General features: G+C 39.6%; 1 protein-coding gene across 2 annotated transcripts; it reads left to right on the top strand.

The window, feature by feature from the left end:
- Nucleotides 1-1,130: 1,130 nt before the first annotated feature.
- LOC126184975 (uncharacterized) lies at nt 1,131-64,079 on the top strand. 2 transcript variants are annotated; one of them, XM_049927674.1, is made up of 2 exons: nt 1,131-2,436; nt 63,709-64,079. In XM_049927674.1, the coding sequence occupies exon 1, from the start codon at nt 1,990-1,992 to the stop codon at nt 2,404-2,406; it is 417 nt and encodes a 138-aa protein (XP_049783631.1). In that variant the 5' UTR covers nt 1,131-1,989; the 3' UTR covers nt 2,407-2,436; nt 63,709-64,079. The 2 variants fall into 2 exon arrangements, with proteins under 2 accessions (XP_049783631.1, XP_049783632.1); XM_049927675.1 differs by lacking the exon at nt 63,709-64,079 and adding an exon at nt 21,197-21,399.
- The last annotated feature ends 57,817 nt before the right edge of the window (nt 64,080-121,896 follow it).

The following is a 121,896-nucleotide window of genomic DNA, read 5'->3' as shown; positions in this document are numbered from 1 at the left end:
GTCATTGTTCCAGCACCCCATTCGGTTTCAACGTGTTTTTATTTTATTTATGAAAAAAGTCAAAACGGTGGTCGGCAAGTACACTTTCGCAGCTTCTAGAACTACAAAAACAGCAACCTATTACTGTTTTTTTTATGCAGTCTTGTGTGTGTGTGTGTGTGTGTGTGTGTGTGTGCAGACCAGTGACATATCCCACGAAGGAATAAATAAATAATCTTAATGCATGTAACCAAAAATGCGAGTCGTATAAACTTCGTAATTTGTGAGACCAAGAATTGTATAAATTGTGGATTATATGCAGGAAAGAGCTCTAGAGTGTGATGTGGCAGCTGTTACTAAAAATTAGTTATTCGAAACGCCTATATCAACAATTACAACAAGATTATAAAATCTTGGAAGAGTGGCGTGTATGCAGATGATATTTACATGCCGGGTGTTGTTTAGTTTGCCATTGCAGACAGCATTTTCGTCTCTGAGTGCTATTTCTTTTATATATGTGTTTGTTAAGAATAAGTTGATTTGTACTTAAAGGTGATTTTCGGTTGATTTCTCGCTTACATCGGGAAATGCCGTCTGCTAGCACATAGTTGTTTTTCTGCGTTAGAAACTGATAATTTTGGTGTATAGTACTGCAGAAAAACTATAAATCAGACGAAAATTATGAGTGTTTAACGCAGAAAACAACGATGTGCTAACAGACGGCATTTCCCGATGTAAACGAGAAATCAACCAAAAATCACCTTAAATACAAATTAACTTATTCTTAACGAAATGATGATGTTTTACCTCAATAAAGCGGAACACGTCTAGTGAAAAAAAAAATCACGCATTTTTCAAGTTGCAACGACAGAACAAAAATACCGTCAAGAATAGTAATAATAATACGAAGAAGAAGAAGAATATGCAATATAGATGACAAAAAATTTCTTTGTAAGTTGTCAGTGCTTCGAAATTTCATTTTTAGGAAGCTAAATGACAATAATAAACAATTATTGGAATTTTAACTTCACTTAAAAGGAATACTTTTTGGGTTGGCAACGCTGGCTATTAGCGTGCAATATCTTTGGTAATGAAGCTTGTAATCGATTTTGTTGTGTGAGGGATTAGATTTAGAAGGTGGGAGGTGGAAGGTAGTGACAGTAGTGGTGGATTGAGTTGTCATGAATCTCAATCATTCATTGTTGTTTTTTTTGCGGGAAAACTGAAGTGTTGTGGTCTGGCTAAAGTTCTGTTGCTGGGATTGGAAAAATCTTTTGCCAAATTTATGTTTATCGGTGGAACATGTTAAATTATCCAAGAAGATATGAAAAGTCAAATGGTTTTCCCGGCGAAGTTAGATTTCAACTTTAAACGACTCCAAACACTTGCAAACATAATTATATAAACAGTGCTGCATTGTCTGCAAATGAATCTCTGCATTCGCTGGCTCTCGTAATTTCGAAGGTAAAGACGCAAAATAGACACCACTGGACGAGGTGAAAATGCGTTACGGCTTCCAATAGCAGGAGCATTTGTTACAAGAAACGTGCCCAGTTTGAAATAGAGAACTGGTGACTTTCGTCAGGCATGAATCATACAACCTCAGGTATGTTCCACAGTAAAAAAGCAACTAAAATATAAAGGCTGGAAAATTATTTGTTTGAATAGAAGTAAGAGGATGGTTCCTTAAGAAGGCTCGTACCAGATTCTCTCTCCTCGTCATTGTCAGATGTAAACTGCCTTCATTTCTCATTTTTAAAGTGGTGGCGCATAAAATTAAAAATCGACCCGAGATAAATGATGATCATAATGTTGATATTGTTGCTCTTAGCAAGTATGATTGATTGCAACATTTTTATGTGAATGCAATTATCTGTATTGTACTTTCGGATACACGCGTAGTTGAAGTACCCATAATTTTAGGTGCAAAGTGTTCGAATAAGCCAGGCCATAATAATTAATTGTTGATATATTCTGGCAATTTCAAAGTACGCAGCACTATTGGAAAAAATGTCAAATGATTCTAAAGAAAACCAGCTCCATGTAGGGGAGACGACACAGTGCCATGGTCACCCTGAGGAGATTCCTCGTACAACAAATGGTAGTAGTGAAGATGTGAATGCCATTGCTGCCTCAGAAGAGCCAGACAAGTTTGCACATATTGAACCCAGCTCAGATGATAAAAAGCAGAGTAATTTAGCACAAGATTTTGAACAAAATGTTCCATTAAATGTCTCCTGTAATAAATTTTCACCCCCAGTGGAAAATTCAAATGTGTCTAAAATCACAGAAACTAGTCTTCCACATGACTGGGATGAAACTGCAACAGAACAGTTGGTTGACAGCATATTATTGGAAGCAGTGGGTGTGCCATCTCCCGTGTCACCACTGTCAAGCAATGACAATGACAATGACGACGGCCTTTGAACATTCGGTTATGGAATTTGAATCATACGGGTGAGTCACAACATTGTGGCATGTTTTAAGTTCTGATTCTTTGTAGTGTGTGCTTGAATTAAAAGTAGATCAGAGACACACAGAAGTTTCATTGTTGAATTTATCATCTCATACATAGTAGTTTCTGTTTATTTTTATTTAGGCTTACTTGGGGGTGGGACTAAAATGTATAAATGAGTAAAAAAATAGAGGATGTTTATGAATAAGTTATGCAGGAGTATTGTGAAAAGGCTAAATAACTTACAGAAATGTTCGAAACAGCACTAAACGCACTGTATCGTAAAGTTTTAATTCTGCCTTCCTGATGTTCCCACTAGGTTACATGTGTAATTGGGTTACTGCAACAGTCATCATGGAGTCATATAAGGCTGTGGAGCATGTGCTGTGTTTATGGTTTCATCAATCTAAATCCACTAGGCCTACTAGATTTCAGAGATATTTCAGGACTAAACACCACAAGCCACCATCTCAAAGACAAACTGTTATTAATTGGTACAATTATTTCACTAAAACTGGCCATGTATTGCACAGGAAGCCGGTCAGTCAGTCAGCAGTATCTGATGCAGCAATTGAACAAGGTTGGCAGTCTTAAATTTGTAGTCCAGGTAAACGGAGACATACCAGCTTAGAATAGAATATGCCTAGAGTTACAGTGTGGAAGGTATTCAAATACTACAAATTGGAACTGTTACTTATCTCTGTAGGAATGTCCTGACTTGGACTGGACAGTGCAGAACAATGTTAATACAATCACGTGATTTAACCTCAATAGACTGCTGTGTATGGGGTTTCGTTAAAGGCAGTGTTTGTTCCTCTATTTCTGGGAAATGTTAGTGAGGTGTGACAACAAATAACACACAGTTGTCACCATACACAGAGATTTGCTTGATAGGATTTGGCATGAAACTAATTACAAATAGGACATTTGTCTCACTACAAAAGGTAGTAACACTAAAATTTGTAAATAAAACTGGAATATGTTTTGCATTCGGTGCTGTATTGAACATTTCTGTAAGTTATTTACCTTTTTCATAGATAAATGTTACTATAGTACAACTAATTTATAAACACCCTGTATCAAACGTACCATACTAGAAATGTTATGTGGTGTGAGGATACAGACACAAGTTATCAGAATGTTGGTACATTTGCATTTAGTGTGTGGTAGTGTCTTGTCTTGAAATCTTAGTAGTGGTGACATATAGCTGTAGTGTAGCTCAGGATCTTATTTAGTTGGAGGATGAAAATTTGATTGACAGTTGGTGAAACCAATGAATGTGAATACAACATAAAGGTTGTCGTCAGAAATTGATTTGTGTCATTGCCTAAAGTTTACATTTGTCACATATTTAACATATTTTTTGTTATAAATAAATAAAACTGCAAAATAGAAAAAGTGGATTAACTGAAAGGTTAGATACTGCTTAGACAACTTGCATATGTACTATCAACTTTCAAGCTAGCTTAGACCTTTGCCTTAGCTACAGATCAATATGCCATGAAATCAAAGATTCTGTATTAACATTTGTTGGCTTTGCCAACCCACAAATTGTCGCTTTCCAACCTGACCTGGGTCTCAGGCTATCAACAGATCAGTTTGTTGCCACAGCCTACATTCCAAACCTAATATAAATGCAGATGACATATTGTCAGTGTTCTGTTCTTTTTTGCACACACATATCTTTGTGCACTGCGTCATTATGTTACTGAATGGAGTGAACCTTTTTGATATCAGTAGATTCAGTTGAGCTGAAAAGCCATATTACATAATAGACAAATTACCAAAATGTATTTTGTTGTGCTTTAGGTATGTAAACTATGAAAAATAGTAAGGGGGTGGGTGAGAGACTACATAACTGTTAGTTCTGCAGAAATTTTTCATCTGTTAAAATTTAGATATGTCACAATTAAAGAAAGACCTGTTGGGCAGTTCTGCATAATTGAGTGCTGTTGGGGGGAAATTGCTACCAGAATAATATTCTGGGCTCTTATGAGGCTGTACACATTGCATCACCATATCCACGTGGTTAAGTTGGCACAAGTTAATGAAAGTGGGTAAATGAAGTGCTGTAAATATTCTTCTCAGGTCAGTGATTATGAAGAGAATCTTGCTGCAGTCAGAAACTATTTGAAGAAAACCAGTATATCATATCACCAGTGAGAAAAGTCCATAAGCTGATCTGAATTTGTGGTTAACACAAGCCTGCAGGATCTTAATCTTGTTAGAAAAATCAGTTATTTGTGGGTATCACACTTGAAGATATTTACACAACCTTATGTACATCATCAAATGAATTCTCAAAGACAGTTTTACTGAATGCCAGGGAATAATTTTAAAAGACTGTTCTGATGCAATAGGCTTGAAAGTTCTTGACTGTATTCCTTTTAACCCTGATTTTGACCTATGGGACATTATTTTTTCTCAGGATATTGTGCCCTAATCTCCCTTCTGCTGCAACCAAAGACTGTACTTTAAAAAGGCACATTTTTAAGCATGAAGATGTGTTGTCCTGGCTGAATAAATGTTCTCAACTGCCAGTGGTTTTGAATGCTGAAGAGAAGCATTGAATGAAGTGAATATGATTTTGACAAAGAGAAATAAATGTGACATTATTGTGGAACTGTACTAGCATCCTTTAAAGAGCAGAGGGGAAGCACTGTGAATGCTTGTGAATAATAATGTGTACTGTGGCTGCAACTATTAAATCAGTCTAGTTTAGAGTTTATGCACACAAAAATGTTCAAATGTGTGTGAAATCTTATGGGACTTACCTGCTAAGGTCATCAGTCCCTAAGCTTACACACTACTTAACCTAAATTATCCTAAGTACAAACCCACACACCCATACCTGAGGGAGGACTCGAACATCTGCCGGGACCAGTCACACAGTCCATGACTGCAGCACCTTAGACCGCTCGGCTAATCCTGTGCGGCTATGCACACAAATAAAACATTTTGCAATCAGTACAGTTTTGGTATTACTACATTTGATATAAGAAGAGACTAACAAGCATTCAGTCCTCTTATGATTTTAGTTTTTGATCAATACTAAAATCATAGTGGGCGTGAATGCTTGGACTTCACGTAAGTTTGAAAGTAATATGGTCCAAATTCTCATAAAAATAACTGGGTTTGGATTACATGTTTTCCCTAAATCACTTTAAGCAAATGCTAGATTGGTGTGTTTGAAAAGCGGATGCCTTGTTGTTGTTGTTTTTTCCAAACATGTGCTCCACCTCTGAGTATCTTATTGCTGATGGGACACACAGATCCAAATTGTCTGTCTCCTACAGTTCTTCAAACACAAAATAAGAACACAAATGCTGTAGGCGCACAGTTGTAGTAACAGTAATTTTACTCATCTGTGGACCGCTTATACAAGAATGTTTGACATGAGCTTGTTGAAATTGTATGGACCCATTGCCATTGTCGGTTTGGCCTACTGGCAAAACTGTATCACATGTATTGATGGAGTACAGCAGGATAAACCAGGGTGTACAATATCACTGGTCAGCTTTGACTAATAATGCTGTACCAAGGTGCAACACGAAAGATTTCAAAGTAGCAACCACTACTCGCAAACATTTCCATGGCACCCAACTATAAACATGAAGTATAAAAATCATGCAAATACTTAATAATAAACAAACTAATGTGACAGCTGTAAGAAATTGAATTTGTGGTGGGGGAGATACTGTTGTGGAATGTAACTGCAAAATCACATTAGTACTGAAATATATAAATGCAGCAACAAAACGAGTTACAGGGAAAACATCAAAAGATAATAAAACACAATATTGACAACCTGAGTTGACCTTTATAGCTCAGCTGGAAAGGCCAATATCAATACAAAAAAATGTTTAAAAAAAGTTGTGCTGCACAACTGTTGAAAATTGCAAAATCTAACAAAACTCTGTATTGACAACCTGTGATGACCCACATAGCTCAGTTTTAAAGACCGATACGTACACAAAAATCAAAAGCAACATCTCACAAAAAAAAAAAAAAAAAAAAAAAAGCTAAAGGCATGACAGATACACAAAGTGAAAAATCATGAAAACTAATGTAAGACAGTATGGACAACAGCAGTCAATCTGTCCATGGTACCACAAAATCAAAACTTCTTCATATAAATAACACTTTAAAACCTGACTCTACCCCATGCAGGTGAAATACACTAAATGATACCTTTACCGATCTCAATCCAAAGTAATCGCCAACTGTTAACAACACAACCAAAAAGTTCATAGAAAATTATGCTAAAACTAATTTGTATATACATGAAACAATTAATGCAGATACCATACATACTAAATAGAAAAAAAACCATGCAAAATACCTACCAACTCAGATGATGCACCAAACTAGCTGTCTTGTGATAGCAAAAACAATATTTCATCAACACAATCTCATAACCAGGAAGCCTAGAATTCTCAGACCAGGAACTCTTTCATACAGAACACCATCCACCATCTCCACCACCACATATACTGGTTCATGGTCCAAAATGCAGCAACTTTGGTCATTCTCATACCTTCTGCACAAACTTAATGCTTTGTGTGCTTGGTAATTCATACAAATAAGTCTAGGAATTTAGTCATGCTCAACATGCTGTCCCCCATTGTGACATACTGGGACCGACTTAGCAACTTTGTTATCCCAACTATAATTAACACAACACAAAATTTAATTTCCAAAAATGAAACTATTTGCCATAACTGCCACAGACTCTCCCATTATCACTATCATCACAAACAGCACTCAGTGAGCCTAATATCCGTAAAAAAACAATTTAGAAACATAAATGTCCCACACTAGAGCCCACCACCACATATTCCAACACACACTCTGCAAACATGCTATACCACCATGACACACAATGTAGCACAGATCAAAGCAGACAAGTGGTATTGTATGCTCAATTTGACCCTATCCTACCAATATAGACCTGACTACTCATAGATAAGCTCATATACTGCAGACAGCCTGCCTACAAGACATACCAGGTGTTAGTGATGGGATGGCAAGATTGTACTCCATGGGGACTCAAACCCAGCTATTACAACAGTAATAAAATGAGACTTCATTGGTTCCACTAATATAATTTAACAAAAAAATACAAATACAAAAAAGGATAATGGAATGTAGTAGAATTAAGTCGGGTGATGCTGAGGGAATTAGATTAGAAAATCAGACACTTAAAGTAGTAAAGGAGTTTTGCTATTTGGGGAGCAAAATAACTGATGATGGTCGAAGTAGAGAGGATATAAAATGTCGACTGGCAATGGCAAGGAAAGCATTTCTGAAGAAGAGAAATTTGTTAATGTCGAGTATAGATGTAAGTGCCAAGAAGTCGTTTCTGAAAGTATTTGTATAGAGTGTAGCCATGTATGGAAGTGAAGCATGGACAATAAATAGTTTGAACAGGAAGAGAATAGAAACTTTCAAAATGTGGTGCTACAGAAGAATGCTGAAGATTAGATGGGTAGATCACATAATTAATGAGGAGGTATTGAATAGAATTGGGGAGAAGAGGAGTTTGTGGCACAACTTGACAAGAAGAAGGGACTGGTTGGTAGGACATGTTCTGAGGCATCAAGGGATCACAAATTTAGCATTGGAGGGCAGTGTGGAGGGTAAAAATCGTAGAGGGAGACCAATAGATGAATACATTAAGCAGATTCAGAAGGATGTAGGTTGCAGTAAGTACTGGGAGATGAAGAAGCTTGCACAGGATAGAGTAGCATGGAGAGGTGCATCAAACCAGTCTCAGGACTGAAGACCACAACAACAACAAAATGGCTATTATACAGCCTGTCACTGAAATGTGCATTCTTAAAGGGACACTGCCTCCTCATCTGAGCAATTGATTCAGTGTAGTATGAATTAAATATACATGATATTTGTTTTAATTTGGAAAATTGGTGAAAATGTAGACAAGGACAGAATTTGATGCCTCTTACAATTTTTAAACTTTTTTGTAGTTACAGTGATTTTTGATTACGTTGTATGTCTCCCTTAGGTCAAATACTATAATTTTATTAACTATGAATATTAAACATTACAGTACAGATTCATCTATCACAGTATTCTCCTTGATATTACATAGCAAAACAGGTATTGAGGAGAGAAATACATGTAACATTTGTAGGGGACTATGCACCACAGTTTTTTTGGGTAATGTAATGTGATGGATCAGTTCTATGTTGATAATGCATTTGTTGTATTTACACCTGCATGTAAGAGTGCTGTGAATTCGTAAGGATATGCTAGCTGATTACAGTGCATATTTTGTTACTATTTATCCTCTCATAACTGATGAAAGGGCTCAACTTAGGATATTAAAGATGGTGATAGATGTACATAGACACCTGAAGGATGTCTTATTGCCATTGTTTCTATATCAGCTCCAAGCAGTTCACAAGAAAAGATACACAAGCTGCAGAGATTCATGTGTCAACAAGGAAAACAGAATCTGAGTGCCAGCTCTCCTGTTCTTTCTGATTAGGTGAAAATAATGAAATCTTGCAGCAGTATGTAGATGTTACAATCAAAAAGTCATAGCAGTAAGTGAAGCATGGAAAAAATTCTTCTATCATAGCATAATATGGTTAAAACTTGTTTGGAATAGAATAATTCAAGCTTATCATATGTCCCTATGCTGCTACAGGAGTATTGTAAAAGGGAAATCAAAAAATCTTTTGACAAATTAACCTCATTTGTTTCTTTCAAATCGTCTATAAAATTTTGGAATTGGTTGTCATGTAATTGTTCATATGACACCATCTTCGTACACCTGTGGCTGCACTATAAACTTTCATTATTCACACTAATCTTATTTTGGATCAAACTAAATTTTCAGCAGTTGTAATCATAAAATCAACATACATACATTATCTTTATGATCTCATGTTGCGAATTCATGCATTTAATAGCTTCATAAAAAAAGAGGCCCACTGTTTATGAATATTCTATTCTGTGGAAAAAGGGGAAGCAATCAAGATAGTTTTGAAACAAAATATGAAAGAATTAAAAAAAATAAGTCAACCGAAGTGTTTATTACTGGGTGATTAGAATGGACTAGTTTCCATTCTTCCACTTTGGATTAAAGAAAAACCACAATGTCAAGGCTCTTTCTTAAAGTGATTTATACTGTTTTGGCATAGGTCACACTCAAATACTTTTGAAAGCTTCCATTTTTTGGTTGTCATTTTCTGTTGTGGAGAGTTACCTCTGTGTTTGCACTACAAGATAAACAAGGGTACTAAAACAATTTGGCATTAATTTTGTTTAGGTAACATTTTGTAACTTTGTGTCTGGACAGAATGTGACTTAGTGACTCCAAAATGTAGATTACAGCGATCTTACATGAATGGATGTGGTGATGGAGTTTTGAGTTGTACGCACTCGTAGACGTCACATATTTTGGAGTTAAAATAAATTGAAATTGGTTATTATGTAGTTTAGTTTCTACTAATTTCAGATATATTACAGAAACAACTAACGTAGTATCCTGGATATTGGCATATACGAAGATTTATTAATTTCTACAAAGTTACTAGAGAGGATGATACCGAGTGTAAGATGCCATAAAAGAAGAGTTCATCCAGCTTTTTTGTTAGTTTGCTTCAGGTGTATTGTCAGAAAATAAGAAATTATTTCACCAATGTGCCAGTTAAAATGCCATGATATGCACTTTCAAATTAAAAGTTACCAGATAAATGGAAAAAATAATTCAGCTGGCAATTATAAAAGATATAATGCCTCATGTTATAATTTAATCTGTGTTTCATCAAATAGAAAGGAAAAAAAAAAGGTTTGCAAATACATGGGATGCCAGTGAATTTCATTTGCTGTGCATTCCATTTACCTGTTCACGGTGTGAGCTTTGATGTCAACATCAAACTATAGGTCCACTTAAAACTGACTGGATAAGCCAGTGCAAAGATTGGACACAGACAAGGCTTATTGTTTCTGGTATTGCCATGTCTAGTAAAGCATACAGTGTTGAAACTGACGTTTGGGTAGAAAACTGCTTAACTATTCAAGAAACCTTTAAACCGGGTGCCCCCATGCTACTAAAGTGATGCCACAGCAGGTGGTGTGATAGCTGATACAGCAATGGCACTGTGTGCTGCTGTTTCCACATTCAACTGTCAAAATTTTAGTTGCACCATTTTTAATGTGCTGTCAGGTCAGGTTATTTGGACAGACAATGTTGTCATTCAGGTTATGGCATTAAAATTGAGCTGCAAATCCAGTGAAGAAGAAGAAGCTAGATTTTGAAGTGGGTGTTGTGTAGTTATGTCAGAGGCATCAAACACACTTATGATTGAAGTAACACTCGTAAACAAAACTCCATTCGCAGACTGCTTTTAGATAACAAAAGTAAACTTTAGAATACTTGCTGAGTGGTGTATCAACCCCTATTAAGAAATCTGATACATTAGATATATCATACTAGTGTTGAGTGAAACTACTGGTGGTTACCAGTCTCCAGTATGTATACCACATTCCCAAAAGTACAGTTTTAATGTTCTTGTGCTGTGTTGGATGCTCATTTGAAAGCTAATATTTTCACTCATGGATCCCACATTAGTTAAATAAGACAAATATTGAAGCGATTTTATTCTGAAGTTTGGAGCTATGCTTTGTGCAAATGCAATAAGACACTAATATATTTTATGAATGGATATTCATGTTCCTTTATTGAAAGCTGCAGTCAAGCTGAAATTATACTATCACCAGAAAACTTGTTAATCTCTGTCTAAAATTCACTTGGCAGATGTTAAGGTGCATTTTTATGTTGCCTGTCCTAGAATGTAAATTACTGCCATTAATATTCACCATTTGTAGAGTTAAGTAAGCTGCTGCGAAACTACAAATCACATGTAACTAATTGCTCAGTAACACTTGCTTACTCCACACATCTTATTCATGCATGGAATTGTAGAAATATCATATACCTTCATGATATAACCATTTTGTTCATGTAACTGCCATGGTAAAACCTCTGTCAGTAAACCTGAACAGAGAAAGGTAATATCATGTTCCTGTTAAAATACACACAATGTTGTCATGGAAATAGGCACATAGTATCTAAAGTAAAAACACACACGTCAGAGCTTCTTGGCACTCACCGTAAAGAACAAAATCATACTGCATATCATTTTGTTGTTATGGCAGTGCACTTACTATACAGCATAAAATGATCAATTCTTTGTGTTGACAAAGTACAGCAAGAGGCATGCTGCTAGCTTTGTTACCAGTAGGTTTGACCAGCACAGTATTCTGCAGATACTTTATGAACTCAAATGGGATTTCCTTCATGGAAGATGACACTCTTTTCATGAGGTCCTGCAGTGGAAATTTAGAGAACCGGCATTTGAGGCAGACATAAGAATGTTTCTACTAGTGACTATACATTTTGTGTAAGGAACACAAAGATAAGATACGAGAAATTAGGGCTCATATGGAGGGTTTTAAGACAGTTATTTTACCCCTTGCTCTATTTGAAAGTGGAACAACGAAGGAAATGACTAAGTAGTGGTATGTGGCACTGTACAGTGGCTTGCAGAGTATGTATGTAGATGTAGTGACATTATTTCCACCCAGCTGTTGCAAACTCACACTTGTATTTTAAAGGGAATGGAGATAACTTGTTTCTAAATACGCACAAAGCGACAAGTTCTTTTAGTAGCATTTATTTTGTTTACCACTCTACATTTGCTACATGATTTTTCAGAAATCAATCCTTCTGGGTGCCACATGGACCTGCAGACCCATCACACCTATAAAATTTTAAAACCTTACCCCATTTATTAATTTAGGCATTGTGAATAAACTGTATGATTGTTGCTAACGATTATCTTTTAGACATTTTTGGGTACTGTGAAACACAGAAACTGAAAAATTTCTAATATGAAAACCAGAATACGGGAATGTGCTTCAAAATTTAGGCACGAGGTGGCAGTGAAATGAGGTTAATCAGTGGTAGAGGAACATAAGTAGATGTCAAAGTGACTTCAACTTTAGTGGCATGGCTAAAAGAGGCATCATCTGAATGATGCCACAGGAATCTGAGTGTTTTCACATGCAACTGCTATTATACCACTAAAGTGGCAGCAATTTTCTTACATGTGGAAACTCAGGCTCAAGTAAGAAATTGTTTACCAGTGCTTCTGTTTATAAGGTTATTGATTTGTTTCATGATTGCTGTTACATAAATAAAAAATATAAATAAAGATGATGTGTGAAGTTTGCATTTTTATTCATTTGTCTGTCTGTGTACAGTAGGGTAATACTCACTGATTACCTATTAACTTGTGGGACAATGTTAATAGTGTAATTGCCTCCTCAAACCTCCCAAGGATTGTTTTTATTTTTTGTTTCAATATTTGGTAGTTCATAATTTTGGTACTACATGTTTATGAATCAGTCATTTAATTTAATCTCTTATTACAGGAGTTTCACTGTACTCTTAATTTAGTCTAGAATTATTTGAGTTAGTATCCTCTTATTTGCTACTCAATATTTGTATGTGGTGGAGGATAAAAGGGAATTGATTGCTGTTCAGAAAAAACAAGATGATGGGCTGACTGGTAGACAGATATTAGGCTGCTGTGGTGTTGAGGCACCCGAGGCTAAGACTGTGGCACCTCCGGTGTGATCTGCAATGTATATTGTCAATGCACATTCTGACATTTATGATGTATGCAGTTTTTCCTTGTGGATGAATGACAAACATTCGCAAGATTCACAAATCTTGGTGCAGAAGACAAATGACCGTACTGGATGCATGGCTGTCCCCTTAAACCTTAGCAACACATATGAGGTACTCCCCATTGCTGAAAGAACATCTGAGCCAGCATGGGGTGCCTCACTTTTTGGGACTGGAAGGTCCAGACAGTCGGAGATTGTCAGTATGCTGGTCATTTCAAGCTTCATTGTGATGTGGCTAATGGAGTCCTGTAGGAAAATAACTGCCTGGTCCAGAAGGAAAGCCAGTGTGCCCTATGTGTAGTTTTGTCAGAGATGCAAAGGAAGCTTTGCTAGCAACTACTGAATGCTCTAGGTACAGGCAGCTGTCAGTTGTAACTTAAGTTTACAAATAATGCAGGTCCGTAAGTTATGAATCTACCCTTGATTTCATTAACTGGTTGGCTGAATTAATAGAAAAAAATGTTAATAAGATACTAGCTGACTGCCATAGTTTCCATGGTAAATGAGCAGAACTAGTCTCATTTGTTAATAATAAAAATACCTAGTAGCACTATGAGTAGAAAACTGCCTAAAATCTGAAGTGAGAATCAGGGCAATCTTAAACTCAGATTGGAATATATTTCGCAAGGATGGGCTGGACATAAATGGTGGGAACATCCTTATTATTGTACTAGCTGAGTATCTGGTGTTGCCCAGGTATGTATTTATTCCAGTTTTTTATTAGCCCATCCCCTCCCACCTCTGTCCGTCCCCCTGGCCTCCTCCAACCCCCTCTGTCCAACCCTTCCTCCTCCTCCTCCTCCTCCTCCTCCTCCTCCTCCTCCTCCTCCTCCTCCTCCCCCCCCCCCCTCCCTCCTCCTCATCCCTTCCTCCTGCAACTAGCCTGTCCATGCCTTGCTCCCCCCCCCCCCCCTCTCTCTACCAATCCAATCCTTTTCAATGATATAATTTTGCAGGTGCATCCAATTGCATATATGGCTGTTATCTGTGAAATGTGTTATGAATTTAGTCAATTAGTAAGAAGTTAATAAGTTAAAACATAATGTGAAAGTTTTAGTGCATGAACAGCGAAAATGTAGTAAGTGATTAACTTTTTTTCTTTCATAATTTTGTGGGGGTTGTAATGAGAAAAAGTTTTGTAAAGGTTTGCAATAATGTGTAAAGTTTTTTGCAAGTAAATGGTTTCATTCTCTGATAATGAATGAATGAAGTATGGATATTCATGCATCGTGGGCTGCACTGATTTTTCGCCCCCCACCTCTTTGATAGGAGGGAGGTTCTTACCTCACAGCAATTCTTTCCAAACAGTTAGTGATATGTATGTGAGTTTGGTCAAAATTGGTAGAGTGGCTTAGGAGATGTGAAAGATGCATATGTCCACATATCCTTATAATATGTATGTATACAGTGAGATAATTAGTCAATTGCAAATGCATATAATCTGAGTGAAGGTAAACGTGAAATTTGGCTCAAATATGGTAATCAAATGTTGCTGTAGACAACCTGCCTCAGGAACTGTAGTGACAGCACTTAGAGGAGGGAACTGAGAACCATAAAGCTGTTATAGCACCAGTAATTACAGATATACTGTAATTTTAACAGTGGCTGGAAAATATTTTAACTTAGCAAGTTCCACAAGAAAACAAGTTACCTGAACAGTCAACATGAAACAGTGATATTTGAGGTGGAGTATCTGTGGATAAAATTAGTTTTATGCAAGATTGTTTAGGCATTTACATGTCAGGCAGGGTTCTACAGCATGCGAAAGACTCGTGATTCAGTAGCCATGTTAGGAAGTTGCTCCAAAGCAATGAAAGCTTCAGTGTAGAACTAAACAAATCCAAAGACAGACGTAAAAGTGGAATCCAGTCAAAATACCCAAAAGAGAACAATTGAGAAGGGTTAAATGTAACCAAATTAAAATTCTGTCTGCCTTGCTGAATTAGAAATTGAAAGACTTTTGGATTTATGTGAAGTCTGTGAATGTGTCAGTGACATTTACATTTGCTCATAAGTTCACACTATAATTTTTTCTTTATCCAACAATGGAAACTCCAGGTTGGAATATCAACAATGCAGGAAAAGATAGATTGCTACTTAACTTCAAGATGACATACTAAGTTGCAGACAATCACAATTAAGACACACATAAGCTTTCAGCCACAGCCTTCATCAGAAACTCCCCCCCCCCCCTCCCCCCACCACACACACACACACACACACACACACACACACACACACACACACACACACACACACACACTAATGAAGACTTTTTTTTAGTCCTACTCATGCAACTACGCTTAAAAGCAAGGTGGTGGTGTTTTTTTTTTTCACGGTAAGAGTTTTTAAGTGGAAATTTGATTTGTCCATGGAATAAGTTGTCCAAGAGAAGTGATTTTAGGTTAGATTTAAAACTTGGCTTGCTACCTGTCAGATGTTTTATGTTATTGGGCAAATGATCAGACTGTTTTGTTACTACTTTTTTCCCTTTAACAACTGACTGCATTAATAATGAATAAAAAAGTTCATTATTTCCTCTAGCATTATAGGTATGAAAGTCGCTGTTCTTCTCAAATTGAGGTATTATTTATCAGAAATTTCAGTAGCAAATATATTCATATGTAAAAAATAAATCCACAAGTATTGTGAAGATTGGAGACAATTCCTCATGAGAATAGCAAGTGAGAGAATTCCCCAGACAATCCAGAACTACAAGCCAAAAGGATTTTGGTGAATTCAGAACAAGCAACAGTCTAATCCTTGAGGAGGAGGAGGAGGTCATGTATTGTGACGGTGCAGTAAAAGTGCCTAGCTTCTTGAAGAGGCAACTACATGGAGAGCATGGGTGAATACCACTTGTGATTCTTACTGCTCACCTTTTTGTAATCAATGTTTTCTTTGTAAGTGGGGAGTTACCACATAACACTGTTCCATAAGATGTCACTGAGTGGAAATATGCAAAATATGTCAAGTGATTGATACGTTTGTTTTCGAGATGGGCAATTGTACAAAGACCAAAAGTAGCTGAACTTAATTGTTTGAGAAGTGCAGTGATATGCTTCTTTCAGTTTTCGTCAGCGTGTACACCCGAAAATTTGGAGCATTCTACACTATTTACTGACTCCTCTTTATGTGCTACATCAGTTGCTGGTATGACTATTTTTTGTACATAATTGAATATAGTGTGTGTTCTGAAAATTTAGGGTGAGACCATTTTCAGAGAACTACTTAATAATTCTTTGAAAAAATCATTACACTCTCTTCTGTTGCTTTCCCTCTAGTGGAATTTATGATAATATCTGCAAAAAGCACTAAGTCTGCTTGTTGAATGTTAAGTGGAAGGTCACACACATATGAAGAATAGGAGGGGACCCCACAATTGAACCCTGTGGATTTCCCATTGTGATTTCTCCCCTCTCATTAGAATCTTCTACCCTTCCAACTTAGTCTGAATTATTTAGCACATTTTGCAGTGTAAGTATGATTGACTAGTTTTTCCAAGAGTATAACATGATCTACACAAGCAAATGCCATGGAAAGATCAACAAATAAACCAGATGACTATATTTAAGGCTTGTAATATTTGGTGAGTAAATGTATAATAGCATTCTCAGTTGAACAACTCTTCTGAAATCCATATTGTGATATGCTAAGTAAACTGTTTCTACATAAATGTGAGACTACTCATGAGTACATTGCTTTTTCAAATATTTTGGGAAAAGGTATCAATAAGGAAACTGGCTGACAATAATTTTTGTCACATTTCTTATAAAATGGTTTAACAACTGGATGCTTTAATCTGTCTGGAAAAATTTCCTGCACCAGTGATGCATTACATATATCATGAAGGACATTACTTATTAACTTGGAACAATTTTTCAGAATTCCTTTTGTAATCCCATCAACACCAGACTAGCATTTATTTTCTGAGAATTTTCACAATTCTGTTACTTATTTGAAGGATGATAGTGCTACTTCTATTTGCTTAAAGTTCTGTGGAATGACAGTTTTAACGTACCCCTCTTGCTTGTTTGAGTGAACCATTTAATCCTATTTTTGTTTCTACATTGAGAAAGTAATAAGTACTCACAACTTATCAATTAAATCACGATATTGTCATTTAATTGTTACGGTATCTTGTACACTGATTCGTTGTACTGTCTCCCATTTGACAATATCCTATGGAGTTTTGTTATCTATATTATGAATTTGTCAGGATGTACATACTACTTGACAATTTACTTACTACACACAAGTTGGAAAATTGACTACTGAAATTAGATTCAAACGCCCAAATAATGATTCTAGTTCATTTTTCCAGTCCGTATCCTTTAAGAAACCTGTGTTTTTATATTCCTGTGAACTGATGACTGTTTTTCTTGCCTGACTGGGAGCTCCATAATGCATCTAAATTTCTCATAGTTAAAATTTTCTTAAAGGGGATCTTAAGGCTGTTAAAATTACCAGAGAAGTATTCTGCAGGTACAACTCACATGCACAGGCTTCTACATTCTGATATACATGAAAATATTTGTTTCAACATTACTTTCAACTTTTACATATGTTGCAACTCCTACTTTTTCTATGTTAGCTTTACATGAAAATGATACTAGTCTGTAATTCTTGGTATTAAACTTCACCACCCCTTTGGCTACAGTGGTGTTCAGAGGCACAGAATACACACTTTAGAATTTCCCATATCTTCTAGGCCTACAAGAAGCCCATCTATCTTGTTTTTAAAGTCCCTAATGTTTCGATAAAAGAAATTACTTTTATGGTAACTATTACATATCTTACAGTCCTGTTCTAATTTATTTCAAGTGTGTCTTTCTATAACATGCTTTAACCCAAAAAATATGCCCCACTGACTATGGTAATTGCAGGGATTTTGACTTTAGTGCTTATGCTGCCCCCCTACACTTCCTGCAAGATGCTCAGCTAGCCCTCCAATTCAAGTGCAGGCCATGATTAGTATATCCCAGTTTCCCAACTGTAGCAACAGGCATGACAGAAATGACATTTGAGTCAAAAGAAATCCACTCAGCTCTTTGTTTACACAGCTAACAGCCATGTTAATCCAGAGCTGGTCATGGCACTGAGAAACCCCCATAAACCCCACACAATTGTGTGCTATTTCTACTCCTCTTTCCTCCAGGTCACCTTTTTACTAGACTCTTTATTAAGTTGCTACCGATGCCGTTTTCTGCACCCCATACTTTAAGTGCATGATCCTCTTCATCAAAATTTCTGCACAAGGCCCCTATGTTCTGTCACCTGGCTAAGCTTGACACAGGGTTTCATGATGATTGTGCCCTGGTATTCTGCACGTAGCTTTTCCAGTAGAATTTGGCCCACACCACTCCTGTGACTGCTACCTAGCAGCAGGATTCTTTTCTTTTTACCTGGCTTTTCTATGGACTTGGTTTTAAAGTCGTTGCTCTCTGCTTTGTTCAAAAACTGGTTGAGGCTCTACTTGTATTCTAGGTAACACATCATTTTTATTGCTAACTTGAATTTTTAATGTGATTTCTCAGGTTTCCTCCTTTTGCTTATTACTTGCTACCAGTTCCCATCTACCATTGTATTTCTCTTTTCAACATATCAAATTCAAAGCACATCATTTCTAATGTGCATGAAGGGCACAAATCTTTCATCCCCATTCAGGATCGTCTTGTCTTGACTACATAATCCATGCGAGAGCCTCATCTGATACTTTACTGGCTTCCCCACTACAATCGCCCCAGTGAAACATGAACCTACAACCCTGACTTGTTTCTTCTATACTAACCAACCTCTGCAAACATCCACATTTGTTGCACATGATCTACTTTTCAGAAAGCTAAAGAATATTAACACACACTTAAACTGTAATAAAGTAAAATTTTGATTGGCGACTCCATAGTGTGCTGTGTGTACAACGACCATATGATAAATAAAATTAGAAGGAAGGTCAGCATTGGCCGTAATTGTGATGATTTATTAACAGCAAAATTTATATTTGATCACATAATGATCTTCAGTGCTGGAAGTTAAACATTTCACATAGCGATCAGTGAATAAGAAACAAAAGACAACAAATACACCTGAGTATAAACCAACTGTTGGTAAGAACATACGTTTAGCGTACAAATTAAAGCTCGTAGTCACTGGTGTCTAGTTATTAGCAGTAACACAAGCTATGAAATGATCACAATAACTGAGGCTGCTGTTTACATTCACCTATACAACAGACCTCAGTGTGACAGGGGCTTGGAACGCCCTCTATGTGACATGTCACGTAAAGTCTTGACATTACTTTATTTGCCAAGAGATTACCACAAAATACCAAATGTGCACTTGCAAATCATTAATTGAATGTTTCAAATTTAAAATTGTACATTAAAAATACATAGCAAAAAGGAACGGGGAATGTAACAGAATTTGTTATAACACAGTAACCACTATCTGGTGTGGGAAGTCAGAGGTTCAGAGTTCTTAATTTATGTAAAGTATTACATTGAAACCACGAAGTCAAATACATAAATAGTGGTGATTGTACAGTATATGCCACAATTTAACAGGTCAAAATGTCATGAAACACAATATTCTTTATAAAAAAAAAAGTTTTTTTAGTGTGCAGACTAACAGTTTTTTATCATATTTAACGACATGATGATACACACATCTCATTCATCCCGTTTGGACATGTTAACACATTATAACCTGTTTGAGGCTTAATTACAAAAAAATCATAATTATGAAAAGCAGAATGATATAAAAGCGCATTGTGGATGCAGAGATCGTTTAGTGCAATCATCAGTAAGAACTACTGTTACAAATTGCAAAGAATTAGTGATATGTTGGCTACAGACACAAGTGCATGAAATGCGCAAGTGTAGTAGAAACTTCCACTCCCACACCAATTGTTTATAGAACAAATTTCCTCATATGATACAAACAAAACTTGGGTATAAGGAAACAGTGTTCTCTTTAAACTATAAAAGATTTGTCCCAAAAAATACATCGCACTCTGGTTACACACTTTTGCACAAGCACTGGGTCAGAACTCATCTTACATACATTTACAGTTGATACAACAGAAATGAAACTGTAAAGCAAATGGTTATGAATACTCATATGAAGGAGATAATTTTATTACATGTCTTATAACAGCAGTGGGACCCATTATAACATAAAAGCTGATTTCGAAAATAACCACATATCCAAAGTAGGCCATAAAAATTACTCTAAAATGCAATGTGTGGATAAGTAGTAATATATATAGTACATCCAGAAAAAATCATAACTTAGGAAAGGTAACAGTAAAAATTATTCCAAAAATATACATTGTACTGTTGACAAATTAGAACCAGATTATACACATTTTTTCCGCAATTACTTACTAAAGCAATTAAAATGTAGTGACAAACCAGCAACATTAAATAATCACATGAAATTGATGAGGATATAAATTTCTTGTCTGTTGGGAAAACATGTAAATTTTCATAACCAAACGCTTAATGTGTAGTGTGCATGGATTTTGTTAAAGGCCTATTATGACTGTCAGTTATGTAACCTGACCACCAGTTGACAGATATTATTACAAAACTGGTGCTAAAAGTAGACTCCAATTACCAATCTCTATAAAGAACCTAAAAAAAAAAAAAAAATTGCTGTACATTAAAATATGTTGGCTAGTGGAAAGTGTGGGTAATGCGATTCAGCCATCTGATTCATTAGTGAGAACTTATCTATTGGTGAGTTGTTTAGCTAACTTTTAGGTGGCAGGTGGATGTAAAAGCATGAGAATGTAAACACGACACAGATATTTACTGAACCTAAGTTTTAGTAGCAGATGACAGAAAATGAATGAAAATTAAAAATATACACAACACACAGCAGTTCAACCAATAGAACTCGGTGCTCTGCTATTAATGAGGAGAATTTGTCACACATCTGTGGTTGCACTCAAAGGGAGTGTGGGACCACTACTATTTGCAATATTGATAAGTTATTTGGTGGATAACATTGAAAGCTCCACGATTTTGTTTGCAGATGATGTTCTATATAAGGAAGAGTCGGAAAACTGTAACTACATTCTGGAAACCTGTTGACGATCAACACTTGGTGATTTGGTGGCAGTTGACAGTTTAAACAAATGTAGTACATTTAGAAAATTCCGGTAGTTGTGGGTGTTAGAGCTGTACCTTTTTTAGAGTGAAGTCAGCTGATAGGTATTCCTGCTTAAGGGAAGTCTCTCTAACAAAGAAACCACTTTCGACAAAGCTTAGGCATCCGATTAATGAGGGAATTAGTATATTTCATCAAAATATACAAGGTATTAGAGATAAAGTTAGTGAACTGCTTATAGATGTTGACTCTGAAATTATTGGTATATCTGAACACTTTTTAAATAAGGAGATAATTCAGAGGCTTCCTTTACCAGGATACAGATTGGCTGGCAGCTTTTCTAGGAGCTCTTTGCGGTGTGGGGGAGTAGCCATGTATGTGGAAAACAGTATCCCATTTGAGTCAATTGATGTTTCAAAGTACTGCACTGAAAAGGTGTTTGAATGTTGTGCAGGCGTGGTTAAATTTAGTGGAACTAAACTTCTTACTGTTGTTATTTATAGATCCCCAGACTCCGATTTCACAACATTTTTGCTAAAGCTAGAGGAAGTTCTTGGTTCACTTTATAGGAAATACAAAAAGTTAGTTATATGTGGTGACTTCAATATCAATTGTATAAGTGATTGTGCAAGGAAAAGGATGCTGGTAGACCTCCTTAATTCATATAATCTTATGCAAACCGTATTCTTTCCAACGAGAGTGCAAGGGAACAGTAGAACAACCATAGACAATATTTTTGTTCATTCCTCATTACTAGAAGGGCATTCTGTTGGCAAAAAGGTGAATGGCCTTTCAGATCATGATGCACAAATTTTAACTCTAAAAGATTTTTGTGCTGCAACACATGTTAAATATAGTTATCAACTTTTTAGGGAAGCTGATCCAGTTGCTGTAGAGACCTTCGTAAACCTTATCAAGGAACAAGAGTGGCAAGATGTTTATAATGCTGATACAGTAGACAATAAATATAATGCTTTCCTCAAGACTTTTCTTGTGCTCTTGGAAAGTTGCTTTCTGTTGGAACATTCAAAACAGGGTACTAGCACAAACAGGCAGCCTGGGTGGCTGACTAAAGGCATAAGAATATCTTGTAGAACAAAGTGGCAATTATATCAAAATGTTAGAAACAGTCACAATCTAAATGCAGCAGCCCGTTACAAACAGTATTGTAAGGTGCTTAAAAAAGTTATTAGGAAGGCAAAAAGTATGTGGTATACAGATAGAATAGCTAAGTCTCAGGATAAAATTAAAACCATATGGTCAGTTGTAAAGGAAGTGGCGGGTCTGCAGAGACAGGTCGAGGATATAGAATCAGTGCGTAGTGGGAATGTCCGTGTTACTGATAAGTTGCATATATGTACAGTATTTAATCATCACTTTCTGAATATAGCAGGTGAACTAGATAGAAACCTAGTCCCAACAGGGAATCATATAGCGCTCATAGAAAAAAGTGTTCAGAGATTGTTACCTGAAATGCTCCTCCATGATACTAACAAGAGGGAGATTGAGTTAATAATTAAATCACTAAAGACCAAGAACTCTCATGGATATGACGGGGTATGTAGCAGAATACTGACATGTTGTTCTGTGTATGTTAGTCCAGTACTTTGCCATATCTGTAACTTTTCCTTTAGGAGTGGTAGATTTCCTGACCGATTAAAGTACTCGGTAGTGAAGCCACTTTATGAAAAGGGAGACAGGGTTAATGTTGACAATTGTAGACCTATTTCTATGTCATCGGTGTTTGCTAAAGTTATCGAGAGGGTTGTATATACAAGGTTACTGGAGCATTTAAATTCACATAATTTGCTGTCAAAAGTACAGATTGGTTTTAGAAATGGCTTAACAACTGAAAATGCTATATTCTCTTTTCTCTTTGAGGTTTTGGATGGTTTAAATAATAGATTGCGAACATTAGGTGTTTTCTTTGATTTAACGAAGGCTTTTGACTGTGTTGACCACAAAATATTTCTGCAGAAGTTGGGAGTAAGGGGAGTAGCTTACAATTGGTTCGCCTCTTACTTTAAGAACAGAAAGCAGAAGGTAATTCTCCGCAATATTGAGAGTGGTAGTGATGTTCAGTCCCATTGGGGCACTGTTAAGTGGGGCGTTCCCCAAGGGTCGGTGCTGGGGCCACTGCTGTTTCTTATTTATATAAATGATATGCCTTCTAGTATTACAGGTGATTCAAAAATATTTCTGTTTGCTGATGACACCAGCTTGGTAGTGAAGAATCTTGTGTGTAATATTGAAACAGTATCAAATAATGTAGTTCATGAAATAAGTTCATGGCTTGTGGAAAATAATTTGATGCTAAATCACATTAAGACTCAGTTTTTACAGTTTCTAACTCACAATTCAACAAGAACCGATATTTTGATCAGACAGAATGGGCATATTATAAGCGAAACGGATCAGTTCAAGTTCCTAGGCATTCGGATAGATAGTAAGCTGTTGTGGAAAGCCCATGTTCAGGATCTTGTTCAGAAACTAAATGCTGCTTTATTTACCATTAGAACAGTATCTGAAATAAGTGACAGTTCAACACGAAAAGTAGTCTACTTCACATATTTTCATACGCTTATGTCATATGGTATTATTTTTTGGGGTAATTCTTCTTATTCAAAAAGGGTATTTTTGGCTCAAAAACGGGCTGTTCGAGCTACGTGTGGTGTAAGTTCGAGAACCTCTTGTCGACCCCTATTCAATAGTCTGGGAATTCTAATGTTGCCCTCACAGTATATATTTTCTTTAATGTTGTTTGTTGTTAGCAATATTAGCTTATTCCCAAGAGTTAGCAGCTTTCACTCAGTTAATACTAGGCAGAAATCAAATCTGCATGTGGAACGCACTTCCTTGACTCTTGTGCAGAAAGGAGTGCAGTATTCTGCTGCATACATTTTCACTAAGCTACCACAAGAACTCAAAAATCTTAGCAGTAGCCCAAACACTTTTAAGTCTAGACTGAAGAGTTTCCTCATGGCTCACTCCTTCTATTCTGTCGAGGAGCTTCTGGAAGAGCTGAAAAATTAAGCAAATTCCAGTGTTACATTGTTGATTTTCTTTATTTAATCTTACGAATTGTCGTCTGAATGTGTTTCTTATATTTCATTTTATCTGTTTTCACTATTGTGTTATAATTTCATGTATTGACTCGTTCCATGGCCATGGAGACTTCTCCTTAATGTGGTCCCACGGAACAATAAATAAATAAATAGAAACAAGTCTTGTACATTTTCTTCATGCACACTCAACACTGCTCACAAGCATTTACCACGCGCAAATGAACAATCCCTTTACCGGTCAGTACAACTTAAACTTGAACACACACACATTACAATTTTCCTCGGGGCTTTTAGGCTGTTACTGTCTGTTCCCATGCCCTAAAATGAAGAACCACACTCCCTGTTATCATTTTCACCCATCCAGATTGATATTTATCTGCGCGTGTGCTAATGAAGGCCTAGTTTACTGGGTAGAGTCAGCAACATGATCAGCTTGCTGACAATACAATACTGTTATTGCAAGGAACTATCATTGTTTGATTATAGAGAAAAGTAAAATATTTTGAACAGTATTTCGGTAGCCGTTCTGAATTGCAAAAAAATGTGGGTCTGTGCAAGATGTCTAAAAGAAAGGGAAAGAAGGAACCCAGTAGCATCTGATTACAAGATTGATTTAAAATGTCCAGAGCGGGTCACATTGTATGAAATATTGAGGGGTATACAGAATGTGACAAAATATGTTAAATCAGTAGTAGGGAATACAAATGTAAGACATACATTTGTTGGAAAGCTTCTGGGAAAGAGCAGTGCCTCTGTAAAGGGAAACCACAGGCACAACCCTAATGTGATGATTTCTAGAGTACTGCTCCAGTGTTTATGTAGTCCTTATTGAGTAAGCTTGACAACAGATATCAAATGAATTCAGGAAATGTTGACTAGGATCATAACAGGGTAGTACAACTGATACAGAAATCTAATGGAGGTGCTTAGTGAACTTAAATGGAAACTTCTGAAGAAAGGTGTCATTGTTCTCAAGAAGTTCTTTTGGATAAATTTAGGGAATGAGTACTCAACAGTTCTGCTGCTGTCACTATGTATCACATTTGAGACAAAGTGAATAACGTGAGAGAGATTATGGCATGTACCAAGCTGTATAGGCAGTGATTTTCATAACTCCATACGCAGGTGAAATAGGACAAGAAGTACCTAATATTGCATAATGGACCCTCAGTCATGCACTGTATTGTGGCTTGTGACATATATATTGAGACATAAACTAGTGATCTATTCTCACATAGATAATGCTGCAAAGTAGTAGTGATTTTGAATGTGGTCGTCAGTTTCAACACAGAACTGCTTTGAAGATTTCAAGAAGCACAAGTGATAAAGGATATAGTTTTGGAATCTTGAAATTAGTGAATGGGAAGACCTGATACATTGTCTTACCACTCTTCATAACTCTGTTTTCCTTTCTTTTTTTTTTTTAGCTCAAGGAATATAATTCCCATCTTTGTCTTTTAGTGCTACTGTATCATGTTGTTGTTGTTGTTGTTGTTGTTGTCGTCTTCAGTCCTGAGACTGGTTTGATGCACCTCTCCATGCTACCCTATCCTGTGCAAGCTTCATCATCTCCCAGTACTTACTGCAACCTACCTCCTTCTGAATCTGCTTAGTGTATTCATCTCTTGGTCTCCCTCTACGATTTTTACCCTCCACACTGCCCTCCAATGCTAAATTTGTGATCCCTTGATGCCTCAAAGCATGTCCTACCAACCGGTCCCTTCTTCTTGTCAAGTTGTGCCACAAACTCCTCTTCTCCCCAATTCTATTCAATACTTCATCATTAGTTATGTGATCTACCCATCTAATCTTCAGCATTCTTCTGTAGCACCACATTTTGAAAGTTTCTATTCTCTTCTTGTCCAAACTATTTATCGTCCATGCTTCACTTCCATACATGGCTACACTCCATACAAATACTTTCAGAAACGACTTCTTGGCACTTAAATCTATACTTGACATTAACAAATTTCTCTTCTTCAGAAATGCTTTCCTTGCCATTGCCAGTCGACATTTTATATCCTCTCTACTTCGACCATCATCAGTTATTTTGCTCCCCAAATAGCAAAACTCCTTTACTACTTTAAGTGTCTCATTTCCTAATCTAATTCCCTCAGCATCACCCGACTTAATTCGACTACATTCCATTATCCTCGTTTTACTTTTGTTGATGTTCATCTTATATCCTCCTTTCAAGACACTGTCCATTCCGTTCAACTGCTCTTCCAAGTCCTTTGCTGTCTCTGACAGAATTACAATGTCATCGGCGAACCTCAAAGTTTTTATTTCTTCTCCATGGAGTTTAATACCTACTCCGAAATTTTCTTTTGTTTCCTTTACTGCTTGCTCAATATACAGATTGAATAACATCGGAGAGAGGCTACAACCCTGTCTCACTCCCTTCCCAACCACTGCTTCCCTTTCATACCCCTCAACTCTTATAACTGCCATCTGCTTTCTGTACAAATTGTAAATAGCCTTTCGCTCCCTGTATTTTACTCCTGCCACCTTTAGAATTTGAAAGAGAGTATTCCAGTCAACATTGTCAAAAGATTTCTCTAAGTCTACAAATGCTAGAAATGTGTGTTTGCCTTTCCTTACTCTTTCTTCTAAAATAAGTCGTAAGGTCAGTATTGCCTCACGTGTTCCAATATTTCTACGGAATCCAAACTGATCTTCCCCGAGGTCAGCTTCTACCAGTTTTTTCCATTCGTCTGTAAAGAATTTGTGTTAGTATTTTGCAGCTGTGACTTATTAAACTGATAATTCAATAATTTTCACATCTGTCAATACCTGTTTTCTTTGGGATTGGAATTATTATAATATTCTTGAAGTCTGAGGGTATTTCACCTGTCTCATACATCTTGCTCACCAGATGGTAGAGTTTTGTCAGGATTGGCTCCCCCAAGGCCGTCAGTAGTTTTAATGGAATGTTGTCTACTCCCGGCGCCTTGTTTCGACTCAGGTCTTTCAGTGCTTTGTCAAACTCTTCACGCAGTATTGTATCTCCCACTGCATCTTCATCTACATCCTCTTCCATTTCCATAATATTGTCCTCAAGTACATCGCCCTTGTATAGACCCTCTATATACTCCTTCCACCTTTCTGCTTTCCCTTCTTTGCTTAGAACTGGTTTCCATCTGAACATCCTTACATTTGTCCTCTAGCCATCCCTGCTTAGCCATTTTGCACTTCCTGTCAATCTCATTTTTGAGACGTTTGTATTCCTTTTTGCCTGCTTCATTTACTGCATTTTTATATTTTCTCCTTTTATCAATTAAATTCAATATTTCTCCTGTTACCCAAGGGTTTCTACTAGCCCTCGTCTTTTTACCTAGTTGACCCTCTGCTGCCTACACTACTTCATCCCTCAGAGCTACCCATTCTTCTTCTACTGTACTTCTTTCCCCTATTCCTGTCAATTGTTCCCTTATGCTCTCCCTGAAACTCTGTACAACCTCTGGTTTAGTCAGTCCTGTGTCATAGGCACTTTCATTGTTGGTCAGGAGAGTTTTGGCATATCATTGGAACTTCATTCTTGCTGGAAAGGCCTCATTAAAGAAGCTAAAGTGTGTTGCATGCAGATAAGGGAGAATTCAAGTTTTTTCAATCCCTAGATGTCTCAGGCAGCAGAAGCTACCAATAGGCATGACAAATCCATTAGACTCTGGACATGTTGTAGCTGCCATTGTGCAGCGTTTTGATGAAATGTCTCTCAAACAGGAGTCTCAGTTTAACCACCCGGCTTGTGAGGCTGGTGCAAATCCCTCTAAAAGAATCTTTAACTTAAAAATAGACTGCACAAGGTTATAATTTCTGTTGAGGCAAAACTCACACTTCTGGGCTAATTCTGGAGCACTGATGCACCCCACTCATAATAGGCATGCTCATATATTTGTGACCCTTTCTGGCTATTATATGCTCTACCTGTGTGAGCATTGGTTTATGCTTATCAAACTCTATAAAATCCCAGTGAGATTTGGGCAATTGAGACTACTAATAATCAACAATGAGATGTCAGGTGGGCAGATCTTGTGAGAAAATAAAGCATTTACAATGAAATGAACACCCCTAGATGTATACACGCATTGATATAAGTCAGTGGGGACAGTTGAAAATGTGTGCCCCGACCGGGACTCGAATCCAGCATCTCCTGCTTACATGGCAGACGCTCTATCCATCTGAGCCATCGAGGACACACAGGATAGAGCAGCTCCAGGGACTTATCTCTGGCATGCCTCCTGTGAGACCCACATTCGCAGCTTATTGTCCCGCACTGTATTCATAGTGCCCCTGCATATTACATTCATTACCCACGGCAGATTCGGGCACTGCTTGTGCATCTGCACAGAAGATGATGGTCAAAAGGCCAGTGAGCCTTATATATAATTTATGTTAAATAAACAAACAGGGCAAAAGTTTGCCATAATTAATGTATTTTAGTGAAGATTGAGGAAAGATCCTTCAAAAAAGCATCACTTTTCTATATTTATAAAGATCTGGATGTAGTTGTTGGGTTTTAGAAACAAGTCAAATAATTTGGAGACATTAGAGAACAAGTGTCTTAGCTTTCAGCATTCAAAAAATTAGACAACACTGTATTGTGACTTAAATTAATTTGTAACAACCATAGTTTTGGCTAGTGAGTAGTTTCTGTCATTTGATGGGTATTAACCCCTAAGAACAGCAGGTATAATAGTCATATGTACTCATCACAGGAATGTCATTATAAGAAAAGTAGATTGTCACTATAAAATACTGCATAGCATTTGTTGTAACTTAAAATTTTAGTTGGCTGAAATTAGACTCTGTATACAAATCCCTATGAGGCACTATAAATATTAAGTGTGGTCGTACAAACTTTGCTTGTAACAATCAAGCTGTGTGTGGCAGATATGGATCAGGACATAAAGCAGAAGAATCATGTATATTTCCCTCAACCTGTAAATAACTCAGGTTATTGAGTGTGGAACATTTACGAGACAAACATTGAGGACCTCTCATGGAGCTCACCTCTCTTTGGTGAGAACGTGATTCGCTACCACGGGCCCAGTCTTTGCAACACTACTCCCTATTTCTGTGCTCTAAACATACACATACTCTCTCTTACCTCTTCTGACTTTGTCGGATTGTACTTTTGGTGCAGAACCTGCCTGGACTTAGTTCACGATTTTGGTCTTGATTTATAATTTCAGGTCTGATGCTATCTCCACCTTCCATTAACAATTATATGGCACCCTTTATTGGGTTTTGACCTACCTCTTTCCCAAGTTATTCAGGAGTGTGTGTCATCAATACACTGTGGTGCATGCTCTGCTTCTGTGCCCTTCCGTCCTGACACGCTTTCCTTCCTGATGTCGTAGTATGCCCAAAACCCAGCACAGTATCCATCCTGTAGTGGGGGAGGGGGTCATCAAGTACCTGCACAATGGTAGCCCTTTGACAATGCAGGGATCACACTGTTGGCACTTGGCTACACTTTCCCCATGTAGGCCATGGAGTATGCGCCCATCATGACTGGGGCATGGGGACTCCTGGAAATGGATTACTGGCCGGATAGACATTGCTGTGACTGGGTGGCACCCATGGGGAGTGCCCCCCTTCAGATTGGGTGGCACCATGTTGGATAGTTTGCATGTGAATTGACTTAAGCTTTCTCAAACAGGTGGTCGCACGGCCACAGCAGTCCATTCAAATGGAAAGGCCTTTGTGTGATGCAACAAATTATGATCCCAATGTGTTCCCTTTCCTGGCCATGCTGTGGGAGGAACACAGGACTTAACAACAAGGAGCAAAATCCAGCTCCCAATACCTGGTCTGTACCAGGACCAACACACATTTTTGGCCAAAAAGTCTTTATTTTTATTTATTTTTGGAACAAATTGAAGATAAAAGTGGGGAAGTTTCAGCCATCTCTAAGATAAAGAGCAGTTCCCTCCTCATTAACATGTCATTTCCTGCCCATTCATAGGAGCTACACTCTTGTGAAAAGCAGGGTGACGTTCCCGTTACTTACTTCCCACAAGTGTCTTGATATGGTCCAGGGCATCAGCTTTCACCATGATCTTTTTCAATGTGATGATGAGCCTGCAGACAAACTTAGAGCGACAGGGTATGCACTTCATCTGTCATGTCAATAGGGGACCAAGGAAAAACGTAGTTGCTATTGGGGCTTTCAGCTTGTCTTTCGAGGATGATACACTGCCTGAGGAGGTCAAGGTGATGTTCTAGAGTGTGACATAAAATCCTGTGTTCCTCCACCTATGAAATGCTTCATGTGTATAAAGTTCGGACATATGCCTTCCCATTGCACCGCTACCCTTGTTTGCTGGTATTGTGGAAGTGCGTTCCATGTGAACGTTACTTGTGCCTCTCCCCCATCTGCGTATCCTGTCTCATCCTCCTCTTTCTTCTCTAGCTAGGAAGGGGTCCCTCAGGAATCTTCCTTAGACGGTTCCTGCTGGTCCACAGCCAGACACCAGCTGGTGGCTGAAGGAACCACAGGTTGCTGGCTGTCATACTTCTTGTTCTTTCTCTGTTCCTGAAACCAATTCAGGGACACCTTCACAGTCCTTGCCTTCTGAGGAGTAGCAGGACAAGGACAAACAGAAGTCCTCTAAGACGAAGGAAACTCTGGTGGACGCGATGCCACCAGACTCTGCATGGCCTCCTGTGCCCAACATGGAGATCCCAGTGGCACCTGAGACACCAGATCTCCCCAGGCAATGTGCCACAGAACCTATCAGTGGATCCCCTGATGCCTCAACCAGTGGTAGCACATGGCCTTGGGTCATAGCCTACGCCCTCCCCCCTCCCTTGCCCTCTTTAATCGGATCTGGAACGAGGGCGAGTTTCCATTCCAGTGGCGAGAAAGTGTGATACTTCAGATACTGAAACCAGGTAAGAAGCCCCTAGACATGGACAGTTATCACCCGATCAGCATTACGGACATTCTCTGTAAGTTGCTCGAATGTTTTCGCAAAGGCTGCTCCACTGCTGATAGTTTGGTTCACCTGGAGTCCACTATCCGGACAACCTCTGCACCTCATCGCTGTATTTTTTCAGAAGCTTTATGACACGATGTGGCATCACCATCCAGGGTCCACTCCCAATTTTTGTCAAGAAATTCCTGTTGAATCATACATTCCAGATCCAAGTGGGTGCTTCACTCAGTACTCCCCATAACCAAGAGAACGGGTTCCCAAAGGGCCCTCTACTGAGCACCCCTCCCCCTTTTTAATAATAAGTTTATTGCAGCCAAATATCCATACAAATTCAATGTACAGTGATAATAATAAGATAAATTAGAAATTTCACATATTGTGATTTGCATAGTCACTTATTGTTCGTGTCCTTTTGGTACAGAGCTCTATATGGTAACATTTGCAGATTTGGTGACACAATTTACACTCGCACATGTTGTTTGGTTCATGATATGATTTGTTGCAAATAACGTGGTGGAAACCATGGACTGCCAATCTGGTGATCATGTGTCTCATTTCAAAGTTTTCCTTTGTCCATGTTCGGTCAATCATGGCACCTGTGCTGTAAAATTCTGGAGGTATGTCTTATCTTTTTTCCTTCAATGTTTTAAGTAGACTTTCCATGGCGCTGCTATTGGGTAGCATCAGGATTGTACGAAGGTCTTCAATAAGGAGGGTTTCCCTCGCCAGCAAGTATACAAGTCTCGATCGTGTTGTTTTGGACACTCCTATTGCTTTCTTTATCTAGGTTGCTTTCACTCTTTGTAGTGTTGTTAGGTTGTTCACTGTAAAATGTGGTCCAATAATTTTTATGCCGTATGTCAGTATTGGGAAGATTTTGGCTCTGGATAGTGCCATTGCTGTCTCTAGGCTAAGGGATCTGATGTATTGTTTGTCGTGTATTGCCATTATTTCTTGCATTGCTCTCTCTCTTTGACCATTAAACTGGCCCTTAGCCATGTTCGTTCTTGCACTGCAAGAGTATCCTAATTATAGTGACTCCCTTAGCAGCATTCAGGCTATAGACGAGTGCTTCTCTTCTCACCCACTGGTTACTGCTATCCAGGATCTTGTCTCTGACCTCCATCAAGCTGGACAACCAGTCATTTTCGTTTGGACACATAGTCATGTTGGCATTTCGGTAAATGAATGAGCTGATTAGTTGGCCAAGCTGGTCGCCAGGAAGCATATTCTGGAAATGGGGGTCCTAGAACCAGACATTCGGTCATTTGTACACCATTGATTGCAGAAGTCTGAAACTCAAAATGTTCTGCCCTGATCTCCCCAAACAAGCTGAGGACAATGAGACCACGACCTCGTAGCAGCCTTCCCTGCATGTTTCTCATAGGGAATCCACTGTCTGCTGTCAACTCCGTATTGGCCACACGTGGCTGACCCATGACCACATTCTACCATGTGAGGAACTCCCTCACTGCCGATGGAGGGCATGCCTGACATTGGCCCACATACTCACAGACTGCCCGAATTCAGATGCTTTGAAGCGCCATCTTAATGTTCCTGACGTGCTACCTCTGGTGCTAGCAGATGATGCCAAAGAGGCTGATCTGGTGTTACATTTTGCCTGTGAAGGTGGTTTATATTGTACCTTGTAAGGTAGGGCTTTTTGGCTGCATTGACTGCCTGAAGGGTTGCTGGATCACCCTTCTCCCCCCCCCCCCCCCCCCCCCATCTGCCCCCTCACCCCTGGATGGCCCTTGCTCGTTGGCCCAGCCTGGTCTCTGCCCTGTTCACCTCTTTATTCCTCTTTATTCTTTCTCGTTTCTTGGTTTTAATGCCTTGTCTTGACTGAACTTTTAAAGACAACTCCTGGTTTGCTGTTTAATGGACCGATAACCTTGCAGTTTAGTTCCTTTCACTCTAAATCAATGAACCAACAAACACTGAGGAACTGAAGGTGAGAAGAAACCCCTATGATGAGCGACAGAAACCAAGTAGTGCATCCTCCAAAATTTTCCACCCCCTTATGCAACAGTTCTTTAGTTACCTATCGCCAAAAGCAACAAATGTCCCAGATGACAAAAAGTGAATGTATTTATAGGTGCACCTGTAAATTGAAAATTGCCTCTGAGCCCCTCAGCTTCTCCAGAGCCAACTGTTATATCCACAGATTAACACACATTTGCGAACAAAAAATTTTTATTAGGTGGAGCAAGGCCACGGCTTAATTTTACAAAAAGATAACTTCCTTCGAAAACAAAAAGCTTCTTCTCCTACCATAATTTTATAACAAGCCAAAGAATTATGCCACATTATTGAATTCAAATATTAGCAACTGAACTGAATTTACGTTCCTTTGTTGGGTTTTCTCTCGATGTTTTCCGGCGGATGCAGAGTCCAGGGTCATTGGCCAGCGTAGCGAAGACGTGGCACCTGGACGTTCTGGCTGCGTCGAAGTCTCTTCTGGGCGGCAGTCCATGGCGGTTCGAAAGACATCTGCTTTCCTATCCTCCGGCTATTTAACACGGCGGCTCCAGTCTTCCTCCACTGATTCCAGAGTGATGATTGGCGGCCGTTGGTGATCCCTGATTGGCAGATGGTGATATCATAGTGTGACCATCGATGCTGGAAAAAGGCTCGTGCGCATGTGTAGTTTGCGGCTGATTGAATGTTTGGCGGGAACGCCACTAGCGCCGGCTGGTGGAACGCGCCGGTACAAAGTTGCAGGCGCCGCTTAACTCTGCCACAGTAGCCGACCATTGCGTTTGTGTGGCTGTGCTCGCCACGGCACCAACAGTATGTGCAACAATGACACTGACCGTGGCAGAGACAAAAGAGGAGGTAAACCATCACTGATCAGTGGCTCTTGCAATTCAGTGAAACATGATTTGATTCAGAACACATATGGAAGAGCTCTACCTCCTAGCACAGAAAAAACTTTGTGTATGGAGAAGACAAACAAAAAAATTACTGTCATTCTAAGAGGCTGCAACTTCCACAGTACAGACGATGATAATGGTTACAAGCTTAAGGGTGTTAGTCTTATTCATTAATAGCACATATCACCCCCTCCCCTCCCCACCCACACCCCGCCATGGTGGGGTAGCTCGCGTGTTTTAACAACACATATAACTGTACTGTAGGTGCAACCACAGTGGAGGTGTATCTGTTGAGAGGCCAGACAAATGAGTGATTCTTGAAGAGGGGTAGTAGTCTGAATGATAGACTGGTCTGGCCTTGTAATGTCAACCAAGGTGGCCTTATAATGCTGGTAATGCAAACAGCAGAAAGCAATAAGAAACTACAACCATTATTTTTCTCAAGGGCATGCAGCTCTACTGTGTGGTTAAATAATGGTATCCTCTCGGATAAAATATTTCAGAGGTGAAGTAGTCCCCCTTCGGATCTCCAGGCGGGAACTAGTCAGGAGGTTGTTGTCAGGGAAACAACACTGACAATCTATATGTTAGAGTGTGAAATGTTAGATCCCTTAATCATGCTGGCAGGTTAGAAAATATAAACAGGGAAATGGTAGCTCGGGATGGACAGTACTTCTGGTCAGGTGAGTACTAGGTTATCAGTATGAAATCAGACAGAGGTAATGCAAGAGTAGGTCTAATAATGATTAAGAAAGTCAGAATGCAGGTAAGCTACTATGGACAGCATTGTGTATGCAGTATTGTAGCCAAGATAGACATTAAGCAAATAGCCACCAGAGTAGTAAAAGTTCATATTACAACTAGGTCTGCAGATATGAAGAGACTGAAGAAATCAAGCAATGGAAAATCCAGGATGGAATGTAACGATATTATGAGAAGGAAAGTTGCTACTCACCATATAGTGGAAATGCTGGGTTGCCGATAGGCACAACAAAAAGACTCTCACAGTGAAAGCTTTCAGCCATTGGTCTTTGTCAACAATGCGCCCCCCCCCCCCCCTCCCCCCCCCCCCCACACACACACACACAACTGCAGTCTCAGGCAACTGAAACCACACTGCGAGCATCAGCACCAGTGCATGATGTGAGTGGCAACTGGGTGAGGGTAAGGAGGCAGGGTGGGTGGGGGGGATAGTATGGTGGGGGGCCGGACAGTAAAGTCCTGCAGGTTAGACGGAGGGCTGGGAGAGGTGGGGAAGGGGGTGGGGGCGAAGTAGTGGAAAAAGAGAGAAGTAAAAAGGCTGACTGAGATGAGACGGTGGAATGACAGCTGTATAGTGCTGGAATGGGAACAGGGAAGGGGCTGGTTGGGTGAGGACAGTGACTAATGAAGGTTGCGGCCAGGAGGGTTATGGGAATGTAGGATATATTGCAGGGAAATTTCCCACCTGCGCAATTCAGAAAAGCTGGTGTTGGTGGAAAGAATTCATTTGGCACAGGCTGTCAAGCAGTCATTGAAATGAAGGATGTCATGTTTGGCAGCTTGTTCAGCAACAGGGTGATCCTCTTGTTTCTTGGCCACAGTTTGTTAGTGTCCATTCATGTGGACAGACAGCTTGTTGGTTGTCATGCCTACACAGAATGGAGCACAGTGCTTGCAGCTTAGCTTGTATATCACATGACTGTTTTCACAGGTAGCCCTGCCTTTGATGGGATAGGTGATGTTAGTGACCGGACTGGAGTAGGTGGAAGTGTTGGTGGGAGGATGTATGGGACCTTCTTGCATGTAGGTCTATTACAGGGGTATGAGGCATGAGGTAAAGGATTGGGAGCAGGGGTTGTGTAAAGATGGAGTGAGTATATTGTGTAGGTTCGTGGACGGAAGAATAACACTTTGAGAGGGATAGTGGGCAGGACATTTCTCTTTTCATGGCACGACAAGAAATAATCGAAACCCTGGCGGAGAATGTTATTCAGTTGCTCCAGTCCTGGGTGGTCCTGAGTTACGAGGAACGTTCCTCTGTGGCTGACGGTGGGACTTCGGAAGGTTTTGGGAGACTGGAAAGATAAGGCACAGGAGATTTGTATTTGTAAATGGTTGGGAGGATAATTACGATCCATGAAGGCTTCAGTGAGACCCTCGGTATATTTCGAGAGAGACTGCTCATCACTTCAGATGCAATGACCACGAGTGGCTAAGTTGTACGGTAGGGACTTCTTGGTATGGAATGGGTGGCAGCTGTCAAAGTGGAGGTATCGCTGATGGTTAGTAAGTTTGATATGGACAGATGTACTGATGTAGTCATCTTTGAGGTGGTGGTCAACATCTAGGAAGGTGGCTTGTTGGGTTGAGTAGGACCAGGTGAAGCAAATGGGAGAGAAGTTGTTGAGGTTATGGAGGAATGTAGATAGGGTGTCCTCACATTCGATGAGTCTGAACAAGGTGAGGGATTTAGGATTCTGGGTGTTTAGGAAGGATTCCTCTAGATGGCCCATGAATAGGTTGGCATAGGATGGTGCCGATAGTGGTACCCCAGATTTGTTTGTAGGTAATGCGTTCAAAGGAGAAGTAATTGTGGGTGAGGATATAGTTGGTCATGGTGATTAGGAAGGAGGTTGTGGGTTTGGAATCCGTCTGGTGTTGGGAAAGGTAGTGTTCAATAACGGTAAGGCCATGGGCATTTTGAATGTTAGTGTACAATGAGGTGGCATCAATAGTGAGGAGCAGGGCACTGTGTGGTGAAGGGACAGGAAATGTGGAGAGTCGGTGGAGGAAATGGTTGGTATCTTTTATATAGGAGGGTAGGTTTCGGGTAATAGGTTGAAGGTGTTGGTCTGAGAGTGCAGAGATTCTCTCAGTGGGGGCACAGTAACCTTCCACAATGGGGCGTCCTGTGTGGTTAGTTTTATAGAATTTAGGAATCATATACACTCATGCTCATAAATTAAGGATAATTGCAGAATGTGGTGCCACACAACGTGGCACCACACTAAACTGGCGCTAATAGCATAGGCACATAGGGAACACACATGACACAGATCTGTAAGTCCACAGTATTGGTGATAAGTTGAGAAAACCATCCTGAAACACATGTGCTACAAAATGCCACTGTTTCCTGCACATGTACCCCCAACATCAGTATGGGATATGATCACCATGCACACGTACACAGGCCGCACAACAGGTTGGCATACTCTTGATCAGGTGGTCGAGCAGCTGCTGGGATATAGCCTCCCATTCTTGCACCAGTGCCTGTCTGAGCTCCTGAAGTTTCGTAGGGGTTTGAAGACGTGCAGTGATACGTCGGCCGAGAGCATCCTAGAGGTGCTTGATGGGGTTTAGGTCTGTAGAACAGGCAGGCCACTCTATTTGCCTGATATCTTCTGTTTCAAGGTACTCCTCCACAATAGCAGCTCGGTGAGGCCATGGGTTATCGTCCATCAGGAGGAAGGTGGGACCCACTGCACCCCTGAAAAGGCGGACATATGGGTGCAAAATGACGTCCCGATACACCTGACCTGTTACAGTTCCTCTGTCATAGCACATGCAGGGGTGTATGTGCACAAATCATAATCCCACCCCACACCATCAAACCATGACCTCTATACAGGTCCCTTTCAAGGACCTTAAAGGGTTGGTATCTGGAACCTGGTTCACGCCAGATGAAAACCCGGTGAGAATCACTGTTCAGACTATACCTGGACCCGTCTGTGAACATAACCTGGACCACTGTTCCAATGACCATGTACTGTGTTCTTGACACCAGGTTTTATGGGCTCTCCTGTGAACAGGAGTCAGTGGAATGCATCTTGTAGGTCTTCGGGCGAATAAACCATGTCTGTTTCGTTGTCTGGAGACAACTGTTCCAGTGTCTGCGGTAAGGTCCCGAGCAAGGCTGCCTGCAGTACTCCATGGCCATCTACAGGAACTGATGGTGAAATATCGGTCTTCTTGTGGTGGTGTACACTGTGGACATCCCGTACTGTAGTGCCTGGACATTTTTCCTGTCTGCTGGAATCGTTGTCATAATCTTGAGATCATATTTTGTGGCACGTGGAGGACCTGTGCTACGACCTGCTGTGTTTGACTGGCCTCCGGTCGCCCTCTCATACTGTCGTCAATATGTGATCTTTGAGCCATTTTCAACACACAGTGACCATTAGCACGTCTGTAAATGTCTGCACAATTACTCGCTGCACCGTACTCTGACATGCACCAACATATCTCTGGGTATGTGGACTACTGCCAGCACCACTGGGCGACGACTGCAGGTCAAATGCACTGCATGATAATACCTTGAGGTGATTTAAACCCGCAATCCACCCATCAGAGTGTTGTTTCACCACGTATCAGCATTATCCTTAATTTATGAGCATGAGTGTAGAAGGGAGGAGTGCGGGGAGTGGTAGGAGTGAGTAGAGAGATGGACTCCGGGGAGAGGTTCTGGGATAGACCTAGGTGGAGTGAGTGGAGTGGAGTGAGTGGAGATCTTGTTGGATTACTGGAATGGGGTAACTGTGGCAAGGTTTGTAGGTGGATGTATCTTGACAGCTGGTGGAGTCCTTCTGTCAGGTAATCCTTGTGGTTCAAAACAACAGTGGTGGAGCCTTTGTCTGCAGGTAGGATTATAAGGTCAGGATCAGCTTTTAGATTGTGGACTGTGGTTCTTTCTGTGGGTTTAAGGCTCTACATCTACATTTATACTCCGCAAGCCACCCAACGGTGTGTGGCGGAGGGCACTTTATGTGCCACTGTCATTACCTCCCTTTCCTGTTCCAATCGTGTATGGTTCGCGGGAAGAACGACTGCTGGAAAGCCTCTGTGCGCACTCTAATCTCTCTAATATTACATTCGTGATATTCTCGGGAGGTATAAATAGAAACGCACCCTCTCGAAACCTGGACAGCAAGCTACAACGCGATGCAGAGCACCTCTCTTCCAGAGTCTGCCACTTGAGTTTGCTAAACATCTCCGTAACGCTATCACGTTTACCAAATAACCCTGTGACAAAATGCGCCGCTCTTCTTTGGATCTTCTCAATCTCCTCTGTCAACCCGACCTGCTACAGATCCCACACTGATGAGCAATACTCAAGTATAGGTTGAATGAGTGTTTTGTAAGCCACCTCCTTTGTTGATGGACTACATTATCTAAGGACTCTCCCAATGAATCTCAACCTGCCACCCGCCTTACCAACAATTAATTTTATATGATCATTCCACTTCAAATCGTTCTGTACACATACTCCCAGATATTTTACAGAAGTAACTGCTACCAGTGTTTGTTCTGCTATCATATAATCATACAATAAAGGATCCTTCATTCTATGTATTCGAAATACATTACATTTGCCTATGTTAAGGGTCAGTTGCCACTCCCTGCACCAAGTGCCAATCCGCTGCAGATCTTCCTGCATTTCGCTGCAGTTTTCTAATGCTGCAACTTCTCTATATACTACAGCATCATCCGCAAAAAGCCACACGGAACTTCCGACACTATCTGCTAGGTCATTTATATATATTGTGAAAAGCAATAGTCCCATAACACTCCCCTGTGGCACGCCAGAGGTTATTTTAACATCTGTAAATGTCTCTCCATTGAAAACAACATGCTGTGTTCTGTTTGCTAAAAACTCTTTAATCAAGCCACACAGCTGGTCTGATATTCCGTAGGCTCGTACTTTGTTTATCAGGCGACAGTGTGGAACTGTATCAAACGCCTTCCAGAAGTCAAGGAAAATGGCATCTACGTGGGAGCCTGTATCTAATATTTTCTGGGTCTCATGAACAAATAAAGCGAGTTGGGTCTCACACGATCGCTGTTTCCAGAATCCATGTTGATTCCTACAGAGTAGATTCTGGGTTTCCAGAAATGACATGATACACGAGGAAAAAAACATGTTCTAAAATTCTACAACAGATCGATGTCGGAGATATAGGCCTATAGTTTTGCGCATCTGCTGTTTACATGTTGAGGAATTTGGGGAATGAATCGAGGTTCTAGGTTAAGAAATTGTGTGAAGTTGACAGGGATTGGGTTGGGGGCAGTGGGGGTGAATCACAGTTGGATGGAGGAGTGAACTGAGTTAGGGAATGTTCACTGTTGGTCTTTGGTTGAGTTTGATTGGTAGGGCTGTGGTGAAAAAGTGTTCCCACTGCAGGGACTTGGAGAAGGGGAGAAGGTCTTTAACAAGCCCTGCATGATTGAATTTGGGAGTATGGCAAACGGTGAGGCCTTTGCAAAGGACTGATATTTCTGTGGGGCTGGGGCTTCTGGAGGAAAGGTTCATGACTGTGTTGCATGTCTTTTTACATTCTGGATACTTTGTGGTGGTGGGAGGGAGTTTTGGATTGTTGGGTAAGTGTAGTAGTTCTATGAGACATGCTCAAACAACATGCACAATGCCACCTCAAAAGGCTCTCCATCCTGCTCACTTTCTACTCTCACCTTGTAGTACAACCTCTACAGCAACCTCCAAACCTCCTCCACAACCCCTCTTAGCTGACAAACCCTGTCTCGCAGACTTACTAGACTTACCTCACCCTCCAAAACTCCCTCCCACCACCACACAGAATCCAGAACGTAAACAAACCTGCAACACAGTCATGAACCTTTCCTCCAGAAGTCTTAGCCCCCACAGAAATATCAGTCCCTTCCAAAGGCCTCACCTTTTGCCCCACTCCCAAATTCAATCATACAGGGCTTGCCACTGGTGCCTACAGTGGACATACTTTTTTGCCACCAACCCTACCAATCAGACTCAACCAAAGACCAATATTGGACTTTCCCTAATTCAGTTCACTCCTCCATCCAACCGTGATCCACCCCAATTGCCTCCAAACCACCCCCTGTCAACTTTGCAGAATTTCTTAACCTCGAACCTTGCTTCACCATCATTCCCCAAATTCCTCAACATGCAAACTAACCTTACACTATACTCGCTGTGCCGGCCAGGGTGGCCGAGCGGTTATAGGCACTTCAGTCTAGAACCGCGTGACCGCTACGGTCGCAGGTTCGAATCCTGCCTCGGGCATGGATGTGTGTGGTGTCCTTAGGTTAGTTAGGTTTAAGTAGTTCTAAGTTCTTGGGGACTGATGACCTCAGATGTTAAGTCCCATAGTGCTCAGAGCCATATGCTCGCTGTAGTGGGCTGACTCGTGTCCATGGTAGGCATAGTAACCAGTGGATTACTACACTACTTCCTTTCAGTGGGAAGGACCAGGTCTCGCTGTCCACGGTGCTGTCACTGCAGACACATCCATGATGTTGGTGGCAGCATTGGCAGTGGCAGCCAAAGACATGAGAAGTTCCCGATCCATCCCGACTGACGCATATGGACGAAAGTGATTGGGACGAGGCCACCCATGGCAGCTGGTGGACAGGACGCGACCAGGAGGTGGCAGGGGCAGGAGCCATCTGGACATCAGAGTCTGTGATGAGGTGGTGTTGGACCATGTAGTGATGATGGTGGACTGGAGAGGAGAGGCTCTGGTGATGTAAAACTGGCTTCTGTCCCTGCTGATGGTGGCAGCTGCTCAGTGCAATGAGAGGAGGCAGCACTGGTTACAGGAAGCAAACACACCATGAGTGCTGACAGAGCATTGAGTGCCTTAGAGGGCAGGCATGGTGAGGTCTGCCTGACCCCCAGAGTGGCCAGGACCAATGAGGAACAGGGCACCAGGCCCACAGCTTGAGGAAGGGCCTTCACCCATCCTTGGACACAACTGGTTCCGGTGGTGTGCCACGAGTTTATCTTTGGTGCGAATCATGAAGATGCTGTGACAATGCTGGCTGTGGATGGTGACCAGAATCCAGTGAGAGTGCCATCTGAAATCCATGGCCAGACTGGCATGCCACGCACAAGCGTTGACGAAACTGGCACTGCTGGAGGATGCATGCTCAACTGCAAGAGTTTGAGCAGGGTTGGCAGCTGACAGCTGTGCAGGAGCTCAGCAGAACTTTTAGCCACGATGAGTGTCATTCTGTAAGAACTTAAAAAAATATGAGATCCTCCTTAGCCATAAATCTTCCACGCACTTGGGCATGAGTGTCTTAAATGTTCAGACAAGGTGTTGTGCCTCACTGTTTGACTGCAGATGGAACGGAGGTGCTGTGACATGGTGACCACCATTGTGTGTACGAAAGTCCTTGTAAGATTGTGCCATTGACATACCATGGCTATGGGACCTTTTTTCCCCCCTTACATGTACACAGCAAAAAATCAAGCGCTTGGGGCAGGCTGTTAGCTCATGCTGTACGAAACAAGGGAGCACAAAGGAAGTGGCATTTGCTGTGCTTGCTGCTGACGACGTGTTTGTCCACATTACCCTGGTTGGACTTTTTGTACTGTGGCTACCTCTTCTTCCCCCAGTGTCCTGGGCTCAATGCACTGGGGCTGCACACTGTAAACAATGGTAACATCACTCCAAGCCTCTTATTAGTGGTCTGCAATGTGGAGACCTCGAATGACTGTGCAATATTGAAATCCAACTTCAGTGTAGGGTCCTAGAGCTGAAGGGCATGTTTATGCACCTTTGTATCTGGGTATGAACAAATGATTGTGTCTCTGACCATGGTGTCTGCATACAACTCCTGATACTTAGCCGTGATGAACCGACACTTATGACTGCGCCCATGAATCTCAGCTGCCCAAGCATAATAAAGATTGCTCTGGCTGTTTGCAACATTGGTATAATTCAACACGTACAGTGACCTCATGTGTACACTTGCGGTAGTACGTAGATAGCAAATGGCACATATTATCAAAAGCAAATGATGCCGGTTCTTGCAGAAGAGGTAACTGGCAAAGTGATACATATGGGAGGGGTTATCCATAATAAGAAAAGAAAAAGTTTATTTCTGTGGCCATCCTGCACTTCAAGCACAGAAATATTTGTTTGGTAAATAAAAAACAGCTTCTTTTGCTGTGCTGTACTTCATTTGCCCCAGACGTGTTTTGCCTTTTTTTTTTTTACTTTAAGGCAGCATCAGTGGGATTTAGAATGATACAGTTTTGTTTTGATTTGTAATACTTGTAGATTATAAAACAGTTCGCACTTTTAGTTCAGGCATCTGCATTTCCTGTCATTTGGTCACATGCTGGATGTTGTAGTACTCCTCTATTTACGAAACATAAGCATTTTCTTATGTTCTGAACATTTTTCTTCCCACTTTTCATCTTGTTTGCCCTTATTGCTGTGATGAACTATCAGTCATAGTGCATCATGACAATAAGGGAAAACAAGATGAGACATTTTTCTGTCCACTTTTGATCTTGTTTGCCCTTACTGTCATGATGCACTATCAGTCATAGTAACATCTCTAGCATGTGACCAGATGGCAGAAATACAGATGCCAACCAGAAATATGAAGAACTGTAAGTAATTGCTTATTTACATAAAAAAAGAAACATGAACTGTTTTAGAATGTACAAGTAACACACATCAAAACAAAACTATATCATTCCAGGTTCCACTGATGATGCCTTAAAAGTGATAAAAGGCAAATTTGGTCTGGGAGAAAAGTGCAGCAAGAGAAGGTGTTTTTTATTTACCAAACAAATATAAGAAAAGAACTTTACAGACAACCTTGTCGACCACTCAGAAAGCCTTCAAATGTTGGCGAAGCAGTTTCTTGTAAACAGTGACTGTGATTGATGAGGGTGCTGCCCCTGGCAGCCACCAAGGGTGTCTGTGGGTATTCTATTTCAATGTCAGTGCACACTATGCTTGCCATAGTGGCCCAACTTGCATCCGCAGTAGGTGCAGCAACTGGTGGGCTACTACATTTTTCTTCTTTAAGAATCTTTGTATCGTGTGCTGTTACAGAAAGTTTGTGTGCTACGACTGGTGAACATTTTTTTTTAAATTTATGATGGAGTAATTTGCATAGACAATCCACAGCAGACAAAATAAAATCAGTTTCAGCACTATGATTGTTATACTGTAGAATGTGATGCAACAATGCACTCTCTCTGTCCTGGGGGGGGGGGGGGGGGGGGGGGCGGGCAACCCACATTAATTTCATGGTGAATGCTAAAATAGTTTTGAGATTTCATGACACGTGACATGGTTTTGAGTAAACTTGCTTTGCATGTTCTGCCTTTCTTCAAACTTAATCTTAGTTGATATGTCCATCTGTATGGTGGGTCAGGATTTGAGCTCAGTTTGTGAAGATCACATCCTTGTAAAAAGGGAAGGTGGAGGCACAATTGCTTCCCCTCTTTCAAGTTACACCCGTACCTGTGTCTATTATAAACTACCATGTCATTCATTATGATTCTGCTGAAATCAGGCAGCTCATTATGATTTACTTATTTGTGTGTGGTAATGCCACTTTATACGTGCTAAATGCATTTTTCGTAATTGTGACTCCAGTTATTTCAGAGCAGTCTCACATGACTGATTACAAACAACTCACAATTGCGTTGAGACCTTGTCCGTTACGATGCTAGGTACTTTGTAGGGGCACTGAATTACATTTACATAATTTAATAGTGGTGGTTCAATTAAAATAAAGCAAACAATTCAGGCATCTGTAGGGTGCTGCCGGCCTCTGTAAATCCTCTCATTCCAAGACCTCCACCTCCTCTTCCTCCGGTGTTGATACAGTCACGCATTGTCATCCAAAAAATGAAGTCGGGGCCGAATGCCTGCCTGAAAAGATGCACTTGGGGAAGGAGTATAGTGTAAATCCTCTCATTCCAAGACCTCCACCTCCTCTTCCTCCGGTGTTGATACAGTCACGCATTGTCATAAAAAAAAATGAAGTCAGGGGCGAATGCCCGCCTGAAAAGATGCACTTGGGGAAGGAGTATAGTGTAACAATAACACTTACCAATGAATGTACTTTGGAAATCAGTGCACCCATACAACATTATGCCTCCCCACACCATAACACCTAGACCGGAAAACAATCATGTTTAGCAGTGCTGAACATACCCTCATATGGCGAGAGGTGGGGACATGTAATCCACGCACATGTATTATAATTATAAACTAACTGAAACCTTCTACATCACAGTGAGAAGTCACAGGTCCACGGAAAATGCATCTATCTGCTGTCGTGAAGAGAAAAAGTTATAATGTAATATCAGAATGAATGGGCTACTGATTGAAAAAACCTAGCAATCAGAATATGGTGTCCAGTGTACATGTAGGAAGTAATACATATGTAAATGACTTGCAGGTAACCATTTGTAGTTCTCTTTTGTTGTTCACATGTGAAACAGTTATGTACATAGGAGTAATCTCAATAAAATTTGTTCTGAAATGCAGGAAGACTTGTTGATGATAAGCACTTGATGTAAAGAATGGCAGCCAATAATCAACATAAATTAATATATTATAATGTAAGATTCGTGAGGGACAAAAGACCTAAAGCCATTTGATGACACAATTTGTGATCAGTTAAATATGTGTGGTATGTGCCCTGAGCAATTAAATCACAACATAAATCAACCTGTGAGGAAGGCAGAGGCCAGTCTTGAAATTTATTGGTAGAACTCAAGGAAATGTAATTCACTTAGAAAATCCTCATTGAAACTGTTCATGAGTGATGTTCATCAGTGAACAGGTCTTACAAAGTTGGGTTTGTGGGAGGGATGGGGGAAGATTCAGAGTAGAGGTACATAATGTGTCACTGAAGCACAAGAATGTGACTGAAATGCCCAACAAACTGCAGTGGGACACAAGAAAGGTATTATGACTCATGAATGGTCTAACTTTCAGAATTCCTAGGTACTTGTACCCTACTCCAGTAAGAGTTGAGAAATGTGTTACTTCCTCCAAGATACATAACTGAGCAAAGTGGCAGAGTGGTTTAGACACTGCACTGTCATTCGGGAGAACGGCTGTTGAAATCCACATTCGACCATCCAGATTTTGGTGTTTTGTGGTTTCCATAGATCACTTCAGGCAAATCCTAGGCTGATACCTTTGAAAATCACATAGCTGATTTTGTTTCTCATCCTCTCTCAATCTGAACTTGGGCTGTGGGGACCTACCTCCTCTGCTCATTCACTGTGCCATTCCTTGTGAATCAGGCTCTATCTGTGAAGAGTATCATTCTTGAGAAATAGTAGTCTTGCAGCTGCTGATTTATAATCAACAGGGTCTGTTGGTAGTCTCCCAGCAGCATTGCTTGCGCCTTGTGGATGCAAAAGGGGTGAAGTGGTTTGTATGCAGTACTCTCACAAAGATACTTGTGACATTGCTATGGAGTGTTGAGAGACCTAGTACTTATTCCCTGACTGTTTGCAACAGTTTTCAACAAATTTCCCAGTGTCCTTTTTTGGTGAATTATTTTTATGAGCTCCAAATAGGAGCAACTTTTTTTCAGTTACCTGTGCGATTACTAGTTTAATTCTTAAATCTGTTCTGTGTTTGCGTGCTTGCTGTGCACAGTTTAGCATTTTAATAATTGTGCAGTGTAGAGGTCCGCCAACATTAGTAAGGGTAGTGGCTGTGATTGCCGTGTTCAGATGCAAGTGGAGATAGTGACCCTTCTCTCACAGCTCTAGGCAGTGCTGGCATTAATCTCGCAGCTTGAGGCTGTTGCCAATGGGCATCGCTGTGGGGGACCAGATGTGGGGATCTGGGGTAGGTCCAATATGTCCCATATGTAGCCCAACTGGTCCACTACTGTTGATGCCCCGGTTACTGCCCCCACACTGAGGTTGAACCCTCACCAGTTTTTGAGTGGCAGGTTGTCCCAAGGCAGGCAGTGAAAGACTTTCTGGGGAGAGGATCAAGAGGCCTCCCTGGTTTATCTGACAAATGGGTTTAAGGTGCTATCTGTGGCTGAGCCAGATGCAGTTGCTTGTCCTGTTATAGAGGAAGCCACTCAACCTGCAAGATCTGGGCAGTCACTGAATGTGGGATTATTTAAAGTTGGGAGCTCTAATTTTAGGCAGGTAATGGTGTCCCTTAGGGACATGGCTACCAAGGAGGGGAAGAAATATTGTGTGCATACTGGGGAAGTCATCCAAATGTGGAACGAGTCCTTCTGGGTGCCATGAACAGCAGAAGGGGCAGGTGATAGCTCACGTCAGTACTAATGATGTGTGCAGCTTTGGATTGGAACAGATTCTGACTAGTTGAATTGATGAACACTGCCAGTCTTGCTTCCAAAATGAAGGCAGAGCTCAACATCTGTAGCATCATCAGCAGGACCAATTGTGGACCTTTGGTACAGGGCTGATAAGGAGGTCAGAATCAGAGGCTCTGACAGTTCTGTGACCAAGTGAGCTGCAGATCCCTCGACTTGCACCATAGGGTGGTGTGGTATTGGGTCCAGCTTAATAGACCAGAGGTTCACTACACACAGGAGATGACTGCACGGATAATGAGGGCTGTGCGGAGTGGAGTGGATGGTATTTTAGGGTAGGGTGTCTCAACAAAGAACAAAAAGGGTTTCAGTCTTAGAGGGTGCAGGTCAAACACAGGACAAAGGTTGACCTAGGAACCATAGGTATTATAGTAGTATATTGTCGTAGCTGTATTTGGGAAAGAACCAGAGTTCCAGACACTCATATAAAGCACAAGCACAAGTCATTATAGATACTGAAAGCTAGCTAAAGCTGGAGATGAGCCCAGCCAAAATTTTTACAAAGAACTTGACATTGTTGAGAAAGGATGGTTTAAATGCAGTTGGTGGTGCAATGTTTTTTGCAGTTAGAAGTAGTCTGTCTTGTAGTGAAGTTGAAGTAGGTAGTTCCTATGAATTACTCTGGGTAGAGGTTATACTTGAAAACTGGAATAAATTAATTATTGGATTGGTTCCTTTTACCAACCTCCCAACTTGGATGATGCAGTTGCTGAACAGTCCAAAGAAGACTTGAGTTTCAATTCAGATGGGTACCCCATTTGTACAATTATACATGGTGTTTACTTCAACCTACCCTTGATATGTTAGCAAAAATACATGTTTAAAGTCAGTGGTAGGTGTAAAGCATCATCCAGATTCGAAGTGTAAATGGTCAAAAAAACATACTCGACCTCTTGGCAACAAATAATCCCACACAAATAAGGAGCATCATGACAGATACAGGGATTAGTGAGCACAAGGTTGTTGTAGTGAGACTGAATATTGTTACATCCAAACCTACCAAAAATAAATGCAAAATATATCTATTTAAAAAAGCAGACAAAAAATTTGCTTGATGCCTTCCTAACATACATCCTCCATTCCGTCTGAACCAACTACGAAAGTGTAGACCAGATATGGGTTAAATCCAAAGAAATATTATAAACAGCAATTAAAAGGTTTATACCAAATAAATTATTAAGAGATGAAACTGATGCCTCCCCCTCATGGTACACAAAACAGGTCAGACTACTGTTGCAGAAGCAATGGAAAAAGCATGTTAAATTTAAAAGAATGAAAAATTCCCAATGATTCCCAGAGTTTTACAGGAGCTCAAAATTTAGTGTGAACTTTCTTTGTGAGATGCTTTTAACAGGCTCCACAATGAAACTTTGTCTTGAAATCTGGCATAAATCCAAAGAGATTGGGTCATAAGGAAAATACACCAGCAGCAAGACAATCAATACCTTCACTGTGCAATAGCGATGGTAATGTTACTGATGACAGTGCCACTAAAGCTGAGTCACTAAGTACTGTTTTCAGAAATTCCTTGACCAAATAGAGACAGTATATTTTCCAGAATTCAGATCAAGAACTGCTGCCAACATGAGTAACTTAAAAGTAGATATCATTGATGTAGCAAAGCAACTGAAACCACTTAATAAAAGCAAGTCCTCTGGTCCACATTGTATATACCAGTTAGATTTCTTTCAGAGTATGCTGATGTAATGACTCTGTACTTAACAGTCATATACAACCACTTGCTTGTCAAAAGATGTGTACCTAAAGACTGGAAAGTTGCATTGGTCACACCAATACTCAAAAAAGGCAGTACGAGTAATCAAATGAATTATAGACCCATATCAGTGATGTCAATTTGCAAAAGGAGTTTGGAACATATACTACATTCTAATATTATGAATTAACTCAAGGAAAACAATCTGTTGACACAGTCAGCACATATTCAGAAAGTATTGTTCTTGTGAAACACAACTAGCTCTTTATTCTCACAAAGTAATAAATGCTACTGACATGGGCTCTTTAATTGATTCCCTAGTTCTAGATTTCCAAAAGGCTCTTGATACTGTTCATTACAAGTGGTTTCTAATAAAATTATGTGCCTATCGAGTACTGTCTCAGTTGTGTGACTGGATTCGTGAGTTCCTGTCAGAAGGGTCTATTGTACAATCCAATATTTGAAAACAGGATACAAAAATGTGGTAAGCTGTATCTCCAGGAGGTGACCTTTCAATTATTCTTCCATTTTTGTATTCATTACTTGTATGACAAATGTAAAGCATTTATGTTTATGCTAACATTTAAAAAATCAGTAGAAATTTAAAACATTTCACTGCCACCGTACTTTCACTTCTGATAAAACAAAATTATCAGTAGATTCATTTCACACATCATTGGCTACTGTTACTTCTTATGTATTGCGGCATTCTCGTTTTCAACACTGACGTTTTTGTATCGATATCAAAGGTGCAATAGTTCTGTAAGTGTGAGAAAAAAATTCCAGCAACTGGAAAGTTAGGCAACTACTGGCAGTGAGATGCAAGATACTGTTCCAGAAGTGACCCCTCAAATATCACGGTACTTCTGAACTTCTGTTTAAACAGTTTGTGCATACCACATTCTTTCCTGGTCCATCAACAGATCATTCTATTTACAGATCAAAATTTGTGTGATATGAGGTTGCATACTCTTGTCACTATCAGCAGTGTGTGATGTAGTAGTTCATTTATAATCAAAAGTACAGATTCTGAAATATGTGTGGGTCAGATGTTGCCATGAAAGTTGTAGCTAGAGTAATTGTTCTGCTGATTGGATGCCTTTGATTACCCTCTGTCCCACTTTGTGCTGATTGCGGTTTTCTAATCTGCCAATGGTCTGGACATACATTTGCCCTTCCCAATGCTGTTGCTAGCTTCCCTTTGACTCAATCACTGTGTTCCAAATGCTCACAACTCACCATCAGGACCACTGTGCTTAAGAGTCAGGCCGACATGGACTGTTGCAGGCTGGTGTGGAGTGTAATTTATTTGTATTTGTTTCACTGTTTTCTTAACTAACTGGCATAAGTCTTTTTATAAATAAGTTTATATTGCACTTAACACAAATGGTGTTGCTTGCCAATAACTTTTATTTCAATATAAAAGTTATTGGCAATCAATCTGTGACACAACAGATGAACTCCAGTTGTACTAGGGACAGACTGCATAGTTCTGTAGCTTTTTGTGAGACCCAAATGGGTGAAACATCTGACAAAAATGAACTTAAAGTACTTCAGATGTGTTAGTGTGTAGTACCAAAACTCCACCCTTAGACAGAGCTCAGCAATACCGGCAGACCTTTGCAATATATGATCCTGCAACCCAGTGGAACAATAATGAATTCAGGAATACACATAGAAAAACTGAAGTGTTTAGCACAGACCTGTGTTTGTGCCTACATAGAAGCCATTTTCAAAATACTAATGATCTTGTACTAAGAAGGTACAGTTTCCACTAAAAGATGACCACATTTGGAACACAGCTAGAAAGGGAGAGACATGTACTCTCTCCCCTCATCCATCACAGATGTACAAGTACTTGTTGCAGCAATGCACATTCCATCAAAATGTTCAGTCACTCCCAAATAAACTAAATGAAATAGAAATAATATTAAATGATCTAAATGATGTTTCTGTACTATGCTTTACAGAACACTGGCTCAAACAAGATATGTTAGAGCAAACATACCTTCCTCAGTTCAAACTTGCAAGCATGTTTTGTAGGAAAATATAGTGTCATGGGGGTACTTGTATATATGTTGAAGAAAATATTGAATTCAATAGTGTAGGCTAACTAAATACCATAAACTGTCGTGTGAAAAAGATAGAGAACTCTCTATTGCTGAACTACCAAGGCAAAATACAGTTATTATTCGTTATACAGGTCACCAGATGGAGACAAAAAAGTGTTTTGCAATCACATGGAGGAACTCTTGGAAGAAATTCACTCCCCCAAGAAAAATATAATTATATGTGGTAACTTTAATATTGATTTCTCGAAATCCAATAAATTCAGAGATGACATTATAAATTTACTACAGTCGTTCAACATCAGTCCAACAGTAACTGAACCAACTCGAGAAACACCTAACTCTGCATCTATTATTGATCAGATCTTGATAAATACGTGCAAATATGCCTGTAACACAAAAGTTTTAAACATGGGTTTTAGTGATCACTATGCTCAAATTCTTGCAATAAATGTTTCAGGACACCAAATTCCCAGTCGAATACAACACACTGTAAGGAATTTCAGTATAAAAAATGTGGCATATTTTTGCTCTCTCCTAGAGGGTGAAAGTTGGAAATATGTACGACTGTAAAGAGACCAATGAGAAATATGATAAGTTTAGGGCTACATTCAAACATTTTTTTGAAATGGCTTTTCCCAAGAAAACAACTATGTGGAACTCTATTCAAAAAACAAACAAGTGGATTACAAAAGGGATAAGGATATCATGTCAAAATAAAAGGAGATTGTATGAGTACTCCAATCATAATACCAGTCCTGACTTTATTGCATATTTCAAAAGATACAAAAGAATACTAACATGAGTTATTTCAAAAGCAAAATAACTAGGAAATGACAAAATATTGTGTGGTTCCAAGAATAAAACTAAAGTAACCTGACAAATTATAAGGAAAGAAATGGGTACCAGGCCAGTTAATCACAGTAATATAGAGCTGATTATGAATAAAAATAAACTAACTGACCCCAAACATGTTGCTAGTGCTTTCAACAATTATTTCTCAAATATAGCACAGCAATTAATAAATACACACCATGACTAACAGCCAACCAGTCACTCAAATCAAAAAATTCATTCAAACAAATTATTCCTGTATCCAGCAACACCCAAGGAACTGTCAAGACTCCTAAAAGAATTACCTAATAAATATTCAGTGGGTGTTGATGAGATATCAGGTGCTATTATCAAAGTTAGTGCAACATTTATTGTGGAACCACTAACAGACATAGTAAATTCATCTTTTGAAAGTCGTGTATTTCCAAATAATCTAAAAACTGCAAAAGTAACACCTCTGCATAAGAAGGGTGCAAAAAGTGATCTTGCTAATTATAGACCAGTTTCAGTTTTTTCAGGCTTCAGCAAAATTATGGAAAAAATATTCCTTAGAAGATTAACAGTTTTCCAAAGTTAAAGAGAGGCTGATAAGTGACTCCCAACATGTGTTCAGAACTGGAAAGTCAACTCAGTCAGCAATTTTTGCCTTCTTAAGTGAAGTATTAAAATCAGTGGATGATAAACAGCATGTATCTGGGATATTTCTGGATCTAAGTAAAGCCTTTGATGTAATTGATCATGGCATTCTCTTGTGTAAATTAAGTAATTATGAAATTTGAGGTCAGTCTGAAAAGTGGAGCCAGCCATACCTTGGTAATTGTCAGCAGATTACAGAAATAAAACGCAAAGATAGTGAAACACAAAAAATTTCTAATTTATTACAATGATGAGCAGAAAAATCAAGTATGGAGTCCCACAAGGGTCAGTTCTAAGACCTGTTCTATTTCTGCTGTATGTAAATGACTTGGCTAGTAAAATACATGATGGAACCACTGTACTGTTTGCAGATGACACTAATATTCTAATTAAATCACAGAATGAGGAAAATCTGCACAAGGCTGCAGTATCAGTTATGCGTACCTTAACACACTGGTTCAAGACCAATAGGCTCATCATAAATTCTGAAAAAAAACTGTGCCAGTTAACTTTCATACCACACAAAACCTCCATCCTGCAAACCCTGTTTTCACAATCGAAGGAAAAAAATGTGTTGAAGGTCAGTCATACAAAATTTCTAGGTGTACATGTTCAGGCACATCTGAAGTCGGAGGCACACCTAAACAATTTAAATAAGAGACTGAATTCACTAGCATATGCTGTTAGGATCCTCACTCAAAATACAAGCTGCTCATCAGTGCTGACAATGTATCACTGCAGTATACAGTCGCTACTTATGTATGGAATAATTTTTTGGGGAAATTCCACAAATACTACAAGAACATTTAAAATACAGAAAAAGATTATCAGGGTGATAAAAAAAAAAAAAGCTAACTGTAAGGATTCCTGTAGACCCCTTTTTAAAACTCTGAAAATATTGCCACTGCCTTGCTTGTATATATACGAAATACTAATTTTCACAAAAGACAGCATCTTAAAAAAGGAAAATCTTATCAAACACAACTATGATATACAGACACATGAAACTAGACAGAAGGTGAACTTACACAGGAACACAGTAAATACAAATGTATGCAAAAGAGGAATGTATCATTCTGGAGCTATGTTATACAGGGTGTTACAAAAAGGTACGGCCAAACTTTCAGGAAACATTCCTCACACACAAATAAAGAAAAGATGTTATGTGGACATGTGTCCAGAAATGCTTAATTTCCATGTTAGAGCTCATTTTAGTTTCGTCAGTATGTACTGTACTTCCTCAATTCACCGCCAGTTGGCCAATTGAAGGAAGGTAATGTTGACTTCGGTGCTTGTGTTGACATGCGACTCATTGCTCTACAGTACTAGCATCAAGCACATCAGTACGTAGCATCAACAGGTTAGTGTTCATCACAAACGTGGTTTTGCAGTCAGTGCAATGTTTACAAATGCGGAGTTGGCAGATGCCCATTTGATGTATGGATTAGCATGGGGCGATAGCCGTGGCGCAGTACGTTTGTATTGAGACAGATTTCCAGAATGAAGGTGTCCCAACAGGAAGACATTCGAAGCAATTGATCGGCATCTTAGGGAGCACGGAACATTCCAGCCTATGACTCGCGACTGGGGAAGACCTAGAACGACGAGGACACCTGCAATGGACGAGGCAATTCTTCGTGCAGTTGACGATAACCCTAATGTCAGCGTCAGAGAAGTTGCTGCTGTACAAGGTAATGTTGACCACGTCACTGTATGGAGAGTGCTACGGGAGAACCAGTTGTTTCCGTACCATGTACAGCGTGTGCAGGCACTATCAGCAAGTCATTGGCATCCACGGGTACACTTCTGCGAATGGTTCATCCAACAATGTGTCAATCCTCATTTCAGTGCAAATGTTCTCTTTACGGATGAGGCTTCATTCCAACGTGATCAAATTGTAAATTTTCACAATCAACATGTGTGGGATAACGAGAATCCGCACGCAATTGTGCAATCACGTCATTAACACAGATTTTCTGTGAACGTTTAGGCAGGCGTTGTTAGTGATGCCTTGATTGGGCCCCATGTTCTTCCACCTACGCTCAATGGAGCACGTTATCATGATTTCATACGGGATACTCTACCTGTGCTGCTAGAACATGTGCCTTTACAAGTACGACACAACATGTGGTTCATGCACGATGGAGCTCCTGCACATTTCAGTCGAAGTGTTCGTACGCTTCTCAACAACAGATTCGGTGACCGATGGATTGGTAGCGGTGGACCAATTCCATGGCCTCCACGCTCTCCTGACCTCAACCCTCTTGACTTTCATTTATGGGGGCATTTGAAAGCTCTTGTCTATGCAACCCCGGTAGCAAATGTAGAGACTCTTCGTGCTCGTATTGTGGACGGCTTTGATACAATACGCCATTCTCCAGGGCTGCATCAGCGCATCAGGGAGTCCATGCGACGGAGGGTGGATGCATGTATCCTCGCTAACAGAGGACATTTTGAACATTTCCTGTAACAAAGTGTTTGAAGTCACGCTGGTACGTTCTGTTGCTGTGTGTTTCCATTCCATGATTAATGTGATTTGAAGAGAAGTAATAAAATGAGCTCTAACATGGAAAGTAAGCATTTCCGGACACATGTCCACATAACATATTTTCTTTCTTTGTGTGTGAGGAATGTTTCATGAAAGTTTGGCCATACCTTTTTGTAACAACCTGTATAACCATATGCCTTCTTACCTAAAATGCATACCAACATTAAATAAAGTTAAAACAGTTCTTGCTTGACCACTGCTTCTAGTCTTTGTCTGAGCTTATGGAACTTCATAATAAGTAAACCTCATTTACCAAATTTCACTAATTGTCAATACATAATATAGTTCACATTGTGCTTATCATGTCATCTCACTTAATAACTGCTATTGTCACACGTAGAAGCAATGTAGTACACCAACCTACATTGTTATGCAATTTTATTATGTCAACAATGTAGTCAAAATGACTACTATATTGTAAACTAACTAGGTTTACCACTGTCCTATATCACATGTACAAACAATGTACGAAACTGATTCTTGGACCAATAAATAAATAAATAAATAAATGACATTTAATGCCGCATTGGTTAATATTTATTCGCCACCTCAGGAAGCTCTTGACAGTGATCCTTTCAAAGATCATACATCATAACTCCCCATATTGTTACTACTTCTAAGGGATTTTAATCCATATACTAGCCACAAGGACTGAGTTGTTATTAAGAGCTTCATGTTGTAAGAACTACACCTTCTTATTACAAATGGTAACATACCATCAACACTTTGATGGGTCATTCTGTGCCCTTAAAACCCCACTCTATTGTACTCCCCTCATTCACTTCTCAGTGTAAAAGAATTGGTAACTTTTAAATGATTACTTTCCAATTTAAAGCCACACATTAGCTAAAGCAGTTCATGAAACAAAGCAGTGACTACTTCCCATTTGGACCCACCCAAGAGAATATGCAGGTCTCAATAGGAAACTATTGAGCTCATCACAGCAGATTTGACAATCATGATGCACCCATCCCATCCTAAAGTCCTGAAGTCACCATGACAGCTGTACTATGTCTGATGTTGCTCTGCAATTTGGGTGAAGAATACAGCACTTTAATGGTTCAGATGCCTATCAATTGCAGAAAACCACCGTGCATCCAAGTAATAATGTTTAAGGCATAAAGAACATTTGGAGAGAGCAAGAATAATTCATTGCACGGTTTTTTGTACTCAATAAATCATTCCAGTGCCTCCTCAGACATATGAGAAACCATAAGGAGAATTTCTGGCAAGAATGACAAGTGATCAGTAAGTTCTGTTTTGAAGTGAGGGTGTCTGCAAACAGTGTGTGGTAACTATGGCAAACTATATCCATCTAGTCCTTGCCACTGCAAACAACAGTCTTAATCTGTCTAGCGCCACTGCACACCAGTGCAGAGGGTTAGTTGGGACTTCACATCCAACAGTATCAAACAGTATGACTACATTTTCTCCATGTGACAACTAAGTGGGCAAGTTTATGTAGAAAATGGTATCATCTATTAGAGCATGATAAAATACCTAATATAGAGCTGGAAGGTAACCTATTTAAGGCTTCCCAGACTTCTGGGTGATGGAAGTTGTGGTACTCCTCCTGAACCAAGTGAGTGCCAGTGTATTATCTAATAACTGTTGTAGTACTGCATTCACTAACGTGTAAGAATGAGTGTAGAACACATAGTCAGTTGGAATATAGGAAACTGGCTACTTCAAATTTGAGCTCAGGACATAAATTTCAACCCTTGACAACGTTACACATGTAGAGATGACAATACAACATGCTCGTTTTGAAGACAAAACCTTGTAGGTGTCTGTGCAAGATGATTTTTGTGTATCAGGTTGGAAACACTCAATATAAAATATTCAAACAAGCAAATGGTGCTTCTCAAAGGTCTGTTTTAAGTGTTGATGTCTGTGATTTTCGTTAATGTTTGGTTGTCAATGATAAGACACCTCTGCAGTGTTCATTTTTTGTTGACAGTATTGCTCAATTCTATACCATCTCCAATTTGCCAACCAATGGTGATGGTTGCTTCTCAAGATTTGTTGAATGGAAAACTGAATAGCTAACACATTCTAGAAATTATCTTTAGGTATAATTGCAAATGATAAATTTTAACCATTGTTATTAAATTCCTAATGTAACTGTTCTCTAAATGAGCTATGCTTCTATGCGTGTCTTAGGTGACTGTTTTATGCAGCTTTGGTGGGTGTGTAATTGCACAAAAGGCTCTGTTATCAGTGTACAAACATGTACTAGACCCCTGTTGTCATATTTCTGCAACTATAAAGAAAATCTGTAACTTCAACTAATTTCAATGATCTTCCTGGAACCTTAGATCAGACTTCTGAAACAAACTGAGAGAATTATGATTAACCCTACATCACAAAGCCTATTCCAATAACACCTAACACAAATCCTCATAAATTTTAGTTCTTTTTATGATGTTCATAGAAACACACTACAGGAAATTGAAAATGCAATAAAATGCTATAACTCAAAACAAAATCGCATCTTTAAGTAATTTCTTGTTCTTTTACAGTTCACATTTCTTCATTTACATCAGTTTGTGCACAGATCTGTTCAGTGTTCTTTGCAGTAAGTGTTAAGACATTCTCTGCAATGTATGAGTCTCATTCTTTTTTAGAAGGGCAGATGTGACAAAGAGTTCTCTTGCCAGTGGTATGTTGTTCTCGCCTTTGTGATTGTGACGCTTTAGTTTAGGACATCTTGTATGGCTACTCAAAAGTGTGTTTGTAGGCTGGGATTTTCTAGCCTCTTCGTCATCCAGAATTTAGCGAATTCTTCACCCAAGTGTATAAAAAGTCTTTTCTTGGCAATCTGTTGGTTCTCTGCTGCTGGTTATTGTAGGTATCGATACCCCAAGCATCACACATCACACACCCAATATTTATCATGCCATAAAATACACTTAGTGGCTGTCTTCTGGTTTTCCAGCTACATGAATAGGTGCTGCACATCTGGTCCAGCATGTTACTCCTAATTTGGTAGCATTGTAATCCTCTATTATGTGTGGTTTCGTACTGATGCCATTGACAGTGGGCTGGTCATAAACAGTTTACAGCGGAGCAACCATTTTATTTGATTGTGCTGTGTATGAAATCAGGGGTTTTTTCTTTGTCAAAGCGAAACATAGATGTACCTATGTTTCTGTTTTTCGTGGACAGTAGCTCAGGGTATTTCAGGTTTGTTGGAGTGAATAGTGCCCACCAGTGTTTATCTTTTGAAAGATCACCTGCCAGTTTCAGTGAGGGAAACCAATTGTCTACCATGATGTTTCTATTTGACACTCGAAGAGTCTTGGTCATTTACTTTACATAAAATTCCCCAAGAGGCATTCCAATTGTCTCTCTGCATTTTCCTAGGTAAGGAGATGTGTCGACCATGTACTTTGTTTTTGTGTCACAGGTCATGACTATTTTCATCGCATATCTATTTTGTTTGTTTAGGATGTAAAAGTGGAAAGGACATTGTGCATGAAAACACAACAGTTGCTCGTCTACAGTAACAAATGGGTCCGGTTTATAACAGGTCTTTCTGTTTTGAGTAAACTGTTCTCAAATTTATTAGTATGAAATAATAGTTTTCTCTTGTAGCTTGACAAATTTGTTATCAAATTTCAGACATGAGACTAAGAATTCAAACCTTTCAGAACTCGTTGTGGCTTTGTATAGAGAACCAACTTAATCTGTATTGAACATTTCTCTTACAGACAGATGCCTGTTTTTTTAAGCTGCTGCTATTACAAAGATTCTAAGAAGGGCCTTTATCTCTGCTAGGCAGGTTTGGTTTTGTGTGTGTCAATGTTTTATTTCTTGATTTCCTCCTATCAGTTTCTTTCCATTAGTACATGCCACTATAGCGTTAATCATCTGATACATGAGAAAGAAAGAAAATGTCTCCAGAGGTGTCTTCACTGCCTTAGCTCGTTGAATGGGTGCCTGAATGAGGAGGATAACATCTCTGTTTGGTGTGTGACAACTTGAACAACTGGTAGATATTACGGACCAACGGTAATTGTTATTACCCCCCACCCCCCTCCCCAACACGGTATTTGTGTTCCTTGATGGTGAGGAAATTGTATGATCTTCTTTACTTTCAGATGTGGATTCATTAGAATTTTCAGATTCAAGCCATTTTCATTTCTGTCCACATTGCCCAAGCGCAAGACTGTCTTCAGGACTGCTTCGACTCATGTCAGTATTTGGCCCTGGAATATCTTCGCGATCTGAATGGGGCATTACCATTTCATCAGACTCTAATTTCTTTGTTCAAACTAGAATCACTGTCAAATCCACTTTCATCTATTTTTTTTCCAAGAATTTTCATGATTTCCTGTGAAATTTTGGTCATCTCCATGCAGAATACTCATCCAAAATAAAATAAAAATTCAAATGCTTGACAGCACACATTATGCTCATTATACTGTTTTATATATGTACTGAACCAATGTTATTGCTAGAAATAGTTCTGGTTCTTTAAGTTACCGCATGTAATTCTGGATATGTAGATACAAATTCTCATAAAATTTATGACATAGCACTTAGTACTGTGAAATCAAACCAGTGAGTTTCAACAGTGAATACTCGATAATCAACCATTTCAAAAGCTAGGAAGCTACAATGAAGTATAGCAGTGTGATGTGAAAAACATAACTGATTAAGCAATCGTGCATCATCAAAATGATAAGCTGGTGATCTAGGGTTAAAGGATATTGGTTAATCACAAACTAATCTTTATAGATTTAACTATCTACAAATTAATAATGTCAACATATCAGGTTCCTGCCCAGATAGCTGTGCAAGTTAAAAGCACCCCTGCCAATACACAGGGACACACGCCGCCTCGCAATACCCCGCCGGCCACACTGGTTGTGGTTTTTATGCAGATTCCCACATCCAAATTGGTGAATATTGGCCTGGTACACATGTTTAGCATCAGATACATCCTACACAAACATTTAGAAAACTTTCTCACACTTGGACATAGAATTTACTCAAGACACAAACAGGTGGGGTACACTGATTCTATCCTGTGGGATGGGTAAGAGATTGATGACCGTGGATGTTTAGTCTCTGTAAACCCACAATCACCAGCAGCAGAGAAACTTTTTGAATGGAAATTCTGCTGTGTTAGGAAATACCAGATTTTGAAACTGTTTAGTTATACAGATATTCTGTTAATGACATTTGCGACAACTAGCAATTATGCCAGTAACTTTACCAATATTATACATTTTCTCAGTGAAAATATGGCTGCAAGCTAACTATGTACATAATTAGACTTTTACTTTACTCTTAATCTGTAATGTTACTTCATAAATACAACCTATCCATACACAGATTCAGGAAATTGTCCAGGATGTAGACAGCGTTTTTAAACAGAAAAGTTTTCGGTTTGTTTTTAAAACTGTATTCGTAGTCTACCAGTATATTTAATTCTCATATTCATAGTCTACCAGTATATTTAATTCTCATATTCATAGTCTACCAGTATATTTAATTCACGAGGGACATGGTAAAATATTTTTATGTCTGTATACTTTCATCCATTCTGTACAAGGTTAAGGGTAAGTTGTAGGTAATGGAGGCCATTATTGTTCTTAATATTTTATTTATAAATGCTATTATTATTTTAAAATTATGAGTGGTTATTCATAACAAACTTCATAAGAGAGGAAAAGTATCATGGAACTGTTGTTAGTATGCCAATTGTTTCGAATAATTTCCTTCGTAAAGTTTGAGGGTGGATATCAGATATTATCCCTCCATCACATTTCAGTTCAGTGAATAGCACTGATCATGCAGACCATTGTGTAATGAAAATAAAAAATCTATAGCTACTAAAAAATAATTAAAGTTTGTCATTGGAATTGTGACTTTGTATGCTCTTAGTGCAATGCTCAGGAGTGACTGATTTTAATTACTATTTTGGCAGCCTCTTTTTAAATTGTGAAGTAAGAAAGGAAATTCCAAAATATAACAGCAGTTAAATAAAAGTAAAAGAACTTATCAGTCGATGGATGACTAACACACATAAAAAAAAAAAACTAACTTCAGTACTAACTAGTTGAATTGAGGTTCCTTCATACAGAAAAGAGAGAGGAAATTATTGGAGGATTATATTTGAAGTCATATACAGTCTCTGAATAATGAAGACACAGTAGGGTAACTTTACTGGGATCTCAGCTTAAAGGTTTAGATCCCAAAAAAGTGTGTCCATACAGTATGTAAGGCTAGTCCTGTAGATCCCTGTTGTTCTCTTTTTACTACAATTGTGACACTGTATATTTGTGTTTCTGTTCTCAATGTCAGGAACAACATTACACAAGTCATTGCCAGAAAAGAAATTCACCAACATGGTGCCAGAACCAAGGAAAAGTATCAGCAAATACAAACTGGAATTCGGATGAATCGAGTATCCTCAGAACAATTAAAAGCATGCTATGCCAGGCTGTATGTACACCATAGAAGTTAAAAAAACACCTTTAACAGAAAAGGAGGACTGAAATTAGGCAAGTTGAGCGCCAAAGTGCTAAATAAAATGAACAGCACCAACTCTTCAGCAGTACGAGCTCCATAACACATGCTGGCATGACTCTGCATGCTTAGGTAGTGATCAAATAATGTCATAACCTGACCATTGTGTTCTTACATATAAACAGATTGCCTCACTGAGCTTGTTTTAGTTTACAAATCAACCAACAAAGACTTTATAACCTCTGAAGATGTGTCTAGCAGTAGGAGATGAAATGTTACAGAAATATGGCTTAGACTATAACTAATGTCCGTATAACTAAAATCACCAATTACATCCTTGGAATGTCTAATGTGTTACCTCTCTGTGACGGATCAATGCTATTGAAAAATACAAAAATAAAACAATGAAACTATCTGCCAGACAACTGATTTTGCTGTAAAAAAGATTTCTATGACATGCACAGTATTGACCTTAGTTTTAAGTTTTCTGATATGCTCATTGAAATGAAATGCGTGTACTGTACCATTGACAAAGCCTGTTTAATGTGAATGGTCACTAGTGAATAAAAGTTATTGATTCTTACACCTGTAAATGTATGCGAACTGTCATCTTTTCTACATGTTACAACACTAATGTCACAAACCTGATTTGCAGTTTATTGAGTCCATCTGTCTACTTTTTTCTGTCTAATCAAATGATCACTAGGCTATGCCTGTCTGACTTCCATCTGTGAAATAATTATTTGAAACTCTCTGACTATTGATTGCGTCACTGTGAGAATTGATCTTAGCTAATCAAATTGACCCACTCAGTGAAAATGCCCTACCTAGAAGATTCAGGAACTTACACATTCAGAATTTTAGGGATGATCCAACATATAAACCAAGTAATTACATATTTGGGCTAAACAGACATGGAGTCAATATGATGTTGGAAATTCTGTACTGGAATACACAGTGGAATGAATATAGAGAACTCCAGTGCAAATGTCTCATCCAGCAGGGGAGTGAGTGCTGTTTTGAAATTTTGAGAGAGATTAAAATTGTGTGCTGGACCGCTACTTGAATCTGGAACCTCCCCTCTGTGGATAATGCTCTTACTGACTCAGCTGTCCAGGTCTGGATATCCAGGCAAAGTTCTGGGATCAAATCTTGATCTGGCACACAGTTTCAATCTGTTAGAAAGTTTCATATTCTCCATATAGCAGAGCACCTTCTCTAGTGTATGCTCTGTTTTTGTTGCTGTTTCTTAGCACATTGTTTCTTACTTCTTTTCTTGCCGTTGCTTCAAATATTTGTCTTGGTTCTACTTCTAGTTTGCTCGTGTTTCTTGTATTTCTGACATGTCGACTGCGTACATGAATACACGCAACCAATCACTTCTCCCATATGCTTTTTGTAAATGAAACAGAAAATGGATAAATGAATCAGGTAAATTGCATGCTCTTCTAAACACTCCATGTTGTGTTTTATTGGAGTGAAGGAGAGGCTTTCTAACTTGTGATGTTTCACTGTGTAGCTTCTATTTCTTACATTTCACTGTCTCTCCCATGACCCATGGCCCCAGATTATTTCCTCCATAATACTCGACTGTCTTGTATCCTGTCGTCCATTTCTTTCCTTTGGTGTATGAAGAAACCTCGAGTTATGAAATCTAGTATTGTTATCCTTTGGTCGGGTCTGAATCTGCTGGAGCCTGCTATATGTCAGTTTATGTTTTGATTGGAGTAGGTATTGTGAAGATTAAAATTAAGCTTAAAATTTTGATTTTATATTAATTTACCTTTATTGGTTTTCTCAAATTATACAATCATATTGGTATTTCTGAATGAACTATTACTACAACTGCTGCTGCTGCTGCTGCTACTACTGCTACTACTACTACTACTACTACTACTACTACTACTACTACTACTAAGTCCTATAGTGCTCAGAGCCAACTACTACTACTACTACTACTACTACATAAAGATAATTTAATTTACTGACATCATAAAAATATTTCAGTTAAATGAATACATAAAAATAATTGAATTTATTAAAGACAGAAATTGTCATACACATTGTTCATTTATTGTGTAAGGTCTATCTTTGACACATAAAATCTTTATTACATTGTTTTCATTTGTCTCTTTTTATTATCTTACAGTATTTCTTGTTTCAGGTTTCTCACTGCTGGCACAACAAGAATCTTTGTTTCATTTTCTATCAAATTAATGCACCCGAAACTAGTATTGGAAATTCTGCATTACTATTGAGTGGCCTATCATCAATGTGTTTCTAATAAAGAAAGAAAGAGAGAGAACTTTGGGGATACAGAGATATTTCAACCCGTTAAGTACCTAACAGGAGGCTGCATTATATCACCATGTGTTTGAATCAACAATGTGATGTGTCTGATGAAAAAGAAGAACAGATGTTGAAAGGGTACTCAAAGTTTCATAGTCTTCTAGGTTTACTTCTACATGAATAAATATAAGATACAGAAGTAAGTATACATTGTCAGTCCTCTGCTTAGCTCACAGTGACAGTATGAAAGTTTTTTTTCTTCTTTTTTTTTTCTTCCCCCCCCCCCCCCCACCCCCCCCCCACCCCACTGAATATTTGTAAAACAAACTTTTCTCCATTAGTTAATGCTTGTATCTAAAAAGAAAAAAAAATATTGGTTTTCATGTTCCTTATGCACATCGCCTTCTACTCATGTTTGAGCAATTTCAGAACTTATTGTCCTCCCATTCCCAGTTCATATTTTTGTTGCTAATTTTAAAGATTAAAAAATTTCAATCCCATATGTAGTGTTGACTTCCAAATCCAGACTGAAATATATCAACTTGTAGGAAACATTTGCTTTATTGTTCAGCTTTTTAAATATGTATTTTTGACAAAAATGTGGTACTGTTTGAGTGTTTACCTCAACCAAAGAATTGCACACATGTGCTGCTCAGATCGATGGTGTGATTACCAGATCAGTTTACTAATTTCCCTAACATTCATAGTTAGAAAAAATATTCCATGATTTCAATAAACAAGACCCCTGCAACTGTTAGAATTCTTTGTTCGAGAACATTTTCAGTTTAGCAAATTAAATTTGTATCTTCAGGTGCTTCAAGTCAAGAGATTAAAGTTTCTATTTAAACCAGATAGAGCCATCCCCGACATTTATGTCCAAGTATTTAAAACTTCTGACTCACAAATATGTGTGCATTTATGAAAAAATGTATTGGGAACTAAGGCCATCCCCTACCTCCACTGTAGACAGCCTGGGGAGGAAGCGTTGCTGTTGGCAGTGCCAAATAACTGCTATCTGTCTGTCTTCCAATAAAGAATTCTAACAATTGCAGTGATCTTATTTATTCAAATCATGGAATATTTTGGCTGTGGTTGCCCTATGTATAAAATAGTGTATTAGAAACAATTGTATAGTACAGTATCAGTAAACTTGAATACACTTTGAAAGATTAAGTGTAATAGGGACCACAGTGATCTTTCTGTGTGATTTTACTTATACAAGTTTGTGAACTTTTTGAATTTTGTTAAGATAAAGTATATCTGTTAAGTAACAGTGGTACTAAATATTTTGCACAAGATGTAAAATGAGTTATGGAATATTATTTCAAAGCATTAATTTTCTATTGGAGAATATACTGACTACAAGGCATAATTTTTTAAGTTAATATGGAAAAACTCCAAAGATTATTGCAATGTTGACATAATTCAGAATTGACTATTCAGAGAACTGAAGATAGTATTAATTTTCACTGTAAAAGGTGACAATATAGCATCAAACTCAGGAAACAAAGCAAGCAGAAATTTACTGGCACCAGAATATAATCTAGACATGTTGTACTAATTTTGAATGTAATTATAACAATTTGATGAACACAACAATATAATATACATCAGTGTCCATGAATGCCACTTCAGTTGCTTAATGTTATGGAATTTAAGCAGCCACGAAGCTGAAGACTAGAAAAATTGTCTTGTGTCAGACTGAGTGGATGACAGAATTTATGGTAAATGATAACAATTTACATTAAAAAGCTATCACTAAACAATATTAATCAAAATAATAATTTCCCAATTTAGATGTATGCTGTGCCATATATTGATAATTTGTTGTGACTCCAGTGGTATCCTAAAAACTAATGTGTTCTACCTCTGGCGGTAAGTAGTGCAATGATTAGACATTTTGAATCAACTACAGGGGATTTCGCATAGTGCTGACACTGTGTTTCTATTTTGCAGCTAACTTCCCAAAAGCAAATAAGTACAGTTTCAGTTAATAATTTCTTAAAGCAAATATTCTCAAAAGCTATTAATCTGATTATTATTGTTCTTTTTTTCCTTTTTACATGGTGTTATAATGAGTGTTATATCTGTTTGTGCATATCAGTGAGCATACTGATTATGGAGTCACTTGCCACACCCTTCTCCCTCCCCTCCCCCCTTCCCCCCCTTCCCTCTCTAGCTCCCCCCCCCCCCCCCCCGCCCCCACTGTCCCCTCATGTTATGATTGCATTCCTCCTCATTCATATCAGCCACTTCTTTTCTTTCTCATTTTCCATCTGCTGCTTGGAACAGTTGTAACTCCTCCACACTTTTTCACTAATCAGATATATCATCTTGATTTTGAGCACTGTTGAGAGAAACAAGCTCTTTTATTAAATTGAATGACTTTTTTGGTGATTCATCACAAAGAACTGTTCCTGTCATTCTACTACTGGCACGGATGCTTGCTTCTGAATGTTGCTTGCCCAGTTTCTGTACATAAACTGATGTCTACTACATCTGTTTTTTCTTAAAAACTCAAGACAAGAAACACATATACTGATATTCATGTTTCTTCTCATTTTAAGCATTTTTAGCAGGATTTATTAACTGTTGAAATGACTGAAATTATTTATCCTTAAGTATTCTGTTGTATCGTTACTCGAACTTACTGACAAAACATAATTGTTTAGGTTTTGTTAACTTGTTTTCATTATGAAATAGGATGTTTTCTTTGTCTGTTAGTCTGCCTAAAAATTTTCAAAGATTTATGTGTAAAGAATGATTACTACTTTGTAGTTTATTAGTGCTTGTTCTTTTTTAATTTGTGAAAAATAATTTAAAAGGCTGTAATTGTTACAATTGTTACTGTTGTCCTTTGTGTGTGTAATTGAAAAGGTACTCATGTTGTGTCAAATGAAAAGTATACTAGCATTGTGACAAACCAATGGCTGTGATTGCTCTGCTAGTGGGCAGTAGTGTAATTATTTCCTATTGATATTGTAGTACAAAATGTATTTCTGGATACTGTGTGGCTGTGGAGTAAGATTCCCAGGATTTTCACCTTGTTATTTTTGTAAAATATAAATAAAAAAGATACTGTTACAGGTCAGTTGAGGACTAGACATTTAGCTGTAAATGTTTATCCATCGGATGCACTATGCACTAGAATTTTGCACAGTTCTCTCATGTGAACAGATCTTCAGAAAATCTGATTTAAAGTATTGTATTACATAATCATCATAGTTCTCAGAAGCTATACATGCATGTAGTTGTGGTTTGTGGTTACCATACTTGAAATCAGTATGATTAGAAACTGAATTATGTTTGATATATGGGATTTCCATAATTTTGAATATTATGTTTGAAAAAGAGGTCTCTAGTTGCTCTTAAAATGTTGCATATGAAATAAGTTTTTACGTTATTTAATTATTCTGAAGAGCCATGTATTGTGTTGAGTAGTTGTATCACACACAGATTACATCTTGTCTTGTAGAAGAGGTCATTAGTTATGATCAGACTGTAACTTACTTTTATTTTTAATTTAATTTTTTTTTTTTTTTTTTTTTTTTTTTTTTTTTTTTTTTTTTTTGTGCACAATTAAAAAAATCATTTGACATTTTACTGGCAGTGGTCTTCCATTCTTGAGCCAGGTTGAACCATGGGGAGACTCAGTTCGTATGATGTCTCTTTCGCACTTTGTAACTTCTGAATTGTTTTTGATTTGTTTCCTCTTAGTCCATTGTGTCTTTAGACCCTCCAAATATCTGTGTCTTATTATTTTGTTGTTGACAGTATGCTAAACACTGATCTTCCTTTCTTATTACCTTCCATCCTTCTTGTTCTTCAGATCTCACCTGCATTTTAAGATAATTTTATTTCCCCTCATTATTCCTTGCCATCCTGCAAAAATTTGCTGAGCTTCTGCTGTTTCTTCTCTTTTTCACATACAAACTTTTCCTCTCATTTTCCCTCTTAAAAAACTGGTCTTTCTTGAGTTTGCCTTCAGCTTTTAAAATAAATTGTATCCTTTCAACCTCTCGTTTTCTAGCTTTCCCTGTGCTGCTTATTGGCTTTGTGTGAGTAATTTAATGAACTACTTCTGTGCTTTCTTTCAATCAGGTTTTCATCCTTTTGTTCGTATAGCCTGTTGTGTCTTTTCTTCTATATTTCTCAGAAACTCTAGAATCAAATTTTGCACATGTCTGTGCTTTTGCTCCCTGAGCTTAGGTTTAACATTTTGTTTTCCTTTTTGCTCTGCTGCTCATACCTTTGATTCACTCAACATGCACAAAACACTAGAAAACTGCACAAGACACCAGTGCAGCTTTGATGAGCACTCTTCATCTACTTTGACTTTTTGTAATTGTGGCTGTATATACCATTCAACTCTATTCTTTGGCTGTCCATTAAAAGAAAGGCTGTTGATCATTGCTGTACATCCCCCCTCCTTCCCCCCTCAAATTATGACCCAGTATTATGAGATAATGCCTAGAATATCGATATCTTCTGTTCGTATATATCTGTGAGGTTTACCACTGGATTACAGTCAACTGCTGCTTCGTAAGATATTTGGTTAAGGGAAAAGCATGTAAACATTATCACAATAGGCAGTGATTAAAAGCTGCAAAGCTGAAAGTTCTCTTGTATCAACTGAAACTTTCTGTGAACAACAGCCAATTATAAGCATAATTTGGGACATTGTTCCTGGGAAACAGTGATCATTAAATTAAAAGTTTTTAAATAAAAACAGTCTAGGATTGCATGTAAATTGTTAAAATTTTAAAATTTGTTGATCAGGTGACCGGTTTCAATTGTGGTACGATCATGAGACTATTAAAGCTCCATGATGACAGCTGGAGAGAGCGGCGAGGAACAGCCCTCTATGTAGTGACAATAAACACTGCAGTGTTTAACAACTTACATGCGATCCTAGACTGTTTTTAAATAAAAACTTTTATTGTCTGTTTCTGTTTTATGCTGCTTCAGATTCACACTCTTCGCACGGTGGAAAACTGAAAAACAGCAAAATGAGCTTTCCGTTTAGAGCACCGAAGTATTTATATTTCCACAGCAATAGCTTCTGTTTCAAAATGCATGTAATCAGTTCTGTGTGAAATGATGGATAAATGTCAGACTACAAAAGTAAAAGTTCAAAGTTATTTTCTCTCTCTCACTTATTGAGACTGACCACTGGCCCCTCAGTGCCACTATCCTCACAATTTGATATTCTTTCCTATCTGATTCCTCCTGTTTTTCCCATGTCCTGAGGTGGTGTGGGGGGTTGGGGTGAGGGAGGGGGGTGGGAGAGGAGCTCTGATCTCTGTTGATGCTTGATGACATAATGTTAATACCTCCTGCTTTCATTGGCCCCAAGTGATAATGTAGAGATTGCTTTCTGGTCTCTCATTCCTTCTTTCTCTCACCTGGTGCTCTCTGTCACACTTATTATTATGGCTCAGTGTCATACTTCTCCTACATCCATATGTGTATTTCCATGTATCATGCTCTGTTAGCCTTTTAATAAGATACCTGGGCAGTATTAACAGCAACTGTCAAAACACATCACATCTGGTGTATCTGACAGTACCCTCTCAAACAAACATACAGGTAAATTGTTTCTCATGTCAACTACCGAATGAGGTGGTGCAGTGGTTAGCACACTGGACTCGCATTCAGAGGGATGACATTTCAAATCCCCCTCTGGCCATCCTGATTTAAGTCTTCTGAGATTTCCCTAAATTGCTTAAGGCAAATGCCTGGATTGCTCCTTTGCAAGGGTATGACCAATTTTCTTCATTATTCTTCCTTAATCCACACTTGTGCTCCATCTCTAATGACCTCGATGTCAGTGGTTTGTTAAAAACTAACCTTCCCTTTCAAGTTGGCTGACCACAAACCATACATATTAACCAACACCCTGGGATAACAAAACAGCAATATGCCTGCTTCTCCATCCAAGCCCCGAGTCAATCTTTCTAATATCATTGTGATTAACAATATTGGGACTTGACTTCTCATGCATGGGTATAACAGGTATCTCGTCTATTATTGAGGCAGCACCAGAAAAAACTGGAAATTGTAAGGTCTGGAGCAACTATTGATTTGGTGTGATACTAATTCAACTTTGAGGTTTTTTGTGTCAATGATTAGAAAAGAAACAGCATTGTGTGATTCATTTGTACTAACTGTACTTTTAAAACTTGTCTTGGCAATTATACTCTTCTTCAATATTGACACTTTATTCTTCACTGTAGATCAGACATTTGATCACTAAAATCAGTGGTATCCTTATGGCAACAGTCTTCATCGTGGCAATTTTTATCACTATCTTCCTCATTCAGCTATTGCCACAATTTCATGAAAAAGCATGTGGGATAGAAATATTTCCACCTTAAATATTTCCACCTTTTATACAAACCTCTTCATTTTTGAAATTGTCTGGCTGTAAATCACTGGATTGTAACAAGATGGTAGATGTCAATTTGAAGCATTATGGTTGTGAGTGGGAGAGTGTTCCTAGTCTATGCTGGGTACCTCCTTCATCAATTTTTCATGAAAGGCAGTCAAATGAAAAGCAAACACCCACCACAACAAAACCATGGAATGGTTCCATTCAGAAGCAGTCACCACACATGTTAAGACATTTATCCCACTGGGAGATGAGACCATAAACTCCTGTTTTGTAAAATGTGATCGGTCACTGGCAGATCCACAACTGCATGCATTCTTGCTCTTTCTCTTTCAGCTGAAACTGACATGCAAGCATGTCTTTCTTCAGCCCCCATTGATGTAAAAACAATACGATGAAAGACTCGGGCTGTACGAAGGATGTTGCAGTGTTTTCCAATCAAACTGTTCAGGTGTAGCCTTTAACCGATCGGCAGTGTGTGGTTATCGCGCACCAGGATGATTTAGTCTAACAGCATTCCTGGGCATTTCGTCTATGGCACATCACATTTTCTGCAAAGTTTCCTTATAGTGCTGCACATCGATTGTGGTTCCCTGCTAGAGGAACTCGATCAGCAGAGGGGATTTCTTTGGCAGGGGAGATATGGGATGTTTCGATTGTTAGCTTTGCCATTGGCCCTCGGGATTTCGGAATGCACTCAGACGGAATCATCCTGTTGCATGATAACTCCCTCCCCCGCACTGCCCACAGGATGAGGTTACAGTTCAGCAGCTTGGATGGGAAACACTGCAATGTCCTCCATACAGCCAAGGCCTTTCACCAAGTGATTTTCACATTTTTGAAATCTGTACTCATGATATGTTCAGCAAATATTTTACACTAATGTATAGTGCGTACTCTGCAGGCAGATCATATGGTTCCAGAACACAGGTCATCACGTTGTCTGGCTGTAAATTATTGGGTTGTAACAAAATGGTAGATGTCAATCTGGAGCATTATGATTGCGAGTGGGAAAGTGTTCATGGTCTATTCTGCGTATGTCCTTCATCATTAATTCTTTTATGAGGGGCAGTCAAATGTAAAGCAACACCCACCACAACAAAACCATAGAATGGTTCCATTCAAAAGCAGTCACCATACATGTTAAGACATTTATCCCACTGGGAGATGAGACAGTCAATTCCTGTTTCATAGAATGTGGTTGACCACTGACAGATCCACAACTGCACCCATTCTTGCATTTTCTCGTTCAGCTGAAACCGACATGCATGTCTTTCATCAACCACCATTGATGTGAAGACAACATGATGAAAGATTCAGGCTGTACAGAGAATGTTGCAGTGTTTCGCAATCAAACTGCTGAGGCGCAGCCTTTAACCGATTGGCAATGTGGGGTTATCATGCACCAGGATGATTTAGTCTAACAACATTCCTTGGCATTTTGACTATGGCACATCACATTTTCTGCAAAGTTTCGTCATAGTGCTGTGCATTGATTGTGGTTCCAAGCTAGAGGAGCTTGATTGGCAGAGGAGATTTCTTTGGCAGGGGAAATATGGGATGTTTCCATTGTTGGCTTTGCCATTGGGCCTTGGGCCGTCGGAATGCACTCAGATGGAATTACCCTGTTGCATGATAACTCCCGCCCCCCACACTGCCAATAGGAAGAGGTTCATCAATTTGGTTGGGAAACTCTGTTACGTCCTCCGTACAGCTGTGGTCTTTCACTGTGTGATTTTCACATCTTTGGTGACCAGAAAAAGTATGTGTGGGTGCTAGTTTCAGTTGGATGAGGAAGTGTAAGCATGAGTGTGATTGTGGTTCTGTCAGTGAATGAAACAGGTGTTGATAATTTTGTCTCCCAGTGGGATAAATGTCTTAAAGTGTCTTGTGATTACTTTTGAATGTAGCAATTTCATGGTCCCGTTGTTGTGGGTGTTCAGTTTTCTTTTGACTGACCCTTATATAATCATCAGTATAGCTGCTTGTTGTATTTTTAACTGGAAGAAATTTTTTCCATTTGACTGAAAAATTCATCATCAGTTTAGGTACGTGACCATTCAACCTTCACTTGTAATAAATTCTGAGATATGTCTTGGTCGCAGATGGATTTATTTATTGTGACACTTTTTGATACATCATCTTCAGGAAACAATGGCAATAAAAGGCAATACATAATTCATAAGTAAGATATATGACAAAGAAAAATCAGGTAGCAACAAGAATGAAACTCGTACCGAAAAGTAAGTGCTTGCAAATTGGTAAAAAATGCACACACTAGCAAGCAGTACAAGCAAAGTATAGACCATCATGTGAGTTGTACATATTAAGTACAATTTCTGAAGCTGTTAACCATGAGAAGTCGCATGCCTGTGCTGCTCTCTTGGACATATGACACAACTTATCGCAGTGTTAACTGAAACAATAACAAAGGAATATATACAGACTAGCAGTTGAACAGTAAAGGACAATGTTATTTATGGCTGGCGCACTTTACACACAGGCTCGCCCACTTGAGGGTTAACTGCATAATAAAGTATGCATAATAAAAGCCTCGAATTCAGAGAGATGGATGGAAGAGGGAGATGGTGATGTGGGGGAGAGGTGAGTAGGAAGGAGGCAGGGCAGGTTAGGTGGGAGGGTCTGTAGGAATGGGGGACTAGAGGGTTGGTGGGGGGGGGGGGGGGGAGTGGAAGGAAGGAAGTAGGTGGTGAGGAGGGAGGGAGGTGGAATCTTTTTATTAGGAAACGTAACAGCTATATAGATAGCACCTCCTCTCTGTCCTTACTACTGCTCCCCATTTCTGCTGCATCCCCCCCCCCTTTTTCTTCCACAGCTCCCTTCCCTTTGGTGCCCCCTTCCTTATTCTCCTCCCTCTTCCTTTTACTCCCCATTATTTCTCCCCCCCCCCCCTTCTTTTTCCTCCCCTTCCTTCTGCCCCTGCCCCCCCCCCCCTTACTTGTGCCCCCTCACTTTCTTCTGCTCCCCTTCCCTACAGTCCCCCATTCCTCCACCCCCATCACCCCACCATGCCCTTCCTTCCCTCCTACTCACCTCCCTATCCACCCGTCCTGCCCCCTGCCCCCCCTCACTCTTCCATCCATCTGTATGAATTCTGGACATTAGTATGTATTCTTTATGATGCAATTTTAAAATAAAATAAATCATAAATTGGTTCTCTCTGATTCTCTCTAGGAGAATACTGTGATTCACACAGTCAAATTCCATAGATAGGTTGCAGAAAGTAGCAGCCACCACTGTTTTACTGTTTAATGTTTGTAAAATTTGATGACTGAACATTTAAATGGAGTTCTTGGTAGAGCAACTCTTCTGATAGCCAAATGGTGATTTGTTGAGGATATTATTGCTGCTCAGGTGAGATACTATTCTAGAATACATGAATTCAAAAATTTTGGAAAAATTATGTGGGCAATGAAACAGGTCAGTAGTTATTGACATCTCTCATATTACCTTTCTTAAAGTGGGGTTTGACTATGGCACATTTCAGCCTCTCTGGAAAAATTCCTTGAGTTAGTGATGCAGCATATATTTCAGATAAGACCAGCTTTATTGTATGGAAACAAATCTTTAGTATTCTATTGCAAACACCATCAAAACCAGAGGAGCTTATATTCTTGAGAGCATATAAAATTTTCTTAATTTCAGTAGGAGAAGTTGGTGATACATTCATACGACTGAACTGTTTGTCTCTATACTTTCTGCTATATTTAAGAAATGATTATTAAATATATTTTCTAGCTGTGACTCATCATTTATAGCCATTCCATTCAGTTCAGTAGTGATGTTATCCTGTTCTGTGGCTTGGTGTCGTGTCTCTCGTTTCACTACATTCCATATAGAAGTAAGTCGTCATCGAAATGACTGATTTATGACATTATGTGCATGTTCCGTGATTTCTTAGTAAAATTTCTTATTAATTTTGAGTAGTATTTGTATTGTACAGCTACTGCAGGGTCTCTACTTGTTCTTGCCAGCAGATACATTTCCCTTTTCCTTTCCAAAATACTTAATCCCTGTAGTGATCCATGGCTTTTGAATGTCCTTTCTGATTAGCTTATGTTTGAAAACTATTTTCACATAATGATATGAACTTATGTTGGTATAGATTAAACTTCATCCCATGTACTTAAAAAATTGCCCTGGAGTCCTTAATTATTCTAACTGATTTCTACTGAGCAATATCCATACTGTGAGGCACTACGTTATTTATCCTCACTAACTGAGCATCATGATCAGAGAGAGCATTTGTTACTGGTTAAACAGTTATTTTTTTGCTTTGAGCTTCACTGAGAAAGCATTATCAATTAGGGTCCTACTGCCTTTATCTACCCATGTTGGAAATGTAATAACAGAGATCAAATTGTAAATCCACACGAGGTTTCAGATCACTTTTTCTATCAGAATCCTTTAGAAAATCTACATTGATGTCACACCAAGCTGTTAACAGCTTACTGCTGTCTGACAGGTAGCATTGTAAAGAATCGTGATTTATCTTAAACATTTCAAAATTTTCCAGTGAGGATCTATATGCAGTTAGAATTAAAATTGAACTATTTTTCAGTATTATTCAAGAATTAAAAGTGAACTATTTTTCAGTATTAATTCACAAACACAAACTTCTGTGTGTTGATCTCTTCAAAATATACTTGTCTCAATGTGCTTGAATATGTGTTCTGTCTTAATATATGTAACAACTCCTGCTTCTCCCATATTAGTTCTGCTTGAATAAATTGCTACAGTGTAATCTTTTGTATGTAACTTACCTAACCCTGTGCATATTTCATGCTCAGATAGATGCAGGATGTCTATCTTTTCAGAGCTCTGTAAATTTTCCACCCAAGAAGCTCTTTTACTTTATTTCTCAATTCTCTAATATGTTGAGGAAATAAGCTAAATTTACTTCTCTGTGCATTCTTCAAAATTTTGTGCTCGTCTGTTATTTTGACTTCTTTCAAAACAGGGTGCCTGACTCCTGATCCTAATCTAAAAAAGATAAGTCCGTGACACCAGTAACCACAGGGATGTTGCTTTTTGTGGTGGTGGCTCCAGTATATTATCTGCAAGAAGCTCAGCTAACCTCTTTTTCCCTCTCCTATTCAGTTGTAGCCCGTGTCTATGTGTCTAGTATATCTCCAGCTCCCAATTGTAGTAACAGGTGCTGCACTCAGATGGGATTTCATTTCAGTCATCATTTTATTGCCCTAAAAAGAGAAGAAAGCAAAAAAAAAGACATTCTAAATGATCAGCATGTAGCCTTACTTACAAAATAATTTGTGAGTATAAAGTAACTCATTCCACATTGTTATGATTTATCATGAAAATGATACATGGGATATGAAACAGACTGACTGCGTGACTGAAGACCTGTGTCCATTTTGTGTTCAAATTTTTTTTTTTTTGGACACCAGATATACCGAGTCAAACATTTGAAGCACAAGCAATAGCACTGAAATGCGGTAGCATTTATGCTGTATTTTATTGAATCTAAAGGACAACATAGGACAATAGTCTGTCTTTCAGCTATTTACATAAATGACAGTAGTAGATGTTTTATTTCAGAGCTATTCTGGAACAAAACATAATTTACATTTTAGGGAACTTTTGGACTTTTGTTGTTGGAAAACTCAATATTAAGAGCTAGAGAAAAGAGATGCAGGATGGTATCTGCATACCAAAAATTATACTCTGTGATGACCAACTGATTGTTGTTACTGGAAAATGTGAGAGAATATGCAATCATTGGTTATAATAGACCTCAGATTTGTGGTCATAAATATTTCATAGCTTTAATTGGAGACTGTAATTGTGTAATTCTGACAGGTATCGTATTACATTTAACAGGAACCATTGTGGAAGCCTTAAGGCAGTGATGATGATAAAATAATACGTCATTTTTCTCTAACTAGAGTTTATAGCATTTTTATAACTGGAAAATTGTAAGTGCCCATCTATCTCTGTTATTGTTCATATTTAAATATTGTTATTTTGATAGAGCCTTATTGGAACTGAAAATAATTTAGACACACTGTTGTCTTGTTTCTCACCTTCTGTACTCAGAGGGTGGAGACTGTTTGAAGATAAATCAGAGAGATGGACATTGGTGTGCAGTTTGTGGCTGTGTTTCCTATAATACTCACCTACTGAAAAAAATCTACTATGTGGGTACTATTTTGTCTCTAGTCTTTCAGACATTTCACATAGAGAAGAGTCTTTACCGTGTTGTGCATACTTGGAATGCATAAATGCTTTCATTGCTCTTTCTCTCATTCCTGAGAGTAAAAGGAGAAGTAGAACATTAGTTTTGTGTAATAAGCCAAAGCTTGTCATGCCAAATAAAAAAAAATAAAGTGTGATATCCATGAAAACATTGGAAAGAGAGATGTATATAATGAAAACAGCACATTTGTGGTCATTATGCTCAATTCTTTTGAACTCTAAATTATTTTTGAAGATGTATATCATGTAAGGACTGCAGTGTATTTTAATGTGTACTTTCAAATTAGGTATCTTAACTATTGTAATGTGTTCTAGATTATCACACATTTAATCATCTGCATTTTATACAGACTAATGGAAGTGAAATATTCTAGAGAAAAGTATATGTGTATATATTTATGTTATCACTATATATTTTAATATCAATAAGTAAGGATGATAGATTAAGAGGATTTTACCCAGTAATGGGTTTATCAGTATTTATACATAAAAGAATCTCTGTGGTTAAAATGTATGTATGCTGGCTCTTGTGGCTGTTGTCACTGGAACTAAAATCTTCTGGGTGGTTAGACCACATCATATTTTCTTCTAAATGATAGTAGTTTTGACCCCTCTGCTGCAGGATGTTGTGGTGTCCACTGTTGATTGAACACTGTTGTAGACCAGTGCCATGTCCTCTTATAAAAAGGAGACTTGGGATTATTGGGTAAAATTCTTGTGGCTACCATTGGTGGGCCATCATCATTAGTTAGTAAGTGAAGTATTCCCGCCCTTGCCCTTCCTAACCAATGATAGTGGCCCACCATGTGTTACACGTTCGGCCAAAAATTTCACTATTGCTCTCTTCTGTTGTAGATGTCTATGCCAACCACATTTTGAATTACATCTAATAATTGTTCTGTTGTTTCTGTCATTTTGCAGCCACTCTGCAGTACAATTGCTGAGGAGTGATTAATGAATTTATATTTGCTTTTGTTCTTGTTTTTTTTTCTGTTAAATCATTCAAACTGTAAGTTTTGTTCTTGCCTCTAGTTGTTCAGTTGGTTCATTTAATGAAGATCATTGTTAAGCTGCACTTGTGCTGCAATAACAGTGTTTCAAAGTAAAAATTAGTATTTTATTTGCAGATGCAAACATTTTTCTAGACTCCTGATGACAGAAACATATCTGTGTCATTCTTGGTGTGTTTTAATACAAAATTGTTCATAAATGGTAGGTGCAAGCAAAGCATACAACATATTTCATGTGAACTTTCAAAGTGTGTGTTTTACTTGTACATTACACGTAATTTATGGCAGCTTTACTTGCATGTAATTTATACAGAATCTCTTAAATAAATCCCAGAAATTGGCAAAATATGTTTAAGTATTTCAGAGTTAAATGTGTGTCATATATCAATCATTGTACACTTTACATGTTGATGACCAAAGAAATTGTGAAGAAAAGAATGGAATAATTATATAAAATATTTGTCACAATACCATAATAGGAATATGATCTGCATTGTACCATTAAAATGTTGATGCAGATGTCTCAGCTCAATTTGTTATGTGTAGCTCTTCTTCTGACACAGTTTTTATATGACCTCTTTTGGTGGTGTTCGTAGCAATAACATGGCTTACGAGAAGGGTGTGTGTGTGTGTGTGTGTGTGTGTGTGTGTGTGGGTGGGTGGGTGGGTGTTCAGGTCTTGGCTGTGCCTCTGTTAACACTGTAATACTGATACACTTACAAAGTTTCCCCACTTTTCCACCGAGCGGGGTGGCGCAGTGGTTAGACACTGGACTCGCATTCGGGAGGACGACGGTTCAATCCCGCGTCCGGCCATCCTGATTTAGGTTTTCCGTGATTTCCCTAAATCACTCCAGGCAAATGCCGGGATGGTTCCTCTGAAAGGGCACGGCCGACTTCCTTCCCAATCCTTCCCTAATCCGATGAGACCGATGACCACGCTGTCTGGTCTCCTTCCCCAAACCAACCAACCACTTTTCCATCTCTAGTCTTTCAATATTTTATGGTATTCAAAGAAATAATTTTTTTAATTTTTAAATATTTACATTGTTAGTATTTCATAAAAGAAAATGCTAGTAAAGCAAGGTGTATACTAATTTTTTGAAGTACAACAAAAAATGTTTCTTTTACTTTTGTTAAAATATAATGTGTTATCTTCTTCAGCAAGTATTTTTGTAACCTTGAAGTTTGATAATACTGTACAGAAATGTGTATCTGTGTTCATAGTGCTCAATATATGTATTGATGTTGTAAATTTGTTGTTTCATAAGATATAAATGTGGCTTTCATTGTATTTTGTGTATGTTGTGATTAAATGTATTATTTATATGTTTTTGTTGTGTTGTTACTGATGTTCATTCCCCAGAATTTTGCCCATGCAGGTAGAGATTGTGAAATGCACAAGGACATCACAGTGAGGTACAGGGAGTAAAAATTTAATATTGCAATTGCTAAGAAGGGGAAGACAAACACAATTTTCTTTATTGAACTGGTGTAAATAATTGTTAAAGTTAGAATGTGTGTGGGATGGGGAGTGGGTAGGTGGGTGGAAAATAGAAAAAACTGGATAATATACCATCAGCTGGCAAGATCAGTATTATCTTTGTGCCAGGCATTGGGAGAAACTAAATACATAGTCAAGTGTGAGTTACCACTGGCAGAGTTGAAGCATTTGTGTTAATGTTTTGGCAGGAAGAGCACAGAAAGTCCAGTTGAAGTAATGAATTGCAGCTTATGAATAAAATCCTGTAGGAAGCACTAATAGTGATACCTTATGGGGAAGGTTTGGCACTAAGACAGATATGAAAGTAACAGTAAGGGGTGCAGAGTAGTGAAAGAGTTGCAGAAGTTTGACATAATGAAAAGTAAGGAAAGATTAGAAAATTGGCCTAGTGGTGGAAGGGTGTTATAGTGTTAAGTTGGGAATATCTTTTGTAAGAAGGCATCATCCTCATACATTTTATAATGAAATACTAACACCATTAAAGAAGTTAGTTGATGATGTAAGGAGTCATAGGCAGTGGGAAAACTGGCACTGAAGAGAATTTAAGCATTTGAGATGTGGTGCTACAGAAGAATGTTGACAGAGTGATAGGACATGCATTAAGACATCAGGGAATAACCTCCATGGTACCTGAGGGAGCTGTAGAGGGTAAAAACTGTAGGGGAAGACAGAGATTTGAATACATCCAACAAATAATTGAGGTCGTCAGGTGCAAGTGCTACTTTAAGACGAAGAGATTAGCGCAAGAGGGGAATTTGTGGTGGACAGCATCAAACCCGTCAGAAGACTGATGAGGAAAAAAAAAAGAGGGTGCATGATGGGAAACAATCTTATCTTGTACTTAAATTTTAGCATTGCCATTAAAGTATCTTCCCACCTCAGTCAGCAAGAGGAAATTTTCATGCAGGTGGCATCTCTATCAGACCTTTAGGGTAGTCTTTATTGCATACCATAATCATCATCAGTACAACAAAATAATAAATACAGGAGTGAGCAAGTCACACTGCTAAGAAATTATACTTAATTTTTTTTCTTACAGTTTCTTTAATCAAAACAGGGAGCCAATTTATGAATAAGACAACACCCATGGTGCCACACGCAGCGCATGGAAGCATTACATGAGCCATTGTTTACAAACAGGCATAGGCTAGAACAAACAAACAGTCTAACACAAAACCTTATACTAAAACCAACTTTATCTTTTTGTAATGAAAAGATGTCAAAGTAAAAACAAAACTTTATAATAAAACCAAATTTTATCTTTTCTTAATGAAGATGATGTCATATTTTAAAATGAAAATCACAGTAACAACCACTAATAAAAGTCTTTTCTCCTTTTTAAGGAGCCAAAAACTATTCTGTAGCTAAAGTGTTAAATTGACAAGTTTCAAATTTTTAAATCTATTTATATGATAAACTATGAAAATTACACTGAAATTTTGTGATAACAATAAACAAGAATCAGAATGTAATTACAAGAATGATCTATTCTCATTAGTTTTGTTTCTTTAATAATGTGTGTTTACACTAACTGCAGGCAGTATAAAGGTACAACAGAATCACATTCTTGTAAATGGGATCCTTAAACAAAAAGAGTTATCCAGTTAAATTTTTCACCGTAAAAGAGTTGTACTTCATCTAGTTATATGTATGTCAATAGTTTCTAAATATCATCAATTTTATTTTAAATGCTGTTAACTAATCCCATTTCATATACCCTTTAAAGCCAGGTTCATCAGATGGGAGGAATCAGTTATTAGAAATCATGATTCAGTTATTTATAAAAGGATAAACTTCAGTGTTCTATGGTTGGATGGATTATATCTAAATATTAATTTTGAAATGGTACAACTTTGATCTTTGTTATGAAGTACTCACCTGTTGGCTGATTTTCTAGAGGCCACCATGAAATGAAATCCATTCCATCTTCATCCTGAGTCAAAAATCACTGTAACATATTATTTGTGATTCTGCAGCTTCTCCTGGTGCACTTCATGTTGAAATAGTTCACCCATGAACTATTCTGACAAACATGTTATTTGCTATAATTTGACACTTTCCTTAGGAGTGTTTTCTTGGTCTATTTCTGTATTCTTCCTTTAAAAGTATAAAATATGCAATTCCACATTAGGAATAGATGGTCTTTGCAATTTTCATGAATTTTTAGTAGGGCAAGGTTTTTGTTCTGCACGTTTGCATGTTTTGCCTTAGACTAATACTTTCCTATGTGGAGGATCCGTTTTTGTGAAACACTGTGGAAACATAAGAAGGAACTTTTACAAATATATCATTTGAAATCATAAAATATTAAAGAAATGTTCTTTCTTAAATTTCAAAGTTCAAAGCCTGTTCTTCTTGGCCATCTTTGTTTGCCATGTGGCAAAAAAGTTGCTCTTTATATATGTATATGATGATTTCTTTCATTCATAGTTTTTAAAGACTGTGGAAGAATTTCAATACATTTTGACCCTTGAATGTGATTATAAAATTTCTGTTTGCATAGTAATAATAATAGTAACAATTATTATTATTATTTTAGTGTCACTAAACCATTATGGCAGTAGACAACAAGGTACACATGGTACAATACAACAGATAATTAAAAAAAAAAACAGGCTAGTTATTAACATTGGAGTACCATATTAAAATTGATAAATTCCTTTATATCATAAAATGGGTGGGTAACTAACCAGTCACACAGTGTGTGTTTGAAATGCATCTATTGTTTCTTTTGTTGGAACACTACATTTTCTCTGCATTTTGCATCTGAACTCAAACCCATAAAAAACATGTTGTTGAATTTTTTAACTTATAAAATTTCATTTTAAATGTAATAAAACCTGGGCCATTATAGGGTTGAGACTAATGTGCCAGTACTACGGGACCCCCAAGAGCAGGAGTCACCTGTGGCAACTTCAAGTGGTTGTGCAGGGAATGTTATTATGCCACTGTATGTGCTTTTCTTGGAACATCATTTCATCTAAAGCTACTGTAGATAAAACTGAGTCATTGCTTCCTTAATCCTCTTCATTTGGCATTCAAATTGATCTACCTTTCTTTTGACCTACTTTCATTCTGATTTCTCTTGGATGGCTGCCCAAACCACAGATAAAATTGAAACAATAATTGGGTTGCAGTACTTTCTGACAGATGAAATGTTCCTACAGCTGTTGCACCAACTGTACGAAATGGTCAGTGCAACGTGAAGAAAACGACTATGTTGCTGACATAATTCATGTCACCTCATAATGTTGAAAGGCAAAATATGATTGTTGCCTGTATTGCATTTCGTTCTAGAATGTATCTAGTTAGGTCTAACAAATGCAGATTCTTCAAAACCCTAAAAAATAAATAATCTGACATAACTTGTTTCCCTACTTACTGATTTAATTATTTATATGTGGTTCATGTGAAAGTTATTATCTTATTTTCCATGACCATACCTCTGCTCTGTTTGTATTTACTATTTTGATAGATGGAATAATTGTTGGTTAGAAAGAAATTAGTAAAATGATATCCACAAAAGCATTTTGGCTGTTAAGTGACATGCGTGCTTTTACTAATGGCACTTCATTTGACAAAGATATGCAGAAGAGTCTAGTATGAAGCTGTGTGTGGGACATATCAGGAGCAGTCAAATGAAAACTGAACACCTGCCACAATGGGATCATGGAATGGTTCCATCCAAAAATAATCATGACACGCATTAAGAAGTATGTATCCCATTGGGAGACAAAACGATCAATTCCTGTTTCACATAATGTGGTCAGCCACTGACCTACCCACAACCACACCCACTCTTGCACTTCCTCATCTGAGTGAAACTGACGTCCATGTATGTCTTTCTTCAGTTCTCCGAAGGTGTGAAAATCACATGGTGAAAGATCTGGATTGTATGGAGGATGTTGCAGTGTTTACGAACTAAATCACTGTGATGTAGTCACCATTCGATTGGCAGTGTGGAGGCGGACATTATCATACAACAGGACGATTCCATCCATCAGCATTCCTATTCCTGGATGTTTTGACTTTATGGCACATTGCAGTTCCTTTAAAGTATCTTCATAGCACTGCACAATGATTGTGGTCCACATCCAAGGAACTCAACGAGCAATTTGCCCCTGCAGTTAGAGAAGGAGGTCATCACGACTTGTTTGAACAGCTCTGGATTTCTTTGGCCGGGGGGGGTGGGGGGGTGGGGGGGGGGGGGAGATGTGGGATGTTTCCACTGTTGGCTCTGCCATTTATCCTCATGATGTCAAAATACTGTTGGACAGAATCATTCTGTTGCACAATAATGCTAGCCCCTGTACTGCCATTTGAATCAAGGCTGCGCTACAGGACTTTGGTAGGGAAACACTGCAACATCCTCTGTACAGTCTGGGTCGTCATTGTGTGATTTTACATCTTTGGTGACTTGAAGAAAGACATGTGGACATCAGTTTCAGTTGGATGAGGAAATGATAGAGTTGGTTTGGTTGTGGAGCCATCAGCAGCCAACTGTGTTCTACGAAACAAGAATTGATTTTCTCATCCCCCAGTGGGATGAGTGTCTTAATGCATGGGGTGATTACTTTCGAATGTCCGCCCCCGGTAGCTGAGTGGTCAGTGTGACAGACTGTCAATCCTAAGGGCCCAGGTTCGGTTCCCGGCTGGGTCAGAGATTTTCTCCGCTCAGGGACTGGGTGTTGTGTTGTCCTAATCATCATCATTTCATCCCCATCGACGCGCAAGTCGCCAAAGTGGCATCAAATCGAAAGACTTGCACCAGGCTAGCAGTCTACCCGATGAGAGGCTCTCGTCACATGACATTATTACTATTACTTTTGAATAGAGCCATTCCATGGTCGCATTGTTGTAGGTATTCAGTTTTCATTTGAATGCCACTCATGTGTTGCAATTTCTGTGCTAAGCATGTCAGTTCTAACTCATAGTATGTTAGCACTTAATTCTTTGTGTTTCCTCAGCTGCCCGTGGTAAGTGACATGTTGTTCGATGCAACAGCTGTTTGATTTCTTCTTCTGCTACCTATTCATTAATGGATGTTGGCAACCCCATGATGCATCATTATTCCATGAACTGATAGCAGCTGAGTTGCACTCACTGTTTTATACTATCTAACCAAAACATTCTTCTTCTTTACGCTTTTCTTCCTTTAACCTCAATTTTCCCTTCTGTTATCAATTTTAGAAGTATATATTTTATCTTCAGTAAGTTATGTCCTAGGTATTTAGTTTTTTCTTTTAAACATTGTTAACATTTCTGCTTAGTCAGCAAGTAAATCACTACAGTGCTAGTGGTGTGTTGATACAAAGCAGAGCAATGGAATGATAAACAAAGAAAACATTGCATTGTACCTACAACAACAGTTGCTGAAGTTGACATTTTGTTAGAAAGGAACCCAAGGAATTTTGCAGGTTGAAAAAGAAGTGGCAGATGAAATATTAGTGTTTCTGCAAGATGAGTCAGTGGAAGGTGTGGTGTCGTACCCACTCGACTCTGTGGACTATGTACATGAGGAATACAGTGATGACAATGTGTGCTTAAAAATAGAAAATGATATTAAAACCATGGAGGTATAAGGAGTACCTCCATGATTAAAACAGGTGATGAGCCATGTAGTTAATCATCCTTGGCAGGCAGGGAGCCACAAATTCCCTCTCCACTGAAACTTAGTAAAGGACAACCATTGAAGGAGCAGGTTCTAAACAGAATTACGTATGTGGAAGACCATTCGCATCACAGTAAAAAAACTGTTGTGTACAGATTTTGAATAAGTCTGCAGCAATATGACCATGTCATGCATAAGAAAAACTACTGATATTCAAGGGAGGACAAGGCACACTTATTACAAAAACTGGTGTTTGCACATTTCAAGGATGCTTGATACAATTTACAGGATGTGCATGGCAGTGACCTAATATGCTATGCACATCAAATTGTGAGTGACTTAGATTACAGTGATTTCAAGGTAAGCAGTGGATGGTTGCATAAATTCAACATTGCTACAGAACTGGAAGATGTAAGATAACGAAATTTCAAGCAAAGTGTCAACTTGATGATGCACAGCAAACTGTAGAATTGGCGCAAAAATTTGTAGATGAGATAAACAAACTTATCCCACTGTTCAGTAAGGAATCGGTTTTCAACTCTGATCGATTGGGATTTGAAGAGGAAATGCATATGAAAGGAACCTTGGAAATTAGATACCCAGGTAGTTGTATCAAGATCAACTAACATCAGTGCTTTAATGCATTCATTTACAAATATGCCAACTGTTAGTCTGGATGGTAGATTGCCTGGAAAGTTATTTATTGTGCTGTGAGAAGTTGGAGGTGCTCTACCCCCTATAATTCTTTCTCATGTGTGTGATCTAACAAGGGCAGTAGGGGATATTTACATCACAGCAAGCAAGAGTGGGAAAATGGGGATAAGAGAACTACAGCTATGGTATGAGCACTGCTTTTGGCCAATAGCTGGCCAAAATAGCTTGTAATTGCAGTGAAATGAATATCCCTAGCTGCATACTGGCATTGATATAAGTCAACGGGGACAGTTGAAAATGTGTGCCGGAATAAAATTAAGCCCTACTTTTTTATACTAATCATAGCATTTTTTTGTACAAAAATTTTAGTGCAACTATTGCTTCTCTTGTATCTAAAGTTTTTATAGTTTCACCAATGAATTTCTAAAATATTTCCTATAACCTTTGATGCATGACTTCTAGAAATATTTTCAGGGAATGGCTCATAAGACTTTGGTCAGACACTGATGTGTGCCTGTTGGTCCATGGGAGGTATTTGATTTCCCCCTACCACCCATATGTGGGGGACATTCCCCTCTCTGCTACCTGCTGATGTGCCCTCTAGAGGCTACATGCCTCCTCAAGGGCTGTTTGATTTACATATCAGTAATTATGACCACACTCCCAAATTCCTAATACAGCTGTGTGGTGTTTCTAGGGCCTCATCATAAACCCTGTAAAATGTATCAAATTGATCAGTTAGTAATTCGGAATAGGACCTGGAGGGCTGTTTTGTAGTGACTCCTCATCTCTAACATTTGCCCTTATGAGTTATTTGTGAGCTGCTACAGTAACATTTATTGCACTTGGTGTGGCTAACGGGCAAAATTGTGGAGTCAAGTCAAGGTAAGTGTTATATGTGGTGACTACTGTGTGTGTGTGTGTGTAGATAAAGTTCATTGGACCAACTGGCCACCCAAGAAAACCTTGGTTAATCTACAACGTATAACTGTTGACTGTCCACTACCAAATCACATATATGGGCTGTGACATCAATATATCCACTGTATCACACACATCTCACATATGTGGATGAGTGAAAATGACTCGCTGAAAGTGACAATAATTTCAGTTGGTCCGAAAAAACTGTGAAATTAACAAGCCATGTATTATACTCATGTCGGTAAGTTGATATGAGAGTATCATGATGAACAGTCTGTGTTAGATACCTGGTACTGCTGGTTCTTTGTACATGCCAAAAATAACTACAGCAGTAACATCATTGTTCAGCTTCTATGTTACTCTCTAGGTTATTCTATAATTTAACTGTATGTGAATTGGCTTTACCCCAGAAGAAGGGAATGGCATGCCCCATATAACACTGTGTGTGCCACATTGTGCTTCAGGTTGACAAATGATTTGATAATGAAATGTCAAAATTTAGGATTATGCAGCTGGATACTAATGGAAATAAAGTATGTAATTAGGAACATGGGTAAACAACAAAGGTCCCTACAAAGACAGGACTTTGTGAGCTATAGAAGACTTACAATACTGGGAGAGACAATATCTATGGAAAGCTACTCATGGAGGGCTTTTGACAAAGTCTTGCCATTTTAAATATGGTAATGGTAGCTGTGGCAAAATGTGAATAATTTAGGAGTAATAAAAATGAAAACTAACCAAATAGCAAAAATATTGAGTCATAGCAGGAGGGGTGGTGATAATCCTATGTTGCTGTTGTTGTTGTTGTTGTGGTCTTCAGTCCAGAGACTGATTTGATGCAGCTCTCCATGTTACTCTATCCTGTGCAAGCCTATTCATCTATGAATAACTACTGCAACCTACAGCCTTCTGAGTCTGCTTAGTGTATTCATTTCTTGGTGTCCCCCTACGATTTTTACCTTCCATGCTTCCCTCCAGTACTAAATTGGTGATCCCTTGATGCCTCAGAATGTGTCCTACCAACCGATCCCTGCTTCTAGTCAAGTTGTGCCACAAATTTCTCTTCTCCCCAATTCTATTCAATACCTCCTCATTAGTAATGTGATCTACCCATCTAATCTTCAGCATTCTTCTGTAGCACCACATTTCGAAAGCTATTCTCTTCTTGTCTACACTGTTTTTCGTCCATGTTTCACTTCCATTCATGGCTACACTCCATGCAAATACTTTCAGAAAAGACTTCCTGACACTTAAATATATACTTAATATTAACTAATTTCTCTTCTTCAGAAACGTTTTACTTGCCATTGCCAGTCTACATTTTGTATCCCCCCTACTGCGACCATCATCAGTTGTTTTGCTCCACAAATAGCAAAACTCCTTTACTACTCTAAGTGTCTCATTTCCTAATCTAATTCCCTCAGCATCACCTCATTTAATTTGACTACATTCCATTATCCTCATTTTGCTTTTGTTGATGTTTATCTTATATCCTCCTTTCAAGATACTGTCCATTCTGTTCAGCTGCTCTTCCAGGTCCTTTGCTGTCTCTTACAGAATTATAGTGTCATTGGCAAAGCTCATAGTTTTTATTTATCCTCCTTGGACTTTAACTCCTACTCCAAATTTTTCTTTTGTTTCCTTTGCTGCTTGCTCAATATACAGATTGAATAACATCGGAGATAGGCTACAACCCTGTCTTATTCCCTTCTCAACCACTGCTTCCTTTTCATTGATCTCCACTCTTATAACTGCCACCTGGTTTCTGTACAAATTGTAAATAGCCTTTGGTTCCCTGTATTTTACCACTGCCACCTTCAGAATTTGAAAGAGAGTACTCCAGTCAACATTGTCAAAAGCTTTTTCTGAGTCTAAAAATGATAGAAATGTAGGTTTGCCTTTCCTTAACCATCTTCTAAGATAAGTGTGTGTCTGTGTGTGTGTGAAATCTTATGGGACTTAACTGCTAAGGTCATCAGTCCCCTAAGCTTACACACTACTTAACTTAAATTATCCTAAGGACAAACACACACACCCATGCCCGAGGGAGGACTCGAACCTCCGCCAGGGCCAGCCACACAGTCCATGACTGCAGCGCCTTAGACCGCTCGGCTAATCCCGCATGGCTCTAAGATAAGTCATAGGGTCAATATTGCCTTGCATGTTTCAACATTTGTACAGAATCCAAACTGATCTTCCCTGAGGTCAGCTTCTACCAGTTTTTCCATTTGTCTGTAAAGAATTCATGTTAGTATTTTGCAACTGTGACTTATTAAACTTATAGTTTGATAATTATCATATGTGTCAGCTCATGCTTTATTTGGGATTGGAATTATTATATTCTGCTATTCTTTCACCTGTCTCATACATCTTGCTCACCAGATGGAAGAGTGTTGTCGTGGCTGGCTCTCCCAAGGCTGTCAGTAGCTCTAACGGTATGTTGTCTACTCCTGGTTCCTTGTTACGACTTAGGTCTTTCAGTGGTTTGTCAAATTCTTCACACAATATCATATCTCCCATTTCATCTTCATTTACATTCTCTTCCATTTCCATAACATTCCCTCAAGTGCATAACACTTGTATACACCCTCTATATACTCCTTCCACCTATCTGCTGTCCCTTCTTTGCTTAAGACTGATTTTCCATCTGAGCTCTAGATATCCACACAGGTGGTTCTCTTTTCCCCAAAGGTCTCTTTAATTTTCCTGAAGGCAGTATATATTTTACTCCTAGTGATACACGCTATTACATCCTTACATTTGTCCTCTAGCTGTCCCTCCTTCGCCATTTTGCACTTCCTGTTGATCTCATTTTTGAGATGTTTGTATTCTTTTTGGCCTGCTTCATTTACTGAATTTTTATATTTTCTCCTTTCATCAACTGAATTGAATATCTCTTCTGTTACCCATGGATTTCTACCTAGCCCTTGTCTTTTTACCTACTTGACCATCTGCTGCCTTCACTATTTCATCTTTCAAAGCTACCCATTCTCCTTCTACTGTATCTCTTTCCCCTGTTCTTGTCAGTCATTCCCTAATGCTTTCTCTGAGACTCTTTACAGCCTTTGGTTCTTTCAGTTTATCCAGGTCCCACCTCTTGAAATTCATACCTTTTTGCAGTTTCTTCACTTTTAATATTTTCTTTTATTGCATAATATATTTCTTCAATCTCATTATCATCTGTGGAGCTAGTTGGCATATAAACTTGTACTACTGTGGTAGGCATGGGCTCGGTGTCTATCTTGGCTACAATAATGTGCATTGTAGCTTATCCATATTCCTATTTTTTTATTCATTACTAAACCTACTCCTGCATTACCCTTATTTGATTTTGTATTTATAACCCTGTATTCACCTGACCAGAAGTCTTGTTCCTCCTGCCACTGAACTTCACCAATTCCCACTATATCTAACTTTAACCTATCCATTTCCCTTTTTAAATTTTGTAACCTAACTGCCCAATGAAGGGACTTGACATTCCACGCTTCGATTCGTAGAATGCCAGTTTTGTTTCTGCTGATAATGACACCCTCGTGAGTAGTTCCTGCCTGGAGATCTGAATGGGGGACTATTTTGCCTCCAGAATATTTTATCCAAGAGGACGGCATCATCACTTAACTATACAGTAAAGCTACATGTCCTCGGGAAAAACTGTGGTTGAAGTTTCCCCTTGCTTTCAGCCATTCGCAGTACCAGCACAGAAAGGCTTTTTTGGTTGAGTTTACAAGGCCAATTCAGTCAATCATCCAGACTGTTGGTCCTGAAACTACTGAAAAGGCTGCTGCCCCTCTTCAGGAACCACATGTTTGTCTGGCCTCTCCACAGATACCCCTCCGTTGTGGCTCCACCAATGGCAAGGTCCATGGTTCATGGAGAGCAGGGGGGGGGGGGGGGGGGATCCTATGTATTATTTAATGAAATAACAACCATAGTTGTAAATTATTGGAGTTAACTCAGTTTAATAACTTTTGTAAGTCAAATACTGAAAGGTCTTTATTAAAAAAATGACACTAAAAAGCAGATAAAGGCTATAATGATTCAGGTTTAGGCAGATAAAGGCTATAATGATTCAGGTTTAGTCAACTTGAGGACAACAATGGATCAGAGCATTTTTGGTCACCCAAATGCCATTTAACACACAAAAATAAGGTTCAGCATAAACAAATAAACTATATAACAACAAACAACATAATAAGCTCATTACTTAAACTGGAAAACTTAAAAAATTCACAGACAAATTAGATAAACAAAAAATTTTAACAGTGAGACCTAAAGACATGATAGAATACCTATTGAAATTACAAGGATATAGAATTTTTTATAGGAGACCAAGACAGAGGGTCATGTCCCCAATTTGTAACAAAAATACAAAAATAATAGATACAGTAATTAAACAATGGAAAATCCAGTAAGGAATGTAACAATAGCATGAAAAGGAAAGTTGCTACTCACCGTATAGTGGAGGTGCTGAGCTGCAGGTAGGCACAAGAAAGTGACTGTCGTAAATGAATAAAGTTTTTGTCCATTAAGGCCTTCGTCTCTCACACACACACACACACACACACACACACACACACGGCAGGGGGGGGAGGGGGAGAGATATTATGGTGGGGGATGGCAGACAGTGAAGTGCTGCAGGTTAGATGGTGGGCAGTGAAGGGGGGAGGGGGGAAGTAGTGGAAAAGAAGAGAAGTAAAAAGACTGAGTGTGATGGTGGAATGACATCTGTGTTGTGCTGGAATGAAAACAGGGGAGAGGCTGGATGGATGAAGACAGTGACTAACGAAGGTTGAGGCCAGGAGTGTTACGGAAACATAGGATGTATTGCAGGGAGAGTTCCCAACTGTGCAGCTCAGAAAATCTGGTGTTGGTGGGAAGGAACCATGTGGCACAGGCTGTGAAGCAGTCATTGAAATAAAGGATGTCATGCGTGGCAGCATGTTCAGCAACAGGGTGGACCACTTGTTTCTTGGCCATTCATGTGGACAGAGAGCTTCTTGGTTGTCACACCCACATAGAATGCTGCAGCACAGTGGGTGCAGCTTAGCTTGAAGATCACATGACTGGTTTCACAGGTAGCCCTGCCTTTGTTAGGATAGGTGATGTTCGTAACTGAACTGGAGTAGGTGGTGGTAGGAGGATGCATGACAGTGCTGCCATCTCATGTGTTGCCGAGGAAGTATCTTAAAAGAAGGACAATTCAAGAAATAAAAAGAGCTCAAAAATAAAAAAGAATGATTATAGAAATGGCAAAAGAAGAAGTTGAAGTTTTAGATGTTGCAATTTCAAATTTAGCTATGAAAGTCAAAATTGTTTGTTGTCTTAAGGAAAATTGTAAGTTTTCAACATTACTACTTTAAAACAATTTGTATTTTAATTGATGTGATGATAAATATGTCTGAAAATAGTCATACACCATCCTATGTAAGAGTTTAATATTTTTATAGCATTTTATGATTGAAATATTACAAGTCACATGCAGTTACATTATTCATGCTGATATAAGTTGAGTAATATAAGAATTATTACATTCATCTTTTATTTCAACCAGCTTTCAGGTTCATATAAAAGTGTTTTTGTCATCGTACCACACACAGTTTCATGAAGTCATGAATATAATAATGGAGGTAATGAAAAAATCATGAAAAGGTCATGAATTCGATCATCTAAAAATCTGTGGACACCTTATCACAGAGCAATCATGTGCACCTGTCAAACATCATGTGCACTCAGTCATGTTGAAAATAGTGAAATGGAAGCTTCAAAAGAACATCAAAGGGCTGTAGTGTGTTTTGTGACACCAGATGGAGAGGGGGGAATAGAAATTCATCAAATAATGGCACAAGTGTAAGGAGAGCACTGCATGTTCATTGCAATTCTAATGCTCAATTTGACCTCTGGCACAATGGCTGCTGCTGGTCTTCAATAATGATGACATTCACCAGCTGGACAGTGGTGCCCCTAATGCGGAGTGTCGTTCCAGATTGTGCATCCTTGGTACATGACATTTGGAATCTTTTATGCTGTGCCATGACCCTTACAGTGGACACTAACTTCTTTTGAAGTCTCCATGTCTAAGTACAGTGTATAGTCAATGTGTGCACATGCTTGCTCTGTTGCCATGTGGGTGTGAGCCTGTGTCCTTCTAGTGCTTAGTTTAGAGGATCAGCACTCTTATAGAGACCACACCATCTTCTGTAGGCAATGGCATTATGATCCCTTCAGTAGTTTTCATTCTACAGCCTCTCGCACATTCCTTTTTGAATGTACCTTTTACTACAAAACCTTTTTCGAAACAGCTACAACAATATGAACACCCTACACTAATAATGAAAGATGGAGATTGGAAGAAAGATACACAGTAACAAAGAAAATGCTAAAATCATGGCAAAAGCATTTAATAAACTTTTGAACTGTGAAGAACACCAATAACTCTCACAAATCAATGTAAATGCCCTGATAAGAACCAAACCGAATAAATTAGACTTCCAAACAATGAGCAGAAAAAGCACTCAAAGAAAACATGGTAATTGGATGTCTCTATAGGCCCCCTGTCTCTGCAGCTGTTAAGGCAGAGCACCTGAAGGAAAATTTGGAAGATATTTCGAGTAGATTTCCCGACCATGTTATAGTTCTGGGTGGAGATTTTAATTTACCAGATGTAGACTGGGAGACTCAAACATTTATAATGGGTGGCAGGGACAAATAATCCAGTGATTTTTTTTTTAAGTGCATTATCTGAAAACTACCTTGAGCAGTTAAACAGAGAACTGACTCGTGGCGATAACATATTAGACCTTCTGGTAACAAACAGACCTGAACTATTTGAAACAGTCAATGCAGAACAGGTAATCAGTGATCATAAAGTGGTTACTGCATCGATGATTTCAGCCATAAATAGAAATATGAAAAAAGGTAGGAAGATTTTTCTGTTTGGCAAAAGTGACAAAAAGCAGACTTCAGAATACTTGACGGCTCAACACAAAAGTTTTATATCAAGTACAGATAGTGTTGAGGATCAGTGGACAAAGTTCAAAACCACCGTACAATATGCATTAGATGAGTATGTGCCATGCAAGATCATAAGAGATGGAAAAGTGCCACCGTGATACAACAATCGAGTTAGAAAACTGCTATGGAAGCAAAGGGAACTTCACAGCAAACATAAACATAGCCAAAGCCTAGCAGACAAACAAAAATTACATGAAGCAAAATGTAGTGTGAGGAGGGTTATGTGAGAGGCGTTCAATGAATTTGAAACTAAAGTTCTATGTACTGACTTGGCAGAAAATCCTAAGAAATTTTGGTCTTATGTCAAACTGGTAGGTGGATCAAAACAAAATGTCCAGACACTCTGTGACCAAAATCATACTGAAACAGAGGATGACAGACTAAAGGCCAAAATACTAAATGTCTTTTTCCAAAGCTGTTTCACAGAAAAAGACTGCACTGTAGTTCCTTCTCGATTGTCGCACAGATGACATAATGGTAGATATTGAAATAGATGACAGAGGGATAGAAAAACAATTAAAATCACTCAAAAGAGGAAAGGCCGCTGGACCTGATGGGATACCAGTTTGATTTTACACAGAGTATGCGAAGGAACTTGCCCCCCTTCTTGCAGCAGTGTACCGTAGGTCTCTAGAAGAGCAAAGCGTTCCAAAAGATTGGAAAAGGGCACAGGTCATCCCCGTTTTCAAGAAGGGACATCGAACAGATGTGCAAAGCTATAGATCTATATCTCTAACGTCGATCAGTTGTAGAATTTTGTAACACGTTATTATGTTCGAGTATAATGACTTTTCTGGAGACTAGAAATCTACTCTGTAGGAATCAGCACGGGTTTCAAAAAAGACAATCGTGTGAAACCCAGCTCGCGCTATTCGTCCACGAGACTCAGAGGGCCATAGACACGGCTTCCCAGGTAGATGCCGTGTTTCTTGACTTCCGCAAGGCATTTGATACAGTTCCCCACAGTTGTTTAATGCACAAAGTAGTTGCATATGTACTATCAGACCAATTGTGTGATTGGATTGAAGAGTTCCTAGATAACAGAATGCAGCATGTCATTCTCAATGGAGAGAATTCTTCTGAAGTAAGAGTGATTTCAGGTGTGCTACAGGGGAGAGTCGTAGGACCGTTGCTATTCACAATATATAAAAATGACCTTATGGATAACATTAGAAGTTCACTGAGGCTTTTTGCGGATGATGCTGTAGTATATTGAGAGGTTGTAAAACCTAACCTAACCTAACCTCAGCAACTGGAAGCAGTTAATTCCATAAATTATCTGGGAGTAGGCATTAGGAGTGGTTTAAAATGGAATGACCATATAAAATTAATCGTCGATAAAGCTGTTGCCAGACTGAGATTCATTAGAAGAATCCTAAGGAAATGCAGTCCAAAAACAAAGGAAGTAGGTTACAGTACACTTGTTCGCCCACTGCTTGAATACTGCTCACCGGTGTGGGATCCGTTCCAGATAGGGTTGATAGAAGAGATAGAGAAGATCCAATGGAGAGCAGCGCACTTCGTTACAGGATCATTTAGTAATTGTGAAAGCGTTACAGAGATGATAGATAATCTCCATGGAAGACTCTGCAAGAGAGATGCTCAGTAGCTCCGTATGGTTTTTTTTGAAGTTTTGAGAACATATCTTCACCGAGGAGTCAAGTAGTATATTGCTCCCTCCTACGTATATCTTGTGAAAAGACCATGAGGATAAAATGAGAGAGATTAGACCCAACACAGAGGCATACTGTCAATCTTCCTTTCCACGAACAATACGAGACTGGAATAGAAGGTAGAACCGATAGAGGTACTCAAGGTACCCCCCACCACACACTGTCAGGTGGCTTACAGAGTATGGATGTAGATGTATATGTAGAAAAAGGCATATGGAGAAGATTAAGTTTTATTGAAATGTGAAAATATTCAAGTGACACAATCAAACCCTCATCACACATGGCTCTAACAAAAATTTGGATAACTGAACAATTCTCCAAGCACTGGGCTATGGCCATCATCCATCCACTATACAAGAAGGGGGCTAAGAGTAATCTGGACAACTACAGAGGAATCTCTCTCCTAGGCTTTCATACAAGATTTTACCCAAGACTCTGTGTGGAAGCATCAAGGAACAACTGGAACAGGAGTTAGGGAATACCAAGGAGGTTATAGACAATGAAGAAGACGTGCAGAGCAGACCACTAGTTGAAAATTAATTATGGTATATTACAAGAAACAGAGCAAAACTCTGGCAATAGCATTTGTAGACTTTAATAAGACGTATGATTGTCTCCTTAGATCTTCAGTATCAAAAATTTTAAGGAATCTAGGACTTCATCCAAAACTAATGAAAGTGATAATACTTACTCTAACCAACACAAAAGTAAAGTTTAGAGGAGGAATTTATGAACTATTCCTCATAAAAACACAGGTTGATTGCCTGTCAATATTACTATTCAACTGTTCACTGGAATCTGTCATAAGAGAATGTTACAAGCATAAACCAAAGGATATAAAAATTAGAAACTGTAAAGATGATATAAGTTTAAACTGCTTGCGATTTGCTGATGGTCTTGCTTTCCTAGCTAACAATGGTCAAGAAACCAACAAGAAGTTAAATTGCTTCAAGAAACAGCACAGAAAAATCAGCCTTAGGATATTATTTGAAGAAACAGAGATTATGCTAACTCATCCACCACTTGCAAATGAAAGTACAATAGAAAAACCGGAAATCAAAATTATTGATAAATATAAATATTTAAGTGAAATCCTAAACTACAACCTAAATGAGAATCTGATACGGCAATATATAATAAAAACACTGAGCAAAGCCAACTACATTACTAGGAAAACACATACAAAAAACTGTCAATAGCTGCAAAATTAAAACATTATAAGACAGATACACAACTAGGAATAACATATGCAGCTGAAACAATATTCAAAACAACTAACAGGGCAGAAATTGACAGAAACTTAAGATAGAATGAAAAATAATTATGATATGCATAAATAAAAAATATAAAGTTAATGGGAATTGGAGAACAGCTTCAAACAAAAGATTGTACAGGAAAATAGAACAGGTAATGAGCATGATCAGGAAGAAACACATTGATGTGACTTCTGAAATTTTCCCGGCATATTTCTTCTTCCAGTAATTTTCAGGTTTGCAGCCAGATTCCATCAACATTCTGCCATGATATTTCGGCCCAGAGATGTCCGGCCATCCTCAGGTGAGTAGATGAAGTACTGAAGTGACCTGATGCAGTCATGGTATTTATAGCGAATTCCACGCATGTGAATGGTATTGGTGGGTTATGGCACATGAGTTAGGAGGTGACATGCGCGAGGCAGCCAATTAGTGTGTGCTACCCTCAGTGGTGAAGTAAGAACAGTCTAATCGCTAAGTATCGACTGAGCATGTTGATTCTGTTGTGACCACATAATTTTCATAATTGGATTCCAATTTTTATCCAGCTGAAAGCTGTTATCACAATTTATTAAATTGTCAGCAAGACGTATTTCCACAGATTCTTTAATTACAGAGTCCCAGAAGGTGGAAACTGTGCTAAAAATACCTCTGTGGGGAGGAGATGGTTCAGGATATCCACAGACTGGATAAATTACATGAGAAAAGAGCCAGGTTACTGTGCTCATTAAATTTCTTATTGAAATGTAGAGAAAATAATTTGATTCCAATGTTTGCTAGAGTTGTTCATTTTATTAATAGCATTGCTGCAAATAAGATTAAGCGCAGGGCAAGTATGGCCTTGGTTAGAGAACGAATCTGTTTTACATGTCGAGAGTTAGAGGTGATTTCCAAAGATTTATTTTATTTACATCTGAAGATTGTGGCAAGATGCTCCTCCCTTAGATGCGATTGGATTGATGGTGTAACTTTGGCCAAGGTGGACTGGGCCCACAGGGATAGTACAGACAGACAAAGTACTAAGTTTAATCATCTCGCAACACGTAAACCGCAAGAAGCCCCTTCTGGACAATCCATTGTGAATCTCACGGAGAAATCGTTTGACTATGCAACAATGTCAGTGCTTGTGAAAGGTTTAAACTTTGCTCCTACACCTTCTTCACCTCCTTTAATGGCTTTCATTAGTTCTATTGAGGAGGCTATTAGACCTCTTTCCACAGATTCTGCAGATGAAATTCGATGGGAATCATGTCATATCTTGCTGAAATGTGTGTCGCAACAGAGCAACAACTCTCCAGCAGAAAGAGCTGCTCTTCACAATCTCCGTGAAGATATTGGTACAGTCACACTCCCTGCTGATAAGGGTAATGCTACAGTCCTTTCAACAAGGGAATCCTACAACATGAAGATATATAGTCAACTAAGTGATTCTGTCGTTGTTGTTGTGGTCTTCAGTCCAGATAATGAAATGCAGACTGGCAATGGCAAGGAAACTGTTCCTAAAGAAGAGAAATTTGTTAACATTGAGTCCAGATAATGAAATGCAGACTGGCAATGGCAAGGAAACTGTTCCTAAAGAAGAGAAATTTGTTAACATTAAGCAAATTCAGAAGGATGTAGGTTGCAGTAGGTACTGGTAGGTGAAGAAGCTTGCACAGGATAGAGTAGCATGGAGAGCTGCATCAAACCACTCTCTGGAGTGAAGACCAAACCAGTCTCTGGACTGAAGACCACAACAACAGCATAAGTGATTCTATGTACCGCAAAATTGATAAGGACCCAATGAGCCATATATCCAGAAAGACTGCTACTCTTCTGAACGATATTTCTTTCCCTAAACAAGTTATCAAAAAACCACACAATGGTGTTCCACCAAGACTGTATGGGCTGCCCAAGATTCACATGGATGGTGTTCCACTACAATTGATAGTGAGTAATATTGGTGCTCCTCAACTGCAAAACATCTTGCCTCCTTACTCAAGCTGTATGTGGGTAAGTGCTGCCACCACATGTATAATTCCAAGGATTTTATCAATCATTTGAAGACTGTTAAGCTGAGCAGGTTGGATTTACTAGTTATATTGGATGTGGTCTCACTTTTTACCAAAGTGCCCTTATTTGACTGGCTACATCTTATTGGTAACTTGTTCAGGGATGATTTGATGGCTTTGTTTGAACATACTCTCTCCTCAATGTATTTTTTATTTAATAACAATTTTTTTCAACAAACTGACAATGTCGCCAGGGGGTCCCTTGTCCCATGCGGTGGCCAATCTTTTTATGGAAGACTTTGAGGAGAAAGCTCGTGAGTCTGCCGTCTTAAAGCCTACAGTTTTTTGGTGTTATATAGATGATACTTTCATTGTTTGGCCTCATGGCAGACAAGAACTGGAAAAATTCCTCTGTCATTTAAGCTCTTTACATGAGAACATCAAGTTTACTATGGAGATTGAGAAAGATGGGACTTTACCCTTTTTAGAATGATGGGTCTTTGGGGCATTTGGTGTACAGAAAAGCCAGACATACATATCTATATCTTCAGGCATCCAGCTGCCATCACTCCGCACAAACTGCCAGTGTTCTCAGTACTTTAATTCATCAGGCAAATGTAATATTGTATGCTGATAGCCTTCACGAAGAATTAGTGCATCTGGAGAAGGTTTTTTAAATAGAATGGCTATACTTTGCATCAAATACAGAAGGCCATGCACAATTATAATAACAAGAAGCAATGCTCTGAGGTGACGTGACTATAAATCAACTGCGTTCCTTCCATATGCCAGAAATGTATCTTCTAATATAGGCAGATTGCTTAGGAAGAATAATATCAATATCATGTTCCATCCACCAGCAAAGAGCAGGGCATTAGTCAGATCCATTAAAGATGATTTACAATTGAGGAAGGCGGGTGTTTATATAATTCTCTGTTAGTGTGGTGTGGCATTTATAGGTCAGATGACATGAACGGTTCAGGAACGCTGTGTAGAACATGAAAGACACACCCATCTGTGGCAACCCTTAAAATCAGCAGTAGCAGAACATTGCATTTCCATGGGACATTCAATGGAATACAATAACACCAAAATTTTTGCACCGGTTTCCAGCTTCTGGGACTCTGTAATTAAAGAATCCATGATAACACATCTTGCTGACAATTTAATAAATCACAATAACAGCTTTCAGCTGGATACAAATTGGAATCCAATTATTAAAATTATGCGGTCACAGCAGAATTGACATGCTCAGTCGATACTCAGTGATTAGACTGTTCATTCTTCACCACTGAGGGCATCACACACTACTTGGCTGCCTCATGCGTGTCACCTCCTAACACCTGCACCGTAACCTGCCAGTACAATTCGCATGTGCGGAATTTGCTATAAATACCATAACTGCATTAGGTCTCTTCATTACTTCATCTACTCACCTGAGGATGGCCGGATGTCTCTTGGCCAAATTATGGTGGCAGAATGTTGATGGGATCCGGCTGCAAACCTGAAAGTTACTGGAAGAAGAAACACATTCTTTGGAAATCTTATCATAAAACCAAAAAATAAAATTAATGAGAGAATAATAGAAGAACTGTGGACTAGAAAGAGCAACATCACAGAATTACAGACCTTAAGAAAGACATAAGAGAACTCAAAATTACAGTAGATGACCTAAAAGAATACAGACAAAACCAAAATACTGCAAGATACACAAATCCAATTACAAATGAAGATCAACAAAAGGACTGGAGGAATAGTGATTTCAAATGAAGAAAAAAAACATATCTGAAAGATTGAAGATATATTGGGCATACAGAATACAGAAAAATCCTTTATACAACAATAAATTAAAATAATCCTTTGTATAGCCATTGCATTATTCAACTGTGTTATTGAATTGTTAAGGAATTGAATTTTATTACTGAATATTAACAAACCTTTGTTTAATTGACTAGAGTTGTTCAATGAAGACCATAAAGTATAGATACAAAATAAAAGTTGCTGAATAGTCTTGCTGTTTACTTCCTCCTCTAAGAGTGAAAAGATGACCTACACAAGAAAAATAATATGCCTGATCCAAAATAAGATAATTAGTCCATCCTAATTTGTACTGCAGAAGGATTCATAGGGCATGCTAGTTTTCAATTCACAAATCAGATCATATGAAATTTAAGTGACAAAATATTGCGAACTGATATTTGCTGCAACTCCTCAAAAACATTTGTCCTCCTGCTGTGTGGAGATCATGGGTTCAATTCCTGGTACTGCTAGGGAGTTTTTCGTGGTGGGACATCTGGAATAGGGTGCACTGATACTCATGAAGCCAACTGAGGAGCTACTTGAATGAGAAGTAATGGTTCCAAGGTCTGGAAAACTGATAACTGGTGGGAGAACAGTATGCTGAGTCCATACACCCCATACCACATCAAAATGCCACCATTATCACAGGATGACATGGCAGCTTGTTAGCATCATTTGGTCCTCTGGGGCTGATCATAGAGTTGCTTTTTTCAAATGCATTTGATTGTGCAGTCCACAGTATTCTCCTAGGGAAGCAGAGACATTGTGGCAACTGGTTTTCACACTATCTAAATAGAGAATGCAGAGTGTCACATTAAGAAACCCAGAGAGTGTACACAACAAAACTGTAGTGCCTTGAGAATTTCGATGCAAATTCTAGAGACCCGCGGCTTTCCACTATCTCGAACACCCAATATTTTATGTATGAGCGTGAGAAACAGGAGAGTGTCTACCTCACACTGGTTTTCTGTGTGCGTAGGGTGGACTTGTATCAAGAGTATACGACAGTAGTGATGGTCTATTGGCATGGGCAAGTGGTTGCTGCACTCATCACAGAAGTTACATGACCAGCACTAAGAGCAAGTGCGCCTTACTCCAAGACGGTGCTACATCAGTCATTATTGTAAACAGTTGAATTGTGTAAAAGAAAAGAAAAGACTCTTACTTTTACTTACACTTACTTACTGACTCACTAGAATTGCAGATGGTGGACTTGAGAGAACTTTGAGAAATTTTTGGAACAGTATTTATTGTAAAAGTAATCAATAGTTTCTGATGGACTGGAAGTCATTGGATTTATGAAATATTATTCATTGATGTGAAACTGTTATGTGGTGTTCTGTCTGTGGAAGTGAAATATAGTAGGGTTGATTTAAAAGTATCCTGTGTGTATACAATCATTTTAAGAGAAGAAAAAATTCCTCCAAACATCATCATATCTTCGGAGAAGAAGTTGGGCAGATTGTCGCAGCACGCTATCCTGAGAAGTAGATCGGCAAAGCACCTAGCACCTCCAAATAAGTCCAGTGATGAAAGGGACATGTGAGTCTCGCACACCAGCACCTCATTGCTTCCTCTAGTTGCAGGAAACTGCAAGAACATGGCGACCATGACACGACTCAAAAAGGAGGAATTTTACAACAGAAATTGAGATAAAAAGATACTGAGTTGTCATAGCAACTGAGAGTAACAAGACAAAGAAACCGTTACACAGAATTGGATTCTACCTAAAAGAAAAAAAAGGGCAAAAAAGTTAATAAGCTCCGAACAAAGGAAGACGCAGAGAATAGTTCAATTAAGAAGATTTGGTGTGAGGAAGTAAACAGTCCTCACACATATGTCGACCCAGCCGACACTGATGCAGTAACCAGCCGACGTTGATGCAGTAACCAGCCCTGACGTCGATGCAGTATACTGCCAATGACACCAACATGGTAACCAGCCATCATCTTTGTCTGCAACTGCCGTTCACCATTGCTGACTTCGCGTCCTCTCGCCGACACTGCAACCACCGTTCGAAGCTGCCGGAGCCTGTGCTATTCATCGTTGCTGATACTGCACCTGCTCATAGACACAGCATAAAATTCTATGCCAGGTGAGTGTGAAATAAAAACTTTATTATTCCAGTAAGAGGTGTTACAAAATACTATGATGCAAACTTTTACTGTGTAATTGGTATAATTGAAATTACAGCATAGCGCACAAAATGTGTTACCAATTGTTTCTTTCACAATTTACGACGCACATTAGATATCCCTCTGGGATCTCTACAGCAGTACCAGCAGAGCTTGGAAAAACAAATGAGTTATGAAATGACGTGTAATTCATGATACTGCTGCTAGAAGACTAGTAAGCAGCAATGGCTGACAATGGAAGACTGACAACACAGCAACGATCGGCAATGGTGTTACTTTTTCATGAAACAAAAGGCCTTGTTGTGACTCAGAGGCGTTTCCAACAACAGTTTAACACACGATGGGTCCCTTGCAATAAGACCATTCATGGGTTGTATGATAAATTTGTACAGGAAGGAACAGCATTGGAAGTGAAGCAACCTCGGCCTAAGCTTCAATGATGGACAAAATTGGCCCCCCAATAGTCCAGACCTCAATCCATGTGACTTTTTTCTTTGGGGGTACCTAAAGGAAAAAATTTTCCCGAAACATCCAAGTGATTTAATGGACCTCAGAAGACTTATTCTTCAAGCTTGCAGTGAAATTATGGAAACATGTGCTGTAGGGTAATCACTAACTTCAGTGTTCATTTGAAGGAAGTTAGGAAATGAAATGGTGGACATATTGAGCATGTGCTGAGTTAGTAAAAATCTCCATGGACGGCACTTCATTGTAACATATGTTCCTTTCACATTGTATTGACAATAAAGTTTATATTCAAAAACAAAATGGTGACACATTTTGTGCGCCACCCTGTAGTTTTAGATGCTCACAAGAGCAAAAATCTATAGAAGCGTGGACAGTATACAACCAGTTGGGGAGAAGTCAGAACCAACCATGGCTATGAAAATTGCTAAAGAATGGCATGACTTGTCTGAATTAGTAAATTTAATTAAAGCCCAGAGTGAAGCTCTAACTAGATTAGACGCTAAGTTAGATGATCATTTCAAAGTCCAGGATGAATTTTTAAATGCTTTTAGAAAAGATTTAGATGATCATTTCAAGAAAACCCTAGACTTGATACACTCAATCGGTACTAAAATACGAGGGCAGTTCAATAAGTAATGCAACACATTTTTTTTTCTCGGCCAATTTTGGTTGAAAAAAACCGGAAATTTCTTGTGGAATATTTTCAAACATTCCCGCTTTGTCTCGTATAGTTTCATTGACTTCCGACAGGTGACAGCGCTGTACGGAGCTGTTAAAATGGCGTCTGTAACGGATGTGCGTTGCAAACAACGGGCAGTGATCGAGTTTCTTTTGGCGGAAAACCAGGGCATCTCAGATATTCATAGGCGCTTGCAGAATGTCTACGGTGATCTGGCAGTGGACAAAAGCACGGTGAGTCGTTGGGCAAAGCGTGTGTCATCATCGCCGCAAGGTCAAGCAAGACTGTCTGATCTCCCGCGTGCGGGCCGGCCGTGCACAGCTGTGACTCCTGCAATGGCGGAGCGTGCGAACACACTTGTTCGAGATGATCGACGGATCACCATCAAACAACTCAGTGCTCAACTTGACATCTCTGTTGGTAGTGCTGTCACAATTGTTCACCAGTTGGGATATTCAAAGGTTTGTTCCCGCTGGGTCCCTCGTTGTCTAACCGAACACCATAAAGAGCAAAGGAGAACCATCTGTGTGGAATTGCTTGCTCGTCATGTGGCTGAGGGTGACAATTTCTTGTCAAAGATTGTTACAGGTGATGAAACATGGGTTCATCACTTCGAACCTGAAACAAAACGGCAATCAATGGAGTGGTGCCACACCCACTCCCCTACCAAGAAAAAGTTTAAAGCCATACCCTCAGCCGGTAAAGTCATGGTTACAGTCTTCTGGGACGCTGAAGGGGTTATTCTGTTCGATGTCCTTCCCCATGGTCAAACGATCAACTCTGAAGTGTATTGTGCTACTCTTCAGAAATTGAAAAAACGACTTCAGCGTGTTCGTAGGTACAAAAATCTGAATGAACTTCTCCTTCTTCATGACAACGCAAGACCTCACACAAGTCTTCGCACCCGAGAGGAGCTCACAAAACTTCAGTGGACTGTTCTTCCTCATGCACCCTACAGCCCCGATCTTGCACCGTCGGATTTCCATATGTTTGGCCCAATGAAGGACGCAATCCGTGGGAGGCACTACGCGGATGATGAAGAAGTTTTTGATGCAGTACGACGTTGGCTCCGACATCGACCAGTGGAATGGTACCGTGCAGGCATACAGGCCCTCATTTCAAGGTGGCGTAAGGCCGTAGCATTGAATGGAGATTACGTAGAAAAATAGTGTTGTGTAGCTAAAAGATTGGGGAATAACCTGGTGTATTTCAATGCTGAATAAAACAACCCCTGTTTCAGAAAAAAAATGTGTTGCATTACTTATTGAACTGCCCTTGTAGATACCCAGACTGCAACAATAAAAGACCAGACTAAAGCATTAAGTGCAACTCTAAGTAAAGAGGTAGAATCTGTAAGTTCTCAGTTACATGCTCCAAATAAGATTCGAAAAAGCCAAACAACAAACATCACTTTGTTGTATGTCAAAGTAGACACTCAGAATAAAGAATTGAGTAATCTGTGTGAAGACACGATTGCTTTGGAAACTAAATTTGACGCTAAATGTAAAAATAAATACCCCAATCTTATTGAAAAATTAGAATCTTGTGAAACTTTATGTAATGTTAAATGTAATTCTGTAACCCAGAAAATGACTATCTTAAAAGAGAGAACAGATTGGCCTAAGGAATTAATATCGATTATTCAATCAAGTATTCCAGGTGTTAGTATATGAACTGTCAGTTTGTGAATAAACAATGTAGAACAAAATTTTAAAGAAAAATTAGCCAAATTTGACATTATAAATGTAAGTATTCTGGCGGAACCATTTGAGATAATCATAGATCAAGAAATTACCAAGAGTAAAATCTCCGGAAACATTTCGACTGTTGCTTTTTCGAATCCTAATGATCCTAGCAAGGTTATGGATGAAGAATTCAAACTTGTCCATGACAGAGTAGAAAATAGAATAACTTTACTTAGTTTTGTGTTTCCTAATAAAATGGTAATTGTTTCATTGTGCGGAAACTTTCACACGAAATTTAATGAGAAATATTGGTCTGTGAATAATCAAGTGAGGTTAACGTCAGATCCATGGGATCCAGGAGGAGTCACATCTGTACTCCAGGGATGTTAACATTCTGTGTTAATGGGTGGAGTGACGATTGTTGGTCCCTGAGTTGTTTTCGGTGTTACTTCCACATTAGTTTCCCCACACTAAATTCCCTTCAAATCTTCAACTATTCTGTAATGTATTCATAACCTCTTACACTATCCTATCATATTAGTATTCAAGTGACCAAATATGACTACAAGATAGTGACTAATTGAGAGATTCACAAATGAGCAGTGATATCTAAACACGGAATGAAACAAATAGGAAATAGTACTAGCATAAAGGTAATATCATCATACTATTCAAGCAAAGTAATATCTAGATGTCATAAACTGAGCAAAGCACTTTATGTATGTAAGAAAAATAGTGTAAACTGAATGACTAAACAATTGTGCTATTGTAGTCTATAATTTTCTATTTTTATAGAGTAATTTTATACCTTTTGTGAGATGCAAAGTAGGGTTTGTATCACTTTTGGAAAGGTGGGTAGTATAGGTACAAACACGACTAAAACTACACACACACACACACACTCACACACACACACACACACACACACACACACACACACACAGGGGTTATCTTATTTCACTTCTTTGATCTTAGCAACTGTTTCTACTTTTTCCTTTCTTACTTCTCTATTGAGTACCAGTCTATCTTTCCATCTTTCCATATGCATACACTTCTATTGCTGAAGTCCTTCTTACTTTCCATGGTTTCCTATAACCTCCAACTTATTTTACATAAGTAGGCCGAAGAATCAGGCTCCTCAAACACACATCGACATACGCACAAAATTGCACTTAGACACAAACATGAAAATTATGAGCTAGAAACCTAAAGCGATGTCAGAACTGCCAAGGGATGTAGGGGAATATAGATATATATACATCTGAATCGATGCACATTTTACATTGTGGATATGTGATGGTTCTGCATTGTTATTTTTGTTGCTCTAGATACATGTACATCTGAATCGATTCACATATTACATTTTGGATATGTGACGGTTCTGCATCGTTTATTTATTTTTTTTTTCACTCTAAAATATATATTTACTTGTGCCATGATGGTCCTTGGAGAAAAGGCATTGTATCTTATGAAATTGCAGGATATCTATTTATACAGTAAAAGTGAGGAGTGAAAGAGGACTCTAGGGCATAAGATGATGTATTATAAAATGGAATATGAGGGTAAAGTAGAGTGTAATTGTACCAGAGAGTATTTAAGAATTGTATTCATAAAGATGTATGCTCAGGCAATGAACCAGGAGGCCTACTCAGGAAGAAGAAGGAGGGTGCACCCACCATTTATTGAATGGAAAAAAGGGCACATAGGCAGACCAAAGAGAGGCTGACCTATACTGTGCAGGCAGGGTCACCAAGAAGGGGATCGACCTGTACCATAGCTTAGGAAATTAAATGGGACACACCTACCAAAACGGAAGGAGAAAGGGTACTCCTAAGATCAACCCATATAAACTATAGGTACTGTTCCTAAAGGGAAGACAGCATCATGACAGAAGTCACACAATTTTATAGAGATTATTCTGGTAAGTTTGAAATCTCTATTCCACTAGCCTTGTCAAGTTTACAAATGTCCAAGAAGGGGACACTTTTATTCTACCCAGAGTTCCTCCAGATTATAACAAGTAATGATTTAGTACATACTTAGAAAAAGTGGTACGCGAAGTAAGAGCAAAGCAGCAGAATATTCATAAGTTATGTGCACCTGGAATTTATGAATGGAAGAGGAACAGAAAACAAAGATAACTCCAACATGGATTGAAAGGTTCACAGTTTGTAATTGTGGTCAAATATGCACGGCACTGTTAGAAGATAACAAATTATTATCTTGTGTCAATGTACATACTGAATATGTATTAAATATCGAGTGTTCGAGCTAAGGGGAGGGATATGTAGTGCCTCGAGAATTTCGATGCAAAGTCTAGAGACCCTCGGCTTTCCACCATCTCGAACACCCAATATTTTATGTACGAGTGTGAGACACGGGAGAGTGTCTACCTCGCAGCAGTTTTCTGTGTGTGCAGGTTGGACATGTGTCAAGAGGATACGACAACAGTGATGGTCGATCAGTGCAGGCAAGTGGTTGCCGTGCTTGTCACAGAAGTTACATGACAAGCACTAAGAGCAAGCGCACCTTACTCCATGACGGTGCTACATCAGTCATTATTGTAAACAGCTGAATTGTGTGAAAGAAAAGAAAAGACTCTTACTTTTACTTACACTTACTTACTGACTCGCTAGAATAGTGGCTGGTGGACTTGAGAGAACTTTGAGGGATTTTTGGAACTGTATTCATTGTAAAAGTAATCAATAGTTTCTGATGGACTGGAAGTCATTGGATTTACCAAATATGTGGTGTTCTGTTTGTGAGAGTGAAATGTAGTAGGGTTGATTTAAAAGTATACTGATTGCATGCAATCATTTTAAGAGTAGAGAAAATTTCTCCAAACAGCATCACATCTTCAGAGAAAAAGTAGGGCAGATCGTCCTGAGAAGAAGATTGGCAAAGCACCTCCAAGTAAGTCCAATGATAAAGTGGATGTGTGAGTCTTGCACTCCAGCACCTCATTGCTTCCTCTAGCCACCGGAATCCACCAGAAAACAGTATCTTCAGAATGAGAAATAACCATAATTACACTCCTGGAAATTGAAATAAGAACACCGTGAATTCATTGTCCCAGGAAGGGGAAACTTTATTGACACATTCCTGGGGTCAGATACATCACATGATCACACTGACAGAACCACAGGCACATAGACACAGGCAACAGAGCATGCACAATGTCGGCACTAGTACAGTGTATATCCACCTTTCGCAGCAATGCAGGCTGCTATTCTCCCATGGAGACGATCGTAGAGATGCTGGATGTAGTCCTGTGGAACGGCTTGCCATGCCATTTCCACCTGGCGCCTCAGTTGGACCAGCGTTCGTGCTGGACGTGCAGACCGCGTGAGACGATGCTTCATCCAGTCCCAAACATGCTCAATGGGGGACAGATCCGGAGATCTTGCTGGCCAGGGTAGTTGACTTACACCTTCTAGAGCACGTTGGGTGGCACGGGATACATGCGGACGTGCATTGTCCTGTTGGAACAGCAAGTTCCCTTGCCGGTCTAGGAATGGTAGAACGATGGGTTCGATGATGGTTTGGATGTACCGTGCACTATTCAGTGTCCCCTCGACGATCACCAGTGGTGTACGGCCAGTGTAGGAGATCGCTCCCCACACCATGATGCCGGGTGTTGGCCCTGTGTGCCTCGGTCGTATGTAGTCCTGATTGTGGCGCTCACCTGCACGGCGCCAAACACGCATACGACCATCATTGGCACCAAGGCAGAAGCGACTCTCATCGCTGAAGACGACACGTCTCCATTCGTCCCTCCATTCACGCCTGTCGCGACACCACTGGAGGCGGGCTGCACGATGTTGGGGCGTGAGTGGAAGATGGCCTAACGGTGTGCGGGACCATAGCCCAGCTTCATGGAGACGGTTGCGAATGGTCCTCGCCGATACCCCAGGAGCAACAGTGTCCCTAATTTGCTGGGAAGTGGTGGTGCGGTCCCCTACAGCACTGCGTAGGATCCTACGGTCTTGGCGTGCATCCGTGCGTCGCTGCGGTCCGGTCCCAGGTCGATGGGCACGTGCACCTTCCGCCAACCACTAGCGACAACATCGATGTACTGTGGAGACCTCACGCCCCACGTGTTGAGCAATTCGGCGGTACGTCCACCCGGCCTCCCGCATGCCCACTATACGCCCTCGCTCAAAGTCCGTCAACTGCACATACGGTTCACGTCCACGCTGTCGCGGCATGCTACCAGTGTTAAAGACTGCGATGGAGCTCCGTATGCCACGGCAAACTGGCTGACACTGACGGCGGCAGTGCACAAATGCTGCGCAGCTAGCGCCATTCGACGTCCAACACCGCGGTTCCTGGTGTGTCCGCTGTGCCGTGCGTGTGATCATTGCTTGTACAGCCCTCTCGCAGTGTCCGGGGCAAGTATGGTGGGTCTGACACACCGATGTCAATGTGTTCTTTTTTCCATTTCCAGGAGTGTATATAAGTAATGCACCACATTTTTTTCTTAGCCAATGTCAGCTGAAAAATGCAGAATTTGTATGGGACATCATAGAATATTCCTGCTTCGGTCCTGTAGTTTCATGAAGCTCTGATAGGTGGCAGCACTATGCATAACCTTCAAAATGTCATCTGTAACAGAGATGCATTCCAAGAAGAGAACTGCCATTGAGGTTCTTTTTGCAGAAAACCAGCACATCACAGATATTCATGGGAACTTGCAGAATGTATACGGAGGCCTGGCAATTAACAAAAGCACTGCAGTCATTGGGCAAGGCATCTGTCATCATTGCAACAAGGTTGCACAAACCTGACCAATATCCTGCATGCCAGCCAGCTGCACACAGCTATTAGAATGTGCAGACACACTGATTTGAGGCGATTAGTGGATCACAATCAAACACCTTGCTGCTCAACTGGACATCTCTGTTAGTATTGCTGACACTCTCCAGTTGGGGTAACAAACGTGTGTGTGCACTGGGTTCCTCACCACCTAACAAAAGACCATAAAGAGTAACTAAGGGCCATCTATGCAGAGCGTTTTGCACCTTACAGGGCTGATCATAACAATTTCTTGTCAAACATTGTCACCAGCAATGAAACATGGGTTCAACACTTTGAAACAGAAGCAAAACGGCAGTGCACGGATTCATGCCATGCCACCTCTCCTCGTACGAAAAAATTCAAGGTTGCACCCTCAGCCAGTAAAGTCATGGTGATGGTCTTCTGAAATGGTTATTCTGTTTCATGTCCTCCCTCATGGTGAAATGATAAACTCTGAAGGGTATTGTGCTACCCTCAGGAAATTCGAGAAACCACTTCAGTATGTTTGTTACCAAAAAAATGCAAATGAACTTTTCCTTCTCCATAATGACTCAAGGCCTCACACAACTCTGTGCACACAAGAAAAGCTCACAAAACTTCATTCTATTATTCTTTCTCATCCACCCTACAGCAGGGATCTTGTACGTTATGACTTCCAGCTGTTCGGCTCAATGAAAGATGCACTCCACAGGAAGTAGTACGTGGATGGTGAGAAAGTTATTGATGTAGCAAGATGTTGGCTCTGATGTTGACCAATAGAGTTGTTGTGACTCCTCGATCTTTCAAAGTGCCGCTGCGCAGTTATGTGCATCCTCTACATGCGGCGCTGTCTGCCAGCCATGCAGCAGCAGTGCCACCTAAGCGGCCAGCCAGCCAGCGGCTGATAGACTCGGACTCAGTTATGATTTGACTGTTAAAGTGACACATACCTTACTCTGTTTACTTGATCTGTGACTTTCATGTATTGCATCGTCCTTGAAATACATTTGTTCAACTTCAAGTTATAACAATTGGCGACGAGGATGGGATTTTTTCTTTTTCACCGTTGACCCACGTGTTTCCATGGCTACTTTAGAGCAACTATTGCAAGGTCTCATAGAACAGCAAATGCTTCTCACAAATGTGATTCGTGATTTCGTCGCGGCATCAAATGTGGGGCGTCTCTCATCGTTGTCTCTACCTCCTTTTCCTCATTACCACGAGACAGCAGAAGACTGGTCGATTACAAAAACGTCTTCGACAGCACTTCTTGGCATTTCATGTCACGGATGACCAAACGTATAAGTCTCTGTTCCTTTCATGGATTTCACCTCAAATGTATCGGTTGTTGTCACAATTGGCTCCTTTGAAAGATCCTGCGTCTTTGTCCTTTGCTGAAATGTGCTCACTCCTGTCCATTTATTTTCAAAAGAATACACATGTGGTAGCCTCTCGTGTTGCCTTTTATCATTGTCAAAAACAACCGAATCAATCCTATTGCCCTTGGGCTGCTGAATTTCGTGGCCTCAGTAGAAAGTGTCAATTTGTTACTGAAATTCACAAAGAATCCTACGCCGATTCCATGGTACGGGATGCTATTATCCGGTCGGCGCCCGACAAAGAAGTTAGCCAACATGCCCTTCAGTTAGCAAATCTGACTCTAGATGAAGTCGTATCCATCGCTCAGTCTTTTGAAATTTGTCGCGCCACTGGAGTGCGAATAGAGGCATGGGGTGACGTCGGGGAAATACAAGCTCTGTGTGCTGTTGACGAAGCATGTGGCATGTCCCTGCCAGCTGACGTGGCTACAGTACATTCCCAAGCGCAGCCTCAGCCTAACCGCAAACAAACCTCTAAGAAACTGCAGCAAAATCCATGGCAACTTCCTTCATGTCCACGGTGGTTTACGAAACATTCACGAGAGGATTGCCCACAACATTGGGCCGTGTGTCACAAATGCAAAAGAAAGGGTCATGTGTCATCTGTTTGCAAATCCAACCGCATACATGATGTTCATGAACATGGCGCTGATTCTGATTCTGTGTTCTCTGTCAATTGAACTTCTTCCCTTTCAGGGAAGTTATTCCTCACTGTCCAAATACTTGGTCGAGATGTTCGCATGCAGGTGGATACTGGTTCTGCTGCCACTATCATCAATTCTCAGACCTATCTTCAGTTGGGTTCTCCAATCCTGTCACTTGTCACTAGGCAATTACGGACTTACAATAAACAGAAGATTTCTCTCTTGGGACAATTTGATGCTGAGGTATCTTACAAATCTGTCATTCACACTGTTCCCATATTTGTGGTCGACCATAGTAATGCGGAGAATCTTTTTGGTTTTGATGCCTTTCGCGTTTTTGGGTTCTCCATAGATGACTCTGTCTATATCATCTCTGATGCTATTCCTTATGCTCAATTGGATTCCTTGTTGACGACATTTTCGTCACTTTTTTCTCCTGGGTTAGGCCATGCAAATGACTTTGAAGCTCATATCACCCTCAAACCCACTGCTCGGCCTAAGTTTTTTCGGGCTCGGCCCATTCCTGTGGCCCTTCGTGATCAGGTCAAACGGGAGCTGGATTGTCTCACTGCTTCAGGGGTCTTGCTTCCTGTCACTTCCAGTGAGTGGTCCTCTCCTGTCGTTGTCGTTGCTAAGCCAAATGGTGCTATTCATCTCTGTGGCAATTTCAAGGCCACTGTAAATGCTCAATGCCTTATTGACACTTACCCTATGCCTTGACCTGAAGAATTGTTCACTAAACTTGCTGGAGGTCAGTATTTTTCTAAACTTGACCTGTCAGAAGCTTATCATCAACTTCCTCTCGACACTGCTTCCTGGCAGTTTCTGGTCCTTAACACGCCTTTTGGCCTCTATTAATACCAATGATTGCCATTCGGGGTTGTCAGCATCCCTGCTCTCTTTCAGCGATTCTTGGAACAATTGTTGCTCACTGTCCCTGGGTGTATAAATTACATGGATGACATTGTTGTCACTGGCTCCACCACTAAAGAACATCTTCAGAATCTCCGCACACTTTTTCATGTCTTACAGACTGCCGGTCTTAAGTGTAATCTTCAGAAATCAAAATTTTTTCAGGCATCTAGCACGTACTTGGGGTTTCAACTCTCTCGGGATGGTATTTGTCCACTTCAGCAAACTGTCACTGCAATCGATGCCCTTCCTCACCCTACATCTGTGAAGTAACTGCTGGCCTTCTTGGGAAAATAGCGTACATCACAGGTTTTTACCATCTGCTGCTTTGGTGGCTCAGCCGTTGCATCGCCTGTTGCATAAAAACATGCCTTTTCACTGGTCCGCATCATGCAATGCGGCTTTCCAGAAATTGAAGACTATGCTGAAACAGGCCCAGTGCCTGGCTACTTATCAACCTGGCCAACATCTTGTTCTTGCCATGGATGCCTCTCAATACGGGGTTGGTGCAGTCCTTGCGCACTGTTTTTCTGACGGTTCTGAACAACCCATTGCTTATGTCTCCAAAACGCTCACAGATGCCCAACAAAAGTATTCTCAAATTGAAAAAGAAGCTTTGGCCATTATTTATGCTCTTCATAAGTTTGGTGTTTTTCTCTATGGATCCAAATTTCATCTTGTTACAGATCACAAACCACTTGTTTCCTTGTTTCCTCCATCAACGTCACTTCCTGACAAGGCTGCACACCGCCTCCAGTGTTGGGCTCTTTACTTGTCTTGTTTCAATTATGAGACTCATTTCTGGCCAACGGCTCAACATGTGAATGCTGATGCACTGTCTCGCCTTCCCATGGGTCCTGATCTGGCATTCGATAGGGACGAACTCTTGTGTTTCCACCTGGATGTTGCCGAGCAGCGGGTCGTGGACGGGTTCCCCATCACCGGGGACCAGCTGGTGGCTGTTACATGTTTTGACCCTATCCTCTCCTGGGTTTTACACTGTATTCAGAAGGGTTGGCCAGATCGTCCATTTGCTAAGACTTCTGATCCGTTGTGGAACTACTATCCTTTGCGTTACCGCCTCACGACTAGGGGTGGTGTTATCCTCCTTTCCACCGAAAATGCTTCGCCCATGTGTTGTGGTAACTGTGTCTTTACATGCTTTGGTCTTGCGCCTACTTCACCAAGGGCACTGGGGTGTCTCTCGCACAAAATCTCTGCCACGCTGTTATGTGTACTGGCCCGGCATCGACTCTGAAATCGCACACATGGTCGCTGCCTGCGGCCCTTGTGCATCACAGGCCGCCGCCCCAAAGTCATCTTTGTCAATGTGGCCTTTGCCTGAGAAGCCCTGGGAGTGTATTCATGCTGACTTTGCAGGACCCTTTTTAGGTACTTATTGGCTTCTCATTATTGACGCCTACTTTAACTTTCCTTTCTTTGTCCGTTGGACGTCGCCTACCACCGCGGCAACCACCAATGCTCTAGCTCGCATTTTCTCTTTGGAAGGCCTTCCCTCTACTCTTAATACTGATAATGGTCCACAATTTGCCTCTTCCAATTTTGTAGATTTTTGTGCCCGTCACAGTATCATGCATGTCACGGCCCCTCCGTTCCATCCACAGTCAAACGGTGAGGCTGAACGACTGGTCCGCACATTTAAGGCTCAGATGAGGAAACTCCTGACTTCTTCTACTGACGATGCGCTTCTCCAATTTCTGGCTTCTTACCGTTTCACCACCATGGGCGACCCCAGCCCGGCTGGCCTCTCACACGGCTGACAACCCCGCACGCTACTTCATCTTCTGCAGCCTTCCACCTCACGGCCGCGGGTGCCTTCACTTGGCCGGTTCACCGCCGGCGACCTTGTATGGGTACGAGGATATGGCAGGCAGCTAAAATGGAGTCCTGGCCACATCTTACGACACCGTGGCTGATGCCTGTATGAAATCCAGACAGACACGTGTGTTGCAGTGCGTCATTCGGACCAGCTTCGGCCTCGTGTGCCGGCAACGCCTGTTCTGAATGCCGCTACACCACCTTTGGCTCAACCTGACGCTCAGGATCCTGGAATCTCTCATTACTCACAACACAGTCCTCTCACCATCATATCGGTGCCAGCACAAGAACTGATGCGAAAAGGAGACGTGCCCATGCAGGAACCAGATGACCACCATCTGTCGGAGCAACTCTACTCGCCTCCTTCTCCTATGGACACGGACACATCACCCATGTCACCTGTTATAACAACTGGACTTGCCGCAATGGGCAGATTGGTGCATGGAGCCCCAGCAGATTCGATCCCCACGTCTCCTGTCATCTCGACCCGCTATCATCGGGGACACTTCCATCTGAACGGGAAGCCTCCTCCTCGAGACTTTATGGCCAGTCAAACAACACCTATGGACATTAGCAATCTACAGACCATCTCCATCAAGACCTGTGCAAAAACTTAAAAGGGGGGAAAAGTGTTGTAACTCGCCGATCTTTCAAAGTGCCGCCGCGCAGTTACGCGCGTCCTCTACATGCGGCGCTATCTGCCAGCCATGCAGCAGCAGCGCCACTTAAGCGGCCAACCAGCCAGCGGCCATTGGACTCGGACTCAGTTATGATTTGACTGTTAAAGTGACACACACGCCTTACTCTGTTTACTTGATCTGTGACTTTCATGTATTGCATCGTCCTTGAAATATTTTTGTTCAACTTGAAGTTATAACAAGAGTGGTAGCATATAGGCTCTTCCCATAAGGTTGTGTAAGGCCATCACATGAAATGGAGATTATGTTGAAAAGTAGGGTTTTGTAGCCAAAAGAGTAAGGAATAATATGGTGTATAGGAATCCTGAATAAAACCAACCTGCTTCAGAAAAAAAAGTCTTGCATTACTTATTGAACTCCCCTCCTACCACAAGGGTACAAGTATTATAATCAAGCCTAATGGAGAAACTTCAACACTTAAAAATTAAAATGAAATTTTCTTGAAAGTGAAACATCCTGTCTTCCTCTTTGCATCCAAGATACGTATATAAATCCCAGATGAGCAAATCAATGAAATACTTGAGCTTTCCCAATAAGTGGTACTTTAAAAATATTTCATACACACAAAAGATTTCACAGTAATGCTTATATGTTGCATAGATTTTATTTTGTAACAGTGCCCTTCTAGCTAAGTCCAACACTAATGTGGCATGTGATATTTTCAGTAGGGGAGGTAAGTATTCAAAATAAATAAACTAATTATTACTCACCTTTACTTGAAAGCAGCTACAGATTGATATTGTCATCTAGTAGGTCTTGGGTCATTGCCTAGTGTGAATGGAACAGTAGTTGTTAGAGTCTTGTAATTTATCATTCTCCATAGCTTTCCCATAATACCAGATGATTATAATTAAAGTGCAGCTACTCACCAAGATTGATTGTGGACTGTAATTATCACATGGCAGCAAAAGTTGCAAGATACGCTAATACATTAACCCTTTCCACTCCAATGTCGAGTGCCACTCGACATCGCGAAATTTGTTTTCCACTCCAATGTTGAGCATCATTCGACACGACTTTTCGAAGCTCTCAGATGTATTTTGAGTATACTAGGCATTATTGCTGCAGTGTGGTGCCATCTAGGAGAACTAGTGTTAACTCGGTGTCGAACAGTAGCAGCTGTGTTAACTCAAAGATTGTAATTATTACGTCCGAGTCCACGCGCTCAAAATAGCTAGTTCTTCACGTACAGTCCTTTCTGAGGAAGAGATTTTTAGATCTTTTAGAACAATCTCTAAGTGAAAATGAGAGTGAAAATGATTTTGATTATGATAGTGATTTGTTTCAAAACAATTCGAGTGACAATGACGAAGAAAACAGTGACAATGTGCATGTTTCTAGTGATTCAGCAGAGGATTTGTGGTGAATGTGGAGCAACACTGACACTGACTTCACAGATTTTCCTTTTGACGAATGTGAAATTGAGTTTCATTTGTTAATGAAGTTATTCCTGAGAAGTGTCTTTGATCACATCTCAGTAAGAGGAAAAGGGTTTTCTCAGTGTTGTTCTAGTGTATCCACCATTCTTCATTGGCAAGGCTCCTGTCTCTCCCATGAGGGACATGTGGGTTTGACATTGCTTTCTTTATTCTCATCTGCCATATGTCAGTTATGATGAATCTGTGTCCACGTGTGTTAAAGTATGTTGTTGTTGTCTTCTCTCCTCTCATATGCCATGCTTCAATGGTGACATGATAAAAGTGTGTTTTGACATCATCTCTCACTGTTTTTGTATTTCAGTGTTCTTTCGGTCTGGTTTTATAGTTTTTCTGTGTATTGGTTTGTTTGCTGGAGCAGGTTTTGTTTGTTCATAGTGTGCTAGTTAATTTTTCTGGGTAGTGTTTTCCCACATGTTCTGTTTCCCCAATCAAAAGGCAGTGTTCTTTGCATTCACAAATCTTACTCTTGGATATGATTTTCAGTCTATACAGCAAGTTTCTTAGTAGTTATTGTCTTTTCTGGTAGTCTGATGCGGTTCATTAAAATGTGTACCGGTGTGAATTCTCATTCACACTGCTAATCTAAGCTGTTTTCAGTGTTGCAAGATTTGAGTTTGCCATTTGATGACAGTGTTTGCTCACTCAGTTTGCATGTTCACATGTATCATAATGTCTGTCACATCATCAGAGCTGCTATTGTCTCAAGCTCTTCACTTCCAGTAGCAGCAAATTCAGAAGTTGTTAGATAATGTAACTCAGTTCAGGGTTTGGCTACTACCACTGCATCTCAATATGCCACTCCCCTATTGCACCACTTTTTCGTGTGTTTTATGGTCAGAAAGATGTCTGGGACCCATACCGTCAACAGTTGGAGTTGAATTTTATTGCCTATGGCATCAAAGATATGGATGCTCATTTTCTTGCCAGTTTCAGGTGCAGAAATTTCTTGTTTGTGTTGTCAGTTTCTCTCTGATTCACACCTAAAGAACTTAGGCTTTGATTTGTTGGTGGAACAGTTAAATGTACATTCTTGTTATGTCAGTTGCCTCCAGCTGTACAATACATGTGGCACATCTGAAGTTAATGTCAGAGAATCTTTTTTCACAATATTCAAATGAGCTTGTACCTGTACAGGGCATCCAAGTTTTTTGTGTGTGGAAAACTGAGTCCACTTCAGTCAGGTTGTTTACAAGGTTGTTGTAGTGCCATTTGGCACTCTGTGTATTATTCTCAGTGTTCTCCAATGGCAGTAACACCATTCTTGGCCCAGCCCATGCCAGTGACACCATCAGATGCTGACGCCCTTGTTGTCAGCATGAGTCCCATTTTTACCGACCTTGTCATGGTCAGCCCTCCTATGAGCACTGACCCTGTCAGCCCTAGTGTTGTTACTGAGCCTGTCTGTGATTACATGAGTCCTGTAATCAGTCTGCACATTGCTGGCCCTGTCACGGATGGCCCTAGTGTCATTGTTTGCCTGTGTGTGATAATGTTGGCCCTATTGTCAGCCCAGATGTTGGCAGCCCTGTCCTGGCAGGCTCTTGACTCATTGACCATCCTGTCAATGCCACTGCCAGCCTTCTCATTCATCATGCCATTACCAACTCTGTGCTGATTGGGCCCACCATTGTCTCCAAGTGTGTCTGTGATGACTTTGGGCCTGTTTTCCATTTGTCCATCACTGGCCATGTCCCGACCAATGCTTGTGCAATTGTGGACCTATTCTGACCAGCCCTCCTGAATTGCCAGCGTTGTTGATTCTGATGCCAACTGTCTTGTTAGTGTGTTCAATGCCAGCCCTGCCACTGCTGCTCCTCTCACCACCCATGTGGCCAGCCTAGTCATTCCCGCTGGCATCACTGCAGCCGCCCACGTGGTTACTCCAACTGTTGATGCTGACCCAGCCATCTGTCTCACCATTTGTACTGATGATGCTGACCCAACTGTGGGTTCTTCTTGGACCTGGGTTGCACCTTCTTGGATGTTTTGCCACAAGCTCCTCTGATACCCACCTCCACTACTGCTTGTGGTGGATGACATTTACCATTACCCTTCATAGAAATGGCATGCTTGTTTTATTGGAATCATTTTCTTGTGTTAATTAGTGTTTCATTTCTGTATTTTCATGTTCCTGGTGCTGAGCTTTTGCAGATTTTCTGTACTACTCTTATGTAGCAAAAGTCACAGGTCCTACACCCATGCTCAGCAGTCTTGTTAGTTGTCTCTTGCGTTCTTATTCATAGGTTATGTGCTTTCCAATGCTCTTATATATGCAGTGTGGTATCTTTTCCTTTTGATTTTTCCCCACAATTTCAGTGCGTGTGGAATGCAAGGTTCTGCAACTGTATTTTTCTGGTCAATTCCCGGGCACATGTTTTCTTTTTGCTGACTGTATTGTTGACCATTCCAGTTCCCTGGACAGTCAGTGCTGGTGGTGAGCTGCCTCCCCCCAGAAGTGTGGCTCATCTTCAAGATGACAGTACCATCTCTTTTTAAGGAGAGAGGGATGTGTCTTGTGGGTAGCCAACTCCTTCAAACACCAGGCAGGTCATGCAGGCAGACTCCCTGCCAGGAGGACATGTGTAAATTTCTCTCATAAACATTGAGATATTTTCCTTGTATGGCCTGGTCTATTTACCACAGAGTTACATGCTGTCTCCACAGTGTCTAGGGCACCAACCTTGCTGAGATGCGGTGTGCCTTTCACAGCAGAGAGCCCTGTCGACAGTGCACATTTTCCCTATGCCAGGTCACATGCCCTCACAGCACCACACAGATACCCAACTGCTCACAACTCTTTAGGCCACCACCAGATCGTGCGAAGTCAGTTATGCCCTACGCTTCAAGTTGGCAGTACCAGCAGTTCTGTCTGACTGCACTAGCTGTTCAGTTCCAGTGCTACCAGTTGACAATAACAGCAGTTTCATGTCAGCACTACATGCTGGCAGACCTGGGCCAGTTAATCCTGGTCTGCACCAGCAGCATGTCAGCCATCACATGCCAGCAGTACTGTTCCAGTAATGTCCAAGGTCTTCACACCACCATCTACCATGCCCCTAGTGTTCATCATGTAGGCATGTCACAGGCAATGTCTCAGGAGAAATATTTCTGTTGTATGTAGTTGTGTGGATATTAGGACATTATAATTGAGTTTCAGTTGTTAATGAAGTTATCCTTTTATAAGTGTCTTCAATCACTCTTCAGTATTAAGATAGTTCAAAGATGATGTGACTTAGCAAATGAAAGCGCTGGCAGGTTGATAGACACACAAACAAACACAAACATACACACAAAATTCAAGCTTTCGCAACCAACGGTTGCTTCAAGAAAGAGGGAAGGAGAGGGAAAGACAAAAGGATGTGGGTTTTAAGGGAGAGGGTAAGGAGTCATTCCAATCCTGGGAGCAGAAAGACTTACCTTAGGGGAAAAAAGGACAGGTAGTCAGTCGCACACACACACATATCCATCCGCACACACACAGACACAAGCAACCGTTGGTTGCAAAAGCTTGAATTTTGTGTGTATGTTTGTGTTGGTTTCTGTGTCTATCAACCTGCCAGCGCTTTCGTTTGGTAAGTCACTTCATCTTTGTTTTTAGATATATTTTTCCCATGTGGGGGGGAGGAGTGAGTGAATGTAGCTAAGTGCAGGGTGATTATTTCACACTTTTGCCACTTGAGAGGGCCTTTATGAAAAGCAAGTGATTGTAGGACACTGCAACTTTGTGGAAACATTTGTAAGTTCCTGCAGAGGAGAATTAACAGATAAACCATTGAAAGAATCACATTTTAATTTCTACATTAGAGGGTAACACTTGTTAATTGCATACTATGTTTACCTTCCAGGTTATAAATATTTCCCAATGTGATGACCATCTGTATGCATGACAGCCTGGAAACACATTAGAGATTGTTCGCAGGAATTTTTCAAATAGTGGACCATGGAGTGTTCGGTTGTCATGACACAGCTTGCACAGTGCTTGGAGATCACACATTATGTCCACCATTCTCAGCCATGGTGACAGTAACCACTTCAACAATTTGTGGAACAATTGGCAACCATCCTCTCCCAGCAGCAATTTCCAAACTGCCAGCTAAGTCCAACTTCTGAATCATGTTCCTCAACCCCAATGTGGAAAGATGACCTCTCTGTATTCTTTTAATGGGTCAAGACTCAGGAAGGGCAGCAGCACTATTGCTGTATTTCAGCAAAACAGCTTTATGAATAAAGTCCTGCTTACCTTGTTCAGACCCATGCTGACTGTCTGAAACTGTAATGCACACTGATGTTTGTGTTTCAATCCTATATGACTGTACCAGCACCAGACATTAATACTACTAACAACACAAATCCTGCAGTGCACAGTCAGAACATAATTCCTGTAAAGTTATGCAATAAAAATTCTCTTTTTTATGAGTGTCCTTCAGTTGTTCTGTGCACAAACCCAGTAAAGAAAAAAGTCCAAAGTCCAAGTCATACAAGACTCCCTTGTCCATCAACAAAGGCAGTGTAACAAGCCACCTTTCTGCTGGATATGAGGATGCATTTAGAGACAGCAGTTAAGAGTGCCTGTAATGGAGACATTGTTGCAGAGTACCTTACCCCTGCATTCTGTATCTTTTGTAGTGGGGTATAGTATCTTGTGCTGTTGGGTTGATGAATTTCAAGAAATAAGGGACAATAAGCTTGACAACTTGAGGTGTGGGTGTTCTGCCAGACATCATTGTCATACATGCACAATATCCGAACAATGTGACTCATTGTCTTTATCAGGTGCTGCATGAGACTGCTAGTTGAGTGGAATGGATCTTATATTTATTCCATGGTTCATGTTAGGAACTCTGTCTGCAGTCTGTTCCCAATGGAGTTGTCCTGAGATGTTCCATTTTTTTTCAGTTTCACTTGATGGTGAGACGATGTTCCGTATTTGGTTTGGTGTGCCTGACAGAGATCTGGCATTCTGTTCTTGATATGGTGTACCTGGTGCTCTGTTTGGGATCCATTCACTATGTCCACATTTTCAGTTATTATTTTTGTCGAGTTCTGCTGCTGCAACCATTGTGTTCTTAGCAATTCCACCACAGGATCCCAGGCTCTACTGAGTTGTTACTCTGCCACCTTTGCCTCCATTGACTCTGTTATAACACTATCACAATAGTTGAGGACTACACTAGAACCCTCATTTTTTCATAATCGTGTTATGATTAAGTTCCCGACAGTGCTCCACAATGACTGATTTAGTTGCTTGTTTCAGCCAGCTGTGTGTCTGATGTTCTTGGCATCAAATGTTCATAGTGGTATTTGTTGGGCCACTATTCAACATGCCACACTGGCAAGGTATATTGTAAATT

This window comes from Schistocerca cancellata, chromosome 4, assembly GCF_023864275.1.
Source record: "Schistocerca cancellata isolate TAMUIC-IGC-003103 chromosome 4, iqSchCanc2.1, whole genome shotgun sequence".
NCBI lineage: Eukaryota > Metazoa > Arthropoda > Insecta > Orthoptera > Acrididae > Schistocerca > Schistocerca cancellata.
Note: the sequence above shows the minus strand (reverse complement) of the source record. Positions and strands in the feature narration are given on the sequence as shown.

Coding starts and splice junctions, on each gene's coding strand:
- LOC126184975 (XM_049927674.1), top strand. CDS start 1,990: ATGTCAAATGATTCTAAAGAAAACCAGCTCCATGTAGGGGAGACGACA.